This window comes from Gavia stellata, chromosome 5 (assembly GCF_030936135.1).
Source record: "Gavia stellata isolate bGavSte3 chromosome 5, bGavSte3.hap2, whole genome shotgun sequence".
Taxonomy (NCBI): Eukaryota; Metazoa; Chordata; class Aves; order Gaviiformes; family Gaviidae; genus Gavia; species Gavia stellata.
The window spans coordinates 55013685-55157086 of record NC_082598.1 but is presented as its reverse complement, the minus strand read 5'-3'; the positions used below and the strand labels follow the sequence as shown (position 1 = coordinate 55157086).

General features: G+C 41.4%; 5 protein-coding genes and 1 long non-coding RNA gene across 7 annotated transcripts; 5 read left to right on the top strand and 1 right to left on the bottom strand.

The window, feature by feature from the left end:
* The first annotated feature begins 24304 nt into the window (after window positions 1-24304).
* On the top strand, window positions 24305-36788 carry LOC104253378 (alcohol dehydrogenase 1). 2 transcript variants are annotated; one of them, XM_059817430.1, is made up of 9 exons: window positions 24305-24366; window positions 28135-28236; window positions 29441-29579; window positions 31425-31512; window positions 31621-31840; window positions 32512-32772; window positions 33264-33399; window positions 34921-35059; window positions 36537-36788. In XM_059817430.1, the coding sequence occupies exons 1-9, from the start codon at window positions 24313-24315 to the stop codon at window positions 36559-36561; spliced, it is 1164 nt and encodes a 387-aa protein (XP_059673413.1). In that variant the 5' UTR covers window positions 24305-24312; the 3' UTR covers window positions 36562-36788. The 2 variants fall into 2 exon arrangements, with proteins under 2 accessions (XP_059673413.1, XP_059673415.1); XM_059817432.1 differs by lacking the exon at window positions 24305-24366 and adding an exon at window positions 25117-25134.
* A 4010-nt stretch (window positions 36789-40798) lies between these two features.
* On the top strand, window positions 40799-45450 carry LOC104253377 (alcohol dehydrogenase 1). Its single transcript, XM_009806833.2, has 9 exons — window positions 40799-40816; window positions 41736-41837; window positions 42041-42182; window positions 42494-42581; window positions 42691-42910; window positions 43030-43290; window positions 43607-43742; window positions 44663-44801; window positions 45426-45450. The coding sequence occupies exons 1-9, from the start codon at window positions 40799-40801 to the stop codon at window positions 45448-45450; spliced, it is 1131 nt and encodes a 376-aa protein (XP_009805135.2).
* A 19780-nt stretch (window positions 45451-65230) lies between these two features.
* LOC104254530 (alcohol dehydrogenase class-3) lies at window positions 65231-76601 on the top strand. Its single transcript, XM_059818254.1, has 9 exons — window positions 65231-65260; window positions 68647-68748; window positions 69748-69889; window positions 70500-70587; window positions 71393-71612; window positions 72195-72455; window positions 73203-73338; window positions 74264-74402; window positions 76292-76601. Exons 1-9 carry the CDS (start codon window positions 65249-65251, stop codon window positions 76314-76316), a joined length of 1125 nt encoding a protein of 374 aa, XP_059674237.1. The 5' UTR covers window positions 65231-65248; the 3' UTR covers window positions 76317-76601.
* Window positions 76602-79300: 2699 nt separating this feature from the next.
* Window positions 79301-108614, bottom strand: METAP1 (methionyl aminopeptidase 1). Its single transcript, XM_059818253.1, has 11 exons — window positions 108501-108614; window positions 98138-98189; window positions 95327-95439; window positions 93922-93982; window positions 92651-92742; window positions 91880-91963; window positions 90217-90355; window positions 86688-86819; window positions 83986-84129; window positions 81559-81624; window positions 79301-81393 (listed from the first exon to the last, which is right to left on the bottom strand). The coding sequence occupies exons 1-11, from the start codon at window positions 108612-108614 to the stop codon at window positions 81233-81235; spliced, it is 1158 nt and encodes a 385-aa protein (XP_059674236.1). The 3' UTR covers window positions 79301-81232.
* An 8175-nt stretch (window positions 108615-116789) lies between these two features.
* LOC132317119 (uncharacterized) lies at window positions 116790-117977 on the top strand. The gene is made up of 2 exons (XR_009484011.1): window positions 116790-116956; window positions 117648-117977. It is a non-coding gene; the product is annotated as an uncharacterized LOC132317119 (long non-coding RNA).
* Window positions 117978-119637: 1660 nt separating this feature from the next.
* On the top strand, window positions 119638-141869 carry EIF4E (eukaryotic translation initiation factor 4E). Its single transcript, XM_059817928.1, has 7 exons — window positions 119638-119656; window positions 129252-129358; window positions 131545-131640; window positions 133711-133774; window positions 135706-135819; window positions 138698-138837; window positions 140821-141869. The coding sequence occupies exons 1-7, from the start codon at window positions 119639-119641 to the stop codon at window positions 140933-140935; spliced, it is 654 nt and encodes a 217-aa protein (XP_059673911.1). The 5' UTR covers window position 119638; the 3' UTR covers window positions 140936-141869.
* Window positions 141870-143402: the final 1533 nt, after the last annotated feature.

Below are 143402 nucleotides of genomic sequence, written 5' to 3'. Positions count from 1 at the left end.
TGCAGCAATGGGCAACTGTTTGAAAACAGTCAAGTGACCAGAAATCTGTATCGTGGGGTTTGTGAGAAATCATGGGAGTCTGAATGTGGCTTTCAAGTTCATTTAATTGTAGTGAGGGGCCTCTAGGCATCCTGTATCTGGCATTCGGCTATTCAGTATTTTTAATTTCTTCTTATCTTGATGCAGGGAATATCTGTTGTATACTTTTCCCTGTCTTTTAATATAAAACTGGTGGCGGGAGGGTTGAGGAAGACAGTTCACCCTAATTAAATTGTGCAGTCCAGGTGTGTGACATGATTTATTTTCTTTGGAGGATGCTGTTAGTGTGTTTCTCCTGGCTTCCTGCTGTTGTCAGATCTAAAGTGTTACTTTACTTACCTACAGTGAATAAGTTACAGGGTTGACAATAGTCAATGTTATTCTAATGCATTTTATTCTTATTCTTAACTGCTTAATTAAATTGTTTTAAATGGCAGCACAGCTACCTGAGCATAGCTCTTTGATTTTTTTCTGAAAGCTGTGAAAAGTTGCCCATATTTACTTACCATGATAAAATGTATAACTCATACTTACTTCTGTGTTCACTGCACAACGCAAATAGTTTACATATTTATTGAATGGGCCAGATCTGCAGTGACAGGATAGAAATGAATACTTGCAGAGGAATATTGGTTTGCAACCTGAGCACTTCACGAAGCATTTAGAAATACTTGATGTGGATGCATGACTATTTAAACTGGTGTGCTATCCAAACCTTCTCAGTAACAGCAGACAGATCCTAAAGACTGCAGACTCACAGCTGTTGGGGATAGGGACAAGTCATAGTTCAGAAGATGGGGCATCTAATTTTATTAGAGGACATAGAAATGCAGCTGCCTTGCCAGAGTAGTCTCAAGAGTTTCTCCATCCTTGCTGCACCCTGACGTGATTGTAAGAATCTGCTTCAGCTTCTCCTGCTAGAGAATCCAGATCACTGATAAAGCAGGCAGGTAGGATCAAGGCAGGCATCGGAGGACACATGCACAACTTAAGCTTAGGATGTAAACTTGACTGGGCAACATTTGTATTGGGGAATGCAAAGTTCAGGATGGATCAACAGGTTACTGCCTATCTGAGACACTTCCCAACAGAAACGACTTTAATTCTGATCTTGAGATTCACACATAGAACATAACCTTCTTCCTTTACTACTAGGATGGATGAAATGCCCCTGAGGGAGCTTTGTTTTCAGACATCTAGCAAATACAGTAACAGATGCTTTGGGAAGGGAAATAACTGAGTAGATGCAGTTGATTGTAACTATCCTTGCAAACTATCACCCTTCTGGCTCTAACATGTTTGCTCAGTAACCTGTCAGCTTCATGCAGGAAATGTAACTGTGCTGTTGAAAGACTATGCTAACGTGGTTGCTTTCATTTTGATTCTGTTCAGTAGTGAGCCTCTGAGGTCTCTGAGACATAATTAAGTTTTTCAGGCTCAGCTAACGCAGCATGATGCTGAGAGACAGCTGATAAGAAACACTCAGGACAGAGATTTATATGGAATTAAGGCAATCTGAGTATGGCCCAAAAGCATTTGGTCCGGTATCTGGCCCATTCAATAAGCCATTACCACAGCTCAGTTAGCGTGTGGTCACTCAACCCTGCTGTTTGGCTTCCAGTTCACTTGGTTTCCAGTTTGGTTTCCAGCTGACTTTGTAGTGTTTACACCTAAGAGACAAGGGAAGTTTCAAAGCACTTCCAGCTCCTCTCCTGCTTGAAGCTCCGTTCCCATTTACCACGGCCTGCAGGCTCATACTCTTGCACAGCTGTGTAGGAATTACATATCTGGGAAACTGATACCCATTTAAATCATTTTGTACAAACGAGTTTCTGCATCTGTGGTCTGAGTTGGCAAGTGGACCTGAGTAATGACTGCTCTGGGTGACCGGCCTTCTGCCAGCCATTCACAAATACTCTGTTCCTTGATCTGTGGCTACAGGTTACTTCACGCCCACCAGCCTGCTTCATCCGGCACTCTAGCATGGCTGGGCATGTGCAGCAGTGAGTGAGCACCAAGAGAAAGCAGAGCTAAGATTGTCCCCCAGGTCTTGGCATACTCCTCTCCTGCAGCGGGAAATGGGAATGGAAGTGGTAGTTGTTACTACAGTAAGACATGATTTGAAGTGAAGGCAGGGGCTCTTGGAAAGAGTACACTGAGCTCTGCTCTGAGCTAAGCTCCTCTTTCCTTAATGCTGTGCTAACAGGATTTCTCTCCTTCCCCCTCAAACAGCCAGATGTTTTGAATGAGCCTGTCTGCACTGAAAAATAAATGGGTAGGGTTGATTTATCACCTTTCTTTGGTTTTGTGAGAATAAATTGACAGAGGTATGTTTAAAACAGATAAACCCCCATTCTTTGGCTTTCACGGTTCATTCACAAGGCCTGAAAAAGGGGCAGATACATTTCTGTCCCTGTTGGCTTCTATTTCAATGGCTTGAGATTTGCTGGTGGTTTTAATGTTTGTTTGGTGTCGTCCTGTCCTGTCCTGTCCGTGTCCTGTCCCCCCCGTGTTGGATACTACAATTTGTGATGCTTGTCTGCTAATAATGAGAGCTATGGAAGCAAATGCTAGCAGACATCTGCAGTCACTCTGCAGGCCAGATTTTGAAAATCCAGGGTCTTCTTTTTTCCCAGTGCCTAGGGCTTGACATGTACCTCTGCAGATAATGTGTGTGTGCCCCTCTTACCCCGGTATGTCTGTGACTGTAGAGTCAAGTCTGCACACGAGATCTTTGTGCAGCCTGGCTCAGTCACGCAAAAAGATGAATCTGATGCCAAAAAGTGTTGCCTCTGTCCTTTTATTCATTTAGCTCACTTCTCATGTATCTATGCAGCATGGTTTGGTTGAATTGCTTAAGGACTAAATATAATGAGCATAAAATTATTTTAACAGGGAGTCTAAACAGATATCTTTATAATATAAGTGCTAAGATTACATACTCCTGTATGTGAAGATGATGGGGAGATGCTTCAGTGGCTCTGAATAGGGGGGCCTCCACTGGAAAGGGGTATCTGTGGTTTGGGAGTGGCTGTGGCACAGGTGAGACTTCTGATAGAGTGAAGGCAGGATGGTCTCTTGTTTCCATAGCACTTTCTCATTTCCAGTTCCTCCCTGGGAACAGTGTGTCTGCTTGTGCTGGACCTCTGTTTCTCAGCCTTGAGAGCAAACATTCTTTCTCCCTTTCTGGAAAACATTTTGAAAAAGAAAGCTGTGTATTATCAGGCCAGGCTTAGGATTATGTTAGACTGGTATGGCTTTGTTCCATACGCAGCTGAGAGTATAGAAGCATATCCACTCTTTAGCAAAAAAGCCTCCCTGGACACCACTTTGAAAAGCAGAGTTTGTTGCTTTGGAGGTTTCTTCTTTTTCCTTCTTGTTTTTGTGTAAGATTACCCTTCACCCACTCCTCCAGTAGAGTTACAAACAATAGTAAATGCTCATAGCCTTAGAGCTGGCATGAATGGCTTTGTTAAAATGGTAGCGTACTCTGGGACTGACTTTCGTTGCATCTGTATGCTTCAGAAGGGACACAAAGAGGTGATAGTGGTGTTTCTTTGGAGTGCCAGTATTGATGGCTTGCCCTGACTGGGTAGAGGATGCAAAAGTGGGCTTTGGTAGCTGAAACAGTCTGAGAAAGCCTGATATAGCCTGCAGAGAGTGAGGGAGATATGTTAGATGAGGGTAAATCCCAAAGTTTGTTGGTAGAAGGAGTTTCAGCTTGTGTATAACTTACAGGAGCAAATTTTAGTGAAGAGATTATATCAATACCTCTTGCTGCTATGTTCTTTCTAGCAAGAGGCAGATGCAGTTGTACACAGATCCCTCACCTTGCTGTACTTCTGAGTTGCACCAATTAGGAGAAGATTTACGTGAATGTAATATCAAGAGAAACCAATTGAGTGGCCGCAAGAATAGAGGGATTTGGGTATCTAGCTCTTAGAGAACTTAAATTCAGGTTTTAAATGTAATTTCTCATACTGTCACTGAATTCTGTGATTCTAATCTGGGTTCTGCTGCAAAGACAAAACTTAGAGCTTCTGAACATTCACAGTCCCTGTACTGTTTGGTGACTAGCATCTTAGACACATGGTGTCTTAACGTTTATGATTTCCATTGCTTACCCTGTTTCATCTTTTGACTTGCCACTGATTCTTTAGCCGAAGACCTGAGTGAAAAAGAAAGAATGTCTAACTATAAGTGGTATAAACTGTGCACTGCAATATACAGGAGGTTTTTCTCAAAGGCGTTTCAAATGCTCCTAAAACTTTGTGATGTTCCTGTAATAACTAAATTTGTATCAAAGAGTGTGGGGTTTTTTGTAGTTAGGAGCATTTTTTGTTAAGGCTGTGCATGATAAACTTCAATCACAAAGTTGCATTTTTCATGGGAGGAGAAAACAAAAATTTCTGGTTGTGAGGTTTAGCTTATCCCTAATCCTAGCAACCTCGCTGCACATTTTACCTGGACCAATTCATTTCCCCTTCTGGACCTCTCTGAAGAGGAGGGAAAGGCTTTAGCAGACTCAGGCTATTCATGTTCTCTGCTGTACCTTCCTTAGAATTCAGCATGCCTTTGTCAGTCGGTTCTGAATAAATCAGACTGGTCATGAAGTCTTTATCTGAAATGTGAAGGTAGCAGAGATTTTATTAAAGTTCCCATTTGCTGATCTGGAAGTTTAGGGGTGAATTCAGGAATGAGGAATGAATACCTCATTTTCAAAGAGCTTCAGGACATAGGAAAGACACGTTTCATTTGCTTTCTACCTTCCCCCAGGCCAGAGCAGCCCAGAGCCCCACTGCCAGAGCATGTTTTTCCACCCTGCACCAAACCTGAGTGCGCTGGGGTCTGAGTGACCAATTTCTGTGTACTGTCACCTTCCTGCTCAGCACAGCCACAGTCGGGTGAAGCACACTTCACTGAATCCTATTCCTTCCACCTCAGCAGTTCAGGTCTGTGAGAATTTCAGGGGTTTATGCAAATGTACAAGAGCGCGTGCTTTTCAGAAAGGGATGCAGATACATATGTTTGTTACCTTTTTTACTTGCCCTTTCGAACCATTTTTGGATCTCGGTGAGCGAATCTGTCTGCAAAATTTTGCTGAGTTTTACCAGCACCTGGAAGATGTACAGGGTAGTTACCATGAAGGAAGAGAAGCTGATTTGCCACAGTTTTTGCATGTGTTTTAGTTTAGCTGTAGCTGCAGGAAAGTGCAGTTTTACAGCTGTGCAAGTTGCCTAGCCTAAGATGTCCCATCAGTTTTGCCATAGCCTGAGCTAGGGACACCTGTCTGCAAAAGGTGCAGGTGCCGTGTACACAGCACTTCAGAGACACGGGAGGGAAATCCCGAGCAGTGTTTACTACGTATAAAGCCCCTTGCATGTGACATATAGTATTTGCAGGCTGTTTTTCAGAGAGCAAGTTTCAGCCTGTGTGCCAGCTGCATTGCTCCCCTAGCAATTGCCAGTAGCAACTTCCAGTTAGGCGAAAGCAACTCAAGAGTAAATGCTAAATACAAAAGTCAGTAGACTCCACACCGGGGCAGCGGGGGGAGGGAAATCTGACCAATAAAGTCCCACACCATCCTCAAGAGAAATAAAAATGTGTAGCATCATAGGAAGCCATATACTGTAGCACTTACGTCTTACCTTTATTTTCTGATCCAGGTTGCTCAGGTCAGAATTCACATTCTCCTGGATGCGAGGACCATAACCCAAGTTGACGAATGGAGAGGAAAGCTGGGTGAGAGGCCTGACATGGATTCCCGGTCTACTTGCAGGTTGTGCAGAGGCTTGGAATTGTCTTTTCAAAAGCTTTTCCAAAATAGAAAACAATGTGTAAAGGAATGGCTTGACTCCGTTTAAGCAGCAATTAAAGGCAATGTGAAGTATATAGCTAACACTAGTCCCCAGCAAGAGTGTGTGGCAGAAAACACGTCTAGAACTGTTACTCGGTTGAATATGACCACCTATAGGTTAATTGCATAGGTTAATTGTTACAGCTTCTAATACAGAGCCACCAAGAATAATAATAGATATCCATGGCATAATGCGTAACATTGGATGAGAATGAAAGTGATGCTGGGTAACTACTGATGGAAATCAGATGAGGAAGGGATTAAATCTGGACCTCTGTGGTCTGTTTGCTTTTCCATCATGGGTTTGTAGTGTGCAGCTGAGCCACTACTCTTCATTTCTTTGTGCGCAGGCTTCATGCGTCTATTAAAGGCCCAGGAATCAAAATGTGATTGGCAGAAGGTTCTGTTTGTAAGTGCAGAGGAAAAGCAAAACGCAGCTAACAGCTATTAAGAAACAGTAGTTTACTGAGTGTGGCTATATGGCAGTATCTGTCCGTTACGTAGTTATTTTGCAGCCAAACCACAGTAAATACAGTTTGAAGAACTGTGTTCTGCATGTATAAGTGAACAGTAAAAATAAAGCGTGGTGTTTATTATACCCAGCTCAGGAACCAGAGAGCAACATTTAGACAGATCCCCACCCCCCAGTTAAAACAGAAAAGTTAGGAGAAAAGCGAGTCCTTATTTTTAGCATCTTTGCTTCAAAACGTCTTCGTAGTGCCTTCCGCTGTCCCGTACCAGTGCAGCAAGACTTGCATTCCCTTTTTCTCAAGAGTGTGCAATCCTCCTTGTGATACTGTTTGTAATGGAATACTAACTAAGCCCTCAGCTCTTGTACAGTCGCAACAGAGGAGACAAGTAATTGGATAGCCTGCAGCTGGAGACTAAAGAGTTATTGCAGAAAGAATCTTTTACTGGAATTTATGAACACAGCTGCAAAGTTGGATCTAAACCCCAACGTGCTGCTTCTACAAAACCGTGTCAGCAAAAGTAAAACTGTTGGCAGTAAGTAATCTAAAGAATCTTTTGTGTTGTGAGGGGAGGAGGCTTTTTCCTATGCTTGCTTGTTGTATAGTGTGATGGTTTTTCCCCAGCAGTTTGAAACAAAGTGAATTTTATTCCCACCTTCATTGGGTGTGACCGTTTTTCTTGCTAGCAAAGCACAGTGACATTACAAAGCTGAAAGTGATACAGTTATAACTTAGTATCACCCTACTTGACTCGATCTCCCTCCCAAGCTCTCGTGTTCTACACATGGGATCCTCACATCCCCCTTTTTGGTTCTACGCTGTCCTCCTTAGCAGTCTGAGACCATAAATTCCGGTTACAGTGTTGAGAAGTGAGAGAGAGTACTGAAATAGAGAGCTGTGTCTTTTTTTCCCTTACCTTTTCAGATGAAGTAGGGTTATTTTGAATCCTTTCAGGAACATCTGCACATCCTGGAAATTAACAGGCAGAGTGTTTTCTCAAGTTGAAAAATAAAGGCCATAAGATACACCTTATGTTATATTGGGACGGGGGGCATTTTTAATTACAAAAATGCACAGGCCATATTTTAGATATCTCTAAGGGAGTGTATTTCTTTCCTTTTTTCTTGGCTTTTACTATCTCACATAGTACATGAATGCAATTATTTGCTGAGATGCCTAGGAAATGTGAAGAAAATCCTGGCAAGTGTGTTTCATAGATCCATGCTTACAGTGCTGTGTAACCACTACTGCAGAATGTTGCTTACGGAGGGAATAATTGCTGATAATCATGAAATTATTAGATGTCTAGTAAGCATATAACATCTAAAAGCTATAAAGATGCAAATTAGCGAGGAGAAATCTCATAAGATGTGGTGACTAACACACATAGAAGGGAAGAAATGCTTGCCTTTTAAATGCACGTTCATTGCCCTATGTTCCCTTTACCTGGACCTGAGCTGTGATGACACAGTGCCCTGGCTGAGACACAGTTGCACCTTTAACAGCTCAGGCTCCTTTGCTGCTGCTGTATAATACAGCAGTTTGGTGCCTCTACTCACGTGTCACAGACTGTGAAGTGCCTAGCTCCCTTTGTACAAAACCCTCAAGCTTTGGAAGGTTGCAGTTGGCAGATGTGTTCCTTGTGGCATTCCCAGTTAGCACATGTTCTTGATCAGCTTCTTGCTTGGGGATGACTGTGTTGCCAACAGATGGGTGTTCTCTTGAAAAGCTGCTTCTTACAACACAAACTAGAGTGTTGTTTAATCCTGTGCAAAAAACCAAAGGATACAGTCTTTACTACAATAAACACGTGCAGTTAACTTAGCAGGTGATCTCCAAGGAGAGTCTGTGCTGGAAGAATGGAAAACGGAGGTATCAAACCTGAAATTTGTATGTAATAATGCAGGGCTTACGGAATGGTGTCTAAACAGTGAATAAACTTGGCATACTTGAATAGAGGGCCGTAAGCAGTCTGTTACAGACGACAGTGTGATCAACCACTGCCCGAATGCTAATGATGTTCCAGGTGAAATCTGGAAAGTGGCCAGGTAGGGTGAAGCACACTCATTTAGCAATGCCAATCAGGAGATAAGTATCATTCTTCTGCCTCTCTTAAAAGGCTTGTGGTTTTCAATGAGAGTCGCAGCATTTAATGAAGAACTAGAATCCTCCTTTCTTAGCCAGGGCAAAAGGAATTTTATAAACAACTACTATTTTTATCATTAATGTAAGTCAAACTGGATTTAACATGGCAAAGAAGCCATGCTACTAAGTAGTTGATGAGGATTTTCAGAACCTTGATTCTGTTAGTATCTGACATAAGACAAATATTAAGCAGAAAGTAATTACAGCTAACCATTACTCTGCTGAGAGTACAAAGATATCCACCAAATTAATCTGGCTAAGCCATGTAAGACTTTGGTCTTTGCTGGCTGTGGTCACCTTGTCTTTCTTACCAGGTTCTAGAAAAAGAGAGCGATACACATATACATACCTTATTTTTTATGAGCTCTATATTTTTACTTTAGGTAGATTTTATATATATATATGTATATATGCACACACACAGACACACAGGATTGTGTACATTGTATGCTGGGTGGTCAATCCGAAAGGAGGAGTCTCGCGTTGTTCCTTCAAAGACATCCCTTCCGAGATGCAAGAAATTCACTTTTATTCAGAACTGACTTGGTCCTGCATCACCCTTCATCCCTTATTACAAAAGTTGTATCACAGACTCATCAACTACCAATATCATTGCTGATGCAATATCTACTTATTCTAACTTCCCAAGGAACTTGACAGAGATTTTTTTTCCCTTCATGACCCTTCTGTGCCTTTTGCACTGTAAATCTGGCCGTGTAGCAGCAATTTTCTCTCAGCCACTGCCAGAAAGATGTCTTTGTGCAAATATACAGTGTCAGCTTCTGAAGCAAAAGCCCATCCCTGGACGTACTATTTCTTCTGCTCATGCAGATGGCACACTGATTTTGACTGTATTCCTTTCAAGTGTAGGCAGGGTAATCACAGCTAGATCTAGCACGCAGCAGAGCAGCACGGTGTTTTTAGAGCACCAGGTTACTCTTATTAAATGCTGCATTGTGTAATATGTTGCTCCTGGAAAGGTACAAGCATTATTTAGGTGAGAGTGAAACAGAGAAAAAAATTGTGACAACCTGTCTCTGGCACTTAGGATACATTTGTGAGCACAGAAGGAAAGAGGAAAAAATTATTTTAGCTTAAAAGAATCCCCAGACAGTTGTCTTGGTGAAATAGTTTTAGTTGTACCTTGTAATGAATTTAGTGTTGCTAACCTTTAAATTACCAACCTGAGATTATTCATTGCTGAGGACAGGTAAAGGTGCTTAGTGGATTGAAATGAAGGTAACGGCTTTTTTTGATGAAATGCATCTCTTAGACAGAAACAGGAAACGGGAGCAGCGGGTACTTTTGGAACGGAATCGCGTTACACTCACATTTCTCTTTATACTTGCCAGGGCAGTTGTCCAGGCTATCTGTGTGGTCCCCCAACAACTCTTACCTGGTATGTGACAGACCATCCTAGGATGGGGAATGTTCCTGGAGAAGTAGTACTTTCCCCCTGAGCAGCTAGACTGAGAGTAACGCTGGTTGTACTTCCACATGTTGTGGTTGAACTCAGGTTCATACACTGGCTTGAAATTGGTATTTGTTGTGTAACCTTTCTTATTCTCTTGCGGAGTGTCTTTCTGCAGAGCAGGTTGGTGCTTCCACTGATCGCCTGAGGCCAAATGCTGGAGGTGAAGTAAAGAATGTGAACTCACATAGACTGAAAGGTAGCAGAAACGTCAATTACTGTTTTCTTTTTACCTTTTCCATATACAATTTGGAGAAGCTGTAAGCACAGGAGGGTGGAAGCAAGCTACCTACTGCTCCACTCCTCAGTAGTTACCTTGGGCAACCAATGCTGTTTGTGGTCACTTTCCAGCTGCTTTTATTTCATTGCAGTTTCTGCTCTGGAGTTCAGCCGCTCCTTGCCGTGCATATCTGAGACACCTTTTGGTAGTAATAGACTATACTGAAGCAGGGGGAATGGATTGCTTTCTGCCTTGTGACGAGAAGTACAGGGACAAGTGATAGCAAAGGAGGTATCCAGGCCTTTTTGGTTTCTATCTTTACTAAGGGTTGTTTATGCAGAAAGGCAGTCCCATGTCTCTTAATACTCGATATCTGTTCTAGATTTTAGGTTTCGAGGTTGAATAATTGACTAGTAGCTGTTATTACCATTAACTAGGTTTTTTTTTCCTTTCCTGTAGTAGCAGTCACTAATGTTCACAGTGTTCTTTGCCTCTGGGACTTGCTTAGGATACTCAGTACCATAACATCTCTCAGTACCATAACTTCTAAGATTGGGAACATCCTAAGAATGGTGGTTTATTGAAGACACCTTGCAAATGTCACATAGAGGGGTTAGCTAATCTATTTCGTGATGGTTCAGGATCAAGTTCATCAAACATAAGAAATTCACCTGTAAGAGCTGCTGGCTGTAAGAGCCTGGATGGGCTGAGAACAGAATAAGCTTCGTCAGTTATCTGTTGGGGTCAGGAAGCAGCATATTTTAAGGACTATGTGGAGAGAAGAGGGTTGGGAAAGGACAGGACACCTTTTGAAGCAACTCTTAATGTTTTGCAAGGTTACATTTTTATTCCATAACTACATCTGACCGGGGGAAAAACTTGAGCGAACTGACAGATTTTGCAACGTGCACAGAAGGTCAACAGACGTGAGGAGGCTTGCCCATCTGAAAACAAAAAGTATAAATTCCAGAGTTGAAGGTCTTGTGTTAAGGTCATCCTATGCCCGGCAAACCAACTGAGGCAAGGTCAGTGTTTGTCGCCTGTGAATCATCGCATTTCAGTGCATGAGGGGGCACGGTGGAAGCTACAGTTCATAGAAGTGGTTTGTAGCTTATGGCAAGCTCATCCTTTTTTTTTTTTTTTCAAATTTAAAATACCTGTATCATCTGATATCAAAAGTAAAAATACACGTCTTCTGATTTTGGTTGTAGAGGATTGACTGAATAATTGAAATATTGAAAATGGCTATTTTGTGTAACATCCTCATTGCATTTATATTTCCCAGCCAACTTTTATAACTTCGATTCAAAAAAAAAAAATCTAATTGGGAGACTAGCTTTTCCAAAGTCCTATAGTTTTTTTAAATCTGTAGTACTTACCATAAAATATTCTCTCTGTATGCTTAAGACTTCTGGGGCTTTTGATTTTCTACATAATCCTACTTATGTTTTTATGTTGGTTACCTATAAAGGACTAACTATATCTAACTGAAGTTTGTAAAAACGAAGTTCATGTGGGAGGGTTCTCTTCTTTACTAAATTGTTTAGTGGATTTTCTTTGGTAATCTAAACTGTCTTGTGAAACATACTTTTAGAATCTCACTAGTTATTTAGCCACCTCAGAGGATTGTATACAATAATTGCTGGTACAATATGTTTGGGGGATTTTAGGGGTGTTACTTTACCAAAATAGCAACTTACGACATTGTTCGTATTTAAATTAGTAAAATTAAATGCAGCAATACCACGAACAATTGGATGTTTGACAGAATGATGTTACCAGCCAACACTGTCATTTTTATATTGTAGATAAAATCACACCCAAAATGTTAATTATCATTGCAGTATTCAAAAATACTCAAACGTTTCCCATTTCCTTACGAAGCATGCGTACAGCAGTTATTTAGAGTAGTCTTGTATCTGACTGTGTTAATGGGCTCTCGAGCGAAAATGTAACTTACGTCGTGAATTGCTTTTTCACCAGTTCTCAGCCTATACCTGGAGAGCATGTCAGTGATGGTCTAACGGACAGAAAGGTATAACTATCTGAGCAGCAGCGCTGTAGAGGACCTCCTTCTTGGCAGGATGCTGGGTCAGCAGCACCTTTTTGCTAGCTGCAGCAGGTAACATTCCCCCTGTAGCAGGGATTCACATCTTTCCATGGGTAGGGGTCTTCAGCTGAACGAGCAGCAGCCCGGCTTGCCGGCTCTGCTGAGGAACTGCGGCGGGTGCCGGGCTGGTGATGCGGGAGACTCTAGAACCACTCCTGTTGCTATCATAACACAGCACAGCCAGTCTTCTGTGGTTGGAATCACTCACCAACCCAGCATGACAGCAGCACAGTCTTTTGCCTGTCATTAGCAGAGGGAAGAGCTTGTGTACCTCCAGTTCATTCTTTATGTTTTTAGCACTCTTCCTCTTTAACATGAGAATATTCATGACCAGAAATAACTAATTTCTGTAGAGAATTAATATTTGCTTGTGGACACAGAAAAAAAGGCTGTGCACAGGATTATATAATCCCTTGACCTTGGGGCTTTATGTTCAAGAAAATTCACGCTTTTGGACAGAATTTTAGGGATGATTTTTTCTAGAGTACAAGTGCAGTGCTACATAGTTTCAGCAGGTGAAATTGTCGTCATCAAATAGAGTTAATGAGGTTAGATGAGTAATTGTAAAAATGCATTTTCAGGCATTGACCAGTAAGGATCTTAAATGTAGTCGTGCAATTGCTGTTTGAATGTAGTAACAGGAAGAAAATCTAGAAATCTACACGGCAGCATGGCCACTGGTTATGGCTGGAGATGTCTCCAATGGTGCTTTGCCCTGCTACACCAAGGTTGCAACTCCAGTGCACTTTTCAGGTGTCCTTAGAAATTCTCCAAGTTTACAAGCATTATTATATAGACTCAGACGTTAAGTCACAGGATATTTTGTGTGTCTTGGTTTCACAGGCTCATATTTCCTTACTGCTGCTCATATTCCACAAAGCACAGCTGTCAGAGATGACTTTTCCCTCCCTGCAAGGGTGGATCAGAATCAGTGCTTTTGGTCCCACCGGGGGGCCGGAGCAGTCCATTAGCTTGTAGTCTCCAGGCACAACTATTTCAGGACATTGTACCTCCGAGTGACTGCTACTCATTCAGTTTTTTGTTGGTTTTGCAAGACTTCTTGGGAACAAAGAGGAGGATAAAAGCTTTGGCTCCAAGGTCAATAATAAATTAGATTTAAGTTTCTCATCGTGATTTTAAGGTCTTTTGCAGAAAAATAGGGCACAGTCTCTTTCTTCTTGCACTCACCAGAAGTGGGAATATACAGCATTGACCACAAGAAGTTGGAGAAAAGCAAAAAAAATGGAAGAAGTGAGGGGAGGTTTTGTTACACTTGGAGAAAAAAAAGAGGAGTGTGACTGGTGTGACTCTTTGTGATTAAGACAAATGTTTGGATAACTTACGGGCTAAGATGCTATTGAATCTTCTGAAGAAAATAAGGCAGCTGATAGCAGAAGCTCTGAGAAAGGGTCCGTGCAGCTGCTAGCTTCTGATCCTGCAGCCCAAAATGGTCTGTTACCACTTACTTTCTTGTAAGGCCCACGTAGACAAGAGGCTGTTGTCGTGAAGGCACAGAGGTAGCATGAAGCACAAGCTGATTTTGAGTTGTCACACATGGGGAGACAAAGTACCAGGACCCCTGGGGCATATTGTTAAGATGTATAGCACTTTATCAATTATTTTTAAATAAAGCCAACAAGGTTGGCATGAAATTGTGGATCTACTTCCTCATGAATCCTCTGTATCTATGGATGGGGAAGAGCATGAGAGAGCAAGAATTAACAGAAGATACCTGTATCTCTGCTATGTGTAGAGACAGCAGGGCATTGTTGGAAGGAGGAATTCAAGAAATTCAAAGGGTGTGGAAGGAACTGCAAGGTAGAAGTCTTTCATACTGCTGTTCGGTTAATTTTTGAGTGAACTATGACAACAAAATGGACCATGACTGTCTGCCTACAGAACAGAGTGCGAGCTGCAAACCTTGTTTTTCCAGTGTACTGCAGCTCTTTACAATTGCTTAGGATTTACAAGCGGTTGTTATAAAAGCAACTTAAGTAAATAACCAGCTGGGGTCATTAAAAGGGAATTGTCATTAAGATCTCACATAGTGCAGTATTGTCTTTATCCAAATACAGCAAATGAAAGTGAGGTTCTGGAATAGCATTTTCCTGAGATGCAGTCAAGGAGCTTAACTTTCTTTGGTAAATTGATGAAAGGGATCATTTGGGAAAACTTTTGGTTTTTACAAAGCAGAGGGATAGATTCGCTAATTCTGTGACTAGGATGCCTATGAAGAGGTACTACTGCTGATGCTACAAGACAACAATTCATAATGTGTTAAGTGTTAAAGAGATGATGACGTATCTAAAAGGAGAAAGGGAGAATGGATGGAGTCAGGGGAAGGGCAGTAGTGTTAGTTGCCAAAGTTATGTGTTCTGTGAGATTTGGATGCTGTACAGTTCCCTCGTTCAGCTTAGCCTGTCAAGGTCAGTGGAAGGTGATAGGATGAAGTATTATTAATGTATCAGAATCTGCCAGTAATTCTGGCACTTTGCCTTTTCACACTTTCCTTTCCCCGGAGTTAATCCATATTTCATCCACTACAGTGCTAGAAAAATACTAAGATTTTTTTTAATTTTTAAAGGAATAGCTCTTGTGGACACATATTTTGTTGCCTTATGGAAAACATTTTCCAATGTCAATTGAGGTTGAAATTGAAAACAGAGGTGAAATTGCACCTTGGTCCACCAGTTTAGACATAATGGAGGATCTTAAGTTACTCTTTAAACTTACTCTTATCTACCTCTACATGTCACTTATCTGTACCATCTTTACCTTGGACCTCTCTCCAGTAGTCTGGGCTCAATGTGAAGTCCTATTTTCAAAAGCCTAAGTTTTGTGGAAAGCAAGAAAGATTTTGCACATAAGCTAGGTGGATACTTAGGGAAAACTCAGAACTCGATTTGGGCATTTCTGTGTGCAGAATATCAAATCCAACAATTTATGCAATGCTCACCTGTATAAGAAAACAACTAAGATGTCCTGTAGAAGTGTAAAACTGAGCTGGACAATTAAGGTACATTAGCTTTTGCACCCAGCTAGAACTCAGAATTTGAGAAAGATAGGGGCAGATACAGCAAAGCATTACAGGTTTGTTTCAACTTTGGATCAAACAGCAACTGAAATCTTGAAATAAAAGGCTGTCTGGAAATGCTTTGGGAGTTATTAATACAAGTCTTGGTGAGAGATAATTGAAAGAAGTCTGGGTTGGTGAGTGATTCCAACAATTTCCTTTGGTTTCAAAATTTGTTAATGTTTCTTAAAGCAGTGGTTCTCGGGAGGGGGTATCTTTGTGTCCATAGGAAGGTGCTTTTGAAAGACTTCTAGTCAAAGCTGGAGAGACACAATATCTGTTCCAAAGTGGCATCCAACTTTTTGATTTAATAAAATAGGTTATAGGGTTAGCTGCAGTCCTGGTAGGAGTCCTGTGCAATTTCCTATGCAATTCAGAGGATTATGAGCTACATAAAGATCTACAGTAAAGTAAAATCATGAACCACTTTGTTGTCCCCATTCCTATCATTCCCAACTACAGCCCTACAGTAACACAGAAAGGAGCATTCAGGATCATACTGTGGAGGTATAAAGCTAACTTTCTCAGTGCCAGATGTTCTTCAGGCAAAAGAAATACCATCTCTGTTTTCGATCACATTCGTGACAGTTGCTAGCTAAAATCAGTTTACAGGCAGAACAGGCTGGGACAACAAATAGCAACTGTGAGTGAATAATGACAAAACAAAGAGAAATGGTGGATAAAAGCCAATTTGAGAAAAGTCTGAGATCTTTCTATCTTCAGTTATCTCCAGGGTATGAGGGGAAGGGCTGCTATAAAATTTTGAGATCTGGATCTTTTCGTGAACTGCCAGTTGAAGACATTGCAAGGCAGCTATTATCAGTTCTTACTGTCAGTTGTGAACCTGCTTCCTCCTGGCTGAATTCCCTGATTTTATCACTTCTTTCAGGAATGGATTTAGGATGTTCAATAATGCCAGATATGATTATATGACAAAGTAGGAACATTTGTTCAGTGGTTAAGTGCCCCTCTTGGTTCTCCTTTCAGGCTAAAATCAGACAGTAAATTGCTTTGCTTCTCTGAGCTTTTTCTTTCCACCTATTTATCTTACTGATACCTGACAACCAGAATGGCATTTTTGATCCAAAGATATGCTGATGGTGGGCATAAAGTTTCCTCCACCTTCCCTTGTATAGTGATGGGCATAGAAAAGGTGAGGTGGGATTGAAAAGGAAAGCCAACAGAGCTCTCTACAGGCAGCACATCCAGCTGGCTTTGGAGGTCGCCAAATGTACTTTTAATTTTTTTTTTTTGCATTTTGGATTTACATATTGTATGCAAGTTATAGCACTGTTTGGCACTCTGGTGTTCTAGCTTGTGGCATGTTATTTAAGAAAGCACATCTATTCCTTGTTTACAATCTACAGGCCTGGCTGTATTAGTCTTAAGATTTTCAAGATGGACACACTTGCATATTGCGTGTGTGGACCACTGAAGCATTGCACTGGAAGCAGAGGTGAATTGCTGTACTGTTTTATAGCAGAAGACAAGGAATTAGTTTCTTATAACAGAAATAAATATTTACATGCAGTGCTCTCAGGCATTTCTTAAAGAAAAGAAAGATCCTTCTTTGAATCCCAGCTTCAGCTGTACAAAGTTAACAAGTAGGAGAATAGGCCGGGAAGTTCTCCGCTTCACCCTGCTGTCCCCAGGGAAGATGAGCTCTGGCATGCTTGTCTGACCAGGTCTTACAGACCTCCAAGATGATGGTGCCACACCATCTCCAAGCAGTCTATTTTTTTTGCGACCTGTGCCCAGAGAAAGTTGTTTTCTGAAGTGTAATTTGAATCTTCCTTGTTTCAGTTTAAGTGAATTTTTTCCCTGGCCACCATGGAAATGGGGAACAGAACGTTAAAAAGAAAAGCTGCACAGAAGCTCTGTTCCACCATCAGGCATCATTGCTCTGCTTAGGAAAGCCCCCATTTTCATCGCTGAGCTTTGTAAAGTTTCAGGTACTGCCAGAACTATCACTCAGCAATACTGAGCAGCTGCTGAACAGCAGAATACATCCTGAGTTCTTTACACCTCTCTAATAAAACGTTAGAAAGGCAACAAAGAAGGTATGGCTCGATGAACCTGAAAAGAAAATCTCAGAAGCAGGAAATACGAAGGAGATATGGCAGAAAGTCAAACCTTCTGGCTGAAATGGGCAAACTTTCTTTTAGCAGCATGCAGTGAGGAGGTCACAGCAAGGTGACATAAGTAAGCCTGTTGTCTCGTTCCCTTCCCGCTGAGACTCAGCCCCCCTGGTTATGGGTGGTACGTGACAGATCTACCAGATTTCTGAAGTCTGGGGCCTCAGCAGCATTCATCTACATCTGTGTGGTGGCAATTTCCCAAACACTGTACTACTGCAGGTTAGTGTACTAGCCCCCTGCTTGTCCTTTTCCTGGATTCAGGTCAATTTATCTTTGATTTGGTTTCCACATAGACTCCCATCCCATGTCATACATGCTCATTGACCTTGTGTTTGATTCTAGACTTGAATCTGCAGGAGGGCATCTGAATGATTTGAGTGGAAAAGAGTCTCTCTGAATACCCCCATCTTAGGGGCTTTCAGTCAAGAAGTTGGCCACTGATGGTGGTTTTTGCAGTGCAAGCCGGCATGCCGCACAGGGGTATAGCTGGCCGAGGGGATCCACACTAACTGCTTATTTCAAAAACCCATGTCAGCACCTCAGCTCAGGGCAGTCTTGGGGCAGTTTTGCTGCCAGCTGCAGCTGGGAGACTGACTGTGCCCGCTCTTTGCTCCCCAGAGCCAAGGAACTGAAAAATAAAATACCCTGAAGTGCAGCCTGGGACTATTGGGCTTGGCTTTGAAATATTGTTACCTACTGACATCAGTCCCTTTTCTGAAACTGCTTAATAACCTGAACCTTCCTGTTGGAAGCTTTGAGAAAGATCAGGTATCAACTATTTAAATGCATAGTTAGCTGAAAATCAATAGATGGATGACAATTTAAACATGTATTGTTTTATGGGTACTGTCACGCTGCTGATGCACACTTTGCAATGATGTAGACGGCTGTAACAACACATTTGGAGGTTAATCTGTTTTGAATCAGTAAGGTGGTATTTCAGCGTGAGTGCTGTCGCAGAACTTCTACGGGAAGATTCTGCTGTGCGCTGGGCAGATTTAGGTGGCTTGCATGAATTAACAATGCATTTACCTATTTCTAAAATAGAACTTGAAGGCAGCACTCCTAAAATCCTTAGAGCTTGAGGATAAGGTCGGAGAAGTTTGAAGAGTTCTAGCTTTTCTTTGATTTAAACAGAACTTTTTATTGCTCAGGGTATGTTGTAGATCCAGCATGCAGCTCATTAGGTCATCACACTGAAGATCATAGGTTCACCACACTGTTCCTGGTGTTGGTTCCTATTACTGGAAAGTCTCCATTTGCTCTGCAGGGCGATTTCAAACTAAGCTTTGAGTAAGCACACATTCTTCTTGTGATAAGTTACTCTGAAAGGTAGAGATGGACTTCAGCATGACTTCCAAATCTAAGGCTGACTAAACTTTGGCCCATCTTTGAAATGTGTAGCTTAATTGTCTCTCTTCCAAGAAGGTGGCTCTGTTAGCTGGAACAACAGCATCTACTACTGACACTCCTGAAGTCAGTAAATAATAAAATTGTTGATTCACACTCATTCCCTTTTGCTCCATTTTTACTTCAAGTAGTGTAAGATCTGCTTTGTTCTTCTTGTTTGTCGTAGAATCATAGAATGGTTTGGGTTGGAAGGGACCTTAAAGATCATCTAGTTCCAACCTCCCCTGCCATGGGCAGGGACACCTTCCACCAGACCAGGTTGCTCAAAGCCCCGTCCTTCACTGTGATTTTTCAGAGACCTAAAAGGAAGATAAAAGGCATTATTTAAAAAAGGGGTGTTCATACTTGATTCAGTACTCTCCTTAGATATTATTTTGCTCTTCAAATTCTTTTAATACCTGCTCTAAACCTACAAACTTTCAGAACCGGTGTTTAGTGAATTTGCAGCTTCCACCTTTGGCTTTTGTTCTTCAGCTTACTAAAATGAAGAAGGCATTGTCCCATAAGCAATTGACTTAATTTCAGTGTGTTCTGGGAAGGTGTTGGTGTTTATTTCTGGAAGTCTTTATGTTCTTACAAAACTGCATGTCATCATCCCGTGCTTGCTTAATTCAGCTCCATTGCCTTGTCATGCGTATTTGTATAATCTTCAGATATGGTCCCTAAGCTGTTTGAACTGATTTAATTTGACCTGCCCTGCATGCTAGCTCTGAATCTTACCTGCTGCTCCATTTTATCTCTGTACTTCTTACTAATGAGCACCTGCCGTGTTCCGTGTATCTAATCCTTTGGACATCCTTAAAGGTGCAGGTAGAAAAACACAAAGGGGTTGAGCAGTCACAGCTTCTGTACTGTGTAGGGTGGGACTTCAGAAATGTTGCATTTTTTTCTATCTATCTGGCACTAACCTGTGGAGCCCAGAGCTGAATCTTTTGTGCTTATCAAGTTCTGAAGAGTAAGAAGTGACTCGTAAAAGAGTAACTTGGAAATTGCTATCACATAGTAGGAAGAAATGCTGAATTATTCAACTTTAAGACCCTTCAGAAAGTTAAACTATATTTGCTTATTTAACAGCTAAATCACTGTCTGAAAAGAAACATACATGTACCTTCATAAGCTTAAAAATAAATATTAACAGTGTAGGTGCAGGAATAAGTAGCCTATTTTAAAAAATGCTTAAGTATTAGCTGAAGCTAATACGCATTTTATTATTTATAGGGCAGAATGTATAGTTGCCGCTGAAAACTGTGATGCATAACTGCCCTTAAAAGCTTTTTTCTGTAAAGAGTTAAGTCACTCGAGCTGTGATTGTAATATTCTCCTGTTAAATTGGGTCAGATTCAGTGCAGAAGAACTAATTTTCTTCATGTTAAAAGAAGGCTGTTTCAGAAACAGCTAGCTCTCTACCTGGAGTCAGCTTCATGCATTGATTCAGGAAAGCAAGCGATGCAAGGCTGCTCAGCTCTGATAGGAGTGAGGAGTGGGAAGCAGGCTGTACTGCCTCTGAAGTGGAAGTAAAGAAGAACCGCCTTCCACTACAAGTGCCTGTAGTCAGAAACTGTAGCTATGGCTACAGTCTGCTGAGCATGGTCAATGTCCTTTGCCCAAGTTACAGTCCCCAGGTAAAGGCAACCTGGAGTTGCACGAACGGGCCCTTGTTCGCTGCTCCTAACATCTTTCATGTGCAAGCTCGCCAGCCATTAACAACTCCAACATGTTCTTTCTATTCTGCCTCTGTCGCTACATTCACTGGGATCTGCTGAGGTTAATAAATCACTGGAGGGAGAATATTAGTGCCACATGTTCAGCTGGACAAAGTGAGATAAAAAGGTGATAAAGGAATTACGTATCATATTTTAATTGCATAAGAAGGAATACAATACATAGATAAGCAGAAAGAAAAATTCTCTTCATAGTGAACTGCCCTAAAAGGGGAGGGGATGGGGTCTAGGGATCAGTTAAGTATTTTCTGGCAAGTATTGGAGCAAAGCGGTGAGCCTGAGGGCCTGTGCGAGCAAGTCGTAAAGGGGCAGCATTGTAGTTTCCCTGTGTGCCAGGGCCGCTGTACACCTCCAGCCTGGGCATCTTGAGCAATCTGGCAGAGCAATGCAAATAAAGCAGCTTCTGCAACATAGTTATGCAAGTCAGCTCCTGTTTCACCGGCGCCATGTGCAGTCCTTTTTCTTGCCACATTCTTACTAAAGACCATGCCACCTACCCCTGCACAGGCTGCAGACAGGATCCACTGCCCAGTGCTCCCAGGTGGAGGTACCCACTCTGGGAAAAGGAGATGGTTCCTAGATGGCTTCAGCTCCATTCCCTGAAAAAAAATATTTCATGGATTTGATGAGCATATAACTAAAGAGACAAGAGTTTTGAGGGGAAAGGAAACATAAAGGGATCAGAGAAGAGACCGATTAGGTCTGGGGGGATGGGAACTTTAGAAGAAGGGAGAAAAGGAGAAACGTGACTGTCAAGGAATAGCCTGGACTAGAAATACTTCATTCTGATACAAGTTTTTCTAGGAAAGGCAAGTCACTAGGTCTTACCTCCTGAGGCTTTGTAGAACTGTCAGCACATTATAGGGAGGTAAGTCATGTTGTTTTGGATGTATTTTTGATGCAGAGCACACAGAATGTGTCTACTACCTTGAAGGCCTTACTGGGAGAATTTAGAAGGGTTTTTATATACATTATTTCTGTGTTGACATTTTGTGTTACACTACCAATCTTTTCATTGCACCGCACCTCACAGATTTTCAACTGGACATGACAAGGCAACCTCTGTGATAGTGGTATTGTCTATACTTTCCCAGAGGTGCCCAGCCTTCTGCTCTGAGGTCTTTAGGTCAGAGATGTATGGGTATATGGGGTGTGCAGGGAGTCAGGGAGCAGTTTTTCCTCTAGCTGGGAGAGGAATGAGTCTTTTTTTTGGTTTTGGAGGTTGGCTGTCCATATGTGTGTTCTTTTCCAACTGATCTGCCAGGGCTGCAGCATGAGGTCTCTGCTGGCTGGCTGGTGGGAAAAGGGGCTGAGAGCAAGAGGGGTAACAAGCCCATGTTCAAGCAACTTCTTGAGGGAGAATTCAAGTTAAACTGGCCAATTTTGTATAACCAAACAATACAGTTTGTCAACTCTTTACTGTAAGCAGTATGCAGGAGAAATCATTTGTTACTTCCATCTAGATAAAATCCACATGGTAAGAGTCACAGTGTCCATGTGTAAGCTGGGCCAACACAGGGCTTATCTGAGGTACCTCTACCTTAGATGTGCCACAAAGACTATGCAGTTCAGAAGGTTTGTAAGCACAACATGTAGTATCTGCTATACTGTGAGCAGTCATAGCTTATCTGCAGCATTATCATAAATCAATACATCTATGAAATTAGTTTCCCTGTGAACTTGGAGATGACCTTAGCAGGTGAGATTTCTGTGGCATCTATAGCCCTGTACTCTGAAGAAGCAGCAAGAGAGATTAACTATGACTACTGCTGTATAAAGCAAAAATATGTTATTACACTGTAATACACTGTATTACACTGGGTGGTGTGATGGTTGGAGGCCATCTTGGGCACAGCAATCATGAAATAATAGAGTTTTTGATTCTCAGAGAAGTAAGGAGGGGGGTTAGCAGAACTACTACCTTGGAATTCTGGAGGGCAGACTCTCCTGGAGAAACTGGCTGCTCATGGCTTGGACAGGCATATTCTGTGCTGGGTAAAAAAGCTGGCTGGACGGCCAGGCCCAAAGAGTGGTGGTGAATGGAGTTAAATGCAGTTGGAAGCCTGTCACAAGCGGTGTTCCCCAGGGCTCAGTACTGGGGACAGTTCTGTTTAATATCTTTATCAATGATCTGGACGAGGGGATCGAGTGCACCCCCAGTAAGTTTGCAGATGACACTAAGTTGGGTGGGAGTGTTGATCTGCTCGGGGGTCGGAAGGCTCTGCAGAGGGATCTGGACAGGCTGGATCGATGGGCTGAGGCCAGCTGTGTAAGGTTCAACAAGGCCAAGTGCCGGGTCCTGCACTTGGGTCACAACAACCCCATGCAACGCTACAGGCTTGGGGACGAGTGGCTGGAAAGCTGCCTGGCAGAAAAGGACCTTGGCGGTGTTGATTGACAGCCAGTTGAATATGAGCCAGCAGTGTGCCCAGGTGGCCAAGAAGGCCAACGGCATCCTGGCCTGTATCAGAGACAGTGTGGGCAGCAGGAATAGGGAGGTGATCGTTCCCCTGTACTCAGCTCTGGTGAGGCCGCACCTCGAAACCTGTGTTCAGTTTTGGGCCCCTCACTACAAGAAGGACATTGAGGTGCTGGAGTGTGTCAAAGAAGGGCAACGAAGCTGGTGAGGGGGGTCTGGAACACAAGTCTGATGAGGAGCGGCTGAGGGAACTGGGGTTGTTTAGTTCGGGGAAAAGGAGGCTGAGGGGAGACCTTATCGCTCTCTACAACTACCTGAAAGGGGGTTGTGGTGAGGTGGGTGTTGGTCTCTTATCCCAAAGTAACAAGCGATAGGATGAGAGGAGATGGCCTCAGGTTGCACCAGGGGAGGTTTAGGTTGGATATTAGGAAAAATTTCTTCACCAAAAGGGTTGTCAGACATTGGAACAGGCTGCCCAGGGAGGTGGTTGAGTCACCATCCCTGGAGGTATTTAAAAGACACGTAGATATGGCACTCAGGGACATGGTTTAGGGGTGGACTCGATGATCTTAAAGATCTTTTCCAACCTAAATGATTCTATGGAAAGTCCTGGGAGGATGGGGAGAGGAGCTTAGTTTCAAAAGAGCAGAGCAGACTATATGGATGAATACCCTGAGGTCTGCCATTCCCTAGGCGGGAGACAGGTCACCCACCATCTGTGGATTCTTAGCCTTTTTCTGTAGGAAGCCTCAGGCCTGACTCTCCTTTTTGCTCTGTGGGTCTTTGAAATTGTTTAACAGGGCTTTTGACCTCTGTTTCTCTAGCCCTGGCCAAACACAGCTCGTGTCCCCGGCAGGCTGGAGTTGCGTCTCTGAGGCCACTAGAATGCCTCACTGTCCCTGAAGTACCTGCCTGAGGTTACATACATCTACCGCATTTCTCCTCCCTTCCTCTTCCCGGACCCCTTCCTAAATTAATTACAGTCACACAGGTAAACCTGAGCGAGTGCTGTACTTAGTAATTACTAGTCAGGTTTTATGCAGTATTTTCTCTCTTTTTTGCTTGTTTCTGAAGGAAGAATCTTGATTTCAGAATGCTGGGCATAATTTGAAAATAGATGAGGCTTGAAACCCACAGCAAAGACATGCAGTGCTGACCTCCACCCAGTCCCTCGCACCAGAACGTTGTGCCAGTATGTGAGCACGTGAGCAGTGATGGGGTCTGCGCTTGTGGACGTTGATGGAACCGATGGGTCAGCCAATCACTCGCAAATCAAGCAGCATGTTGCACGTGGTAAGAAACACGCATCCTCGCGCAGCACTTCTTGCTGACTTTTCTTTTCCCAGCAGCATGATCGGCACGTTGCCCTTGGTCACTGTTCACTGAAAGCCATTCCAACAGATTAATGAGTAGCCGGACTGCAAAACTAAGGAATTGGGAGCAGGTACAACCACAGCCAGTGTAAGTTTCTTAAGCAGCTTGCACAATAGCATGTTTTAGTATATCAGCTGGACTTTTATGAGTGCCATCAAAATAATTCAGCAAAGCCTTCATGTTCTCACTGCATCCCTGCTGCTGTAAATTCAAGAGCCAGTCTCCCCTTTTCTCTTTGCACCTACAGTGCCGCTGAGAGCAGTGGGTTTGGAGGGCAACCTCCCAGGGAGGTGGAAAGAGGGGACAGCTTCCAGCCAGGGGTTTTGCTTTCTTCCCGTGATGCTGACGGCAACCATAGGTGGGATATGGAAAGGGTGGGGAAGAGCATGACAAAGGAATCGGGAAGACAGAAGCACTGTAAAGAGTGAGGTTTCAGCAGATGGCTGGTTTATTTTCATTCTAGCACTTTGGCTGACAAAGGGGTGGGACTCCAAGCTGAGAGGCTTGGCTAAAAGGTCAGAGCAGTGCACTTGCAGGAGCACTTCACAAGACTGGCTTCCAGTGTATTGGACAGGACTTGTATCAGCAACCTGACTGCTTTGCAGCTGACTGAATCCTTGGCGCAAGAAATAAGTGGTGGCAAGGTTCGAAACAGACAGACCGGTCAACATGAGCATGGCGGGCAAAGTAAGCAAAATTTTATATTAGAAAAGTTTCTTTGCTGCAGCTGAATAATGCATTTTTTAAATGCAGTTTCTTTGTAGGGACACCATAAGTACTGGTGGTATAGCACAGCTGAGAGTTTAGGAGGAAGCTGGTACAGGAGAGCTGCCTTTACTTGCAGGCCACTGTACTCTCCCAGGAAATGGTTGTTACACTCTTCAAGGCAATAATTTATTCATTTTTTTAAACATTGAGGCAACATAAGGTAACCACACGAGAATAAGAATAACCTCCCTGCCAGGGGTAGCAAACTATTTTTAATCTCTGATTGGACAGATGTGATACAATGTAGTAAGTGTTCAGATCAATGTATTTATCAGCTCTATCAGTTTCCATTCTGAGATCTCGCAGTGGTTTAAACTATTTTTAGCTTCTTTATAATTCATATCAGTTTCTTTTCTAAAAAAAAAGACATACTGTTAATATTGTGTTAAATTTCAGGGTGTAATTGTACTGATGTTAGGACAGTCATTAAATTTGAATATATGTATAACAAGTCTGGAGCTTAAGTTAATGAAGACCAGAAGTAAGTATCACGTGCAATACAGTACTGAGCTGGGACTGAAATGAGTATTGGCATCTTTGTCAGAAACTAAGTGACAAGAGAGATGTAGGTTAATATCACTGCTGAAGACAGTATATGGTGCTGCTTGCACTACCTGATAGATGCTAACATACACCCAGAGACATGCAAGAGAAGCTCAATGGACAGGAACCCAGAAATGGAAAACAAGTGAAGGCATGTACCTTGCTGGAATGTTACTGCCAGCTGTCTTCACTATTCTGAAACCAAACAAAACAAGAGAAAAAATGCTCTCTTTAATTCTGAGATACCACAAGTGCAAAATTAATTGTAGTTCACTTGTAGGTAAATCCACCAAGCTCAGTCCTCCACCCAGCCTTGGACTGAGCATGGTAAATGAAGTGTTGTGATGGAACTAAACTGCCTTGTTTTCACTGTGTTTATCTTGGAGTAATATGTGAGTTACCGTGCAGTTTACATGACCAAGCAGCATAATCCTTATGCTCTGTAAAAGGGTGTGTTTCTACACCTACACTCCGCCTGCTGCAGTTAACTTGTAAGGCTGATAGAACACACGAACAGAAAAAACCTGTCACTCCAGCTAGTGCTTGCCTTAATAGATGAAATGGGCGATAGTGTGCTGTTGGTGCATCTGTGGGATCCTGTTGTAGTCATTAAAAGTTCACAGGGACTCAACCATCAGAACAAAACAGAGTTAACCAGTGTCTAATTGTAGGAGAGATTTATTTGTTCTCAGCAATCCACAGTTCTTGGCTACCTTTGTTCTTATAAACACTATGTGTGCTTTGCATGTGCAAGTTGTGAAATCATTCGTGTGCTATGTGGGATACAGTATAAATACATAAGCCTTTTTTTTAAGTAAGTTTTCTAGAAAATGTGACCCTTTAAAATGTGATCTTTGGCCTCACTTGTGAATTTTTTACTAATCGTGCTTCCATTTGACACATGAAACATTAAATTTAGTGCAAACCTCTCCTGAGTCTGTCTTTTTCAAAGCGTTGTGCTAATTCCCACTTTGGGTCTGGCTGCTGAAAGTGCACTATTTTATTTCATATGTTTTGTATTTCCTAGTAATTATTTTCTTTGTTGCCAGTTGACAAATTGTTGATTATTAGATACTATTTCTACTTCAAAAGCTTTGATACTAAAAAGTTGCTTTATTTTTTTTTTTCCCCAAGAACTTTGCAGCACACTGGTGTTAAGTTGTTCCAGTCATGCAGGATACTTAACACATGTGCTAAACTTCTCGCATCGTGGACTCGATTCGCCTCCATTTCCCAGTCAAGATAACACTTGCAGTCAGTAGGACTTAATAGAGTGACTGAGTGACTGAGGACTCACTTAATAGAGTGTCACCCATAAGGGTGACATGGAAAATCACATTGCAGGGCCTGGAGTGGTTTAAAGCTCGGGGATGGGCAGAGACCACCAAGGAAAAACAGGAATGAATATGGGGACAGAGAGGCCCCCACTACCTTTGAATACACTAGGAGTGAGCTGCAGGGGTGGAAACTGGGGCTACCTTCTGTCAGAGAGCCTAGGACGAGTAGTGGACAATGCTCCTCTCTCTTCTGAGTGTGTTTTTCTCTCAATGGCAGACGATCGGAGGAGCCCAGAGGCCCACCAGCACCTGGACAAAGCCTGCAGAGCTAATGGACAAACTTTAGCCTAACAGACAAAAAAAAGCTTTCTTGGGTAGTGGGAGTAACACACACCACCACCCCCCACCCCACCCCCACCCCCCCGAGTTAAATATCCCTTTTGAGAAGCAAGGTACCTTAGCACGGATAATCTTGCACTAAAAGGACTGTTGCTTCTTCAAGATTATCTCTGCATAGTGCTACGTCATTTTATGTGGGGGTCCTCTCAGCCATCACCTCATGGCTGAACTTGGGTTGTAATAAAACATTCATAAACCTGTATTAGGCTCTGAGTTCAATTTTTAGCAATTTTGTCAGTTCCCGACACAGGCGGTTCCAGGCAATAAAGACTTTAGCACAACCTGATATATGGCATCATTTAGTCTACTATCTCCAGGAAGACATAAATATACACCAGTAATCCAACATGGCAAAAATAATCCTCCATGGAAGTTAGAAACAGAGAAGGAGCAATGAGGATGGATAAGGTATCCAGTTATCCTAGGAGACTATGCTACATGTTGCTGAAAACTTCCTATGACAGAAATCTGAACAAAAAGTCAGACATGATCTTGGTGGGGGAAAAAAATGGGCTTACACTGTGCTTTGGTGTTGGCTTTTTTGTTGTGTTTTGGGTTTGTTGGTTTTTTTTTTTCCTGTAGTTTTGTCTCTCCTCCCCCAAATATGAGCAGGAGTTTCACATGCAGAAATGTAAGAATCTGTCTGTGTGGTGACTTGCAAATGTAAGTGCCATTCCCTTTTTCTTTGCTCTGTTTGCAGGTTATTAAATGCAAAGCAGCAGTAATGTGGGAAGCCAATAAACCGTTTTCTATTGAGGAAGTGGAAGTTGCCCCACCAAAAGCCCATGAAGTCCGCATAAAGGTGCTAAAAATAAAATTTAAAACAACTGTTACGACTTGCATTCTATCTCGCTGTTTATTAGAATTATTTCTGTAGATTTTTTAGGATCCAGTTGGAATATATTCACTAGGTGAGTAGTCACTATTCAGTGAGCTCCTACGGAACATGCTTCAAGTCCCAAATTTGATCATGAGGTTCTTTCTTTTTTAAAAAAAAAAAAAAAGTTTTTCAGGGTTGGGGGTTTTGTTTTCTAAGATACCTGTGCTTCTAAGAGGCTGAAAAAATTATAGTACAAGGCAAAAATCTGAATCTCCTGTAGTGTGGAGCAAGAACTTCTCTTCTACTTTCTTTGAATCTGTGCTAGGAAATAGCTCAGTAGGGCTGGGAGCTTCCTTTTTTAACTGGGTATTGAGCATCTGTTACATTTCAGGAACTTTCTCAGTGGAATTCAGCAGCTGTTTTCATTTTAGAGCAGCTTCAAATGTTACACAAGTGAGGAGAACCCTCTCATGGAGTTGACAGCTCCATTTGTCAGAATAAAAGTTGTGAAGACATACCTGACTGTTTCAAAAGAACTACTGCTCTGCTACCTGCAAGAAAAGGCAAAATACGATATAAAAGGCGATGTGTAGCCTAAAATTTGTATATATAACATATACATACATTTAAAATATATAAATAATATATAATTATAATGTAATTAAACATATTCTATCATTGTATAATACATATTTTATGTAACATCTATTATGATATATTGTAATATAATCTAAATATAACGAATATAAAATATATAGAATATTTCTATGTTTATAATGTGATAGTTAATTTACATAATTTTGTAATGTTTCTATAATATTAAACTTTTTCTATTTATGTATTTATATATGAATATTATGAATAATTTATTTTATTCTGTTCTTCATATATAATTGTATTGATAGAACATTGGTTCTGCCAGATAATCAGTGAGACTCCCTGTAAAGCTCAGTAGTGCACAGCAAACATTCACAAAGGAGCCTTGCTTTGTAGCTTAAAGACTAATACAAACCATGAAAATCATGACTCACACAACCAAAAGTGTTTTACCTGTAGATGTATTGTGTGCATATGTGATTTTTGGAGGGAAGCAAGTGACTTCTCCAAATACATTATATCATTTCACTTTGGCATATGACATGACATAGTTAAATGCTGAAATATTCTTGTCTTTCCTCTAAATCAGATCGTGGCCACAGGCATCTGTCGCTCTGATGACCATGTGATAACTGGTGGACTGGTTATGCCTTTTCCAATAATTCTTGGGCATGAAGCAGCTGGTGTTGTGGAGAGTGTTGGGGAGGGAGTAACTTCGATCAAACCAGGTATGAAACAGCACTGAACACAAACCCTGGGCTGAGTTTCCAAACTCCTGTTTAAGTCAAAGATGATTACATGTGTGAGTACTTGTATTGCAGAGGAAAATGTTTTACCGTTTTCTGTGTTCCCGATCTTGACTTATTTTCAGATTTTCTATTCAATTTCTTTTGGTTTTGGCAAACCTTCTTTTAATTCTCCTAACAGCTAAAATAATCCATTGACTTCAGCAGACCAGAACTTAGGTCTGTGTGTTCAATAACTTCACTTTAAAAGTATTAGTGCACAACAGGGTGCCCACCCTGCTGCAGGCTTTGCTTGTGTGCAGCACCAGTGCAGGTGAGTCAGCACTGCTCACTGAGGGCTGGATTGCTCTGAGGACACTTACCTGGACCAGCTGCTCCTCTCGCTACACTCTCTTTGAACCACAGTGGGTAGACAGAGAAGTCAGTGAAAGATGCCAATTTTCCTCCAACTGCTGCAAGATGAGACAGGATTTCTATATGCTTTTACAGGACCAAACAAATTCTAACAATGGCTAAGTTATTAAGACAAACTATGCACTGAACAAAACCTGCAGAGAAATGCTTAATTTTATCCAGGCAGTTTGTTACAATACCTAAGTAGTTCACTTTTAACACCTCCGTACTTTCAAGTGTCTTTGTTCACACTGGAAACAAGTATGACATCTGTCCAAAGCAGGCTGGTATGTATGATAAGAAAAAGTTTTATTAGAGATTTCTGCTTTAACTCCAAACAAATACGTATATTGCAAATTTCAGGGATAGCTCTAACTGCTCTTTCTCTTATGTCTGGGTTCATAAAGCACGCTGTTGTCTAACTGTAGCTGCCATGTGTTTCCAGGTGAGCTGAAACAGCAGGCCTGAACACACAGACACACACGCACAAAATCACGTTTCGCAGATGTTGCTGAATTTACATCTTCAAGTTCTAAAAAAGGCTCCAAGACATGCAAAGTTTCTTTAGCAGAATGATTACTAAGCCCATGTCACAGTTCTAAGTTAACTGAGGGTCAGGGTGGTGGGGGCATTTCATGTTCTGTAGGCATTTTCCATTTTTAGTGGAAATGAAATATTTCTTTTGACTTTGATTAGCCACATTTTAGAACTGCCAAATCACAAATTGATCTGTATTAGGGATTACCTGTTTAGAGATTATTAGGGATATATCGTATATCGTTGCTGTGGAAAATATGTAGCAGTAAAAAATTGCACTGGGAAGCTATGTGCTACTTTGTTAATCATATAATTGAGCTAGAGAATTAGAGCTGTTGTTCTAGCTTGTGTGTGTCACTGCTTATCTGACAAATATTTTACCTCCCTTTACTCCAATGCAACAGTAATAGGACTACAAATAGGAGAGACTCAAGAGGGCTGACAAATTAATGCTTAATTTCCCATTCTTTGTATGCACAGTTTACAGCCCTGTTATCTTGGCACTCCAATCTGCTGTCCTAGTGGATGTTGATTTTTATCTCAGTTTCTTTACCTGTGTATTACTATTTTCCTTTTAAGTAGACGATGCAATAAGCTGCTGAATGAGTACTTCGGGAATGTCAGTAGCTAACACAGTTTTATGACATAGCTCAGACTCAGTTCTATGAAAGACACCAGGAATTTTGCATATTGCGTTAGTTGTCATAACTTTGCCCTAATGATGTCGTTTATAACAGAGAGATATGGTTTATCTTCCAAGAGAAGCAGAAGGAAGTAAAACCAGCACTGCACTCCTAGTGCACATTTGCCTAGGAATTAAATACACGCTTCATGTTTTTACCTGCATGCTTCTTGTTTGCCTTTTTTAATCCTCTGTCATTACTGTTTTATTTCTAGGAGATAAGGTTATTCCACTCTTTGTTCCACAGTGTGGGGAGTGCAACAGTTGCTTAAGCACCAAGGGTAATCTGTGCCATAAAAATGAGTAAGTTTTCCTGGGTTACCTACAACCCTTATTTGATTTGTATTCATACTAAACTGATCACATTCAACAAATCTCACTTGCCATTATTTCTGGTCATTTTTCACACAGTATTGGTTCAGGTGCTGGATTAATGCCTGATGGCACCACGAGATTCACCTGTAAAGGAAAAGCAATTCACCATTTTATTGGTACAAGTACCTTCACTGAATACACAGTAGTGCATGAATCTGCTGTAGCCAAAATTGATTCTGCTGCTCCTCTGGAAAAAGTTTGTCTAATAGGCTGTGGATTTTCAACTGGTTATGGGGCTGCTGTGCAGACTGCCAAGGTAAGTATTGTGGTGGGTGTTCCTGGTATCTCATGGGGTCTGTTCGGGATTGTGTGGCCTGCGAGCGGGTCGTCAGCATGGCAGCCAGGAGGTACAGACTCTTGAGTTCAGGGTGGAAAGAAGATACTAGTTCTTTGCCTACTTCAGTTTCTCTGTCTCTAAGGGACTCAGAAGTCTTCAATTCAAAATCCAGTAAAAATACTTATTACCATCTATTAAGCTTTATCACCCCTAGAGCTGGCTTGTTTTATTGTAACTTAAGTCTAGGAACACATGGAAGCCTACATATGCAACACTCATAATCTGTAGCAATACATGAATGTGACTTTTACAGCTGGCACTGCTTCCAGTGGAGTGACACTACAGATCTTAACACCACTGGAATACAAAGTATCATAGAAAAAAAAGGTGTCTCTAAACCTGAAGCTGACTCGTGTAATGAAAACCTGGTCTCAGAAATGTATTTTAGGGACAATATATCTTAGTCATATGTAGGATTATAAGAGTATAGCTGGCTACTGCACTAGTAGGTATGCATGCACAAATTCCTTCTCAGCAGGTAATCTCTAAATTACAAGAAGTGGCTTAAGTGAAAACATGTTGATAATAAGAAAATGCATTGAACTTTAGCTAGACTGTAACAGTATGCCATGTTTATATGGTTATTATAGGTGGAACCAGGCTCCACCTGTGCCATCTTTGGCCTTGGAGGAGTTGGCCTCTCTGTTGTCATGGGCTGCAAGGCAGCCGGAGCTTCCCGCATCATTGCTGTTGATATCAATAGCAACAAGTTTTCCAAGGCCAAGGAGCTGGGAGCCACTGACTGCGTCAACCCTAAAGATTTCAAGAAGCCTATTCACGAAGTGTTGATAGAAATGACCGGGTATGGTGTGGACTACTCCTTTGAGGTCATCGGCCATACCGAAACTATGGTATGCAACCAAAAGATGTGGTCAAATGAGGCATTAGCTTGTTAGCTCTCTCTTTGCTAACCCACTAAGCACCAGGGGTGAGGAGCTGAGAGCCACTGGCAAAGTGTCAAGCTAACTTCAAACCTGTTAAGTCCAGCTATCTGCCACTGAGATGCAGGGACAGAAGCACACTCAAAAACTTAGGAAAGAGAACTTCAGTGTAGTCTCCTGGCCTAACCAGGGTGGCTAAATTTCACATAGCCCACTGTCTGCTTTCCAACAATGGCTTATCACTAATGACTAAGACAAAATGGGTAAGGAGAACAAAGCTAGGACATAGCTAACCCATGACAGCAGATACAATGGTGTGAGCAGATACAATGGAAATTGATGTGGTTTCAGTTACAAAAAAAATGAATTGTAAGCTGATCCTTGAGAGGAGGAATTCAAACTTTTGTGCCCCAGCAGCAAATCTTGCATGACTCTGGGGTGTCCCTCTGTTTCAAACGCAGGCTGCAGCCTTGGCCTGTTGCCAGTACAATTACGGCATCAGTGTGATTGTGGGAGTGCCTCCTGCAGCACAGAAGATCACTTTTGACCCCATGCTCCTCTTCACTGGTCGCACCTGGAAAGGGTCCGTCTTTGGAGGTAAGGACTTGGAAAGATGTCATTTAACTGGCTTGGGAAACTTGTAAATCATCTTGAATAAAACAGGATATATCTAAATTCATTGCTTAGGTTGTCCTATTGGAAGTAATATTGATAGCTATTTTGCTGACAAAGAAGCACAAAGGGAATTAATTATGGGAACTGTTAGTTGATGGCAAGAGAAGGAGAGAGAAAACCAGAGAGGGACGGAGGAGGGAAGAAGGGGGAGAGAAGAAGAGGCAGAGAAAGGAAGAAATAAAAAGATAAAAAATAGAAAGAGGGAAAAAAGAAGAGAAAGAAAATCAGAGGAAAAAATTAGAAAAAAGAAAAGGAGAGAGAAAGAAAGGTAGAAGAAAAGAGGAAAAAAAGGGAGGGAGAGGGGAGGGATGATGAGTTGAGATAAAAATAAGAGAAAAAGAGATAAGGAGAAATAAAAGAGAAAAGTACAAAGGGAAAAAAGAGAAAATGAGCAAAAGATAAGGGGGGGAAGAGGAGAGGGGGAGAAAAAGAGCAAGAGCAAAAAAGAGTGAGAGGGATAGAAAGACTGAAAGAGAGGGAAAGAAAAAGAGAGCAGGAGAGATGAAGAGTCAGGACCCTAAAGGACACTGGGTGTCAGACCTACCTGATTTCCACACAGGTCAGACGGCAGCTCAGCCCCTTGCTAGCTGCCATCAGTGCCTTCCAGTTCTTTCTCTTGCGTGAGCTCTCCTAGCAGAGTCCCACACTCAGCAAGCCCTAGCTCACTCAACAGAAAGCTGAAGGCCCCAGAAAACTTGTTTCCAACAACAGGTTTTCTCACTCACAACCAGTTCCTCTGATGTATTCAATACACACCTGAATAAAAGAGCAGAGACAAATCAGGTTCCTCTGGAAGGGCATCCTACTATTTGAGACAGCTTTATCTAGTACTGCTTGTAAGAAAAAAGAGACACATCTACCCCCTGCCCCTCCAATTTTGACCAGGCAATCAAGTTTCCAGTTACCAACATGGCTTTCAGCACTCTGGCCTTTGTATGATGTGTGATTTAGTGGACAAGGTATCAATATGGTGAGATTTGGTGAAACACTGGAATAAGCTGCCCAGGGAAATGGTGGAGTCACCATCATTGGAGGTGTTCAAGGAACATATGGACGTGGCATTGTGGGACATAGTTCAGTGGTCATGGTGGTGTTGGTTGATGGTTGGACTTGGTGATCTTACAGGTCTTGTCCAACCATAGTGATTCTGTGAATAGACAAGTTGAAACAGTATTTAATATGGGGTAAAGTTTGGGTTCTGTAAAGGTTCAAATTTTTACTGGTGCTCTACCCAGTAAAGCGCTTACAGGATTTGTCATTTGTACAATAGCTGCACTTCATCCCATGTTTCCTGCTGGCACTCTGTGTTACAAAGGTAAAGACATGCTGCAAGATTTCATCATGCTATTCTACTACAGAAAGTTTATCTAAAAATTTAAGCTGCCATGAGTTCTACCTATTTTCACAAGCATTTAATGTTTCATTATTGTGGGGTTTTTTCAGGCTGGAAGAGTAAAGATTCAGTCCCTAAACTGGTTGCTGACTACATGAAGAAAAAATTTGTTCTGGATCCATTAATAACCCACACACTTCCTTTCACTAAAATCAATGAAGGATTTGATCTGCTAAGGACAGGGAAGAGGTAAACACTGTTTAATTGTAAAGCTTCTATATAAATAGCCTGAAGGAGTTATACCGTAACACAGAGCATGACTTCACGGCAGAGAATGGGGAAGGCAACCCACTACGCCCCGTAATCTCACCCAGTGTGTGTCCATGGGTTGCAGCTGTAGTAATAAAGCCAGCAAAGCTTTAGCTTTTGAAATGCAGTGGGTGCTGTCTTTCCTTGCAGAGGAACTTTCAGGTTCTAGTTTGAGCAAAGACTCTGGGTGGCAGAGGGAGAAAAGACTCCCACAAATGAGGAAGTCTCTGCCCACTACCTGTTGAAAAAGAGCACATGATCAAAGGAGCCTGGGAATGCCAAGCTGTAGAGTGCCAGGGGTTAGCTACATCGCATTCCAAGATACATTTTAGGATGAGGAGCAGGAACGCAGAAATAGCCTATGTTTACTGGAAGAGCAACTCACCATTCCTCTTGTGAGTTAGGGAACAGAGTCACCGTGCAATTAGTCCTAAAGTCACTGGTAGTTTACCTTGAACTTCAGAGCTTTTTAAAAAGGAAAGTACTTGGTGTATATATACATTGCAAACTCAGAATTTAGCTCTTGTGCATTCCTCAAGTATTGTGAGAGTTCATCTCAGACTCTGTTTTTATAGGGTGTTGAAATTGGAAATAGTTTGCCAGAGACATTTGACAAGATTCACCATGGGAGTAACTGAAAATTCTCCTTGGCAGAAGTGGGAAATACATTTGTGTACCTTTGTATGTGTGGGGACTATCCTTTTTGAAAGTTCTAGCTGTTTATAACTTACACAGTCTGGAGAATTACATTCATATTTTCTTTTCATTGTCATTTGCTAGCAGGTATTTTAGGTGTTACTTCCTCTAAATATAAAAAGCATGGAACAGAAGAATTTAGCCCCTGAGGTTTCCTCTCAGGTTCTAACTATGCAGCACACACTTCATTTTTTGACTGTCCTTATTTTAAATGTGCTATAAGTGTTAGTTTTAGATTTTAGTGTAACAAACGGGAAAGTGGCGAGGACAGAGATGCCATCAGCTTTGCTAAAATACTGAGTCAACACGAAGACAGAGGCATGTTGCAGCTGACCATTTTTACCAAGTGAAACGCTTCAGTCTTTCAGCCCACAATAAGCTGTACTATTCAGAGGTTACCCTTAGAGCCATTTGTAACTGGAAAGATGCGTCTAAGCCCCCGTCCAAGGCATTCCCAGGCCTTACCTGGTGATTAAGTGCCAGGAGCCCTGGGTGTCATGAGGGAAGGCTTTGCAGTCTTGCATGAATTTTGTTCTCTGCATCTACAGCAAGGTTTTGCACATCTGCTCCGGCATTTTGCTGCAAGCTGGGGCTGGGGCAGGCAGGGAGGGAGCACCCTGGTTGACAGCAATAGCCTAGATTTTCAGAGAAAGCACAGTGTTCTGCTGATGTTAGCCCAGGGGCTTTTCTACAGTCACTAACTTGTCATTTTATATTGCAGCATTCGCAGTGTCCTGCTGTTTTAGGATTCCCAGTTGTTAAGCAGCAGATGGCTTAGCACCAGTGCAAACTTCATTATCCTCCAACTGATACAAAACACAAACCAAGACACTTCTGAAAGGTCTGCCACCACCACCTTTGAATAAAAAAGGATCAAGCTCAAACCCCAGGCTTCAAGCAAGGCATATAAGTGAAATAATCTTTTTTCTCCTAGGTCTTTCTCCTGATTCTTGCTTTAAAGCCTCTGACTTGTGCTGCAATTGTCTTTTAATAGCCAGTTAAGAATTACAGTACTTGCTGCTGTCACAGGTGTTACGAAAGGTTTGGATTTTTCTAAAATGGCTTTTAATATGCAAGCTTTTAATAAAAGAAAAATTAAGGAAACTGTTTCTTTGTGCCTTCATAACACTGCAAGTGTAACAGATTTGTGCATGCAGCTCAGCACAGTAAAACTCTAGGTCAGAACTATGTATCCATCCTGAATGATTTTAGCATTCCATTACCTGATAGGCAAAGCAGTTACTGCAGAGATTAAAATTTATGGTGACCATGTGTTTGAATTAATAATTTCAGTAAATGATATTTAAGTAAGTAAATCATAGACTTAGGTACTGAAGAATGTCTCACCACTGGATATTTTACCAAATGAACACTTCCAAGCATTTTATATAAAACTGCTGTGGTGGTGTTCTGTGTTGTGGTTTGTTTTTTTACCTTATCAGTATGGTTTTAGAGCTTTGACCAATTTATACAAGTGCATCTGATGCTTGGGAAACAACATGGAGAAATATGAATGTGCATCAAGCATTGTTATTTGTTTCCATTAAATAAAGGGGAGGTTTCTTAACCTTTAAGTGTGAATACAGAGTAAATGGGAAGGAACAGGTGACTGGTAACAGTTTGCAAGAAATCAAACGTAAAGCATCTTACTGCTTTCTGTGTTTGTGACGTGGAAACAGGAACTATTTCTATCTCAGCAAACATGGTCAACATTGATTTATCTTTTGAATGTACTAATCAGAGCTTGCAGGCACTCACATGCATGGTAGCTGGGTAGAAGAGCCTGTGAAGTAAGGGGACTGTGTGCTAATGATGACTTACTTGTTTGTGTCAGCAGAAAGAGTCCTTGAGCGGCCCAGCTAGGTTAATGATTTGAGGATAAGTTTACCAAGAGATTAGACTTTAACAGAAGATGACCCTTAAACACGTGCATGTATAATAAACTCAGTTTACACAGCGATTAAGACCTGAACTTCAGTCATTTTTTTCTGTGGGGTTACCTGTGCAGTCAGGTCTGAAGACTTTTTCTGGACCATAAAATAATTCTTTTCTTTTCAGGTGCAGTTCAGTTGAAGAGTTCTGATCTCTTCCAAGGCGGGTTGTGTGTGACCCAACAGTTTGAACTGGATCACTATTCAAAATAGAAGGAGAGGGAGTTTAATTCCACTTAATTGATCTCCTCTGTAGTAACCTGGATTCAGCAGAAACAAGAGCGTAATAATCTCTCAATTCTTAGCATATTCTAACAAAATGTTTTCTGTGGCAGCCACGATAGTTTATTGTACCAGCTAAGGTATGTTTAACTCATGACTTAAACAGAAGCCAAAGAAGGCCTGTTGAAACCTAGCTCGTGAGGACAGAAAGGAGTAGTACAGAGAGGTAAAGTATCCTCCAGATGCCAGATACATGTTTTTTCCAAGGCATTCCCTATTGCATGAAGGGTAGAGAATATAACAGCAGTCTTCAGAGTAGAAGGAAAAAAAATAGAGCTAGGGAATAAAGTACAACAAACCTCCTTGCTTCTGTCCTCTTCAGGATCATGCAAAGCCCATTTCTGTTGTAATCTGCCAAGCATAGTAAACACCTGCTGTTAGTATCTTTATTAGGCCAGTTGCTGGGGTCCAAAACAATAAACCCATGAAATCATTCTTGTTAGGGACATTTTATAAGGCAGCAACCTAGTTCTGTCTTCATGTGGAGGAATGACGTGTCTTCTGATTGGGGAATGACAAATAGTTCATACTGTCCTAGAGTATTTCTCCCTGCCGATCCCCATCCACATTCCACTGAAGGTTAATTTGTTTGTGTGATTGTGCAGCTCCGGACAGCACGTTTCTGACAGACCTTCCCAATGACCCTCTGACTCAGAGGTACTCCAGGTGAGTTCATCAGGGCCACATGCAGCAGCTCTGTGTGAGCCTCCATTTAGGAGCTTTCCTGCGAACGAGCAGGGCCCACACTCCTCATCAGAGCACAGTCTGTCTATTAGCACATGATGACACTATGAAAAATCCAGTAATTTCCCAAGAGACAAACTCTTTGTCTGACAAAGCACAAATGGTGTTTCCTCAGACCTTAAGCTATGCCAGTGTTTATTGAACATCACTCGGCTTCATGTACAGCTGAGCACTCCCGTGTTTCTGCTCTCCCACCGCATCCCACCCACCCAGCAAGTCACCCAGGAACCAGCACAGGACAGTTGTGTAGCTCCAGCAGCACATGCTCCAGTCTGCAGAGACACACGCTGTGCAGATCTGTTTTTACATGCTTGTAAGATCACCCTCCCTGACCATGCATCACAGGCAAATGATCATTCCCACACAGCATAATCACCTTTATTGCTTCCAGGTTATCAGATGGAGAGCACGGATCCCAGTAATAAAAAAACACTGTGCTGCACAGGTAATTGGGAGATGACAGACTGATGTTTTGTTCCAGGGCTGTCACATCTTTGGCTGCTCAGGACAAGTGGAACAAATTTTTCTCTTGCAAGATACATAAATCATACTGCATGATTTTTATTTTTTTTTTAATGCAGCAGGCACACCAGGCTGACTATTGAAAAACTTCAAAAATTCATTCTAAAAATCCTTATTCCTGGGAAATTATACATCACCAGCACTCACAGTCTGATGGAAGCTACCAAAGGTGCACAAAGAAACCTATGAAAAAGTAAGAGTTTCCTGGGAAAAACTGCTAAATGTCCCTGTGCACCTGAAATCCAGATCAGAATGATCCACAAGTGCATGGCTGCTCTAGCGCCAGCTGCTCACCTCCATGCCAGGGGCACAACAGCACCTGGCCATCATTGCCCAGAGGTTGGGCTTGACCAGCAAGGCTGGGGAACAGGCTGCCCAGCAGCACTGCCAGGTGGCTGGAGCCACTGTCACACCACAGGGCCACCATGCCCCAGGCAAGAGCTCAGCTGGCTGCTGGGGCACTGTAGTGTTGCTGGACTGCATTGGTGAAACCAGAGATGGGTCAAGGGGATTTGAGAGTAGGGGGTTCGGCCTGCCAACATCAACTGCTGCTGCTGACCTTCCCCCTTGCCCTGTGAAACAGGGCTGGGATACGTGGTAGCAAGCGCCAACACAAACCTCTCCAGGCAGTCCCCTGAACACATAACCGTGGGGGTTACATCACACATGGGGTGCTCATCTTAGCCCGGTCCTCCAACAAGGTCTCACTCATCCAATCTCCTATAAATCACCTCACCCGATGCCTCAGCAGAAACAGCTCTGGAACCGTGAGAGACCGAGGAGTGAACCCCCTTGCAAACCTGGATACACGCGAGTGAAACAAATGTGTCCTTGGAAAAGCCCCCCCCTTCCTGACACATTCTCCCTTTACTATCCAGGTGAAAATAGCCGCAACACCACAGACATTTAAGCTTCACTCCAAAAGGGCATGCGTGTTTGTCCACTATACCATGTTTTCACTGTCTTTTTTTTTCTTTTTTTTAATTTTTAACTCTTGCGCAAACACCCTGGCGTGAACCGCTGCCAAGTCAAATGCCACCCCTTGGCAACAAGGGGACACCGAGAAGCAAATCTCCTTCCCTCCACACCTGCTGCAAGCAACCGGAGGAGAAAAATCTCGCTGAGCTCTCTGTGCCTTTCAGGCAGGGAGGGGCAAAGGCAGAGCCACCATTAAAAGCCTCCCGGGAGGCCTCCTGCCCGCTCCCTGCGGAGCCTGATTGCTGCCCATTGGCATCTCCCTGCTGCTCTCCAGCTCCTCCACTCTACGCTCGCTGTGCCCCTCAGTGTCTGGCATCAGACACAGAGCAACCACCGCTCCCCGCTCTCCCGCGACGGTCCCACGCCAGGACTCCCTCCACGCTCCCTGCCTCCCCCTTCAGCTGCGGCTGCCCAGGAGTGCTCCCGCTCCACAGCTGGGCCATTTCACAACACGGGGCTTCAGCCAGACGGGTGGCAGCTTCCCTCCGGCCTGCTGCAGTGACAGCAACAGCTCTGCTAAGACCACATGGCCACTTCTGGAAAAGTAAGGACAACTCATTTCCCGTCTTCCTTTCCGAGGTGCTCTGCTCTTGGGGAAATATTCCACAAAGGGCTCAGCCTGCGCACCTCTAATGTGTGCCCTCTTTCCTCTGACCTTGCTCCCATAACCCATCCAAACCCCCTTGACTTACATGAGCTTCTCCTTTTGTACAACTGCATGTGTCAGTGCCTGTGTTAGGTAGTGCATTCCTCTCATGTTCTGACCAGCAGCTCAGGAATGAAAATACTGAATCGTACCGGTCTGAAAAACACCCTCCTGTTCAACCCTGCTCTGCACTCCCACTTTGGCAGGGAAACACAGCTCTTCAGAGGTGCAGTCTTGCAGCCACTCATCTCTTGCATTCAACCTCATCCCTGCCAAAACCCCCTTCAGGCTGCAAGCTGAAGTTTGCTGACGTCAAACCAGCTCTGGGGTGATCGGCTCAGGGTTTGGGAGATGCCACACACAAATCATGCCTTCGGCAAGGGAAAATGTTATCTAGTTGCCAACCAGATGGGGAGCGTTCCCTAACCCCTCTTAGGTACCTTCAGCCCAGAATCTTGTAAGACCAACAGCAAAGCTCTTAACAGGCATTTCCACATTTCCACAGGGTCCACACTCCTCATCAGAGCACAATCTGTCCATTAACATATGATGACATTATGAAAAATCCACAAAAGCCATTAAAAACACAATAATTTCCTGAGGGTATACCTCATACTCTGTGTGTGACAAAGCACGAATGGTGTTTCCTCAGACCTTAAACTAGGCCAGTGTTCATTGAACATCACTTGGCTTTGCGTACAGCTGAGTACTACCGAGTTGCTGCACGTCTGTTTTAGGTGATTGTAAGACGACTGCCCCCGACCATGCGCCAAAGGCAAATATTCCCATGCCGTGTAAACCCCTCTGTTCCTTCCAGGTTATCAGATGCAGAGCTGCAGTTGCCTGGGCCGTGGGCAAACCACTCTCTGTGGAGGAGGTGGAGGTGGCACCTCCAAAGGCAGGTGAAGTCCGTATCAAGGTAAAAACATGTTTCACTATTTTTTTCTGCCTTGTGGGAATTGCTCTTCTTGTGGCTATACCTTGAATATACCCGTCAGGGATCTGCATCCACTAATAGGCCTTAACTGTCCAGAGCAGCCCTGTGAAAAATCCTTCCACGAACTGGGTTAAACAGAGGCCAGACTGTTTCTAAAGCTCATCTGCTCTTTCCTCTCCAAACAGATTGTGGCCACAGGCATCTGTCGCACAGATGACCACATTTTGGAAGGCTGCTTTCCTAATGTGGATTTCCCAGTTATCCCAGGCCACGAAGGAGCTGGGATTGTGGAAAGTGTTGGAGAAGGCGTGATCTCTGTGAAACCAGGTAAGACACACACACAAACACATACCTAGGAGTCAGCTCTCAAAGCAGATGAGGCTGCCCAGAGCTCAGAAACTTCCCCCTTGCTCCTGCGTCAGTGGCTCAAAACCTGAGTGCACACTCATTGCACTGGACTGTCACATACACTTTCCTGGTTTATTCCCCGTGCACGTGAGTGTTTCCTCCTGACAGAGAAAGCAGAGGGTTCGTGGTGGGATGCTGCCATCGGAAAGCTCAGCCGAGGCACTCCAACAGGCAGCACCCTCAGAGCCTGCCCGGAGAGAGGCACCTAACAGCGATCTGCTTTGTTGCAGGAGACAAAGTCATCCCTATTTCCCTTCCTCATTGCGGGGAATGCAGCTTCTGCCTGAATCCTGAATCCAACTACTGCCTGAAGTCCCAGTGAGTTTGCTTCACTTTCCCCTACACTTAAATGGGGTGGGCTGTCGCTCAGCAAGTCTGACACGCCTATGGGTGCTTCACTTGATGAAAAGCATGCACCTCCCAACAGCTTGTCTGAACCACAAAACCTGCTGCCTGACAAGACCAGCCGGTTCACGTGCAGAGGGAAGCAGATCCACCACTTTCTGTGGGTCAGCACCTTTGCAGAATACACCGTGATCCCGGAGTGTGCTGTTGCCAAGATAGATGCTGCTGCGCCTCTGGACAAAGTCTGCTTGCTCGGCTGTGGGTTTTCCACAGGCTACGGGGCTGCCATCAACACCGCCAAGGCTAGTATTCAGGCGTGTCGAGCACAAGCACCCCACGGCCGCCCTCGCACCCTGACCAACCCTGTGCAACAGAAACCTCCTCTTCACACTGGACACTCACAGGGCCCCATGTTGTGCAGGTAAAACCAGGCTCCACCTGCGCCATCTTCGGCGTCGGAGGAGTTGGCCTCTCTGTCGTCATGGGCTGCAAGGCGGCTGGAGCTTCTCGCATCATTGCTGTTGATATCAACAAGGACAAGTTTGCCAAGGCCAAGGAGCTCGGAGCCACTGACTGCATCAGTCCTCAGGACTTCAAGAAGCCCATCCAGGAGGTGCTCACTGAGATGACCGGCCACGGCGTGGACTACTCCTTTGAGGTCATCGGGCATGCGGATACCATGGTAAGGTGGTATTTCAGCACGCGTCCTCCCTCCCAGCTCATTCAGAGTCTCCCATCAGGGCAAAATTCACCCCAGCAGGCAGTTCCTTGCCTGCTGCCTGCACTGCTGGGCACACCTTTCCCCAGAAAGGCAGTCTATTTGCTTTAGGAGAAAATGATGTATGAGTCTCAGGACTCAGCACTGAGCTCTGCATGCCTGCTGCACAAGGGAGCATGTGTTTTCAGATTACCATGGAGAGGCAGATGACTGCACAGAAAGAATGCTTTTCTGACAAACTCATCAGTGTGTTCTCTAATTCACCTGCCCGTCCCATCAGACTGCTGCCCTGGCCTCCTGCAATATGAACACTGGCGTCTGCGTGATGGTTGGGGTACCAGCTTCTGGTTCAGTGATTTCCATTGATCCTATGCTTCTGCTGTCTGGGCGTACATGGAAGGGGACCCTGCTCGGAGGTATGAAGTTCAACCTGACCTTGAACACTTCCAATCATCCACAACTTCTCTGGGCAATCTGTTCCAGTGTCTCACCACTCCCATTGCAAAAAATTTCCTCCTTGTGTGCAATCCAAATCTACCCTCTTTCAGTTTAAAAACATTGCCCCGCGTCCTGTCACTACAGGCTAATAAACCTGTAACTACTTCATACAGTTCAACACACACAATTCTCTACGCTAACCGGAGACTAGAACAAGGACAAAAACCACTCTCCTCCCAAGGAGAGGAAAATTTCTCCTAAGATAAAGGCACCAGTACTGCTTGCTCAGTCCTGACCCTACAGTATGTGTGGGAAGATCATAAATGTCTCATGAAAGCAATTCCTTGTTGCCCCACAAACACCTTCCTGTTGCACCTTGCTCTCTCCTTCCACTACAAGACTCTTCTTCCCTCTCCCACTCTCTCGCTTTCTCTCATCTCCGCCCCTCTGTCGCACATGTACCCATTACCTGGCCTTTCAGGGGTGGCCACTCTCATACACACTCATCTTAACCCCCAGCAGTTGATCTTGGTTTGCATTTCACTGCAATGTAAGTGCTTCTGTATTATGCCAGAGGAGGGGCTGGTGCAACTCAAGTATCTTCTCACTCCCTCCAGCTATACTCCCAGCTCAAAGAAGGGACCCACTCACAATTTTAGCCTCATCCTATTAATTTTGATGCATTCCAAGAAGTAGCTACCGCACTTTCAAGGGCACAGCCTCAAGTATATTTTACAGGTCAGCACAGCCTGGTAAGAGGGGACAAGGCCCTGGTCGGCTCTAATATTCTGCTCAGAGGAGAGCTGCTACACTGTTGGCATCAGCTCTCTACAAACATGACCTTACCAAAATAGCATTTCTCTGATTACTCACTGCAGGTGCTTTATCCCATTTCTAGGTTGGAAGATGAGAGATTCCATCCCCAAATTAGTTTCCAGCTATTTGGAGAAGAAATTCAACTCAGACTTGCTGATCACGCACACACTGCCGATTGCTAAAGTGAATGAGGGATTTGAGTTGTTACGTGCAGGAAAAAGGTGAGACCCTGAATAGCAGGAGCAAGGTACAGCAAACGCCACTTCCACCTAAGATTCAAACAGTCCAAACACTCTGGCAGGCAGAGCGTGCAATACTGCCTTCTCAAAAAGCATCCAAGCCTTTTGAGGAAGCAGGGGGCCCAGAGCCGTGTGTTGGCAGGATCTGCCATAACCCAGATAGAAGAGCCCATGCTCAGCACAGGGAACCCTCCTGCTCATGGTTCAGCTCAGCAGAGATCCCGCAGCCCCGGCACTGCACTGAAGCCAGCACAGGCCTTCAGACACCACATCTCAGGGCACTGTTTGAAAACACAGGACAGGCGAAGCAGAATGAGGAGTAAGGGGCATCCCTGGTAATGACAGCATAAAAGCCAAAGGAAGGAAGAATGTATCTTACCGCCGCAGCACAAGAGCTTTGGGGAGGTGCCTTAGCTCCTGAGGGGTCCCTTCAGCAGGGTTTTGAATGCTGCCCCGTTGCTGCACATCTCATGCAGCTGAGTTAGGAAGAAGCTGGATGAGAAAGAAGGTGGCCGGTCCTCAGGCACACCTGCCTGCGCCGCTGCCTGCTCCTGAACACCTGCAGCCACAGCACCTGTAACTCCTCCCTTCCTTTCCACTTTTTAGTATTCGCAGCGTCCTGCTCTTTTGAAGGACACAGCCATGAGAGGCCAAACGGAGGGACCAGCGCAGCAGGCCACCTCCCGTCTTGCCCAGCACCTCACTTTGTGGGGTGTAAGGAGATGAGAATGAGGAACTTGCTGACGCTGGTGCCGCTGCCAGTGCTCCTGCACCCGGCTGAGACCCGGAAGGACACCCCTCCCGAGAAAACACTTTGACCAATAAAGGGTTTCAGTCAAACTCATCTTGTGCAGCGCACTCAATCAACAGAGGTCCCATGGGGCAGGAAGAGCTCTTCCTCAACCACGGGCCCTTCCATCACACCCCTTGTCTCAGCAGCAAACAGCTGCCTTTGCCCCCTCCACTGCTGCTGCTTCCCACCTTCACCCGCCTTACACACTTATGCCCATGCATCTCTGCCCCCATCTCAGCTGGGTGAATGCTCCAACCTCAACCGAAGTACGGCAGGGAAACGACAGCTTGGTGCTGCTGCTGCTGCTGCTCTCTGGTCTCACTTGCAGGACCAAAATGTGTTTTGCTACATGAGGTTATCCTCAGGTAAAACCTGTCATTCCAGCCCCTTTCATTTAAACAGGAGGTTTTCTTATCACATTACTTTGTCCTATTCTCTCCTAGTTTTCCCTTCTTCAATTCATATTTGTCCTCTAGATCCTCTGGTCTCCTGAGCTCAGTCTGATGGCTTTTGTCCTGATCTAGTTTTGTTCTTGATAACAACCTCGGAGAAATTTACAGATTGGAACCAGGAAGAGAAATTACAAGTGCATTTATGTCCCATGATATGAAATGTGAGTGCTAGAGGTACTATACCTAGACCTTCAGAAAGTAAAAAGCAAAATTCTCCCTTACATTGCAGGAGTGCAATTCTACAGGAGCTACCAGGATCACAACCGGTCTGGCAACTAAATTTGTTCTGTGCACAAAAGGAAATGCAAGGATATGATCCTTATGGGTCCCTTCCAACTTGAGATATTCTAGGATTCTAGGATTCTATGACAGCATGGACTCAAAATTAGCAATTGCTGTAAGATTCCTGTTCTCTATTTTAACACTTTTTTTTCCCTCAGCCATTGTCCTTCACTAGGGTGAACAGAATCAATTGTACATGTTTAATAGACCTTTATCAATATTTTTGTTATATCTCTTCAATGTATAATATGTCAGGGTGGATCTAACTCTCACATTCCTTACCTCATTTGCCTCCTCCTCCTTCCATTTTGTATGTGATATAGAATGTTTTTGTCCTAATGGAAATTAAAGCAACAAGGCACCTTAAAGAATAGTGAATTATTAACCTTGCTAACAAATGCAAAGCCACACCTGCTAGGATATGATCTAGTTTGTGATATGTTCTAGTTTGTTCTCCACAGCAGAAATGCAAGGATTGTCTCTGAAACAGGTGCCCAGTTACACTGAAGACAAAAATTTAATGCTGAGGCATTAATAAAGGCATTAATATCTGCCTTTGTCTTTTAGGTAAAAATTATTGAAGGGTTTGAACTACTGCAGGCAGGGGAAAAAATAAGATTTGTACTTAGCCCTCGTAAGTGCATTTCAGAGTTATTCCACACAGTGACTTCTGTCAAATATTCTTCCATTTTTCCACCACTTTGATACAGACAGGAAACAATACACAAAGGGGGGCAGAACACTGACTACCAAGATGAAGATGAAGACCTTGAGGCCTGTGCCTACCTGTACAAACATCTGACCTAACAGATCAGTTATTAAAACTTGCCTGATACGTGAACACATCTAGCAAGTCAGGATGCGAGATATTGTTGAACGCAGATACACAGTATCTCTCATTAAAAAGTTAATCGTTAAATCCATGCCAACTGACATACAAGTTTGATTTTATTTTCCCTCTATTAATTGGATAAGGAAAAAACCATCCTCCTTCCTTAAGGTATACTCAAAGCTGCACAGCAACAAGATCTCAGTATCAACTCCCCCCCATATCCACCTGCATTTCCAATATTTTGCAGAGATGCCGGCTACCCATGGCACTTCAGAACTGCAGGCAGGGCAGTGAGCAATTCTGAAATCTACATTGTCTTCACATCAGAGTTGGGTTTGCAAGTTTGATGGAGGAGAGCATCACATGGGTGTTTTAAAGAAAAATAACATTACATATTTGAGAGACCTTTTTACAACCATTTTGTAGGCTATAAGCTCAACAGCAGAGACTGGACATGTCCTAAAAGGCATGAAATACCAGTACATGTAGCACTGTTCATATTTATGTCCTCATGTGTGAGGTGAAAACATAAGCCATATGTACGGAATGTTATCTAGGAAGCAGTTGAATGATTTCATTATCTGTCACTGTATTTGTAAAATTTGTTGTTTTAAACTTCAAACACTAGCAACCATATGGGATATCAGTCATACAACATTTGTCCTCTGGAGTTGCTCCCCAACTCTTGCACAATGTAGAAAATTGAATGGTAATCAAAACCAACTAAAATAAGGCTCAAAAGCTATGTAAAGTGGGTCCGTCTGAACAGCTTAAAGAGTATTTTTGTTTTCAGCTAAGCACTTAAACATCACTCCACTTTCAACGTGGAGTGAAGACTGCAAAGCACATGAAAGCAACTAATCCTGGAGAAGAACCACATCTTTGCTCCACCAAATCCGGTGAGTGAACTGACAGGATAACAGGCATGAAGGACATGTGAATCACCTGCAGAGCTGGGTGTCCTAAGCATGAGCCTACAGAGTACTGCCTTCCTGATTCATGAATGCTGCATTTTTTTCTGATGAGGACTAATCTTTTTTGCATCCTAATGTTAACAGATGTCTTTTATTTTTTAAAAAATATTAATATTAGTATATCTATCATTTTGTTCAAAAGCTAAAGAGTTCTAAAGAGCATTCTAAATGGTTCCTCATCCAAGAAAGGGTTTTATGTCATTCTTGGTAGCCTTCTAGGAAGTTACCCCATTCCTTTTGTATACAAAACCATCCTGTCAGCCCCACAGAAAGAGGATTCCTTTCCAGTGCACATGCCTTTTCTAGGCTATCATTTCCTTCTAGACTAGAGCTGGTGGGATCATGAAGATCCTCAAGGCTGAATTAGGCATGTGGAAACTTACTTTCATTACCAACAACGCAAATTCTTGCACAGCGGGCCCAGGAATGGGAGAGGGACTGGCAGAAGGATGAACTGGCTTTCAGTCCTGGGTGTGAAGTTAAGGGTGAAGAAAAAGGAAAGCATGGAGCAGAGAGGTAGGGGGAGAACACAGGTCTAAAGAGAGGAAGGATACAACACCTGAGCAAAGATTTTTATTTTAAGTTGAAAAGAGCTCTCATTGCTTTTTCTAAGAACACGTAAAATTTCAAAGCTATAATCAATTTATGGTATTTCTGACATGCGGGGGTCAAGTTCACATGTGTGACTAGGAAAAACTGATTCTCTTTACTGGCATTTAACCACATCATCTCCATTTTCAACCTCTTCATCCATCATCCTTCTGTTCCTTTTATCAGTCTCTCCTTGGCAGCAGCTTGAAGTTGAGTATATGATAAGTCTAGTGATTCTAGCTGGTTGCCAAATTACACATAACAACCATGTGTATTCAATATTTTAATGTGTGGCATTTCTTTCCAGAGCAGCAATGGGAAGGACATATTGCTCTTTGGAGTGGTTTCCATTATTTATCTTACTTGTTTCAGCTACAATTCTATTTTAATCAATTCTGCTGCTCAGTTTCTTTGAAATAATAAAAAGACCATCTCTTCTAGAATATAAATGCAGACTCAGAAGTCTAAAACTACCATCAATAAATATGCAAGATATATTTTAACCTAGAAAAATATTTACTACTCTGTCCTAGCAAACAGTTTATATGGGCAACAAGCCCATATATGAGATTGCAAAAATCAAAAGGAAACAAATGGGTTTGCTCTATAACATATACATGAAGCATCAGAGTATCAAACATTGTTCTCTACTGATGCTTACATGCTGTTAGAGGTGAATGCAGAGAGCACTCAGCTCTGAACAGTCCATCACTTAAAATATTTTTGTTTTCTATTTGAGTATTTGTGACTCTGTACTGTTTTCTTAAACTTGAGAGATGACAATCACACACCATTTCTCATCAAGTGTCCCCTTTCCAAGTCTTTCACATTGTAGAAGTAACACAAACACAAAAGTCAATCAATCTTTGCTTCTAGAACCATGTGAACTAGCACTATTTAAATGTAGTATATTATCTGAATAATCCTTTGGCATTTATTTTAAGTCGAATACTCTGAGCTCTGACTTATACAAATGTCATGACAGCCACACCAAATACTCCAGTATATCAATATTTTAAATACAACCTTGTTCCCATAAAAATCCAATACATCATAAGATTGTTGTCATTTACACCACTGCTTTAGAGAAACTGATGGTGATGTGCACTTCTAGCAATATTATTCATATCAATGAAATGGTAAGTAAATAAATCTCTTATGATGCCGATCAAATGTGTGGTTTTTTAACATCCTACAAGTTTTTGAAAAACCACAATCTGCTGTGCACAAAATAACAAAACAAGACTATTAAAGTAATGAACTCATCTAAAAACAGAGCTCAGATTGTTTTTGAGATCACGTAGATTAGCTTTTTTCCCAGTGCAGGATCAGCTCTCTGTATCATCACAGAATCACAGAATGATAGGGGTTGGAAGGGACCTCTGGAGATCATCTAGTCCAACCCTCCCACCAGAGCAGGTTCACCTCGAGCAGATTGCACAGGACTGTGTCCAGGCGAGTTCTAAGTATCTCCAGAGAAGGAGATTCCACAACCCCTCTGGGCAGCCTGTTCCAGTGCTCTGCCACCCTCAAAGGAAAGAAGTTCCTCCTCATGTTTAGATGGAACTTCCTATGACCAAGTTTGTGTCCCTTACCTCTCGTCCTGTCACTGGGCACCACTGAAAAAAGTCTGGCCCCATCCTCCTGGCACCCACCCCTTACGTATTTATAACCATTAATAAGATCCTCCCTCACTCTTCTCTTCTTCAGACTAAAAAGACCCAAGTCCCTCAGCCTTTCCTCATAAGAAAAATGTTCCATCCTAATCATCTTCGTAGCCCTTTGCTGTACCCTCTCCAGCAGTTCCCTGTCCTTCTTGAACCAGGGAGCCCAGAACTGGACAGAGTACTCCAGATGCAGCCTCACCAGGGCAGAGTAGAGGGGGAGGATAACCTCCCTCGACCTGCTTGCCACACTCTTTTTGATGCACCCCAGGATGCCATTGGCCTTCTTGGCCACAAGGGCACATTCCTGAGAGATAACTTGTGCTCAAAGGCCTCCAATGATGATCTATTCCATTACCATTTCAAACTGTATCATACTGTCAAAGTTAATCTTCTCAGAGAGACTAAATCTCCTGCTCAACCTTATAGCTACTTTTTATGTTCCTGAAGACTGTTACTATGTCTGCCCTTGCCTTTCTTTTTTCTGCAGAAGTACTTTTGACTTGTCACTTGCCATCCTGTGCCTATCACCATACTCAATTGCATCCCAGTTCTTTAAAAGCATTCCACCAACCTGTCAGCATCATTTTCTAATCCTCTCTTTCAGTGTGCTTGTAACCCTCCTGCTATCTGCACATTTAATGAGTGTACTCTACTCCAACATGAAAATCATGTAGTAAAGCTGACTCTACTACGGATTGTGCTCAACAGCTTTAGGGAGAGGAAAACAGGAAATACATTTCGTCACAGGATGTTGATCTATTTTTTTGTTTTAGCCAATATACTGCGGACTAAATTTCTCAAATTTGCCTAGTAAAATACAAAAGGAGAAATACTTTTTCCACTATTCTATCTACACCCTAAACGGAAAGATTGTTCCATGTTATATCCCCTTGTGGAATATACTTGAAATTTTTTTTTAATAGTTCCACCAAAATACTGTCCAGAAATATAAGATCAATGACATTTTCTAGCATAAACTTACACTTCGCTGCAATCCCAAAGTCCCTCAGCAAAAAAACCCAGATGTCACTGAAGCAGCATCAACTTCAGCAGCCGGAGAAAACTTGGCCATTGTATCTCACTCAGTACTTTTTTAATCCAGTGAGCCTCTCACCAGTGTTTAATTTCCAGTTCACTGGACTAGTGATAAGTGGCAAAAGATTCAATATAGATTGGACAGTGGAGCATTCAAACAGTGTTTCTCCAGGAAGACTTGTGTCATGGCTCCCATGGGGACCACCAGGAGCCTGCAGTTACGGATGAGACTGGGGAAAAAAAACCTCATTGCAGACAACACCCATCACACTGGGTGCCTGTTCTGCAGTAACACTGCAAATTATCAGTCTCTTCTCAGGGAACCTGTTGCTCAGCCACAACTTAATGACTAAAGTACTGCAGATTGCTCAACAATAGTTTGGGGTTCTGGAGATCATCTAGCAATCTTGTTACTGAATTTCCAATCCCTTTAGCACAGTCAAGGATTTTAAAACTACTGCTCCCTATGCATAATATTCTTCCCTGAAACTGGAGGATGGTATGAGGGAGCAAAAGTAATACCTCTGTCCACTGAAGAAAGGAAACAGATTCCTTCCATGAAACAAGTCAGGGCATCTGAATTTCTCTGTGCATGTGTAGAGATGAAATGATGATTTTTGCATAGAGCCTTGGAAATTTTAGATCAAATAATCAACTTCCTAATTTTTGTCATGTGTTATAAACCAATAGTCTATTAAAGAAAAGAAAAAAAAGCCTTTTTTGATTGGCAAATTATTTACCATAACTATGCTGACTCTGAGCAGCCAGGAGGGACTTTGGTGAAGTTGCAGCATGGATATATTTTTTTATATATATAAAGTATAGTACATATATCTTGTGTATATCTATGTTTAAGTTTGTGCAAAGCATGTCTTCATTTTGCACCATCATACACTATGATGGAAACATTGGCTGGAACAATTTAGTTACTTCATTGTCAGATTTGGAAACGTGCCTGGCTATGAGTATACTGTGCACAGAATCACAGAACCGGAATGCAAGTTTTTTATATCCATGTGCATGTGCAGAAAACACCCTTCCACTTCAAAATCACATGTCAGAAGCAGTATCTAGTTGAGAAAACTTAATGGAGTTTATCCTCCAACTTTTTTGGTGTTGACGCCTCTCCCATGCCTCATAGTTAGCACTGCTGCTTGACCCTGTCTTTTGTTTCTTAATATGAACTTCTAGCACCTCTATCCCCCATTCCTCCTGCTCTGCCTTTAGTGCTAGGGACTGCTCACAACATCAGACTCAAGATGTCCTCAAAACTCTGCTTTGAGCATCTCTGTTTGTGAAAGCTCCTAGTACTCATAAATTCATTTCACAATCTCCTACACAACAAGAAAAGCCTGCTTGGGCATCCAAGTCATAAGCAAGAAGTTATTACATGTGTACGTAGTATCTCTGTTTCACAGAAATTATTCATAGAACAGTACCATAGAAACAGCCACCTCATCTATTTTACAATGGAAATCCTTGGAACTGCCCGCTACAGTAAGTACAGCTCTCAATAGCATCATTTACATTTTTTTTGTATATAACACATTTTTCCCTGTAGAACAGGCAGCAGAATCTCTTTGCCATGACTATTTTGAAATACACAATTTGGCAAGCCTGGCTGGCAACACAGGTTTCATACTCCAAGTGAACTGGAAGAAAAACATCTCCCAGAGACATAAAAAATTCCCTTGTTTACTCAGCACCATTACCAGGCAGCCCTAGCAACAACGTTAGTATGGAAACTGAAGTAAATTATATCCAAGTTACCTATACTGTGCATGGATGGCTCATGTTGTAGCTCCACAGGACTGTAGATACGGCTCTAAACGTATCACGTTCGGACGGACCCTCCTGTGTTTCAGTTTGTGCCCATTGCCTCTGGTCCTGCCACCGGGCACCACTGAAAAGAGCCTGGCTCCATCCTCTTTCCACCCTCCCTCCAGGTATTTGTATGCACGGATGAGATCCCCTGAGCCTTCTCTTCTCTGTGCTGAACAGTCCCAGCTCTCAGCCTTTCCTCATGGGAGAGATGCTCCAGGCCACTAATCATCTTTGTGGCCCTTTGCTGGACTCTCTCCAGTATGTCCATGTTCCTCCTGTACTGGGGAGCCCAGCACTGGACCCAGCACTCCAGCTGTGGCCCCACCAGTGCTGAGTAGAGCGGAAGGATCCCCTCCCTTGACCTGCTGGCAATACTTCTGTCTAATGCAGCCCAGGACACCATCAGCCTTCCTTGCTGGAAGGGTACAGTGCTGCCTCATGTTTGACTTGGTGTCCACCAGGACCCCCAGGTCTTTTTCTACAAAGATGCTTTCCAGTTGGGTGGCCCCCAGCATGGTGCATAGGGTTCCTCCTCCCCAGGTGCAAGACTTTGCACTTCCTTTTGTTGAGACAAGGGACAGCATGTCTTTTCAAACCTGAGAAATAGCAATTTCCCTTCAGTTTTTATTTAGAGACTTTGGCATCCAGTATTTGAAGTGAATCCAAGGGAAATAAACAGAAACTCACACTGCAAGTACATTTTTCCATTACTCTGGAAAAACTATGAACCACAACATTTTAGCAAAGCATTATTCTTTTTCCTATAATGCCAGATTCTAGTCTTAGCCATACTATTAGCCTAGCGTGAGATCAGACTTTGGTCCATAGTCATTGGTATCAAAACTTCTTCTTCCATGGCTTTAGTGAAGCCTGAAGGTACGTATTGTAGAAATTAACCAGTTACAGCTAATGTAATAAATACACAGAAAACAGAAATTACACAAAGCAGCTCACTTAGCTAGCTTAGGTATTACATAAAGCAGCCAAACAACAGAAATGTTTCAACAATTTATCTCTTGCACAGACACGTTAGCTTCAGTTTTCAGTTATTTGAGACTAAATTACCATGATGAACAACAAGTAAAGAAATTCTGGATAATCATGTTCAAGGACAATAAATTCAAACTGGAAGAGATGCAAAGGCATGCTAGTAGGCAGGGCGAAAGAAAAGAAAGCCACAGTGATAAAAGAAACTGTAAGTGTGTGGCTTACCCAGTCTAACAAAAGGGAGGGTAAAAGGATATGGCTACTTTCCAACAATCAATTAAGAGTGTAAACACTAAACAAGGGAAAAACTTTTTGCAGTAACTGGCATTGTTTGCACAGGAACAAGTAGGGAAAAGTAGCCTAGAAATTAAAAGAAGACTAATCAGAATAAACTATCGTAAATAATCTTAATGGTGTTAAACCCCCCTGTTTTTAATACAGAACATGACAGGTTTATGATAAGGACTCATGATACAGTTTCTACAGCAGCAAAGGGATAGACTCAGATTTATTGCAATTGCATCTTACATTCAAATAGAGCATTTCCTATAAGAAATCTATCCAGCCTCTCAGGCACATCACTTGGCGCACAACACTCATCTAGAGATCTGCTGCTGTGCCAGGCACTGCTCCACTGATCCTGTCCTGCCTGAACAGCTGTGCAGGATGACACATCTCTGGGACACAAGTGTCAGTGAAGGTCTTTGCTGATTCCTGTGAGTTCAGAATGGAAATACACTAAGCACATACTTATTTCTCCTGATTTCCCTTCCTTCCTTCTGTATTTGCTGTGTGATTAAAGCTTTACAAAGCCGAAAGTAAAGAGAAGCCTAGCAACCATCTAGATAATCAGCAGAAGCAACTCTTCCGTCAACAACCACTGAAGTTTTATACCTGTGAATAAGCCCTTTGCAAGAACACTTCTAATGCAAATGGCTTTCTCCAGAGGTGGCAGCTGCTCTGAGAGCACCGAGGCACCCTGCCATATAAGCAACGCTTCATAAGGAACAGAATTAAAAAGAAAAGCATTAAGAGCAATTGCTCACTGACTGACTTAGCTATACTAAGACACTCTCACAAAAAATTTGTATTTAAAAATACACTTGTTACATGATCAATGTCTAAGCCATTGATCTGTATTCTGTTCTGCAGCAAACAAGTCAATTACCAGTTGAAATCTTGGTAATGTTTTTACTTTAATTGGATTTTTCTGCTACGACACTTAAGGCTGCTTGGTTTGGACAACACTTAAGACTGCTTGCTCCTGGTTGTTACAGACAATAAGAAGTCAATTATAGTCCTAATGTGGATCACATAGTTTAAAGAACAAGATGAGGCAGTGTCAGTTAACTTCCCAATCACATCAGCACATATTCTGATCAATTCTCACCATATGCCAGGAAAAAAAAAAGTCTTTAAAGAAAGCAATATCATATGATGGTACAACATTGTCTTACAGCAGAGATAAAACATGGCAGAAATGTAAGGATGCTTTTATCTTAATATACAAGCTGCATGAAATATGAAAATGGTCATCAATATCAGCGCAAAATTACATGCATTTGATACTTGCAGGTACAAAACCCCCTACTTCCCTTATATAATTCCTCACAAGTATTAGCTAATAACTTTTTTTCCAGAATTCCCAATTTCATACTTTGACCTGTACCTTAGAGATACTCAGTTACCTTAATTTTTGTTTTACCTGGAGGTAACATTCCTTTTTCTCAGTGAAAGGGTCAACGTTTCAAAGCCATGTCAGTAACAACATTACTAGTAGCTTTATGCCGGTACTAAACTGGTAATATTACCCAAGTTGTATTACCCAAAGTTTGCACAAACTGAGATGGGAGCCATATTCTGGAACAAACACAGCACAAATTTTCTTTGAACATAATGAAACATTTGCAACAAAGGCTGGTTATCTCTTGAAAACATCCTTTGTAATAAACATGCTGTGAGATTTTCTGCTTTATAGGATTTAATAAATGCAGGAAGGGTCTTACTTTGTTTTAATTTTGGTAAGAATTACAGGAATGTACTTATTTTTGGTTTGGCTTTCTTCACATCCTTTGGGCTTTGCATGCTAATGCAAGATAAAGAAAGTCTTCTGTTGAACATCAGAATATCTGTTTTAGTAAACAGATATGTTTCAATAGAAATGCATATAATTTTTATAATCGTATCTTTTTTATCACCAGAATAGTATTAATGGCATCTCTTGTCAGCCAGGATTTTGCTATTCAAATCTCTGTAATGCCTTTTCTTGCTTTGAGCAAGAATTCATCCCCTTTAGCAACTAAACACTGAGGCTTATATTTATGTACTTTATCCATGTATAGTTGGTGATAAGCAGATGATAATGTGTTTTGGCTTTCACACGCAAAATTTATGTTGCCATTATGCTACATCTGTGTTTATTTACTGAACCAGTGCTAAAGCTTTTATGTGGGTTTAGGTAAGTTTCGTGAAGGCTTCCAGGGTATGTATGTCCCAAACATTAATTCTTAAAGAAATCACGGAGATTTTTATAAATCCCTAAATTATTTTTTAAAAGTGCGATAAAAGAGAGATGGGTTACAATGGCATAGTCTGAATTTCTCAGGTGAAATCTTACTGAGAAACTCAGTTCAAATGGAGAAAACTGTAACTGGCACCTAATTTGCAGCAAAAATGGCCTTTTCTCTGTTCTGAAGGAAATAATAACAATAATATAATAATTTATCAACAACACAATAGAACTTACTCCTGTTACAGCATTATACTAATGCTTGCAGTAGCAATTTTCGTAAATTTGGTTGATGTATTGTCATTTCTTTTGCATTTTTGAGGGGTTTAGACTACACGTTTTGTTTGGTACAGTACTGCCACTAACTATCATTGATGTAAGTTCAGCTCTGAAACAGGACATACATGGAGTTTAGATACTTGGATTCAAAAGCAGCATCCAAAAAACCCCTTTATTCCCTAATAGGCTGGAAGAGCAGGCACCTAACTTCAGTATACCTTATTCCAGTTTTGATCTGACAGTTCCCAGGTTTGCACTTTCGCCAGAACTGCCCTAGTTCCACAGGTTCTTCCATGGACTCTGACAAAGCATTTCTCTACCAATGCGATGTCACTCAGTAGTCCTACATAGGAACCGCCAGTCTTTGTCCAAGACCATAAGCACATCATGCTAGGCACCCTGAATACAGAACAGAAATGCAACCCCTGCCCTACAGAGTTGTACTGGGACTGGCTGGGATGGAATTACCTTTCTTCATAGCAGCCCATACGGTGCTGTGTTTTACAGTTGTGACCAAAACTGTGTTGGTAAGACACCAACGTTTTAGCTATTGCTGAGCAGTGCCTGCACAGTGCCAAGGCTTCTCCGTTTCTCACTCTGCTCCCTGCAGCAAGCAGGCTGGGGTGGACAAATGGTTGGAAGGGAGTACTGCCGGGACAGCTGACCTGGATTGACCAGAGGGATATTCTGTGCCATGTAACGTCATGCTCAGCAATAAAAACTGGGAGGTAGTCTTTCCAAGGTAACTGTTGCTCAGAGACTGGTTGGGTATCAGTCTCCTCGTGGGAGGTGGTAGGGGATCACCTTTACATCACTGGTTGGGGCTTTTTTCCCTTAGATTTATTACCTATAAGCACACAGATTCACTAATTGCGTAAGCTTGCTCTTGCAGTTCACAGACATTCAAAACTTAGAATCCGTTACAGTTTTGTGCAAATAACCTTTGAGGATATTATTAGGGCTATTCCTGGTAAAGGAGCATATGTAAAGGGACCCAAGATGGTATATAATACCCAGTGACTTATGGATACTGGACTGCACATTCCATGTAGATCATTACTAAATATGCTGTTTATTTAAATATTCTGTCAGCAATAGGGATGAAGTGGGAAGTAGAGAGATGAAGTGTAACCAGCCTTCATTTTGAATTAATTTAAGATCTTCTTATAATTCATTCCAAAAGTGATTTATTTTTTTCTCCCAGGAACCTCAGAAACTAAACTTACAACTCAGAAATCTGCAAATCTTCTACTAGAAAATAAGAGTAACAAAGTGACGCATGCTTCAAGAATCTAAATCTAATTCTAATTCTAAATAATCTTTGGTATCCAGGAGGAAGAAACACAGAAAAACAGTTTGGAAAGATACAAAAGAAAAAGCAGATGCAAAAAAAGGATATGTAGATTCCTTCACGACAGTGTTTCAGCAATTGGTATAGTTAGTAGAGGCTTGAAATTTCTCAAACTGATTATCAGAACAAGGGTCTCCCATTTGCCACCCAGTTTCTCAAAACACTGGATACAAAAAGATGCAATAAAGCATTCAGACTTGCAGTTTATTAGGAGTCACACACCTGAATACAACAACAAATAATTTTTTCATTTTCAGAGTGTAACTGGATGTGTAACACCATTTAATGTATTAAATATCCTCTTTCCAGGATATTAGTAAAGTAATTTGGGTTGTCATCTTATCAAACAAAAACTAAACTATGTAATGCTTAAAATAAAAAATATACAAAGCTTTGTAATTTAGTTGACTCCTTACAAATCAGCAGTTTGTGGAGTAACGCTTGACTGCTAACACAGCTATGAAAGTATCCTGACCAAACACTGCTTTTTAACCAAAGCTCATAGCAAAGAAAACAAAAAAATACCACCAGTGCAGATCTGCCATTTAAGTAGTAATGGGTCTGGCGCTTTTCTTCTGTTCAGCAGGTATCCCTCAAAACCAGTGTTGGAGAATGTTTTGTACAGTATTCAAAGTATTCAGGTTATTAATATTAATTTATCAGTATATTAGTGCTCAGTGTGGTGGGTATATTTAACCTGGACAGACTCAGAATACTCAGCAGCAATTAGGCACTCAAGAGATGTTATATATTTAATGAATTTCCTGTACTCATGAAACATTCATCAATAGATTTAATAGTTTTTGTGAATTATGTATGTGGCTGATAAGGCAAGAAAAGCATCAGAAAAGAAAGCGTGACCACTGGCTTGAAAATTAAAGCAGGGAATCAGGCAGAAAATCAGGCAGGTGTCCAATCCTGGATCAAATTATTTTTTCTTGTAACCTGATTTATTAATTAAATTCAGTTTGTTCACCATTAACAGAACTTGGCTTCATGGATTTCATTGCAGGTTGGAAGAGCGTGGAGAGTGTACCAAAGCTGGTGTCTAACTGTACGGCAAAGAAATTTTATTTGCGTGCCTTGGTGTCATTTATATTGCCATTTGACAAAAATCAATGATGCTTTTGACCTTATGATTGCAGGAAAGAGGTAAGTTATCAAGAAATCAAATCTACCTTATACTGTTCATGAGGCATATTTTAATCATAGAAGCTGAATATTTTGTTGTCCTATCTTACGACTCTATCATCTTGGATGTATTTAAAAAGAAAAAATAAAAAAAAAAAGACACATCTTCAAATGCTCCAAGAAAACCTCATTCCCGCCACTAATTCATATCTAAAAAGGAAAATTAACATGCAGTCAATGAGGCTATGTATTTCCACAGCTTTAGCTACCCGGTGCTGAATCTTTTTGAGAAAAGCAAACCGAAGTCTGTATTCCATTTTCAAACTGAAGTATGTGTCTGGGCATTTAGGCAACAGTAAGAGAGTTTCAAGAGGAGTTAGCCTACAGAACCCAGGGCTTTGTACACCTACACCCCAGCTGACCGCAGTAACTTCGAGCAAACTTCGACCTTGCTGGAAAAGCTTCATTGCCGAACTATATAACCCTCATAAACTGACAGGATAGAGTAATACAATTTTCAGCTTATATAATAGAAAATAGTAGGATTGGAGCAGACACAAGAAGCATGGGGTGGGAGAATCGTTTAACAGGTCACAGAGATCTCTTTATTGAGGGATGTTTGAAACTACTTTGTCTTCACAAATGTTTTTGTCATACTCTCCTTTAGGGTGACTTTTTCTGTGTCCAGGACAATTCAGCAAAGAGAAAGGGAAGAAAACTTGCCCAAATTTCTCTTCAGCATGAAGACAGTTTCTATCAGGATACAAAAAAGCTACTGAGCCAACTAATTAAACTAACATTTTCACAGCCTGCCAAAGGAGAACAACGCTATTAAGATGACGCACAGCCCACAGCGACAGGATTGCCAGAAGCTCTAATGAAACAGGAATATCTAAAGACAATAAATGAATGCTATACATATCCAAGTTCCATATACCAATGTTTTGTGTTTGTGGGTTAGGCTTTTTTCTTAAGTTTAAAACAAATTTTTACGTGGTTCATTTGCTTTATTGCAGCAATCGAACTGTCCTCATTTTCTAAGGATTGATCTCAAATTTTTTAAGACTCTCACTTGAACTTAAGCCTTGTTTTTGGCTGGTCTCATTATTTAACAAATTGCTTTAATATTTAATATATATGTATTAAGAATTATTATGTATTTAAGAAAGTGCAGCTCACGCAAATATGGAATGGTTAGTGTTGAAAGGTAACAAGGGATAGTAGCTAGCGCTGTATTATTTGAAGCATATTATATAAAACAGTAGATAATTTTCTTATTATCATGTAATATTTATACACGCATACATGGATGTGGTTTCATTTTTGCAAATGCTGTTGTACTTTTAATATATGCCCAGCACCAAGTCCCACAGACTATTAGAGCACAACTATGCAAAATCTTCCCCAGAGAACAGGATTGCCACTGTGAGCAGGTCATCCTGCTAAACAGACCCTTCTTTCGGTGCCGAAAATTGCAGCCGAACACAACAATGCCTTTTGACGACTTTTGAGCAACTCTTATCCCAGTCCATAGCCCTTTGAACTTCTGGAAACCCTTCAGCATGATCAGCAATTACACAGCACATCATGAATGCACAAATGAGTTATCAAAGGTTAATAAATTCCATCTTGTCTGCCAATTTACAGTAACTTCTGCACATCGAACTCGCTTTGCCCTGCTGTAGAAGTTACCAATAATTCTCTTAACTACTTCTTAAGCATAAACCAATAAGACTGTAGGTAATAAGATAACACCAAAATAACTCACTAAATGTTTTCATTGAATTCTAGCAATTCCTTACCGAGAAAACACTACGAGAAGTTCTTCCCAATAAACAATGTTTCCCTAACACTGCATGTGCGTCTGCACAGCCTTAATTTTATACTAGTGACAAGTCTCAAAAAAAGTAATCAATTAGCTTCATAACTCTGTAATAAATATAAACACATAAATACATTTGTGCAGGATTGGGACCAAAAAAAAGTATTTTCCTTTTTGAGAAATACCTAAACCTAGCTGAAACAAAATTTGATTGCTATAAAATAACTGCCTTAAGTCAATTGTAACTTGCACTTTAACAATTATTTTGAGCCGTTGCTACGTGAAAAATTGTGTAAGCACTTCTGAGTAGTGACGAGTTCTGTCACAGCAGTGCTACCTGGTGGTTATCTGTCACTGCTTTCTCTGCATACTGCTGATCAACTTCTGAACATGCTGGGAGAGCTGGACTTCTGCACGGCTCAAGCATCTGCCTGCAGCAGACATCCGTGGCCGAGGTTTGCCCTGTGCACAGTGGCGTGTGTGGGCACACGTGTGCAGCTGCCAGCTCCACAGAACGTCCTGCCATCCTCATTGCTAAGCTCTGCTACTAGCCCCCACATGATGAGTGCCAGCGGGAAGCTGTTCAGCTGCCCTTTCCTTGAGTCAGCAAATGCGCTACTGCTAATTTACCAATAACCTGGAGATTCTCCTGCCCCTTTGATAACAATCACTAACTGGTCAGGACTTCAAATTTCAGCAGATAATTAGACAGCTCCTCAAATTCTGCTTGATTCCTACAACATCACTGGTTTCACAGCTGATCAGATAATTAAGTTTGAAAGACTAGCAAAGACACTTATACCTACCAGAAGAAAATGCTGCCATGTGCAAGCAAGGAGGTGCCAGCATAACCCTTCCCCCACTTTTGTCTTTAAAATTTCCCTTGCGTACTTAGTTTAATAGTAACACACTAGAATCAGCACATGAAAGATCAGGGTTTTTGTGTCTTATTTCATTTTCAATGAAAGCAAATACCTGAGAATATTTAATCACAAAACTCCCCAAATGACTTATTTCCATATTTAAAATAGTAAAAATCTTTCAGTACCGGAGCCTCATGTGTCTCTACTGCAAAACTGTCACGGTCACTTTCATATTTATTTTGAATACGTGTAATTAACACGGGCCTTTGTTTTGAAAAGTTATTTTACTTTAGTACACTTTAGTATTATACTAGGATTAATTAGTGAATCCTAGGATTAATTAGTGAAATTATTGCTAAAGTTTTTCCTTTGGAACCAACCTTTTCTTGAAATACTGGATAATATTTTAAATTTCTATTTGTATTTACAAAACCAGATTATTTTAATTAACTAAGAATTATCCAAAGAAACATCAACCAGCTTTGAACGTTTTAAATGAAAAGAGTTTTGCTTTTTTAAATGTTTCCAGTTTTCCACCAGCTATATTTGTACCTTACAAAAATAAGTTGATGCTGATTTGAAGAATGAAAAAAAAATCTAATTTTTTTGAATGCTACGCAAGTATTACCCTCCAGTATTTCATAGGAAAATGTAAGAAAGCTTAAATCAGAATTCAGAAGGATGGTTTTGAGAGCAATGCCCCACAAAAAGACTGCTACACTCAAGCATCCGCAGCTGAAACCTGTGCACAGGTTATCCCAGATTTAATGGGGTTGTTCTAATGAAATATATCTATTAAAACTACTTAAATTACACTGGTTTTATTTGGGAAATTGTATTAATAGGAGAAAAAATACCTCTGGGCCAATCTAGGACCATTTCTGTTTGGGGAAAATAAACCAGGCAACGTTTGTGTGAATGCATTTCAATTTCGCCTGTGGGTAGGCAAGCCAGTCCCCTCCAACCTCCCTATGCCTCGCCAATCCGTTCGCCAGTCTGTCTGTGAGGTTGCAGCCAGCAGCTACAGTGCCCAACCATCGCCTCCTAGTTCTGCTGCTGGCACTCAGGCTGCCGCGGGACGAGCACCCTGGCAGATGACTTGCATCTTCTTTCAGCATACACTGGCTGCCAAGCTTGCAAGCAACTTCTTGCCCTGCATCTTCTTGTACTTCAAAGTTGAACTAAGGTACAGAAAGCCCTCACTAAAAAGTAATGCCTCCAGGATGGGCACAATAATACAGTTTAAAAAATTAAAAAAAAGTAATGCAGATCCCTAGTTGTTTTGAGCTTTTCCCCTGCTCGCCACACGGAACAGAGAACATCTGCCAAGCAAAAACATGACTGCCAGGCCCCTCTCCCACACGCTCGCTTCCAAGCCCTCCATTTTTCTCAATCCAAACTGTTGTTTCTGAATAGCACGTAACATCTGCTAGAACAACACAGCAAAACCAACCCAATGTGAAAACCACAATAGCACTAGGAGCCCTCACCTACAGAACTTTCCTATGTAAACCTGAAACACACATGACAAAGCATAGATAATTCAGTCGAGCACAGAGTGGTAACTTGATTTACTTTGCATGGTACTGAGAATAGAAAGAAAGTTGCAAAACCACTTACCATGTCCAGGGGCTTCCAACAGTACACAGCAACACTGGAGACAGCATCACAAAACTGCAAGGGAAGGAAAAATGAAAAAAACCAACCACTTTAATCTCTGAAATTGGACAATGAGCATTAAGGAGTTATGGTTTCCTTATTTGTGCTTTTGCCTACCAGAATCAGTACCTGCAGTTTCCAGAATGCCAGGTACTAACAAAAGCTGAGCATCTGCGGAGTTTAGGTAGATGTAAAATGTTTGGAGGCTTTTTGGAAGCACTGACAAACCCGGGGTGGCCAAGAGCATGAAATTCACGGGAGAGGCTGGCAGAGAGGCGAATTTAACCAAGGAAATGGACAAGGCCTGCTTCGATTTCCACAATGGGGTTTCAGTGGTAGCCAGTGAAGGAAGCAGAAACACAAAATGAAGGAACTAGTGGAAAGCCTCAAGAAGGCCATGGGACAGGCAGCCTGATCACACGTCCTTTCATTCCTTCTCAACACCTTTCACCATATGTGAAACCTACATAGCACTTTCACTGCCCAAATTACCTTCCAGCTAGGGGTCAGCTTTCCTGAGCCCACAGGTTTGTCATTTTAGTTCTTAAATGTTGTTTATTAAATGCTATAGTTGTTTAATAAACACTATAGTTGTTTATTAAACGCTATAGTTGTTTAAGTTGTGTTACTGAAGTTTATTTTCCCCCAAGTTGGTGCTGTTGTCTAACCGTGGTACTTGCTGAGCTTTGTTAGCACGTCACTGGAAAATAAAAATTCCGTTTCTTACTGGAGGGGGACTTAGTTACCCCCTGCAATTCCTCAAGCACCAGCACCCCTCACGTAAAACCCCAACAGTCCACGGCAGAACTATTCACCTGATCTTACACAGCCCCGTCCGCAGCTCTCACAAGAAGCCCCTTCCTACCCTGCCTAGAGAAAGACGGTTCTTCTGCAACTGAAACAACACTGCGAGCAGGTTAACGATCCCATCTCGCAGAAATAGCCCCTTCGCTTCACAGGGTACCGGACGGGATCTCGAGCGGCCCAGCCAAAACCCCCCCCTCACTGCAGACCCCTCCGCCGACCCCGGGGCGGGGCTGCCTTCCCCCACTTCGAAGCGCACCGCTGCGCAGCAAAGCCCCGCCGCTACCAGGTAGAGAGTCAGGTGTGAAGGGCCTACACGGGAGCCGTGAGGAGAGCTCCCACCTGCGTCCAGGTGAGATGCAGGAGGTCTCCCGGCGAGGAATGAGGGAGGGAAGGACCCAGCCCCCTCACGGGGCTCCCCCGCCGCCGCCTCGCCCGCCGCCCCACACCAGACCGCTACTCCCGCGCGCATGCGCGCTGCCGCCCCCTAGCGCGGCCGGGAGGGGCGGGGTTCCTTTCCCCTTCCCCTTCCCCTTCCCCTTCCCCTTCCGTCGGGCAGCGGCCGCCGTGCGCCATGGCCAGCGGGGTGAGCCGGCTCGCGCGCGCGTTCCGCGGGGGCGCCGGGCGCGCGCGGTGGCATGTCCGCCGGGGCGCGCGAAGGGGGCCCGCGGGGCGCCTGCAGCCCCCGCGCGGGGGAGGCTGAGGCGGGCGAGCCCTGCCCTGCCCTGCCCTGCCCTGCCCTGCCCTGCCCTCCCCTCCCCTCCCTCGGGGCCCTGCCGCCGTGGCCCGGACGTGCTGGGAGGCTTTCCGGAGCCGGGGGTTGCGGGCCCTCGCCGATTTGTCTGCTCCCGCCTGAACGACGCGGTGCGAGCGTGCGGCGCTAGCCGGAACGGGGGCGCGGGGCCGGCCGGGCGTCTCCTGACCCCTCTCCCACGCGTGCGAGGTGTGCGGCAGAAACCGGTGCCGCTGCTGAGGCGGGGGAGGCTCCTGCTGTAAGTATGTGCGGGTTTAGGAGCGAAAACACGCGCCTCGCTCCCCGCCGCGTGTGGTAATCACCCCCCCGCACGTTTGCTGCATCCGAGGGTTCCGCTTAGACCGTTCGTTCGTCAGGGTGAGGGCAGAACAAGCAGAAGGCCTTGAGCCTGGGCGGTTTCCCGCGGGCAGGTGTGATTTAGTAAGCCTGAAGGAGCGGGAAGGTGTTGGCTCGCCGGCGCAGGCCCGGGTGCCGCGGGGCGGTGGGGAGAGCACTGAGGGCGGTTGGGCGCAGCCGGGGAGTTTTCCTCCTGGACGGCGAGGTGGGAGAAGGAAGAACGGGCACGTGTTCGGGAAGGTGCCGCTTTGCAGCGAGCGCGATCCTCGAGGCCGCTCTCCCGCAGTGGTGCCGCTGCCCTTTTTCAATGCCACTGGACCCTGCTTGCTCTCAAAACCATTGCCTGGCAAGCTCGCGGCATTGCTTTTGAAGCACCACGATAGTCCAGAGCTACGTAATGCCACTTTGCTGTCCGCGCAGCTGTCCAGGGCCCTGGGTCTGAGCAGGCGGGGTGGCCTCGCCTGCCCAGGCACTGAGGCTGGTCTGGGCCAGCGGCGGTTTCAGAGCGGGTAGGGCAGCTTCTGTCGCTGCCGAGAGCTCCCTTTCATCGTGGGCGCGATAGCTGACTGTCTGCGTAGCCGCAAGCAGCTCAACGGTTGTGTTGCTGTGCTAACACGTTAATTGACAAAACGAAGAAGCGGTGAAAGTTGGGTTTTTTCCCCAGTTGTTGGCTTCAAGATTTTCAGCAAAGCCACAGTGGAAACCTTTGAACATCGAAAGGTCAGAAGATGGGGCTTTTCTGATAGCCACTCTGAATAGTCCAGGGGCCTTTTTGGCTGTATGAGCTGACTGCGATTTCAAAAGCCGGCTTCTTTGAAAGTTCCTGAATCAGAAGTTATTATTTCAAAATACACTTCCAGATGTGTAGTGTTAGTTTTAGGAAGATCAGAATGTATCCCTTAAGGAGAATTTTCTTTTCTCCTCTCTTTAATCCTGTGCTTAACTTGGCTTGTGGAAATTCACATTTTAGGAATGCGCAGCCTCCTGTGCGAGAACCAGTGACTTCATGAGAGGAGGATGAGGGATGGATTGAAAACCAGTAAATGATTTACCGAATGATGGCCCCTCTTGCACTTTGTGCCCATACTGTGACTCCACAGTTTGTTACTGTGTCACGTTCGGTGCATTTTTATAATATTTACCCTGGTAATAAAAAGCAGGGCAACGGGATTTCACAGTTCTAGGTTAAGGGTGTTTCTGTCCAATCTAGACCCCTGCCGGCTGTAGGAATGGGTACCTGTTTTCTGCTATAAAGCTTCAGGCCTTTTAGGGTTGGCAGTATTTATTTTAGCAAGTTTAAGCCAAGGTAAATGTCTGCAGTTCTGCTATTACAGGTACAGCGAGGGTGTTAACTGTTAACTCTGGCAAAGTCCAATACTGTTTATTGTACAACAAAAATACTACAGAAAATCCCATTATTTTCTCCTACACAGGCAGGTGATGAATCAGACCTGGCAAGATCAACAAGTGGTCTTGGCGCTGTTATTTCTTCCAGGTAGTGACATTTCAAAAAGGCTGGATGACTGGATGTCTGGTCTTGGGAATTTGCATTAATCCCCTTTCAGTGATTCCACGGGAACACCACAGCTAGTTTGAACGCACAAAATGTCATTTTCTTATATTGGTTGGTAGCACATGCTATGAAATGCTTCGTATTTCCAACTATCATAGCAATGGCTTAGACCTTGTTTGCATGGAAGAAAATCAGTGCAAGTCTTCTGGTATACCTGAATTATTCCAAAATACATGGAGGCTATTCTGGATTAGATTGCAAAGGGATCTGTTCCAAAGCAGTCTAGTCTGCGACAGCATTCCTCGTCAGGTTTTACGTAGATACGGTCTTGAATTTGATTTCACAACTCGTCTGTGTGTCCTGCAGGAAGCTATTGCATATCACATTTGCTGAAAGATGTTGTATCTGTCAGAAAGCAAAATTCAGATTATTTGACACCCTGCTTATTTTATCCTGAAGGACAGACCCGGAGCCATGCTTTGTAAAACTGACATCGAAGGGTACTCCAGATGCTTACCCTTGCAGCACCTCAAGCTGCTCTGGATTGTACGGCTATAATGCCTGCTGATTTCCTCAGTCAGTTGCGCGTATGTGCCTGTTCATAGGATTGGGTTTACAGATCCACAAATCCTGCTCTTTCATCCAGGCTCTGCACCATTTGGCTTGAAAAGCTTCCTGGGATGTATAGGTGTGGTTGCAGAGGAGGATATGTCATGGTGCTGAGAATAGTGAATGAAGACGTGCTAACAGCAGGCTCTGCAGTGATGTTAGCGCACAGTAACTCACTGACAGTAACCACATAGCAAAAATATCTCTGGTCCCTATGCATCACTTGAGGGCTTTGCGTGTCAGCTGCATGCACACGCACCTCCTTGCCAAAATAGTACTCAGAAACCATCCTGATAAGGAACAAGACCTTCACTCTTGATGTGGGTCTCGGACCATTATGTGACCTCCAGTTTGCTTTCTGAATTTTTTTAACTTCAAACACTCTGTGCTGGAGGAACACATCTCAAATGAATGCCAGTCTCTTATTTTAAACCACCGTTTTTATTATGCAATCTTTCCATTCCTATTGCTCATTTCACTGCTGTATTTGAGTACCTCCTAAGCACTCCTGGGTTTATTACATTTTTTGCTCAATAAGAGAATGACATCCAAATTTCAGATCTTGGCTTACTCATCATTATTTAGCTTCCTGAAAGCAAATGTAGGGCAATTAAACCTTTGTGTTGAAATTACAAATTTCAGATCTAGGATTCTTTCCAAAAGCCAGTAGTGTTTCTCTCATTTTCTCACTTGGCTGAACAAGAATTATTTTAAATGAACCATACAATAGATGTCCTCTTTTGTTGTTGTTGTCTTTTAGGTTATTAAATGCAAGGCTGCTGTTGCCTGGGAGGCAGGTAAACCTCTCTCTCTTGAGGAGGTGGAGGTTGCTCCACCAAAAGCTCATGAAGTTCGTATCAAGGTAATTAAATCAATCGATAGCTGTATGCATTGTATTTTGGGAGACTAAATATTAAACCTGAACAGTTTGTTTACCAACAGAAGAAACGTTGAATGGATGGCATTAGTTCATTAGTATCTCGGCTGGCTTTACAAAGAAGAAAATTACGGTATTTAGATCTTCTGTTTATGAAAACCACTTTTAATTTCTACTGGTCTCACTTCACAGTCTGGTCTAAAGATCATGGCTAGTCTTGGGGATTGATTCCAGTTGTTACAGACTAAGCTCCCACAAACCATCTGAGCTAGGAACACCTTTGATCTTGTTTGAAGGGCGGCAGCCTGTGACCTGTTGCAGCTGTGTAACACGCTGGATTTTACTTCAGTCAGGCCATAAGTTACCGACTACTGAGCTGTAACTAGTCTCTTGGATTCCCCAGACCCAAGTTTCTGATTTGATCAGGACTTTCCAGTAGCCCATATCTGCCAAAAAGTATACATTAAGGTGAAATTTATCTCTGTGGAAAGGGTCTCTGCATGGTGCTTAAGATTTAAACTGGATTTATGCAGTACTGAGAGTTCTGTGTGTTCTCTCTGGTCATTTTACCTTTGAGAGACTAACTTCTGTCAAATCTGAGACGCCAAGCTACTTTGAGACAGCTTGGGAGTACTGATTCCTAGCTTTAGGAAACCAGATGTTATCTTCTGCCCGTTTCAATGTCAGAATTTAGTTGATGGAAATGAGAAAAGATATACTATCATGACTTTACTTTTTCAAAGTAAGAAAAAGTGCCTTGCCTTGGCACTCCTGTGCCTTGCCAGGAGTGAAAGTATGCTGGCCGTATCACAAACACTGCCAGGATTGGCAAATTTCACAGAATCATAGAATCGTTTAGGTTGGGAAAGACCTTTTAGACCTTTGTCCCAGCAATTGTCCTGAATTTCTGACCAAAGGGAAATACTTAGATCTGCACTACTATTCTGTTCCTCAAGGTGCATCAGATTATATATTTCTTCACAGATAGTTGCCACTGCTGTCTGTCACACTGATGCCTATACTTTGAGCGGTGCTGATCCCGAAGGATGTTTCCCTGTGATCTTGGGTCACGAAGGAGCAGGAATTGTAGAGAGTGTTGGGGAAGGAGTAACAAAAGTAAAGCCGGGTAAGAAAATATCTTACAAGTTTTTGGCCTTCCTTAAAAGTGTTACTTTACTACAAGGTCAACTGTCAAATTGGGCCACTGAAATGCTATATTGCAGGAGTTCCTATAATGTCCTATTCTGGGGTGTATGCCTGTGTAGATTTCTCTTGCCTGTGAGATACAACACTGATTTATTCAACGTGCTCTTGGTTTAACACTTGAAAGAGCCCAGCATACCAATTTCTTACTTGAAATTGGATTGATATATTAAGAAAGTTTGGAGGTTTTTTTAAGTTATAGTTGTTACCTGTTGGTTTAATTAAAGGGCCTAAAAATGTTTAATCATGTTGTTCACTGTTGATTTGGGGATTTGTTTTACAGTAACATTCCTATTTGTTCTGGAATGACAAACTTCTGATTGGCTGTCTGCTCAGACATGAGAAAAGTGTTTTACTAGCACTTTCTATAAACAATGCTACTCTATACCGTAAATGGTTTTTAGTACACAAAGAAGTTTTTAAGTGAACACAGGCTCACGTAAAAGCCATGAAAATTGAGTAACTTCAGTTTTTTTCCTAATGCCTTGCTTGACTTGATAACCAGCCACAGAATATTTTTTATTTTTTCTTAGGGGACACTGTTATCCCTCTATACATCCCCCAGTGTGGAGAGTGCAAATTCTGTAAGAATCCTAAAACAAATCTGTGCCAGAAGATAAGGTCTGTATACTGTGTGTCAAAATAAAAAGCATAGTGTTTGTTCAGTGTATACCTGTTCTGGTTATCAAAAGTAATTGACAGGAGTTATCTTTGAAGAATAAACCTCTTGATGCATCATTTAATGACTTGGAAAGTACGTGTTTTAGGGAGTCAGTTATGCACTACTTTCCGTTCTTCCTTAAAATTTCTTTTCTTTTTTGCCCTTAAGTAAATCTGTTTCTCTGTTTTCATGTATGTGAAAGTGTAAACTGCTAGCTTGTGTCCACAGCTTTGAAAACATAAATGCTCTGACTCCATATTTAATCCATACTTAAGGGAAGCACTTTAGGGAATTTAGTTCTTGGGAGTCAACACCAAAGCTGTCAAGTGGTACAGAATTATACAGAAAGCTCTTTTTTCTAACAACTGCTTCCCGTCGGGAGCTAAACTTCCAGCTCCCATTCTGAAAAAAAGTCTCCCAAACAAAAACCTCAGTGACATAATTGACAGGTGCTGTTCAAGGGGAGAGTACTGAAGGAGGTGAAGACGGGGCTGTGGTACTGTGGCACAAGCAGTTAGCATTGGTAGCTAACAAGGTCAATGTGTTGATAAACTCCATTTCTTTCAGTACTTCCATGGAGGAATTAACAGCATGAAGTTTTAGGAGTTTAGCATCTAATTTCTGTGAACTCCTGGGTTTATTGGAATGATTAAAAAATAATGGTGCAAGTATGCAACTGCATCTTTGTGCTACTTAACAGATACTGTCTGGTGAGAGTATTTACAGCTTAAGACTCTGACTGTACTTTCCTGTCTTTGCCTTAAGAATTACTCAAGGGAAAGGACTCATGCCTGATGGTACCAGCAGATTCACCTGCAAAGGAAAGCAGATTTACCACTTCATGGGGACTAGCACCTTCTCCGAGTATACTGTGGTGGCTGATATCTCAGTAGCCAAGATAGATGCTGCAGCACCTCTCGATAAAGTGTGCCTGCTGGGTTGTGGCATCTCTACTGGCTATGGGGCTGCTCTTAACACTGCTAAGGTAAAGACTGTGGTTGCCTCTGGCTTTTCTCTGTAACTGTATCTGAGCCAAAGTACACAGATAGCTTAGGGACTAGGTTAGGACTGTAAACATGATGTGCCAAGTCTCTGTTTCTTCTTCCTCTTCAACCAATGAAGTTTAGCTAAGAATTTCTAACTTCTCCATAAAGGCCAGATCAGGTTAGAAGAACCTGATGCCCTTTAGAGGAAATACAGATAGAAGATTCTGCATCCCTTTTGATACCAGCTATCTATAAATTACTTTTCCAGTTCATCTTAATCTTGTTGCAAATCATTCTGATAGTTTGAAGCTCAGGGTGAGACAGAGCTGGTAGGTGAGCGTGCGTGAGATTAGGGTAGGTGATGGGAGTTGAGTCTTTGGGCAAGAAGAAAAGCTTAATACCTAAAGAGCTTTTGGATGAAATTCTTATATAGTTTCCCTTCTCTAAGTGATAAAGTCTCATAGCCATACATATTTGCTTCCATGTTTCCTTCATTACACACTTCTTAACCTGTGTGTTTCCCACTCATGTGGAAGGATGTATTTTCTCTGTGTTGCTCATGGCTCTTTTCTTATTCCTAGGTGGAACCTGGCTCTACGTGTGCTGTCTTTGGTTTAGGAGGAGTTGGGCTGGCAGTTATTATGGGCTGTAAAATAGCAGGAGCATCCCGGATCATTGGCATCGACCTTCAGAAGGATAAGTGTGCCAAAGCCAAAGAGTTTGGCGCTACTGAGTGCATTAGCCCTCAAGACTTCAAGAAGCCCATACAGGAGGTGCTGGTTGAGATGACCGATGGTGGTGTAGACTACTCATTTGAGTGCATTGGTAATGTTGGAGTAATGGTGAGTGTTTGCATAACAATAGTACGTAGAGGCCTAGCTGCCACTTAGTTGTTTAGCTAAATAGCAAAGTGAGCTGCTTTCTTGTTACAGAAAACATGCCATACTAATTTATTTTTTAAATAGTAATGATAACTGCTATGACTAAAAAGGCCAATTTACATCTGATCCTAATTATGTAATGAAAGCAGATGCTACTTCTTAGGTTGAAAATGGCACTTACAATTTACACACTTTTTTCCTTAATGGGAGTTCTTTGAAATGCTGAGTTTTCATATGTTGACAGTTGAAAAATTAACAAAACCCACACAAAATGTATTGTACAATGCACAGTAAAATCTCAAGGACCACTCAGTATTTCCCTAATTCCTCAAATAATGAATTTAACCTTTGGAAATGCAGAAGTATTACTAACTGTAAGGCTAGGTTTTCAGGAATTACAACAGCATTCCTAACTGTCAGTAACTTGGTCTACACTGTCTCTGATTACAGTTTATCCCAATTCCCAGTCGGAGTTCAGAGCGACTTCTCTGGAAGCCCGATGGGATATAAAAAGAGCAAAGTCAATCTTTAATAGTGTAAGGAGTCTGAACCAATGGAAAACTTAATGCAATTTTCAGTGTATTTATCGGTCCTTAAATACTAATGTGGCAATTCATTAACTGGGGGAAAAGAAGTGCAACCTGTGCCAGTCTAGGCAGCATAAACATTAGCAATAAATGCTCTGCTTTGTCATACCCACCTGTGAAGAGGGCTGCCTTGGAAGCCTGCCACAAAGGCTGGGGAGTCAGTGTGATAGTCGGAGTAGCTGCTGCTGGTCAAGAGATCTCCACACGGCCATTCCAGCTAGTAACTGGGCGGACATGGAAAGGGACTGCGTTTGGAGGTAACTATCTTTTGGTATGGGGGTAAAAACAATTTGCTGCCGGTTAAAGCTGGGAAGGACACACCACCTTGCTTTTGCTTGTGCAAGAAATGTACTACTGACAGGCTATTAATGAATGCTGTGTTGACTTTTAAGAAAAAAAGACTTTTAAAATCTGATATTCCTACAGACAGGCTACAAACACACACATTGTTATGATATCTCACATATTTTGAAGAGAGAATCTTACTATATGCTATTCAGTATTAAAGGAGTGGTGTAGAGGGATTGCTTTATCACCAAGTGAAGCTTTGGTTCAGTTTGGTCCAGTGAAAGGACCTAGTCTTTGGGGAGATGGGAACTCACGTAAACATGTTTGTGTTGGTTAATCACTAAGCAAATTTTGGGGCTAACATGGGAATGTGCTATAAAAAGCTTTAAAATAAAAAGCAACAAGTGCTTGATACACGTTTTCTGTTGTCAAACTAAAACCATGTTGAGACTTTTACAGCTACGGGTAACTTGAGGATTCAGTAATTGTTGAAGTTCATGCAAGTATTCAAACTTGATGTTATTATTACACTGCCGTTTTTGCGAGTAATACAAAACTTAGTTGGGTTATAAAAATACATAGAGGGTCTGATAGAGATGCCTCATGCATGCTTTGCTAGGTGAGGGCTGCTGTTATGTTGAATGCTGAAATACCTAGTGAAAGGTTAGTGTGCTTACGTGTTTGGATAATGTGTGCTCTTGCCAGACCTAGCTGTCCTCTTGCATTCCTTACTGCCTGCCTGCCTGCAGCAGGACGGACAAACGTGTCATTGATCTCAGTTCCTTTTCATATTTATCACACAAGTGCCCGTGTAAGGGTTGTATTTTTTCTTTCTCTCTGTTTTCCAAGGTGCGTGGAAAGGGGAAGAACAAACGCATGCTTTCTGTCTTTCAGGCTGGAAGAGTGTAGAGAGTGTACCGAAACTGGTGACTGAGTACATGTCTAAAAAGATCAAGGTCGATGAATTTGTGACTCACACCCTGCCTTTTGACAAAATTAATGAGGCTTTTGAGCTGATGCATACAGGAAAGAGGTAATGTTCACAATATTGAAAGGTGTAGAAGACATCTCTTGATGAGACACTGTCAATATAAGTTCCCTGCCCACTGTCATGTTTTAAGCAGGGAGGATAAAGACTGACATATACCACGCACATTCCTTCTGAGATAAATACGCTTTCTCTGAGCTTCTAGGCACATGCCAAAACACAGGCAGAGAGTAAAAAGCAACCAACAATGTGGAAGGGAAATACACAAGTATGTAAAGCTGGTAAAGGGGACAAGTCAGTCTTAGGCTTCCAACATTGCTAAAACATTCTTCCTCAGAAAAAGAAATATAAGGAGACTGAAGGGGAGTTAACATTAATACATTTTTACAAGTCATTAAGCTATTAGTCTGTTTTAATTAAATAGTAGATTTCGGTGTATTTTCAAACTATTTAGGATAGATTACCAGCAAAATGGGTCACTTGGAATGATCTTTTAATATACTACATTTTAAAACATTTTCTTCCCTCTAGTGTGAAATGGGGTAGAACATTCGTGTAATGTATTTGTACTTCTTAATATACAGCAATTTCTGCCTTTATTAAGATAAACGGCAGTTTGGACCATTCATACTGCAGACTTCGGTCACAGCTGTATTAAACTTCCTAGTGAGGCCCAATTCTGCTGCATATTGAAGTGACCCTACTTGCTGGTAAAAAACCTGCTGGATGTCTGATAAGCCTTGCTGCCTTTATAGCAGTCAATTTTGCAAGTAGTGATCAACCTGCAAAAGCAGGGCAAAGTAGTGTATTCTTATCAGAGGATATAATGGGTGATCCTTGTAAAGCCCTGTACAGATACGGGCATGGATGTGCTTGAGGGGAAAATGGGGACACTGTGGCAGAACTTGTATCTGCAGGTTAAAATCAAATGCAGAAAAGGGGAAAAGATTAGACAGTTTTAGCCTGAGGTGTGTTAAAGCTTGTCCTGCTCTGTATTTTTAAGAGCAGGCCTCTTTTAAATGAGAGTTTTAATGAGATGCTCTGTAATTTGTTGGAAATTCAAAGACTGTTGATGAGATAGCTACCAGTGCCTCTGAGTAGAAACCAGCTTAGTTAGCAGACTGTCACATACTTTTTAAGAATGTGTTTTGTATGAAGGGGAGAATCAGCAGGTGGACAAGAGGAAAAATTGGAGATATGTTCTAGTAAAAAAGAAAATCTTTTCCTGCACACTTGGCACTAACGCAGGCAACTCTGTTTATCCATATTTAGGTTCATCTGCAGATAGATAGTTACCAGCATTATCTCAAGAAACCAGCGTAGTCTTTGTATTTTATCTCAATCCATACTGATGTATTGTGTGTATGTAACTTTCTCAAAAGTAATAACTTTATCTGCTTTATCTCATACATATTCCTATTTTGGATAAGTCAGTTAACAGCAACTGGATTTGTACTTTTTCCAATTGGAAACACTGCATCTATGCAAATTTCATCCAGCAGTTGATCCCCTTTCCCAGTTACAAACTTCTGTATCATTTCAATGCTTTATTCCTACATGAGCATGCCCTATGAAACTAATAATGAAAGTTACTTAAAATTCTCCAAGCAGCCAAAAGAGAGAATGCCTGTAAATACTAACATTCCTGATCAATATTCTTGGCTAGCTACTGAAAACTGACACTCAACATAGTTTGAAAAAGCTTCCATTTTGAGTATATCTTATTGGGGGAGAGACTAAAAAAACCCAAAGATAACAAGCCTTACTAACCCAATTTTAACCAGGATTTTTAATAAATATTACAGGTATAAGCATAACTTTATTCTTACAAGAGATGAAAGTTAAAGTATGTCTCAGCAATGAAAGGGAGGGGAGAGAAGTGGAGAAACTAGACTTATTGGTAACTTTTTTTTCTTTTTCTTTTCCATTTTAAGCATTCGAACTGTCCTAAAGCTTTAGAGCCCAATGTGGACCTTCCAGTTGGCCAGCAACATGGTAACTGTCCTTTCGTAATGGAATTTCTGATAGAGGGTAGAATGAACCACATGAAAACTCACTGGGACTAGGAAGACAATGTATTTTAGGGTGAGCATTCTGAATATTAAATAACAAAAAACTGGTGACCACTGAATAGTGTTATATAATTAGCACTGGTTGTAGAACTTCTATTTCTGTACTTGTTCTTCAAATTCAATAGTGCCTAACTTGATTAATCTACTTAATAAAAGCTTATTTCTAAATACAGTGTTGGAATTACTGACCATTAAGCCTGACTATGATTGCTGTGTCTTACTGTTTTCCTCTAGTGATTTTGCAGTATGTGTGTACATGACAGAGGAAGAGCATTCTTCAGCATCAATAGCAAATGATGTGGGATTCATTACACGAGGCAGTTTGCTAAGCACAGCTGGGTTGAGAAGCAGCACTGATGTGCTGTAACTGTACTGAGGGAGTGGCAAGAACACCAACAGCTGTCAAGCTTCTGAGGCTACTCTAGGATGACAAAGGATGTACCATCCTTGAAGCCAACTGTAGAGCAGAGTGTGGTTGGATGTATGACCTAAGTGTCCACATGTACCCATGTTCACTTCAGAAGTCCTTATTCTGCCTTATTTCCCATTTGGCTTATTATATAGTAGCTGTAGGCAGGCCTGTTGTGAAGATGATAGCATAGACTACTTGCTTGCCCTAGGGGTGCCCTCCAAGACTTTAGTAGCACAGTTTTGCCATTTCCTTAAACTTAGTGGCAACTGAAGCAGCCTGTGTGGCCAACACTGCCTAAAAAAGCAGTGTTGGATTGTTACCTCTACTTAGTCAGAAACAGGATCATGCCACTGAAGCAGGGAACATTACTACTAGAGCAGTCTGCTCTTGGGGGGTGCAGGGCAACAACAGTAAAAAGCATTGTATGATGAAGGCTTCAGGATTTTTGTTTGTTGGAGGGGTTAAGTCTTAATTCTAGAGTTGCAGCGTTTTTTCTTAACTATAGTTGAAGTGATCTGACTGGGTAAAATGTCTCTTTGAATTGAAACCTGGAAGCAGTACCACAGGTCCAGAAAAACACAGAGGAACAGCAGAAAACAGTCTGTAAAACAGAGGCAGAAAGGCTACCCAGGTCAATAAAAGTTTTATGTATAAAAAGTCAGTGCTTTTCAGTGAACCAAGGACACTGATTAAGAGAGAACTTTCATGTTTTAAGGGAGCCCAGTCAAAACAACTTGTTACAGAGAACTCTGAATGCAAACAGTAACCTTATTAGAAGAAATTCCCACTCATCACTAACAACTACCTTACCTCAAGACACTGCTATACAACTGAGACAATTGCATCTTACATCCCTAGAGCATTCCGAAAATAGTGAGGTAGTTGCATTTCTAACTTCATTTCAGACAGAATAAACAACAAAGTTAACTAACTCCTCTGAATGTCCAAAGAATTCAATTTTGAGCATTTAGAAGAAAGAAATAAAAAGTAAATTTGTACCAGAGAAGTGAGCCTGCCAACAGAGCACTGAAGTGATTCTCAGTACCTTGTAGCTCCAGAAACACTGGCTGAACATCAGAGAATTCAGTAGAAAACTTGCTGTCAAGCTGTTCCAGCGAGAGTACTCTATAAGTATGAGATGGTATCAATAGAATATTAGCTCAACATCTTAGCAAAACTAACTCCCAACTGGATCTAACAGGTTTAAAATATTTATACTATAACAGAGTTGTTCCTCTATGCTGCACAGACTAGATCAAGATGATACAATCATGTTGTCTGTGTTACATTATTACTTTAGAGAATCTGCATCTTGGAGTGTTTGTGGAAAGCTAGTCCTGCAGTACCAGGGTAAGTCAGTCAACCACAAAGACATTTTGTGATACCAGAGCACTCAGGTCAAAGACTTACAGCTTCTTACCAGCCTGCAGAATTATGTCCTAGCCCTTATGTAGCAGAGTTTTTAGACTTCTTTTTGTCCTGCAAAGCAGTTGATTGAATGGAGCATGTTTGAAGTAGCCTCTTTGAAGTTGCTCAGCTAACAAAGTTTGTTAGCTCATAAACACAAGAGCTTGTACCCCATTCTTGGTGATCAAGGTACTGTATTGAACTGTACCATCTTGACAACTGTAAGGGCTTCAATGGACAAAAAGTTTACACCAAATGACTGTAAACGTAGTCTGCTGGCTGTTATGTCAAATATACAGCTTGTCCTCTCTCCTTATGCTGTTACTTTTATTCAACATTAGCTGTCAAATCTCTACTGAACATTCATGTCAATTTGCAGAAACAGCATGAAAAGTTTCCACGCTCTCTTCTATGATAGTGAAGGGAAAATACTTTAAGAGACTGTTTCAGAACTAATTGCAGGATTGTGTTTTTGGCAAAAGTGTATACAGTTTCTAAAAATATCACTAGAAAGTAGATTTAAGTTGGTTTCGTTTAGTTTTTAAGTAGATGGCAACTTCTGTAAGGATCAAAAATGGATCATTTTCCAAATCTGGTCAGCACAAGTCTAACACGTAATGTTCAAGCAAAGTTACAGCTAGATAGGTGAAAAAATAGCCTTTCACAGTATTTTTATTACATGTTTTGTTCTGCAGGTTGATGTGCTATCTCACATTGAAAGAACTGGTGTAGGTGCTGACTAAGCTTTCCACTTGTTTAAAAATACTGTAGTAGTATGAACTCAGTATAAGCAGTTTTCATGCTGCGATTTCAATTTATAGGCAGAAACGCATAGCATCATCGATTACCTATATTAAAAACATCCAGTGTCAAATTTGCTTGTATTGGTGCAATGACAAAGAGGTATTCAAGTGGCACTTGTGCAGGTTTCAGAGTGATTTTTAACTGGTTGCATGCATCTACCAGTAGGGCTTGCACTAGTGCAAGCAAACCTGGATATAATTGAGAATGCTATGTCTGGTTTTGGATCACAAAAAAAAAAGTTATTTCTGTTAAAAGCAGCTGCAACTTTTATTTTATAGACCAAAAATTAAGCCCCCCCCCATCATACACACACATATAGAAAAGGCAAGACCGTTGTAACCATTCAAGTGAATGATATGGTGGGCAAACCTCCAGGACAGTCATCTCCTCAATACATTACATCTCACTCAACACAGGTAATTCCACTCAAGTACTACAGTCTGTTTTGTTAAAATCTATACACACACACGCATACGCACGCACACGCGCTCTATATGCATCATTTCAGGTCACTTTACTGCATAATTAAAAATAATAATAAAGGTAATGAAAACATCGCAATGATACTCTTACAGCAACAGAGGTCTGAGGCACTCAGGGCAAAGACGACATTTTCTGGCAAATTTGGTATTTGGTAGTACACGAGTCCAGTTCTATGAAGCACTAACCCCTTTCCCCCCACCTAAATTCTGCAGTGCCAAGGGGAGCCAAGGGTATGCAGTACCTCATATGCTTGGGTCTAATGTGGCAAAAAATTCACCAGACACCTTGTAAAAGGTGTATTTTATGCCCATGATTGTATGATTTAATGTCTGCATTGGTTTAACTATTTTTGCATTACAGTGGTGTAAGACTAAGTCTGCAATGGGGTCTGAAATTTTTTTCATTACAATTCAGAAGAAAAAATAAATTCCCTCAGCAGAGACACCAAAGATGATGGAAAGGAAGTGGGCATGGGAAAAGAAAGGGTAGAGAGAAGAGAGGCTTAATCAATCCCACACTCCTTAACATGACAGTTTCCAGCTCATCATGACCCGTTAACAGAAAGTAAAGGGGTGTATATCCTAACATTGCCCACTCCATACCCAGTCTGAAGGAAAAAGATCAGTTTTCATAGCTGCCCCCCTAAGACTTCCCAAAGCATGAAACTCACCTTAACTGAGGGGGAAAAAAATGACCTGTTTAAAAATTAGCAACAGTCTCACACTCAGACTTGTTTTGAGATACATACTCATTTCACTGTAAGTCTTGCAAATCCAATCCCTCACAGCTACTGTGGATGTACCTTTAAAAGATGCCCCACAGTTAACACACGCAGGGATCCCATGAATCGTGGGATCTTTTTGGTTCTTGTTTCATTCCTTTACCTAGGCAAGTCTGATACATCAGCTTCACCAAGCTTTTGGAGCAGGAGACTGCCTGCAAATACTGCTTCGCTGAGAAGCAGCTTATTCCAGGGAGCTGCATATAAGACAGAATTTATTAATTTTCCCTGTAGGAAGCCCATACTATCAAATCTCCAGCAAGATAAACAAGTCCTGCCATCGACACAGTGTGTCACCTACAGTCACAATCACCACAGAGGCCACCAACAGAGAGATGGGAACAGAATTAAAGGTAAGGGTAGCCTATTCTTGGCAACATGTGTGTCTTTCTCCCTTCTGCCCCCTTCTCAACTGATAAACAAACAAGGCCCAGCCCATTAGAACAGTATCTGCAGAAGCAGGAGCAAGTCTTTGGAACTAGAAATGCTTAAAATCTCAGGTGCCACTCACATACCAAGAGAGACAGGGCACACTGAAGTGGTGAGAAAAAACCTGGATCCCAAAATATCAAGTCCTAGTGGGAAAGGTTACCCACGCTTTTCTAGCTAATATCATGGCAGCAACAGAAGCAGTTGTGGGTCTAATTGGAAGAAAGGTGCTAAAGAGATAATTGAAGAAAAAAGAAAAATATAACATGAGTGTTGTAGGTACGAGGAATGCAGGAAATTCTTTAAATTCTTCTCTGCTTTTCCAGACATTGGGTCAGGTTCTTCAAGATATTCCTCTTATCTACAATCACTGAGAACAAAGTAAGTGATGAAATCTCTCTATTCTGTACTCTTTAAAAAAATGCATAGTACAGAGACAAAAAAAAAATATATGTATCGTTCAGATCCACCTGCTCAGTCTAGACTATCACTGGGACATGAAATGGGGACGAATACTATCCAGCCGCCGAGTCAAGATCTCACAGCCTGTATCAGTGACCAGAAGTGTGTGTTCAAACTGGGCAGATCGCTTTCCATCTCTTGTTACTGCAGTCCAACCATCAGGCCATGTTTCATCTTGCCAACCACCTAAAAACATAAATGATGACTTTTTGACTGTTTTTAAGTAACACGTATCAGTTCCCCAAAAAGAAAAAAAAAAATCTATCAACTATATAGAATGGAACCAGCATCCTATTCCATCACTAATAGTAAATAAGAGTAACCATTTTACTCTATTGCTAAATTGCTCACCTTCACAGATCATTGGCTCAATTGTAAATACATGACCTGGCTTCATGACTCCAACTGCCTTATTTTCTGCAATAAAATAAACACTCAAGTTAGAAAAAGTGATCCCATCTTAGTAAATGAATGAATCCTTGTCCTAGAAGAATACAGCAGGAATACTGTAAAGTCAGAAAAGCCCTTCAGAGATGACCCGCTCACTTGTGCATTTTTAATTCTACATTAAGATTTCCATTAGTTCTTTCCTTACTTAGTTCCCTCCTCCAACTCTGCCGTATTTACTCAAGAGGCTTAAAATTAATTGCTGTCTTTCTCTCCAACAACTGGAGTTCAACTCCAGTTCTATAAAAACACTGAAGAAATGTAATACAGGAATTTCTGCAGACTTCTATGATGAAAAATGTCATTAAAAAAATCAATAAAAATAAGAAGCACTTAAAATATTCAGAGAAGGCTTGAAACCTCTTAATTTGTTTCCACTGAACCATTATCTCCAATAACTTGTCAAAATGATAGCGTTTAAGTAATCCCATGATTCCATTTATGAAAGACACATTGCCCCCCTCATTACTCTGGGTAATGGGGTCATAGTAGTGTCAGGGTGATAATGCTGTATTTCTTTAGCTAATATAAAAAGGCAGAGAATTTCAAGGCATCCAGGACAATAATACTGTAACTTTTTGATGTTATACACACCAAAAATGTTTATGTAGAGGCACATGAACTGATGCACAGCACGTCTCTAGGAGTGTAGTTTGATAGAAGAAAAGCTTTAGCCCTTTTTCTCTGCCGTTTCACCTTGAATGGCAGTGCAGCTTAAACTGACGCAGCCTAGCATGTGAGAGCTGGAACAAACTCCAGTGTTGCACAGGAACCTTAGCTCCAAGCTACTTTGCTGCTGTAGACAATTTGCATCAATTCTTACATACGGATTCCCCATCCCCCAGTCTACTCTAATTGTGTAAATTTATTAAATTGTCTAAATCACATAGATGCTTTAAAAATCTCAGACACAACGGCAACCAGAACATTTTTCTTTTAGTTAAAGGGTCGTCTATCTCCATCATCTGCTGGTATTTCTTGCTCTCACCGCTTACATTTAAGTTTCTGGTCTTCTGCATCTGAACAAATTTTGTCCTTTATTCCCTGTAGTTTTCATGATTTTGTTAAATAATTTAAAGGCTTAATAATATGAGCTTTTTGCTTTTAAAAATCCTTTCATAGTAAGGCAGAAATAAGCAGCAGCTTTCATTTTTTTTTTCCTCCAAAAGGCTTTAAGTCCCTCAGGTCTTTCCACTTTGCTTTTGCTGTGAATCCGTATTTAAAAATATCGGACAAACCCAGCATCTTCCTTTTTGGGAACAGACATTTTGGCTCAATAAAAAAAAAAGAAAAGTAGTTCAACGTTCCCAACAGCCAGGAAAAACAGAAATTTCCTTTTTCTCAGATTGCATTTTAATGGGTATAAAATGCACTCCCCATCTCCAATTAATCCAGATTTTCGTCATTTTACATGACAAAAAGTAAATACCAGGAACTGATACCCTTCTATCCTGTGATTAATAGATTTTCTGTGTTGTCTGAAAAAATAACTCAGGGAAATGACGAAGTGGCAAGTCAGGCATTGCTAGATTATAATCTATAATGATAACCTGTGCTAAAGCTTGTTAGGAGATGGGAAGATGGAGGCATCTGTCAGGTCTGAGGAAATAAATGTCCTATCAGGGGAGCTTTGCAGCTGATGCGGGTGTGAACTGTTTGTCACTGCTTCATGATATTTATTCTACCCTCAGTTGTCCACTGGCACTTAAGCTTCTCTCCTTTGCCTCTGTGGACGCTGTTTCTTAGTCCCGCCGGCAAAAATTGTCATGGGGACATTGCCATTTCCAAAAACTGAAGCTGAGAACCTGGTGTTCCTCCCCTGCCACACACTACAAAGAAGTTTGCAGGAACACTGGATCACAACACTCAAAGAAAAGTGAAACATAGCAGGATCCAGATTCAACCACAACACCCGTCTATGCCATTCAAAAAGCCTTTTATTTACATCTGGAAATGGCAGTAAGTTTTTGCTTAGACCATCTAAGGATGGAAACATTTGCCTATTCATGTCAGACAAGAATTCCCAACTAATCCCTTAGACATCCATGCAAAAAACATTGAGCACTCACCCAGTACAGATGAGAGCTAACACTAACCATTAGTGTAGGCACAGATTGTCTCAGTATATAATATATTCACCTTATTTAGGTTCATAAAGCATGCTATGGTCTAGAGTTTAGAAAAAAAATATTTCACAAGTGCAAAAATGCTAACTTGATGACTGTCAGGCAACATGCTACTTGATTATAATATAATCAAGAAGTAAATTGGGTGTGTTCACTGCAAACCAATTCTTGTCTACAGGACAACCGAAGGCAAATGAATACTCACTGGCATAATGTGGCACGTTAGGGGCCGTATGGAAAAGTTTATGGATTCCATGCCCACAGTAGCTCCGAACCACTGAAAATCCATTTGCTTGAGCGTGTTTCTGAATTATGTTTCCCAGTTCTCTGTACCGAACACCAGGTTTTACTGCAAAATTAAAGAGATACAGATGGAAATTTACACAGCTTTCTTTCAACACAACTAACCATCAAACACCATTCAGCCTAACAGCTCTGTAGCACTCATGGCTTGTATGGCCATCTGTTCTAGTAGGCAAATTCCTATGATCATTTAATCCACCAAGTGTAAGAGAGCATAATAACATGAGAGAGGGAAGAAATGGTCTCATATAAAAGAGAAAATGAGAGAGAAAGAAGGAAACTCTTTCTTCACAAGAACACTACTTTCTTCTTTTCGTGAATATAAGTGCTCATATATTAAAAGGATGTTCAAGTTTAAAATTAAAGACAACAAAAGATTTTCAAAGTACTTGGTAACTTTGCACACCCAGAGTTGCAGTATTTCTTTCAATGAATTTATGAACTATATTTTCATATACACTTATCTCTCTACTACCATGTGAAAAGTGCACACAAATAAAGAGGAAAAATGATTATACGTGAAGGACCAAGAAGTTAAAAAAAAAGGACAAAACAGGTATCTCTACTCTTAGACAAGATTTTTAGGGGCAATGCTACATACAGCAAGTAAGAATGTTCATACACAGGACTAACTTTTTTGACAATCCTTTTAGGAAGTCTTAAAAGTTAAAGAGTTTGAATCAGATAAAAATGGTGTGAAAAATTCACTTTGACCACTTGGACAAGGGAGTAATAATACCATAAAAGCAACAATGCCTTATCCATCAGCTAATGAAGCTGCATACCAAAAGCAACCTTGCGCCGCTAAAAAGAAAAAAGAATGTAAATGCTATTTCAAGATCATTAACAACTCCCTGAACATATGCTGTTCCTTCAGGAGTTGGACGTTGTGTGGTTATGTGGAGCCATCTCAAGCAGAGTTCACGTACACAGCTAAAACTTTACGTGAAGCAAGCCATTTAGTTCAATCACCTGCTAATGTAAACAACAACAACTTAAATCAGTAAGCTGAATTTACAGAGAATAACAAGAAATTTAGATTACTGGAATGTGCATGCTTTTCCCACAATACAAAAAAAAGACATGGTGGGGAAGAGAGGAAAAGTTAATCTGTTAATTTTGTGCTAAATAGTTGTGAAGCAGTACCATCCCCTTCAGGCCTGACAATACCAAGCAACTCATCTCAATGCAGCAAGGAGCCCTCTGCTTCTCTCTCTCTTGTAACTCTCCTAGTTAGAACTCTGCTGGTCTAACGCCAAGAAATTAAGATGATTTAAACAGGGGAGAGGCAACTCTATTTAACAGCAGAGACACTTGCTGCTAGAATTCCTACTAGCAGGGGATGTCTAAAACCCATTAAAACCTGTTACAGCATCTAAAAAGTTAGTAAAGAGAAGTTATGCTGAGAATTTAAACCTCATTATAATGAACACAAAAGCTGAATTCTGTCACAGTTTGTACATCAAAGCCAGGATATGAAAGATAACAGACCACATATATAGCATTTGCTATGAAGTACAGGAGCAAAGATAAACATTACTCTGATTTAGCTCTGAAAAACAAAGCCGTCATTTCAGAATAGTAATCCCACATAAGTAGGTAATCTATATTCTTCACAGCTCAACTCTGCAGTATTTTCTTGATCACACAACAGATATGCAAGACATCATTCATATGGATTTTTGTCTTTTCAGCTTGGCTAGCTATCTCCCAATTATTAACCTAAGTAAGTTCATTATAACTTTTTTTTCATTTACTTTTGATTAAATGCAAGCTTAAAGCCTTCATGTATACCTTAAACTTCAGCCTGTACAGGCCATGAAGTGAGTAAATGTTATTGGGGATTCTAAGAAGCTGCAGGGTATATAAGATACAGACAATAGAAATATTGCCAGGGACTTGGAAGATTTTTGTTTTGTTTTCTCTAAGAGAACTTAGTATATTCCTTTGTGAATGAAGTTGAACGTGACATTCTCTAGCCACCTTTCTATCTCATTCTATGTCTCAATGAAGCTGTCCCGAGTTATATCTAAGCAACAAAATTAAAGTTCTGTGGGTACTGAAGGATATGGATCTGTCTTCTCTGGCACACTCCCACAGTTTAAAATCAAGAGCTCATAATTAGCTTTATGAAATAACCATAAGGTTTGGCAGGGGTGAAGAGATGTATTTAAGTGTTCAAACAGTGTTTTATCTTATCGGTTCATTGTGCAACACCATACAAATTATAAAAGTAGGATGCCATACTCTGGTTTTCCAAAACACACTATGTTCTTCACGTTCTCTAAACTCCTCAGATCAAGGATGTCTTACTCATCTCACTAACAGTCCACAAAGGCTGTTTCCATGTAAATATCACCATATGTGGATCAGCTCAGCATCAATTACATTTTCCTTGCCAACCCACATTTTAAATAGAAGTTGCAACCACCACCCACAGAACTGTGCCATTTGAAGAATCGCTGTATTATACATCATCTGCTGGTGATGCACACAACGCTTCTGTGTTCTACAACAGAAGTCACTCCAGGGTAATAGCAAATATGAGCACTCATGTTTGAGAATCAAAACTGTAACGCTTCAGGCCCTAGCCAAAGGGTTCACCTGCGTCGATGGCTTGCATTAGGCACTCGTAAGTTGTTTGGACAAGCCTCCTTGCACCCTCATCAACTTCTCCAACGTAAAATGTCTCGTTCAGATCTCCATGGTAGCCATTACGATAGACAGTAATATCCACTGCAAAGAATACCAGATATATTGTAGTATTAGCACTGTATTTCTCACTTCTTGTCTCTTGATTTGTGAAAGGATAAGCACACACATGTAAAAATGTAGTATTGTAATTGTGACATTTTAAGATTACTTTGGAAGAATTCCAGATGTAAACTCTTCCAGCAGAATCAATTCTCTCATGCTTATCCCGTAGGTTCTATAGAATTAATTGATAAGGTAGTGTTTCACTGGTCAACTGTTTGATTTAATAAAAAAAAAAAAAAAGGAAGGGAAAACCCCACACCAATGCAACACAGACACAGCAAGCTTATGATTGGTCTTCCAGGTAAATATAAAAACAGGAAAGAGAAGCTCTTCGCTCCATGGTGATTCACCTGGTTAAAATACTTCTTAGAATTTATCCCAGCACTAATAGGGGGAAATTAAATTTAAAAAGGTATGTAATAATGTTTTAAACTATATTTTAACTTCAGTAATTTCTCTGCACGTTTAGAATAATAAGTCACACCTTTGCAAAAACTGTAATGCCAAAACCCATTGCTTCCAGCCAAAAAGGTAAAATTTCTTGAATGTTAAATACACAGCAACTTTCCAATAATATTCCTGACTAAGAAAAATATACCAAATGACTTAAAACTTTTTCTTTTTTTTCTTTCAAATGGAAGAATTTAAACATTCAGTATCAGGCAAACAGCAAGAATGAGAAGGGCATGCTTAAACAACTGAGGTTTAGAAGAACATAACAAGAGTTCAGAATTATGTTGCAGCAATACTCTAACTTGTTTCCTTTGTGTATAAAGTTGGCTGTAAACTAAAAGTGATATAACTCATTCTTGAAAAATAGCAGCAGAAGTAGTTTTAATGAGAAAAAAAAATCTTTTTTAGTTTAACTCATTCCAAAGAAGAGATGCTTTTTTGGATTAAGAACATCCATACAAAATACTTGTTGCAAATAGTCCTTTTACAAAACATGGGAACAGGCCTACCAGCTTAGACATAGCTGTCATCTATTCTAGTATGCTGTCTCATAGCAGACAAGTAAAAAATTAAAACCTGCCATCATATAGTCATTATATATAGTAAAAACATGCAAAATATCCTAGATTTGCATATCAAGTTGACTTCCTGTGGTAGAATGTGTACTTGTGTATTTAACAGACTTTGTCAGTACTCTGGTAGGTCTAATAGCTGCTAGAGTACTAAAACCACTAGAATAGTTATTGAACTGCTATTCATGAAGAAATCCACATGCAGACCTCCTCACAGGTAAATAGCCATGAAGGAAACTGTACTGAGCAATAATACTTCAGGAATATGGTATACGAGCCACTTAGAGAGACCAGTACAACCTTGATAGGAAACACGGGGGGAAAAAAAAAACCACGTTGGTGTCAACAGCGAATCTGTACTGCTAGCAAACTTTTAAGAAAGAAATTAACACTGCCCAAAACCAATACTGCCTGTTGTGGATGCATGCACGTGCAGGGTTACACCATACTCGCCGCATGATTGCGTGAGACTACTGGAACATTTTGACCAGTGTACATATCTCCTAACATAACAACAGGAATGTATAGAAACCAGCACCCTGCTAACTTACCCAGATCAGTTTCTTGTGAACTGTATATCAGAGCTCCTTAGCACAGCGTCCAGACTACTTACTGCAGAGGCTACCTCTATAGGCCACATGATTACAAGTCTTTTCTCTGATGCTGCCAGATTTGGCCAGAACATCTCACTTTGCAGAGAAATCAGCTTTGCTCAAGAATCTGCTCCCAGGGAACAGTATGATAACAAAATGTTATGATGCCCTGCTCGGAGCAGGAGGTTGGACTAGATGTCACCTGCCAGTACCTTCCAGATGAGCTTTTCCTGCGATTCTAAAAACCTGTTTTGGACTCTGACATGGCCACCCCTTTGCTTCCAGCAGGCTAAAAAGTTGTAAGAGAAAGATGGGCCCTTCCCTCCATTGTTCACTGGGCACTGTCCCTCCAAAGTACTTTTTCTATCTCCTCCTTTGTACCCTGTTTTGTTCCTCCTTTTAAAGAGGCTTTTGAACCACTACCTTACCAAAAGGAAGCCTACAAGACTTGGAAGCCTTTTGAGCCCATGGGGAACGCACGTTCAATCACAAAACGTGGACTATTTTGTAACAGCTATAAAAGAGTAAACTAGCTCTTCCACATCAAAACAAAGCAGAAGGCTCAAGGCTTGGGCAAGTGCAGTCAGGGCAGGGATATGAACAAAGATATAACTAAACCCTCTTATAAAAGGTGGTTTTTAGTGCTGAGGTACAGCCTTGGCATGCAAACAGTGGAGAGGTAAGGCAGTGTGTAGATGAAGCCAACCAGCTTAACTGGGCTTCTTGGTTCGGACTCCAGCAACGCCAGAAAAGCCAGCAACAATAGAGAGCTGTGCAAAGGCATCATCTTTGAAATTAAAAAAAAGATGAAGTAGCTTTAGCTAAATGGTTACATGTACGCTACAGCTCAGAGCTATCAGCCAGACCAAACCTGACCTAGAAAGGGGCAGGAATCGTGAGGCTTGTTCTGAAAAGGCTGGTACCCACAGCACTGAGCTGTAGACTTAGCAGCTCTTATTGCATGTTAATATATATCAAATATCTGACAATCTGAAAGGATTCCAACCTGCTTCTAGAGGTAGGCCAAAACTTAGCATACGGTGGGTATTTATTTATGGATAAGAGAAAAGCAAACCAATGCAATAAACAAAGGTGCAAATGTTTGTACAAAACAAATGTCATTAGTTTTTACTGCCAAACCAAGAAAAAATGAATGAGAAAACAAAAAAATGTCAAGTAATGTATAAAAAGTATCCCTCACCACCCAAGAAGGCGTAAGTACCTTGAGTACCATGAATAAAAAGCAGCTGGTACTGTTAGGCTGCGAGATGCTCAAAAAAGGGGTATGTTTTTTAATACGCACCTATACAATGCCTCACCATTAGGATCCTTTACAGTCATCATAATCATCATATCTGTAGCAAAATCTTAAGGATCTAGAGCCATCTAATTAAGAATTCACACAGAACTAATCCAGTTGAATAATTCAATATACATTTTATTCATGATTTATACAGTCTGGAACAACTGGAACCTAGCCCACAAGTGGAATACTCAACTCAGGCACTACACTAATGCACAGACCAGGGTACAAGAATTATAAAGCTCTTAGAGTGGACCGAACTTTTGAAATTGGTTTATTAAATAAACTCATTAATTTAAATGTGTAAAGAGCAGAGGTTAATTAGTAAATGAGAACAAAAGCCTCTTTGAAGAAGCTATTCCAATCATGTTGCCTGCTAGTGAAACCTCACCTTACTGTATGGTTTAACTGGATAGAAGGTAGAGATGTAAAAGGTTAATTTTCACAGCACTTACCATTGACAATATCTCCCTCCTGCAACGGCCTCCTGTCAGGAATTCCATGACAGATCACTTCATTCACTGATGTACAACACGACTTAGGGAAATTATAATAATTCAGAGGGGAAGGATAGCAATTCCTTGCAATACAAGCCTAATTTAGAAAATACAATTTACACGTTACATTAGTAAGTTTTGTACGAAGAAAAAACGTATGCACAACAGCTTTACACAGTAAGAATGATAGGTTGAAAAGTAGTGACTCAAAAATAAGATTCTTCAAACATTTTTTGGCATTATGGTAATTTGTTACGCTTTGCATTTCTTACTACAAAGAAAGTAAAGCTACTTAATTTTGTTTCTACTCATTTTTATGTTCAACTATCAACGCTGAAATATTCAAGTTTAAAACAATGCATGGCAATATTTATACAGTTAAAAAACCAGCCATTTTCAATTACTATTTTTAAGTACCTGGTCTAAGACTAAGTATTTTTGCAAAAGACACAAGATAGACAAAATAACGTTTTGCACCACTCTTTCACCCCTAGCTTTAAAACCTTAAGCTGCTTCTTTTGCACTCACTCAAATAACCTTTTTGGGATTTTTGCAAAACTGAGACATAAATTTTAGATATACTTACATATACATACGTATAACACACTATGTGACATACTGAACAATCCTGGAAAAGTAATACTACGTTAACTTTATTTTAAAAAATAATACTGTTTTTAAAACTGCAAGGTAGCAATTAGGGGTATCAGTCAGTATCAATAATCTGCCATGCAAAAGTTTCCAAAAACTGCTGAGGAGGGATAACATCATTTTAAATCCTAGTTGTTCATATTGGACATTATGCTTAAGCAAATAAATTAGTGTTTAATGCAGCCCAACAGAAACCTCTGGCCTAACCAAACCACAGTAAGTTCCTTAGAATCTTGGCTCAACAGCTGCAAACGCAGATAAAAAGAACAGCAACCAGAAAGCTCTCTAACAAACTTAACTATACCAAAATCATTGCCTTCATCACAGCGCACGCAAGTATCCTCAGTTATCAGTTTACATGCCTTATAGAGAAGACAGCAAAGAAAAACAAAAATTACACGATTCAAATATCTATGAATAGTTAAACCAGGAAAATACTTGAACGTGTATTTCAAATACTTTGCTGGATTGTGGCTTTAGTTTGCCTGACTGCATCAAACATCTTGTTTCAATTCTCTCTCAGGTTCCTCAGTTCTGATTCCCAATCATAAATAATTAAACTTTCTCCTCTGTACATCTTAACCAATAAGACAGAGCACAAAAAGTCCATGGCCTACCTATGATGTTCTTTATATAATGGTATCTGTGGAGCAAAAAGGGTTTAGAAGAAAGGAAATTATATGATGTTAACCGAGAAAACAGGTGAAGAAACTTAGAGGGAATCTGAAGCTGGAAATCATGGAAGGAGCTGACACAGGGAGGGGCCCAGGAGTTCCTAACTTAGGGCTCATTTTGCACTGCAATGTATTTCTAACATCGGCACTACCCACGAGCTTCAAATTGGGAAACAGTTCAAAATAAAGAAAAGGAATTCATGCAACAACAAAGAAAACCACACAACAATCATTCACAAATAAAGAGAGAGAAGAAAGCACTTACAAACACCAGAAGAGCAATAAAATAACCTTACTAAATGGACCGCGTGATCAATTTCTTCAGTAGTTACACCTGCTTTCACCATCATGGCAGCAACATCCAATACTTCTCTAGCAAGCTGCAAAAGAAACAAAAGTACTAATTTAAAGTAAGACCAGGACTACTCCCTAGAAGATTAGCAACCCATTTTCTACAGCTACACTGAGATTGATAAGAAAGCTGGGTACATTTGGGCTCTAGGAAGACTTCAAGATGTCTACAAGTTATATTACTAAGCCACCTCTGTGAGATTTGAAAATAACCCAATTAAGATTTGGACCACAATTCCCCTGAATACCATAAACTTAAACCAGATTACCTAAATACATTTCAAAGTTTGACTTCAAGCACACAGACGTGATTACAGGTGAACAGCTCCTTTTCAAAAATTGTTCAGGATGGGGCTCTGTTTTGCTTTTTAGTTTTTACTTAGTACTAATTCTAGGAGCGGACAAAGTTCTGTTCTCATTTATGCACTATAAAATACATTCTTAACAGTAACAATGTTTCAGCCACAAATTATCTCACCAGTAACAACATAGCCAGAAAACAGGTAAAAATCATCTTTCTGCTTGCAAAATAGTTTACTGTGAATTGGGGGTCACAAGGAAAGAGCAAGAAAATACCAAATTTCCCAAACTATTTTTCAGTGCTCAAAACTGGTTTGAAAGTTTGTACTCTCGAATGTGCTGTCACAAACTGGTAAAATCACTATAAATTTTTACAGAATAAAGGCCCTTTGTAATGAAAACCAAAACTCCCTTACCCTACACACTACTCGCATCCCTTCTATATCCTCAGATGAGAGTATTTTTATTTGAGAGGTTCCTTTTAAAGCCTGTTCCGATTCGGACATTCCTGAAAAGAAAAAAGCAGAAAGAAAAACCACATTATATGGAGGAATGATTGCTACACATACCCAATCAAGGAACTCACTTAGCTTACCAATGGCAATAAAAGTACATAAGTTCTCATCACAGACTAAAGTAACAAACCCACCAAGTCACAGCATTATCATCATTACCTAGACTAATTTGAATTCATAAGCCTTCCACAATATCATAATGCCCACAGGTACTGAGGATGCCCGTTCACTTACTGCATAAAACCATCATATCCAGTTAGTCAAAATACAACCTTAAAAATCAGATTTATGGGGAAATTATTTTATTCATAGCAAAGTCTCTTGTTCTTTTTTCTTTTGTTTTTTTTTAGCTGCTTTGGAGATAATAAATAGTAATAAATAATATTATAAAGGAGCCATAAAGGATCATATAAGCTTGTGAATATCTCTAGTTACACTACTGCAATAATCAGCTGATGAAAACATGTAAATTCTTCCTAACAGATTCTGTGCAAGCTCAGTTTTATAGTTGAACAACCCCCTAGAAGACAGTATTTTGTGTTGGTTAGTTATTCTTTACAGAATGTAAATATTTAAAGAATGGCTGAAGATTTAAAAATAATTCTAACAGACTTTACAGCAGCTTTTTTGATAAATGCAAAGCACCAATACTGATATAAAAAGGGGAAAATACCAAAACAAACCAATAAGCAAGTAATTTTGAACATATTCCCGCTGTGTCCAAAAATAGCTGGGACCCACATATCAGTTTTCTTTTGGGGGTTGCTTACTGCAGTTTTGTTTGGTTTTGTCTATTTTATAACACATTTCCAACAAATGCACTGATGTCACTGAGAATGGCTCAGCAGAATTCACCTGTGACAACCAACTTATTGCTGTTTGTTATGAAGTTAACCACAGGACTAGGACTTGCATGGTTTTTTCCTTTTCTTCCCTGAATACCTTTGAAAGATAACACATTACAAACTTTGGACTTCCAAAAAATAGCTGTAGCCATTATTTCTGAAAAATCAGTAAGTTAATGTGGGGGAAGAAGAGATAGAGTGAGAGGAAAAGATAAAAGAAGAGGTTCCCTTCTCCAGTATCTCCTTCATGCTTTAAAGGCTTTTTCAATTGAAAGAAAAATAGAAAGCAAACATAACACTCCATAATTGTGATTTGTTTCAAGTTACCTAGCGGGTGATCAGCATAATCCGGTCTCTGAATATAACTTGGCACAGGTCTTGTTGGCGTCTAAATAAATCATAGTCAAAGCTGGTTAGGTTGCAAGAATACTTATGACAGTCATAAAAACAGAGACTCATGCAGCAAAATTGAATACAGTGAAATATGGCTAATTCCACTTAGAAAAAGTTGTAAAGTATGCAAACACTCCAGAACAGTTCCCGTTTTCATTTCTCAAATATTCTCCTGTTACTCTTTATTGCTTTCATATTATACAACCTCTAACAGCCAACGTCACAGCGTTGTAGAAATCAAACTTTTATGTGGCAAGTAGATGAAATTGGGTTTATAACATATTACCCCTGTTATATTGTAGTGTTTATTCTGCTACTTTCCAGACTGCAAATGCACTGGTTCCAAATACATCCTTCCTCTCTCTGGTTATTAGTGTCTGTTAGCAAGATTGTTATTTCTAATCATCACCCTAGTCATTAGCACATTTTATTATAGTTTCATTTGCATCAATCCTACAGCAGTCAGAAGACAAAAAAGCAAATGCTCAGTGATAACATTACTAAATTACTTGGCCAGCAACACATCCAGAACACCCTGTCTCCAATGACATTAACAAAAACACACGGGCTCAGGCTCTGTTAATCCGTTACAGGCTCATCAGAGAACAGACGGGGAAGACTCTAGAGAGGATGCCACAGGGGCAGCATTTCTAGCGCAGGCCAATTAGAAGAGATGCATGTAAATAAAATGCCATTATTCCTGTAAAGTCTTTGGCTTATTCCATGTACAAACTTGTACCAATTTAAAAATACAGCTATACTGAGGTCATCTTCTAAACCCACCTTTCACAGCTGAAGATATTACTGACTTCAGTTATTCTTCACCGCTCCACTGCTAGAGATTACTATAACCTCTGTTCCTTCAGCAGAGCTGTTCACCGGCTTACTCACCACATTATCTCAAACCACTTACATAAAATAATATAAACCCATTTATTTAAATTCTAAATTAATTCACCTGAGTTCTTCTGAAACAGACTGCTCCATTATTGGTGAGAACAGTAAACAGCTAGGAGAAGACATCATCTGAACTAGCAGCAGCTTTTTGCAGAAAAAATGTCAAAAAGCACAGGCAAAAGGTATCAGCTTAAGCCTGTTATTGATGCATGCTACCTCACAGGCACTTCCTTAATTTTAAGTATACCAAGAGCTAGATCATGTTAAATCAAGAAGAACCACAATAAGGAGACAGACATACATGTCCTTGCCACCAAGTTCATATTAATTAAGAAGCTTTCACCTCTCAGCTAAAATGTAGGAGGTAATCAGGTCAGGACTGGTGCATTAGTTGCTACAGAACATAGCACCGCTGGAGTACAAAGTGGCACTTATTGCTTACCAGTGGGTAGTGTGGCCTGAGTTTACCAGTGTATCGATAACCAGACCAGGGATTTGTGTTAACATCACCTTCCAGCATCCAAGAGGAAACTTCACGCTTAGCTTTTTCATCTTCTGAAAAGACAAAAAAAAAACCAACAACAAAAAAAATTGCAGCAGCAAAATCAATCCTACTAAGAACTGTGGGATCCAGAAAGTGACCTGGAAGTGTGTAAGTCTAGATTTGACTCTTTCTGGCATTTTAGATACTGATATATGAAAGCGTAAGTAGCAGTTATAATTTTGTATTGCCCTTAAGTTTTTCACATTCAAAATTCACATCCTGCCAACTCTATCTTTATTCAATAGCAAACTGGGGAATGTCAGGACAGCAGTACTGAATGCACAAATGAAGTGTAGTAATTATTTAAGTTGCTCTTCATTTGTAGTTCTAAAACATTGTTCTGTGCTTGTTTTCATTCTTGGGAAAAAACGTATTTCTACGGAAACACTCATTATCCCTTCAACTAACTCCTGCACTGTAGATGAATGTTCCTTTTCTCTGATTTCTCTTAGCATTCAGTGACAGAAATGACCTGGGGTGGGAAGGAGGGTATCCAACTGTTAGTTTCAATACATGGAGCCTGCTACCCCTCCAGATCTGATGGAGGGAGTGAGGGTGCTGCCACTTCTGCATTTCAGGACAGGCAGTGCGTGCACCTTACAAGATGGTCCCAAACTGCTGGAGGTTCCCGGCTCTCTCAATCCTGTGAAATTAACGTCTGACATGGTCCAGTGACTGACTTGATTCACAAATAACACAATCCTAATGGGGCAGATTTAAGGTGTTTACATAAAGGATTGAAGCAAGTAGATTGTGAGCATTACCAAAAGGCAAAATACTCGGAAAGAGGAGGCAAGGGCTAAGAAAGAGCACAGTAGCATTAATCTTTAACTCATAACCTGATAACTTAAGTTTGTTTTCTCTTTTTATATCTCACAAGAATGAAGAGATGGCAAAAGGTCTGCCATAGCAAGCCCTAACGTGAGTTCCTCAGAGTCTCTGTGGCTGACATCTGAGCCATCTGCTCACATGACATTCAGTTTAGATGAACCACTGAGAAATAATAATTTAAAAATCCAATGTTTTAATGAAGCAGTATTTTGGATTCCCTTGAGATGCTGCAGTAGTTTGTTGCATCGAGGTCTTGAGGGCTATCAGAACCAAGCTGGCTCAGCTTGGGCTCAGCAGTTACCCAGGAAGCCAACAAGATCTTGGATTTAGTGGAATCAAAAAAAATTGCTGTCAGATAAACAACAGCATTAGAGGACTGCACCAGAGGATTACTAGAATTACTAACAAAGACAGTTTCATATCCATGCAGGTACAAAGTAATAGGATACAGAATGCAAGTATGAACTATGAGACCCCTAACAGTGGGAAGGCAGAAAGAGGGAAAACATTTGCAATTGTGCTACTCCAGCCTATTTCTGTGCAACATTTATCATGGAAAAAGGAGTTTTATTGGGTTTTAGGTAAGGAGGAGATAAATGACTTGAAGATTTGACTTTCTGCCATGCCAGTTACTTTTTAATCCCACCTCCCTTTTCAGCAGGGCTTAATGAAGTTGGGCAGGGGGATGGAGAGGAGGAGGCAAGGGGGGCAGATTTTGGGTCTGCTCTCTCTTTTTATTAGCTTGGTTTTAAACTCAAGGATTATTTTTACTACTCAAGTAAGGGAGAATCTACCAGTCTACTAGTATTTCTGTGCCAGAGCTACCAGCTGTAACTAAAGCTGGTCTCTTCTCCCAAGTGAAGAGTGACAGGACTAGAGGAAATGGCCTCAAGTTGCGCCAGGGGAGGTTCAGGCTGGATATTAGGAAAAAGTTCTTTACTGAGAGAGTAGTGAAACATTGGAACGGGCTGCCCAGGGAGGTGGTAGAGTCACCCTCCCTGGAGGTATTCAAGGAGCGTGTGGATGTGGCTTTGTGGGATGTAGCTTGATGGACATGGTGCTGTGTGGTGTTGGGTGGGTTGGTTTTTGGTGTGTTGTGGCTTGTTGTTGTTGTGTGGTGGGGTTTTTTTTTTGCTTTTTTTTTTTCTTCAGGTTGGACTTGATGATCTTACAGGTCTTTTCCAACCGTAGTGATTCTGTGATTCTGTAAAGCATACAGATACTCATCACCTTCAGCTAAACTCAGCAAAATCCTAGCTACGATACATCCTCCTATCAATGGCTGCATCAGTGCACAAAAGCATTTTCCTTTTTTTCCCCCAAAGTGGGTCCGCCCCAAATGTACAGAACAGCTGCACTCTGACTGGCTCGCGTGCACTCCAGCAAGCATCTAATCACAAAGACTTCACAAGAACCTTTCCCACTTTACTGCCTTTTACTACATCAGACATCAAAATGCTATGATGGAATGAGCCTGGCAATGCCTTACAATAATCATCTATCATCATGCTCCTTGCCCTCTATTTCAGCATCCCTCTTTCTCTGTTCATATACCTGGCTATGTGTCTTAAGGAATACTTCATACAAATAGAAACCGGAACAGAAACAGATTTCTGTACCACTGTCTCTGAAATTTTACATAGATCTGCAGATTACCAGGAACTGGACAAAATTTCAGATACGCGGAATCCAGTACCAGATATCTTGGAAAAATCCATACCATTCTTAGACACAGAATCACAGAACAATTAAGGTTGGAAGGGACCTCTGGAGGTCATCTGGTCCAACCCCCTGCTCAAGCAGGCCCACCTAGAGATGGCTGCACAGGACAAAACAAATTCAAAACAATATTAAAAAGGATTAAAAAAATGTACTTACTTGCTTTCTTGTGTAATAACTTGTGAGTGGCCCAGCTTCCCTTAAAGCATTCCTAGAATTGCAAACAAAAAAAATATGTATTTTTAAGTATAATTATCCTGGACAGACATGCCATCCCCGCAAAATAGAGAAGCAACTGTATTTTAAAAGAAAACTAAGAGACAGATTTTATTAATCCTTGTAGCAACATGCAGTAAATGCTACTGTAACTGCTAGTCCTAACAATAGAAAATACTACATTCTGGTAGTCATTATGAGCCAGAAGAGACAGAAAGCATAGCTAAACAGACACACCCATCACAGTGAAACACACTGATCTAATCCCACCTACTAAATATTGTCCCCTTATCATTTTAATGAGTAACTAAACGCCATGGTTGCTCCAGGTTGGCTGAAACACTGTGCTGTTCATGGAAACACAGAGAGAAGAATTCTTCTGGTCTATCTCCATACCAGGTCTTACAGCATTGCAGTGGGCAGGTTGGTCCTCCCTTGGCTCCTACAAGAAGCCATCTCCTCCTGCTAATTGCACCCTTTCTGCCTCCTTCCCCAGCAGAGGAAAGCAACAAAGGCCAATCCGTATGGCCACTGGGGAACAAATGAAAGAGACTGGGGGGGGAAGGAAATAGGAAATTAAAAAAAAAAAAGAGAAAGTTGAAATGGAAATCGAGGAAAGAGTGAGTGTGAAGGAGTTTGCCTTTTTCTCTTCTTCCCAAGAACAAAACGAGCAGTTCGTGCGAGGAACAATGAATCAGCAAAGGGGCAGATGGGAATGGCTGGCAGCTGGAGAAGAATAAAGAAAGACTAAGATGAAGGAAAGACATGAAAAAAGGAGAGATTTAAGTAGAAAAGCTGCAGAAGGCAGCATTAAAGGCGATCCTTTAAGGTGCTAAGTAGGAAATTACTTGGTTTTGTAGCAGAAACTCTAATTCAATGGCTATGTGCACTCAAAACAACCATTAGGAAACAGCTAATTCCAATCATTTACAGTAACAGCTGAATTTCTGAATAAGGAGGCAGGAAGCCTCCTTTCCTTTATAAGGAAAGACAACACTAGTGCTGAATCATGGTCATAAAACTACCATCCAGAGCCAACAACTGATTCAACCTGAAGTATACAACACTCAACCAGTCCAAGACAACAGATCTGTAAACTAAGCCTGGTGTATAACATTCTACCCCTGCTTCACAGTTGCTATTTAGCAATCTTAACTGTCTACTCCAGTAGAGCCATCTTCTCCCCATTTTCTCATTAGCCTTGCAACCAGTAGTTATCAAATTGTATCCACAGGACCACAGTAAAGTGGTGCACAAGTATGCCTTACGTTCAAAGAGACGCCGTTGTGTGCTACTTCCCTCATTACCAAAACCAGTTGTTCATTGTCTTCTCCTATGCCATACACTTGAGGTTGCCACATTCTCTGGACTGGCACCTGACATGTCATGGTGCTACGTAATGGTCTGGGCAACAAGAGGCTTCGAAACCAACACTTCAGATTACCAGAGAGAATGTCTTTGAGCCAGCAGCGGAAGGTTTTACTGTCACACTTGCATAACCCACTGCATACACAGACCTTTGTGCTGCACTACTATCTATTTTCTGTTGGAGAGATGGGAGAAAAGGAGCACGTTTTAGCTGAGGCCTATTTTAAGAAAAAATAAAAAAGCTGAAAACCCTATTTCAAGGACACTAGGAGCACAAGTACAGTTTTAATCCCCTTTTAAACACCAGGCCTCTGTTCTGAAGCAGAAGAAGAAGGATTACAAAGCTAAGGACTTAGAGCAGCTACCAAATCTGCAAATCTAGAATCCACTTCTTGGGATATAAAGGAGCATTTGGGGAATGAAGACGTACATCAGCTGTGGTAACTACCAGCTGTAGTTCATTCTCTCTTTCCCCATGATATTTAGGGGCATATCCTCCAATGCCATTCCTTTCTCCGATGCCAACAGCCTTTCCTCTTTGCTGGCCCATAACCAGAGAACACCAGGGAAACACCGCACAGCTGGCAGTATCAAAACCTGACAGGCTCCGTTTTGGCTTTTTATTTCCTGCAGCTGTAAACAACCTAAGAGGATCCTGCATAAGGCTGCCGTATGTCTGAGTTTTCCCAAACATGTTTCCCAGATTTTACTTGCCCTCTATTTCCAGAGGAAGAGCAGCTCCATCAGAACTACTACAGCATCGCTCCAAACAAGCTGCTGTACACCGGGACATCCCAGACACGTACACTATATGCGCATCAACAACTGCAACAAGTACACACAGCAAGCCCGAAGCATTTTTGTAAGCACAGGCTATTACAGATGCAGGGTGCAATCAATGAATATCTCTATCTTGGTCTGACACTTTTGAAAGGCACTCAAAAGGATATGCTGCACATCCACCTACAACCCATGTATTTTGTGTAGGATCAGTCATACGCTTCCTGTAAGCACCCCACTTACGGGTACACACAAACTATTTATATTCAACAACTTACTGCACAAGCACTACATTGCACATGCCTGCAGAGCTCTGCCTTGGCAGTTCCAGATAAAAATATGGCAGCTGTCATCTCACAGGTTGGAGAATCATAGCTCTGGCGACAAAGCACTCCCAACGTCCCACTGCATACTGCAAACACCCTCACCTTCTCTACAGCGGACTTCTGACAAGCCGTGGAAGAAAGCCACTCTTTCTCTCCATCTGGGCAACTTTCTGAAGAATTTTCTGGAGAAAATTCTGCTTTTTGCTGAGCCTTCTCCTCTCAGCCTTCTGCTGAGACATTTACTTCAATCTTCCTATTAGCATTCCTGCCTCTAATGATTCTTCCATGTTCCTATGCCATATACAGATCAGGATAGAAATTTTTCAATGATTAAATAAACAAAATCCAGGAAAAAATATCCAGTGTGATTTTTCATATTAAAATGAAGACATTAAAGATTTTTTTTTCTTATACTGTTAGAAAAGGAACACATGACCTCGCATGGACATATTTGAAAACATTAATTAGCTTCAGGGGGAAAGTACACAGTTCATGTGAATTCAGCTTCAAGTTTCTTGGAAGACTTCCTGGATTTCATTTCAAACACTACATTACCCATTAGTTTGTCTGACATTAATATCTCCACCCTTCTCACCCAAAGTGTTTTTCTTTTTATTGCATGCGGTTTTAATATAGCAATCAAGAGAGACTTGGAAACACTGAAGAGGACCGTACAAGAAGAAAAGTCAAATGCATGACCAAAAAAAGGGCAGGGAACAGAGGGGTAATCCTCAATTTGTTCAGAACAATCTTGGGTATAACTGTTCTATCAGCAAGAAAAATACAATTGTGATTTTTAGACAGAGGCCATCAACTTATTTAAACCTTTAACAAGATTTCTGGCTTCAAGCCATTCTTAAGCCAATCCCACTGACTCTGTGTTTAGAGACAAGCTCAGTGTTCACCAGAACCTGTACATTTACCAAAAGGTAACTAAAGGTACAACCAGCATTATGATCCGGAAAAATTCCTCTTGGATCACCACGTGGAAGCCATGTTATTTGTCTAGATGATTTTTACCTTAAGGACTCAGCCCAACATCTATTTACTGGTTCAAATATTGACAGACTCATGCAGCAGAGCAGAATTTGTTTTACAGTAGAGTGCATCTTCACTATGAACACAATGATCACTACCAAATACCTTAGGCTTTTTTTTTTATCAGACATTGAAAGAACAAAACAAACCCCTTTAAAACAGTTATTGAGCTACTTCACAAGGAATTTTTTCCCTATGCTTATTGTCATCTTTACAGTAATAACAGGGAGCTTCTTATTCTTTCAGTTCCTCTAGCCATGCAACCTGATTAAGAGGTAGAAAAGCACAGCCAACTGCAAATTCCAGAGGAGAAAAGGGTGCTAAATCAACCAAGATTAGGATAGAAGTACACTGCAAACCTCTGTATAGTGCAGACATAACCAAACTAGCTTTAAATAAGCTACCCAAGTGCAGGAAGCCATGCAGGCACCACAACACCGAATTCAAGACAAACTCATAAACTGTGTTTCTGAACTACCTTTGCAAGGTAGCAGCTCGTTTAAAGTTAGCTCTGCCAACTCTCCGTCAGCGATTTCCAGCCTTAAGGCTGACACTCTTCTTCAGGCTCCCCTTCACCATCAGGTACTGCTGCTTTATGCAACCTGGCATTTGACATTGCAATACACCTATCAGCAGGTATGCAAAAACCACCCCACAGTACAGAATCACTAAGGTTGGAAAAGACCTCTAAGATCATCAAGTCCAACCATCAACCAAAAAAAAAAAAAAAATCACCACCATGCCCGTTAAGCCATGTCCCACAATACCAAAGTACAGTTACTGAGAACTCCAATTCATGCCCAACTGCCACAAAATTACCGCTCTCCATTCACTCCGCTCATCATTTAGAGCCACTGTGATGAATTTCCAAAAACACCTATTCCACAGCAAAAAAAAAAAAAAAAAAAAAGACAGCTGGAATCGAGACTGTGGGGACAGACTGGCTGTCTCTTTGCATGTCATTATACCCTGAATTGTAATGGGGAAACAGTGCCAAGCCGTATACTGTATTTAAAAATATTCTGAGCAATTTTTTTAATATAATTTTAAAACGTCCTTTGGAATGTAAAACTGTTGTGGGCTTAATCTGAGATCATGTAGCTTTGACTAATGAGGAGTCATTTTTAACCAAATCACCTTGAAGGTATGCAAAACAAGTCAGAAAAAGCGTAAGCATGGCATTTAGCTTAAGAAAAATATCAGGTTATCAGTGATATATAGTTAATACAATACAGATTAACTATACATTTTATCCATGAATACAAGTATGTTGAGGAATACAATTGTTAACACATTTGATGCTAAAATAAAACAGTTGCCTCTTTTTAGCATGCTGAACCCTATTCATCTAGGTGTGGTACAAACCCCCAGAGACAGCCTCTGGCCTGACAAACTCAGTACAAAATTCCCAAACTAGCCTAAGCAGCATACATGACTAGTCGGTTTTTCAGAAAAGCTGAATGTGCGTTTTCAGATTCAAATCCAAGGGAAGCACCTACACGCGGCACCTTGGCATCAGCAACGTTGGCTTTCTCCATCATCTACAGCCTGATCTCACCCAGGCACTCCTGGGTCCCATATGACAAAGCTCTTCCTCTGAGTATATTGAACACTAGCTCAGAAAGCCTGCCTACGGGAGTCTGAGATTTTACTTTCAGAAAGTTATGATGGCTCAGCATTTGTGCCTCAACAATAACCAGGCATTTACCACAGACACAGGTATTTATGGTGATTTATAGGCAATTAAAAATGTCAAGTTCCTGGTGAAAGGAATCTGTTAAAAGATCTTCTAGAAGGCAGTATCTGCAGAGTGCCATTTATATAAAAAAAACCATATGTGTTGCAGTTGGATCCAAGCAGCAGGTTCTAGCTTATTTTAGGCACAGCAAAGAACGGCGAACCAAGAATGAAATACGGCACTTATGTCCTATGGTCTGACAGGAGAGAGAACAAGAAATAGTTTCATCCAGGTCCACTGCTCCCCACTCCACACCCCCAACACACTGAAGGTGAACGGGAACAGCAAAGCAGGGGACGGGACACCACCACTCTTTTTCACAAATTACTGGGACCTCAAGTATCCAAAGCCGTCAAGGGCCCGGGTCTCAGTATCAGTGAAAATGTGCCTCCCAGAAGGGAGTAAATCAGTATACAAACCCTCTGAGAAAACAGAGCAGCATTTCTTTCCTGCCACTGGAATTTAACAAGTCATACCCCACCTCAAATGGAAAGAGCCCTGTCGGTGGGTATCCACCACTGCGAGAGAGATGCTGCTGCCTCTGTACAGTTCAGACAAACCATTTCCCTTCAAACACCTAAAACACATGTCCAACCATCGCTCATGTGCAGCAGCTTCACCATGTCACGGTCCTCACTTTTGACTCTATAACTGGATCACTTCGTGTACCTGGGCCTCTTTGGGACCAACAACACACGGGCACACAAAGCAGGAAGGGACAACTGTTCTCCTTGAATAAGTCAGGACTACTATTCTGAGAGCAATCTGTGGCCTCCACCTCTTGGAGAAAAGAAATGCAGCCCAAGCCACTGACTTTATAATAAGAGAATGTTTCCAGTATGTGGCTAGAAATAGATATTTCTGAATTTGGCTGGAGAAATGCCCCCACACCAGCATCCAGTCCGCACCACAGAAAGCCTCAGACTACTCTGTTTCATCCGAGACACTTATACAGATATAAATAGTATGAGGGGAAGTTTTCATGAAAGCAACACAAAATTATTAATTAGAGATCAATTTACAATTAGAAGGCTCATATAAAAATGGTAACTGGCTCAAGAACAGTTACTACTTTCCCTCTGTCCATCATTCAGCAGCTGGCAGAAGGCACAGGAGAAATGTAAATTGGTTTTGTATTTAAACACAAACTGTTTATGTATACTACATACAATTTACACACAAGTGACATGTGTATCTATAAAGGCAGATTTCACAATAGCAAATTCATCTCAGCAAGAGGAACAACACACTTGAGATGTGATGCTGGGCATCTGTGTTATTTCCACATTCAGAAGATATAGTGAGATACAGTAATTCAGCCTAAGATGATAAACACATACAACGCTGTAGTAAGTCTCTACAAAAGAGAAAGCAAGACAGTGAAAGAAGGCAGCCGGCAGTGACAGTACCTGATTTACTAGCCTAAATGAAGATCTTATTAAAGGTTAAGAGCAGACAGAATCACTCAGCAGAATATTCCCTCTCGTTACACCTTGGAGTGAAAGAAAAAAAAATAATGCTAGGGTTTAACACACCACCTCAGACCTCCTCTTTACCCCATCTTTACCCCACCTCCGTTACCCTGCTAGGCCAGAACTGGGCTGCCTCGGCCCCCTTTCCACCCATGACCCACAAGCACAACTGTTACTCAACAGCTGTACCCAGTTTCCAAGGTGCACAACACCCAGAGATGAAACAGTGTTGGCTCAAAGGAATTTCAAAGGATGTCAAATTACTTCAGAGTAAGCATTTTCAGGGCATGTTGTTGAGATGTACTCTTTTTGATGCAGAAAGGGGGAAAAATAAGTGACTAGAATGCCCTTTCTCAAGGAAGGGAGAAACACAAATGATAAATCCACTGGGGAAATCACTGTCTTGATACAATCTACTTGAAAAGTTCACTGCAATTCTCTACGTGCAATGACAGAAAACAATGTTTAATCAATCTCACTACACCGAGATTCTCAGTCCTATACCACCTGCATTAATATTTCTTAACAAATTGTATGTTACTATTTATAACCCAAACACATTGCTCCATACTGGTTACCTTTGCACAGTAGTTCACACTCTTCTATTGTTTATTCTTAGCACTGGAGAAAAACTCCTACAAATGCGGTTTTAGCTCTGATTGGAGTTTTGGCTGTAGGAACAAGTCATCGTAGGCTTCCAAGCAAATTAATTAAACTAGCGTGCATGTCCGTACAGATGCTCTTATGCCTCAAAGAGACGCCAGGTAGCTCGTCACTCCCATCGTGCCCTCAGCCCAGAGTAAGCGCCTGCACACCCGTAGCTAAGACCGCTGCATTCAATAAGGACGGGTTGACTTTACGGCTATGCCAAACCGGGCCACAACGGGCAAGCCCGCTCTTCGGCAGCATGCTCCTGAAGCACTGGTGTTTTCTGAAACTGCAGAGCGCAGCTTTGGGGAGCTAAACCAGCAAAAAAATTAATGCAACTGGTTTTCCTCCATTAAAAGAAAGCCCTAAGTACCCAGAAGCGGCTCACCAAGGAAGCAGGGCCCGCTTAATGGAAGGGGTAGAAACGTGCATCTTTGGAGGGAGGGAATAGGACCGTGCCAGCTATAATGCAGGCTGTGCTGTGAGGTGGAGTAGCATCCTAGGTCCACTCACTAGCTTACCCAACAGTTACGCATGTAATACCACAACAGAATGAAAACCAAAGGGAGAACTTTGGAAAAGTTTTACAAATGCTAACCAGTCCGCTGAAACTTGCTGGAAGTCCAGAGAAAACTCCCTGGCTTTTAAGACTCCTTCGCCTGTCATGTGCTTATTTGAACAGCCAGCCAGGTTGTCAGCAGCACCTCGCCTACCCTCCTGACCCTGCTCGCAAGACACCAGCGGAGCACTGCAGCGAGTCTCCTCCATCGCACGCACCGGACGATGGGGAGAGCTGGAACCTCGGGGCAGCCTGTGCTGGGCCCCACAGAAGGTACTAAAGGGGGCTGAAGGTCCTCGCTGCAGGCTGAACGCAGGGACTTTTCTCTCAGCGCGTGACATTTTTTGCACGTCTTGAAAACAGGCTGCCATTAACTTCCTTCTCTCTTCTCCAGCACATGTTGCCCAAAAACCTTCAAAGCACCTTTCATACGGGGAATAACTATGCTCACCTACTTTACTCATCACGACGGCGAGGCACAGTGAGGAGGAACAACACGCCCAAGGTCACTCAGAAGTAAGATGACTGGGATTCCCAGTTCAGTGTTTTATTTTCTAGGCAGGACAGCTTTACAAGCATGTAGTCAGTTACCCCTGCAGCCTCTTCTAACAAGCTAGTAAGTATTTCTGGTAATTCCCCTTTTACCTTATAACAGTAGCAGATATTTCAAAAGAATTGAACCCAATATATAGATAACAATCTCCACATCCTATAAAAATTAGCTGAGTTGGAGATATGGCAGAGGGGAACGAAGATGTTACTAGAACTCCTCACACAGGCTTGTTTGGTGTGTTAACAAATGGTTTTGTCATCACCAACTAATATTTGTATATGCTGAAGATGTATTTATGATGAGTTTTACGTGTCAAAACTGGTACTAAAATGCAGAGCAAACCCTACAAACCAGCTACAAGCACCACATGGGAACTAGAGATACAGAATCGTCAGAACAATTTTGAGTTGCAGTCGATCTAATTTAGCATTGACTCCCAGCATCTGGCACCAGAGACTTCAGGGGAAAGTACCAGAAACCATGCAGTGGGTGTGTTACACGCACGTGGGAAGTTTTTCCCTGGTCCTACGCAAACCATGACTATCAGTTTACATCCTGACTCAGAAGAAAATCTGTCCCATGAGTAAGTTAACCTAGCCGATGCGACTGAATGGTTTTGTTAAGTTTATCGACAAAACTTGAATAATTTTACCCTGAATTATAATTCTGACAATGAAGTTCACCATTAATCGCTGAATTAAACACATACTTCCTCGCTGATGGTGACAGAAATTACACAGACAAAAAGTTCGAAGGATTAGGCTATGCATTTTACTGTGCGTTTTAAAGTTATTAAAAAAAAAAAACCCAAACAAAAAACCCCACTCAACAGCCACCAGACAGCCCTTTCTATTTAAGTTAAGGACCCAAATATATTACAACTGTGGTAATAAGTGAGGATAGCTGAGGCCTATAGAATACATTTAACAGGAGTTGATGGTCGTATGACAACTGGCCTAACCTGAATCTCCTTGTTTGGTACCCTTAAAGTAAAACATCCAAAGACATTAAAAAAAAAAAAAAAAAAGGAAGAGCACCAAATCATCTTCCCAAAAGCTCGTATTTAAAGGAAACAGAAAATCTGTTTTCAGAGCAACAAGTCTCCCGGTATTTACCAAAGCCAAGCAACTCCAGAGCCAGACCTGATGCAGACACAGAAATGCACAGGCTGGAATTTGATGAGCACGTCTCATTTTGTCCCACTAAGCCCTTTTTTTTTTTTTTTTTGGGGGGGGGGGGGGGGGGTGCGGACCACCCAAACCTTCAGGCAGAGAAGAAAACGTGCACCCTCTCACGAACGCCTCAGCTGCTCTTCAGCAACGAAGCCCCGCGCTGCCCCCAGCCACGAGGAGCGGAGAGGCTCCCGCCCCACCCGTGGCCGCCGGCCCGGCACCCCCCCGGCTCCAACGCACCCCCCCGCCGGTGCGGGGGAACTTTCTGCGGGGACAAACGGCGGACCCCCCCGCCCCCGGGGCTCGCAGGGAGCCGGCGGGGAGGGAGGTAAAGGCGGGCACGAAGGGCCGGGCCCGGGCGGCCAGGGGCAGGCGAGGGGAGCTGGCTCCTCCGCCTCGCCGCACGCCCGCAGCCCGGCCCCGCGCTCGCACACCGGTCCGCCGCGCCGACTGGGAACCTCGTAACGGCCCCCCCCCCCCGCCACTCCTCCCGTATTTCCTCTCAGCGAAAGGAGAGCGGTCCCCGCAGCGCGGCAGCGCTACGGGCACAGCCCGCGGGAGAAAAACCCGGCCCGCAGCGTGGGGACGGGCGGGCTCCCGGGGGCGGCGGGAGGGACGGGGAGCCGAGCCGCCGGCAGCGCGGGGGCCTCACCTGAGAGCAGAAGTAGGATCCCTGGATGCCCAGCTTGAGGCAGGTCGGGCACTGCAGCTTGGCCTCGCTACTGCAGCCGGCCGTCTCGCAGACGCGGGTCTCCACCGCCGCCATGCTGCCGGGCTGCCACAGGCGCGGCGCGGCGAGCGGCGGGGGAGGAGCCGCCGCCCGGAGGTGCCGCCGGGCGGGGAGGGGAGAGGCGGGGAGGAGCGGCGCGGAGCTCCGCGCCGCTCCTCCCCGCCTCTCCCCTCCGCGCAGGCGCGGGGCGAGGCGGGGGAGCGGCGGCCGGAGGCGCAGGTGCCCTTGAGGAGCCGTACCCTCCCGGTGAGGGCAGGGAGGAGAGCTGCGGCCGGGGCCGGCCCGGTGACAGGATAACGCGCCGGGCGGGTGGCTGAGGTAAGAGGAGAAGCCAGGCTCCTGATTCCCCATCTCCTGGCTTTGGCAGGCCGATCATCGACGCATTTGTGAAAGAGAGCCTGTTTTCCTTTCTTCGTGGCGCTCCTCAGCAAGATCCTGGGAGCAGCTGTGGTGGGGCAGGGTGTTTTGTGGGGTTTCGCTTCAGATGTGCGCCGGGGGTTAATTGTGTACGCTTCCATCTTCCAGCCGAAGAAGGAAGGCCGTTGCCTTCTCCTGTTTTGGGGCTGTACCCCGAATTTCTCAAGCGTATCTTCCTTATTATGGAGAGCGGTGTTGCTCTGTAGGGCTGACGATGGAGTTTATAATAGCTTTTTTACTCTGTCTTTAGCTCTCGTTTGGAAGGGGGGAAAAAAAAACTATCACAAGTTCAATATTCAGAAAGACGGTAACTAAAATTAGAAAAACAGGCTGCAGAGTCACGGTGGCATTAGTACCGGCAGGATGCTAGTTTTCTTCCGAGAAAGAGATACCAATGATCTGTCATAAAAATAAGTGGGATTAATACATACATTATATTTCTCCCATTTACGTGGGCTGATCTCCATAAAGATACTACCTGTGCCTATAAAGCTAATTGTGTTTATGTTCTCTGAGCACTGATGCCAAAGCTTTTGTCAATATGTACTAAAACATCTCTAACTTAATATCACTTAATATCTAACTTAATATCACTTAATATCTAACTTAGTATCACTTAATATCTAACTTAGTATCACTTAATATCTAACTTAATATCTAACTTAATATCACTTAATATCTAACTTAGTATCACTTAATATCTAACTTAATATCACTTAATATCTAACTTAATATAACTTAATATCACTTAATATCTAACTTAATATCTAACTTAATATCACTTAATATCTAACTTAATATCTAACTTAATATCACTTAATATCACTTAATATCTAACTTAATGTCTAACTTAATATCACTTAATATCACCACAAGACACTTTTTACTGGTTCATAAGTCAAGAGGAAGTTGCTTTTAAGAAGAACACAGAGAGCGGCCTATTGACTAGGAGAACAGCTGCAAAAGACTTCAGAGCACCTATTTGCTAGATTCAGCCTTAGTGCTGGGATCCCACTCCTGGTTTAAATCTCTGTTGTCTTCCCGCTAGCTGGCAGGCACAGCCCATGATTTCAGTCAAAACTTCGCAGGATCGGATTCTCTCTTCCTGCTTCAATGTAGTTGACTTCAATGAAACTACACCAATCCTTACTCTGATCATAGTACACAAAAAATTCTCCTCATTTCCTGGCATCCAGATAACTCCCCAGAAAGTGTGATTCAAAATCCAAACTATAATCTCAGCATTTTCTGCAATTGTGTTCTATTCCCTGTGGTCTTCTGGCTCCATCTTTAATAAAAAAATATTTATATATCCCCTAGGCTTAGAGGTTAAGTGAAAATTTCCACTTACCAATTCCAGAACAGAAAAGCGTACATCCTCTTCTTTTGTCAGAATAAGTGTATTCCTATAAACATACTTGGCTATCTTACGACAATGTAATCAGTAAAAAGTGGCTAAGTAGCCCAGCTGATTACAGGATGAAGGCGACAGGTAACAAAGTATTTGATCCTGGTTTGTTGTGTGATAAACGCTTTCACTAGCATGGTCAAACGACCGAAGGAATTTGGTGTCATGCTATTACTGAAGTGTAATTGCAGGTGAACACCTGCCTTTCTGACAGTTCTCACCTTCATTTCTCTAGTATTGATAATACTTGTATCTGCCTGTTGTTCATAGAAAGAGAATACTGTGAGAGTCAATTAGGAAACGTTTCTAGGATGCTTGTAAAATACAAAGATTACAACTATTATTTTCTTCAATGATTGAAAATAGCTATATGTTGATTCATGCAGCTCATGCTGTGACAGCGTTTAGGTCCAAATTCTGAAGACAGGCAACCAATTGCCAACCAATATAATGAAATATCTTTAAAGGACACATTCACAGACTGTGATTTTACATATTCCAAGTCCAAGTCATTATTAAAGGCTTGGTTTAACCTTCTTAAAGCAAAACGTTACTGAATGGGCAGAATCACTCTTAAATGATCCATGTTGCTAGCAGGTATTGTAGTGTGTACAGCCCATGAAAAATCAGTGCTCCTTTTCCAAGCAACCAACAAATCAAGCTTTCAAGACGCAGGACAGATATCTTCGTACACCTTAGTTGCCGCTTTGTGCCATTTAAAGAACCCTAAGGAGTTGTAGACATCATTTACCTGGTTAAGCAGGGTTTACAAGTACTTGGTGTCACTAACGTGGTATAAAAAACCTGAAGCATACTGGTTGATCTAGTCCAGTGACTTCTGCTCGAATGTCATCATCTGCTTCTTGATGGTATTTCGGTATAATCATCAATAATAACTTGGGATACTTTACTAAATTTTATGAGTATTTAATTAACATTTAATTTCATGTCCGAGTATAACTACAATTTATTCCTCTTTTTATCTTTCAATATCCTTATTGGGACAATGTCGGTATATGCTGGTGCTCGTTTTGTAGTGGTTGACAATGATGCAGGTTAGAAAAAAAGATTACTCCCATTCTAACTAGTAGACAGGGTTCCTTCTGGTACTCAGTGTCATTTGTTTGCTGCATTTCTGAAATGCTAAATAAAAGCGTGCTGTTTCCCTGCTTACTTGGGGAAGCCAAGGATGCACATATTAATTAAACAATTTAAAAATATATGTAATTTAAAGAACATTGAACCCTCTAATAGAGGAATTAACAAGCTTTCTTACTTGTCCTCCTGTTTGGAAAGAACATAGACTGCCTTTGCAGATCGACCTAGAATAACAAACTCTGAAAGATTTGACCTAAGATTTTTGTTGTTGTGATGGTTTTTACTTTTAAACAGCCCTATATTATCATCCCCATAGTAAAAATTATGTGGGTTCTGCAGTATTTAAATGCTTTTGTTTTCTGATCGGGCCTTGATTTTCTGCTTTGGTAAGTGAATCCGTTCACACCTCCTGGAGGTCCATCCACGGCCATTTCCCATCATCTGGTGGCACACTCATTCTCCGTGGGGAAGTTCACTGACCTTTGCTGTGACCTTCCCTGAGCAGAGCTCTTTCTTCTCTGTCAGGCTTTTCATGTCACTTTCTAGCTGCCTGTCCCCCCGTGCTACAGACGAACGCACACAGAGGCCCAGGAGTCAGAAATCTTACAGCCCATTCATGATCCGTGATTTATGTCAACGCTGTGTTCCCGCTGTCCTCCCAACTTCTCCAAAGTGATGCAAGGCTGGGAGTGCATGAGGTTAGCAACCAAGGGCAGAAGTAGAGGTCAGCAATGTCTCATGGGTCAGATAGCTGCTGCAAAAAAGCTAGAGCAGCTGGCACCTAAGACAGCTGCTGGTTAGGAAGAAAATGGCCATTGAGTTTGACATTACTTAATTAAGGGAGCGCCTTAGCTCATGTTCCCCCTCCTCGCTTTGCTTCTGTACGTTGCTGTACTGGGGGCTGGGCAATCGCACTTTCCCAGTGAAACTCTTGGGTATAGTAGCTGTCTTCTGTTCAGGCTCACTGAAGACACAATTAAATGCCTCTTTGTTTAGCGATAGCTGAAACAATGCAAAAATACCACCCAGGAGCTAGACCACGTGCAAATGTGCACTATTATGGCTGGGCCAGATGGTGCAGGCACTCACTGAGGCTCTCGTACCGCATGCAACAGTTATATAGGTTGCGTGTGTCTGTATGCGCGTGTGAAAAAGAAAAGCTGCAAAACCATCACAAACGCACACAAAGACAAATGTCTCAAAGATGGCCACAAAAAATATGTAGCATGATCTTTAAAAATCAGAGTGAAAGAGAGCCCTTGTAGGGAACAGTACCCAGAAGAAAAGACAAACCTGTCATCAAAGCAAAATAGTCTTACTGTGGCCAGGGAAAAAAAAAAAAGACGTTATAAACATCCTTTGTAAATGAACAGAGTTGCATTAAAGAAATACCTGTCTCCGTTTTTCCACTTTAAAGAAAAATTATGTGGGATTTCAAAATCTGTCTAATTCTGTAGAGTCAAAAGAGATTGCAATACATTCTAAGCCCCTGGGTCACTCTTATTCCTTCCATTGGTGGAGATCCCGCAGTGCCAAAAAACGTGTGGACGTGGCACTGCGGGACGTGGTTTAATGGTCATGGTGGTGTTGGGGTGATGGTTGGACTTGATGATCTTACAGGTCTTTTCCAACCTTAGTGATTCTGTGATTCTGATAGAAAGTAAACTACTGAAAGGCCCACTGCAGCCACGATTCAGGCTGGAGGAGGCTTGCTCAAAGCTAATTCCAAGCGTGTTTTCCCTAGTTGTGGTGGAAGGGAAGATCCTGCACATCCTTTTGTTTTGTTTTGCTTGTTCAAGCTGCTCTGCTCTTGCAGCGTATGTATTAATATAGCGGATCAAAATTTCTGCTATGGTTTAAGAACGGTTCTCTCTGAATTCAGGAACACTCTTCCAGTAGCCAAGAATCTTAGCATTTTCCAATATATGCATATGAAGCTGGTTGTTTATCATGGGACAAGAACAAAGAAAAACAAGCTGCATCTTTTTAAAAAAATGGTATTTTAGAAAAAGTATTCCTATCTAAGCATTAAGTTGCAAGCTTTAAAGAGAGAAGCTCCACCGCTTGTAATATTTGAAAGAATCCATGAATATGTCTAGAGGTGATAAAAAAATTTATTCTTTACTATGGAAACACAATAAAAGTCATGGAGGGAGGTTCTGGCCCAATGAATTTAATGGGAATGTAACTGATATCAACAGGGATTTCACCCAGTTTTTGTCATCAAAGTCAAGGCCATAAAAAAACAGACTTAGCAGTAGAATACTCTCAGTGTTTTGTTTCCACTTTAGATACCATGGACAATAGTATGAGACATTAAAAATTCTTTTTATTTTCCTGTTTCAAAATCAAACTAAGATGATCAGATTTTTAATCACATAAAACACAGTGATTCTAAAAGTATTATATCACTGATGTGAGCGATCTGCTCCATTTCCACTCAAATCAGTGAGATCAATTACAGCTTATACTTGCACACCTCTGACTTCGATGCTGCACTTTGCAGAATGAAACAGATGTTCCTAACGACTACTTCAATTCACGCTGAAAACTGATAGAGCTCTAAAGTGTGCGAGGATTACTGAAGAAGAGATATTCAACGTTTCTTTACTTCAGACCCTTCTTTTTTCCCGACTATAACTTCCAAAGGTGTGATCTTGTGGATGTATCTGTGATACTTCTTTGCCTCCTATCTTGATTTTCCTTTTAGTTTTTAGTTAGTTTGAAGATGATGTCACTTGCAAGGCAGCCACATAATTTCTGAGGATCTTGCTTATGTGTGTCAGTGACTCAAAGAAAAGATTACAGTAGCTCATAATCCTCTCATTGCTGTTATAAGTTGTTGGCTAACTTCTGACATCATCTTTAGAGGCTTTGTGCCTCTGTAACTCAACAAATCGAAGACATGTACCAAATCACAACACATGCTTACTTCCTATTTGCGTGGTAGTAAGGTAGGCCATGTTCTGAACTCAGATGTACTATATTCATCTATCTTATTAAACATTGTTAGTAAGCATACCTGTCTTATAGGGGACTTTATGCTGTTATCCCTGTGTTGCGTAAGAAAAATGAAATAGCCAAATGCTATATGACATTCAGTATCATTTGGTGGTTAACACTCATTCACAGTTCTTCTCAGTATAATGACATTCAAAGCTATAAAATGTAGGTCTGTACACTTGGTTCATTGAGAATAAAAGTACAAAGTTAAACGCAGAAGAAACTGAAGATAAAATGATCAGAGAGAAGAGGATTCTGGATGGATGATCTTTATTTATGTTAAGAGACTTAAAGGCAGGATTAAAACAGACAGTCGAAGAATGCACGTGGTTGCAAAACAAGTAAAATGAAATATCAGATCCATCTGGCAGCGTATTAGGCAAATAAATAGGAAGACTTATTAATTACTGTATTCACATTAAACAGTCTATAAAGAATTACTAGGAACCAAATTTTATAAAACAGATACAATGAAGAATATGTCACTGGACAAAAAATAATGCTTCTGCATGTATTAACGTACTTTCTGAATGTAGAAATTTAATAGATCGTGTTCTTATTTTGCTATCATACCATGGTTTAACATTTTACAGCATAGGGAGGAATATTTCATTTCTTAATTTCTTTGTTTTGTCACTGGGAAGATATGTCCCAGTTCTTTTATTTTGAAAACTTTTTCAGTATTTATTTTATAAAACAGTATTATAAAAGATTAAGAACTTCAATATATTTTTGTTGTGTTTTCCTTTAGAGAAGTCAGGTGGCAGATAAAACATTACTTTATTGAACCCTCTGCCTTTGTTAAATAAAAATCAAATCATAACACTAAAATGAATTCCATGGCAGAAAAAATACAGCAGAAAATTTACTGTTCCAATATGTTTTGATTATAACCAATGGCCATTCGGTGATCTACAAACAAATATAATAGAAGGCAGCTTTACTCTATCTCGCAGTATTAAAGAAACAACAAATACAATACCCTGCACCACCCTGTTGGCTTGGAGACTACGGCCTCTCTTCGGGGTTGTGTAGTGATGCTGCCAGTAATAGATACTTTTTATTAAAACATTCACATATCCATCCCCTCTCTGGAGTCCTATAAAAATCCTGAAGTCCTGAAGTGAAGCCATTTGCCTGAGTACCATAAGCCTTTCCCGGTACTTTTTCTGCTGGCACAGTGTATCTGTGGATGTGGATTTACTTGCACCTCTGTAAACATTCTTCCAATAACAGTCTCATAGTACCACAGCCCCCGTAGGAGTTACTGAGCCAGGCAACATTTTCGTCTGTGTCGGCCAGATTTCAGAGTGACAGGAAGTTCACCTCCCCTTAAAACCATTTTGGTTTTGGAAAAGCTGCAGTTTAAATCAAATCCAATTAACAAACTTCTTAGAAATCAGATCATATCTGCATAGGTTAACATGTCAAGCCTAAAGAGGGAGAGTTTAGAGGAGTACAAATAATTACGGACTTGTCCCATAATTAACCAACCCAATATTGGGTCTAGTTTACTAATAGTGAAACGCCAAGGGAGATCAAGTTGATTGGCAAGGGCAGAAAATACAGCAGCAACAGGAGGCTTTGTTGCTTGTATGTAGACTGTAGAAGTGTTACACCTAGATGTAACACAGAGACTGACTTTTTAGACATTTTCAGTGTCTCTTCCATGGAACAGCTTGTTAGAAAGCCCACAAGAAGACAGACAGCTTTTGACTTCACCCTGAGTAGCATTCAGGATCTGGTTTGAAACCTCGCATTTGAAGAGCCCCTCTGTGACAACCGCCTTAACATATTTTGATGCAGTATCATTACAGGAGCAGCAGCAGCCAAAACGTTCAGGAAATTTGTCCTCTGTTTCAAAAAGAGGAACTATGTAAAAATAAGAGGGTTTGTTAAAAAGTAACTTTAAAAGTGCAGCGAAATTAAATAGCAAGGAAGCTATTTTAAGATGCACATTTTAGAAACTTAAGGTCTATACGCACTTGGATCATTAAGGAAGGCTTGAGAATGGGCAAAAGGGAGACAGCACAGGTAAACAACAGGCTAAAGGAGGCTATTAGAAACAAGAAGCTTTCTTTAAAAAAAGGTGAAGTAATACTGAAATGAAAAAAAATAGAAAACTCCCACATATTCCTGCAGATTAAATGTAAGAAAACTGTTAGATTGGGTCGTCTCCCGCAAGGGAATCAATAAATCAATAAATAATAAATCTTTCTTCAATCCATAGGAACAGGAAGCCTTCCAGAAGTCTGCTGGACTAATCGGTAACCATGGTGTTAACAGGAGTACTCAAAGAAAACAAGGCGGTTGCAGAGGAGTTCATAAACTATTTGAGTCATTGTTTGCCAGTGGATATCCTGGAAATGGAAGAGATTTTGATGAGAGAATGGACGAAACTGATAAAATGAGCAGTAAGAAACCACTACGACCAGATGGAAATTGCTAACAGGTGTGTGTAACTGCAGTTGTAAAAGCATGCTGATACCTGGTGTCTGCAGGATGCCAAATGGGATGTCGGTTTTTAAAAAGAGTTCCATGGAAGACAGGGTGCCCGACAGGCTGGGGCAGGAAGGCTGCGCTCTCTCCCTTGTGAATCAGTAGAAACTATGGTGGGCAATAGAACGAGTGGACACTTGGGTAAATGCGATCTACTTGGAAGAGTCAACATGACTTTTGTAGATGGAAATTCTGCATTACAAATGTACTGAATTCCCTGAAGAGTCAGCCTACACGTGGAGAAAAGTGGCTCATAAGTTGCATTTCCAAGGGGTAACTCATCTGCTTGGAGCAGAAAAGGGAATGCATACCTGTCTGAAGCATCTGGAATATTTATTTCCAATCACGCATTTCTCCCCTAAACAGCTGTTTCTCTCACCTCTTCCCGACCCCTTTCTTAGGTACTTTAAGACTTAGTGCTGAATAAGGTGCATCTCAATCCCTCTGTCACATTCCTTAACTTCCTCTGTTCTCATGAATGGAACTTCTTCCTTTCTGACATGAGATGAGCAATACTGTCCTGACTCTGGAAAGTAATTTCAAGGGAGAGAGCTTTAAAGGGTAGATTTCTAGGGGGAATTGAAAGCGTTTTAACCACTATAATTACAAACCCTCTGTTCCTCGTGTTGTACCTCCATTCCTAGGTCACCCTGAAGAGGGCATACTGCAGGAACGAACCTGGTCTCAAAGCCTGAAAACACCCTGCTTGCTAACAAACTCCATAGCAGGTAAAGCAGAATGGATGCGTGCAGATCCCCTGCCAGACTTTCTGTGACGGGAACATTTCAGAAGGAAAATGAAATGCCTCTCTCCGGAGGCTCACAGGAATTCTGCACCTCTACAGCCTTTTCTCATGGAACCAACTTAGAGTTCAAACGTACTGTTATCCCTCTCATACTGCTGTATTTCTACTGTTCATCTTATCAGGTGTCATTTTTGCTCATGAATAACAGTCTAAAATACAGGCTCCACTATACTGCTTGAACATCTTATTTCTTAAAATAGCTCCATTTAATTTTTAGACCCTTTTTGTAAATTAGGAGTGCTGTGGCAGTTTAGATATCCTTTACAGCCTTCCAATCTCCTGTTGGAACATAAAAAATTTCAGCTGTGGTAGGTCTCATTTTGCGCTTGATTTCCGCAGGGCTGCGCCCTGCTATTTGCACATAGCAAAGCAATCGTGTTCTTCCACAGTGGCTGGAATAAATTTCTCAGAACTTCTAATTCATTTAATTGAGGGCCAAGGGCTGGGGAAAACGTAGCTGCTGCAACCCCTGTAGTTATTATGGTCAGAAATATAATTCTAACTGGTGGTGGAAAGAGGCTGAGTCAGCTAAAACAGTGGAGCAAAACATCAGAAGTGTCAAGTGTTAATGCCTCTTGGTTTTAAAATGACAGCCCTTCTATCTGTGTCTTCTCTCTGAGAGGGCTCCAGCTCCCAGGATTCTGTATTTTGAGATACTATCTTCTGAGAGAATAGGAACAAACATGATTACTCTCCCAGAAACACAGCTTTTTAGTAAACTAGGTTTAGAGTTGTTGCTGACACACAAATGCTGAACGTAAGCCTGCCGCTCTACTTTCAGATGCATCCCGACTAAGGGAAGACAACACATTCGCGTGGCAGTTTGTGTGCAAGCACAACAACAGATAGAACCCAAAATGTTCCGTGGCCCACCAAGCGGTAGACATTTGGCTAGAGGACAGTGTGCCCAGGTGAGCCTCGCAGTGCCTTAAACTGCCGGGCCGGCTTGGGAATGCAGTACCCCGTGTGCTCAGGAGAGTGGGAGCTGACCGTGTCTGGAGCTGTCCCTAAGAGATGCGGTGCCCACGCAGCCCTTGTACAGACCCATCCTTAGCGCTAACTACTGTTCTTGACACTCCGAATTATTGGGGAGAGTCTGTTTTGTGCCAGACAGAGATGTGCCTAAGAGTTGCGAATTTCTGCGCTTCGTTTGCCAACGACCGGAGCACTCAGCTGGTGGTGGTGTATGCCCGGGCCTGCCTGGAGCAGAGAAGGGAATCCGCGTTGCAGTTCCCTGCTGGGAAGAGTCCCGGCTGAGTATCCCCTTCTTCTGCTCCCTTGGCTGGAGAGCACCTCTCCCTTCCCTTCTCCCGCGCGCCTCCAACGAGCTCTGCTGACAGGCCTGGGAAGTCGGACAGCAGGCAGCTGAAACCACCTCGCCCGAGGCGCCGCCGGGACAGACGGAACAGGCCCCGTGCCCGCTGCCCAGGGGAACCCGAGGGCTGCAAACCCTCCGGGCGCTCACAGATGCCCTACGCGGCACCCCGGGAGGGCGGGGCCGCCCCGCCGCCGGCCGCGCCCCCCGCAGCTCCCCGCCGCGGCCGCCAGGGGTCCCCGCCCCCTCGGCGCTGCCCGCCCCTTCCTCCCCACGTGACGGCGCCTCGCCGGGAGAGAGGGCGGGGCGAGGCTCCCGGCATCCCCCGCGCTCGGCGACTACAGCTCCCGGCAGGCGCCGCGCCCCGCCCGGGGCCCGAAGGCCGGCGCCTCCCTGCCCCCCTCCCAAACGGCCGCCGGCTCACGTGACCGCCGGGCGGCCAACCGGGTTTGAACCTGGGTTTTTTATCCGCCCCTTCCCCTCCCGCAGCGCTTCTGCGATCAGACCGATCTAAGATGGCGACGGTGGAACCGGTGAGTGTTTCATTCCCTTCTCCCGCCCGCCTTTCTCTCTCCTTCCTCACCCTCCCGCCACCGCCGCCTCCCCGAGCCGCGGCTCCCCCGGCCGCGGCGGGCGACGGGGCGGCGGGCGCCCGGCCGGGCGGGAGGGAGGGAGGCGGATGGGTGCCGGGGCGCGGGCGGCGAGGCCGGCGAGGAGCGCACGCACGCAGGGGGACGGAGCGGGGGGAGGGGGAGCGGGAGGCGCCGGCCTGCGCCGCGGAGGGGGAGGCGGCGGCCTGAGGGCTGTGCCGGTACCGCCGCCCGCCACACGGGTGCGGGGGGCGCCGGGCCGGGCCGGCGGCGACCCGGGGCGGGAGGGAGGCCTGCGGGCCGGCGGCGCTGGCTGCCGCCGCGGCGCCCATTGTGCCGCGCCCCGCCCGCGGCCCCCGCCGCCCGATCCGGCCCGGCCGCCCCCGCGGCGCTGCGGCAGGGGGGGGGGCTGCGGGGCCGGAAGGCGCGGCGAGGAGGCGCAGCAGCCCTGGGCGGCGGCGGCGAGCCGGCCTGGCGGGCCGCCCTTCGCCGCGCTCGGCGCATGTGGCGCGGTGGGGGTGGCCATGTTGCTTTCCGCCCGGAGGGGCCGGTGGGTTCGGCTTGCCGGTCACCGAGGGGGCGGCTCCTCCTCGCCGGCCGGGGAGCGCCCTCCTGGCAGGCGGGCAGCGGTGAAGGTCTGGTTTGGAGGCAGGCGCAGAGCTTGCGGCCGGAGAGGCCTTGCGGTCCGGAGGCGCGGGGCCGCCAGCCCGGGCTGGGGGGCTGTAAGCGAGGAGATGCGCTGCTCGGGAGCTCGGCAGCCGGAACGAGAGAACGGCGTGACTGGTGAGACTCGCTCGAGGCGTGTTGCAAGCGAGATTGGCTTTTTCCGGTTCTGTCATCTTTCTGGACCAAAATGATATTTTTATTCACGCTTTTTTAGAGTTTTCATGGTAATTAAGTACTCTCTTCTGGGTATTAAGTTACGTTTATGACAGTATGCTCTATTTTATAAACATTGTCCCAGCCCGCACTTCCATAAAGAACCGAAGCAGCTGGAAGTGGTCCAAGTATAGTTGTTATTCTAATCCCACATGCTTGTGTATCATGAGGTGTGGACAGCAGAAGACTGTGTATTAGGGTTTCAAGAAAATGAGAAACTTAAGGAAGGCTAGTCTCTTGCTGCTGCGTACCAACTGTTAATAAGTAGCCAGTGCATACTTTGGAGAGGCTTTGTAATGTTTGGACAAAAAGTGTTTGAGTTTGAAAACCGCTTCACTGTTTTTAAATAAAGATTAGTTTTACCCTTTTGCGTAAGGGACGCTGATTTTCTTCCATGAACAAAAATAAACCCCACCTTTGCTTACAAGGAAGACGTTGAAACTGGTCAGCATTTATAAATTGCTTGACTAGCAGTTCTGAACGGGAAGAATGTCAGTTGTTAAGACAGTGAGCTGGACCACCAGCAGCACCCTTCCCATGTTCTCCAGCCACAGTGTTAAACACTTGTTTTCCCACCCAAAAACTGATCTTTCCAAGCTATAGCCCACATATCTGAAGATGGGAGCTTCCTGTCAGCTCAGTGTTTTGTGATGACGGTGGAGCTAAGCAGGGGTTGTGATAAATAATTTGTAATGCTGGTGGCCATTGGAAATTTAAATTATTCTAGAGGCATGGCTTTGTGACTTTCCTGGCTGCGGTGCTGGCGTAAGCGTGTCGTTGCACCGTTCTCTCCGTTGTTCTTGCATTAGCATGAGGTTGCATGTTGAGCTAGATCTGGGACCTAATTTAGCCAAAAATAAATAATTGATTTTGCCATGCCGTTTTCTGGCAAGATTGGTTTCCCAGATCCAGTTTACCATGCAGTGACACAGTTGTGCTGAGCCAGTAAAAGTGGAGGGTAAGGCAACACTCACACAGTTCAAGTAACCCCACTGTTTAATGTTCTGCCGTAGCTGAAGTATGTTTGACTTCAGGAAACAAATATGAGCTATGCTTGCTTATTTTCAAATTTATTTAAATAATAAAATTTTTGTTTATTGTCCTTTTAGGTGGCTCACACTTCTCCTACCTAAGCTTAAAATTAGACTTGCTTAGTGACTGAGGTCATAGATGCTTAACGTTGCAGAAATACTATGTGCTTTTCAATTGAACAATTTAATTGTATGTGTGGTTAGGGATTGGATTACCTCTTGATCACAGGGAAGCCTTTCTGTTGCTGACCTTCAAAATCTGGACCTAGGTTTGTAGAGATGTCATCTATGAAGCTTCCCCAGTGTGAAAATGTCTCAGGAAATGCAAAACATGACTGAATGAGTTGTTTTTTTCTTTAAATGTAGGCTCCTACTAAAGTCAGTGATGCTTCTAGTACTTCCATGTTCTCAAATGTACCGTACATTTTAAGTCTTGTTAAGACGCTGGAAAAAATGTTTGAAACTCTTTAGGAATATTGAAACTTGAGTTTAGAGTGCTGTAAAGAGTCCCATGGAAGTTGCTAAGAAAAGCAAGATTATTCTCAGTAAATATAGACCTGTTGCACAGTGCTTTACTTCTCCACTGCAGGGAGCACTTAAGCTTCTGCAACATGGACAGGTTAAAACTCTCAGTTTTTCTTGTGCTGTGCAGATGGTTTCTCTTTTAAGACTGTTTTAGATTAGTTTGTGAGAACATGCAGAAGTGCGTCCTCTTAGAGTGTGCTCATATTATAGCCTTTGAGGATTAAATGTGATAAGATAGCACTGTGCAAAAGTCCACAAAGTCAATAACAAAACCAATAGTAATGCTTTGGTAAACAGTAGTTTACCAAAGGTAACTTCAAAACGTAGCCACACAGTGTCTAACTTCTAGGTGTGTATAAATTGTATGGAAGTAACTTACATGTGAGCATCTGACCCCTCATCATTCAAATTGGAAATGGGCATCATGGTTCTTTTTTCTTTTTTTTTCTTCATGGCAGTTATCGTTACACTTGTGCAGATGCAATTCTTGTGAATTTAACTCCGCATTTTAAGATACATGGGTGAACCTTCAGTTATGTATAATTTGAAAAATGCTTGTTTTCAACAGCTAATCATCACTAGGTAGGACTCAAAACTTTAAATGAAACAGTATTATCTCAAGGGGTTACAAACATAGTGGTGTGTAGGGCCTTGGAATTCTGAAAAGTTGAAAATAGCTCCTAAAATTCAAGGTAGTCTGTAAGGTATTCCTTTTGTATTATTCACAGACAGCATGTTAATTAAGTGCAGGCCATATTCAACTTTAGACTTACTCTTATTATTAGATATTTCTGCTGTAATATAGTCAGTGGCCTGCTATGTTTGAAATCAGTATAGTATTCAGCTGTAGTATTGTGAACACAGTTGCTTGCTCATTGCATTTTTCCGAAATGATGTAGGATGAATGTATCTTGCATGCTGTTTAATAATTGACAATGTCTATCATAAACTTTTGAATTGTAAATTACATTTCTGACTGAATACAGAACTTCCTCTAAGAGGAAGAAGTTGTTGGACAACTTGTAAATTTTTTGAGACAAACATTTTTCTGAAAGCAATTGTAAAGAATTACATTCCACATTGCGTATGAAATGTCAAGCTTATTTCAAGGTAATGCATAAAAATAGCATATGAGACTGAGTTGTGTTTCATTTACTGATACTACCTGCAGGTGTGGAGTTATATGGGAAACTTTGAGAAAATGTGACCCTTTTGGCAGCTTTGTAAAGATCACTGTGAATTTTGAGGGGTTCGAGGGGAGAATCAAACAAGGTACGTTGGTAGAGAGCCTGCATTGTGAAAGAGAAATGCAGATTTTGAAAGTGAATTAATGTGACATATTCTCACAAATTAATCTGGAATAGTCTTAATTTGTCTTTAACTTTTGAAATATTCTAAAGTCAAGGTTAAACATAAGTTTAGAGACTATTTTAAACCTAGAAACCTAAGGCAGTCGCTCACTTAAAGTCCTAAAACCTATTCCTCTTTAAAACGTTCACGTTATGAAGGTACTAAGTGTGTGATCTACAGATTTAATTGTGCTGTGTAATGCAAGTGTTCTCTGAGCTGCCTGAAAGTGGCAGTTGTCCTTGATTCTTATATAGTGGATGTAAGGCAGAAAAACATTAACTGTTTAAAAGTATTTTTTTTCTGAATGTGTGCAGCAGTTGTGTAAATGAATAATCTTTTAGACAAGGATCAGTTTTTCTCATGTTCAGTGCTGTTTATCTAAGTAGCTTGTGTACATTACATGCTTTACAATAATTGGGCATACCAGTAGTATGTCTGGTACTTTATCTTTTTGCTTGAAGACTGACCTCTTGAGCATCCATACATTATACAATTTTGTTTTAAATACTTTTCTGAAGATTGAATGTGTCTTCATTTTTTAGCTGATGTAAAATTCTATGCTTGGTTGTATGAGAGGCTCAATATACTCGCAGTAATTTGGAGTGCTTTTGTGTCTATTGTGTAGAAGTGTGCGGGGAGACTAGAGGTGGTTTGTCCCTTGAGTCATCTGAGCTGTTCTACTCAGTAGCTTTGGGAAGTTTTTGTTTTCTTGTCTGAGTGCCCTAGAACTGACAGAATGCTAGATGCAGAAGGTCATCTTACCCCATGGGTAGATTTCATGTTCCAGTAGCAAAGGCAGCAGCAGACTGCAAACTGGGGTGAGAAGTGGTAGCACAAGGGCAGCCTGCTTAGGCAGCTAGAAGAAACATAAAGAGACTGAAGTATTTTGATATACCTTGTAACTTGTTTGCTAATTCTAGTCATAAGGTTGTGAATTAAATGTTGAAAATCTGATGGTTACTTTCAAGTGTATGTAACTCATTTTTCAGAAGTCAAAAGGGCTGTAAATATTCCTTTCATCTTTTAAAACCTGAGATTTTATTTCCTAAAAAACCAAACCAGTGTGCCCCTCTGACCCTGGAGGCAGCGTGTGACTCTCTTACTTCAGTCTCTCGTTCCTGTCCTCCTGTACACGTATTGCACTTCTGTTCTGATGTGGTGGGATGTCACTTGGTTAAAATCATGTCCCAGATTTGTGTTCTAATAGTGAATGCCTTTCTACGAATCTGCAATGGTCTAAGTAATAACGTATGCAGTTAGGATAGTTGCTCTGTATTAGGCCTTGTTATGTCATGCCTAGAAAATTCTTCTCTGTCCTGGTGTCTGGAAAGCTATTTAATGCTGTTTAATTGGTAACAGGTGGCTATTGGTACCTCTCTTCCAGTTGGTATTATGCATAGTATGTACGATTTTTACCTCTGTATATTCATTCCTCAGAGTTGTGTATCAGATCATCATACGGTTTGTTTTCTTACAGCACATAATACTTGCTTGTGGGTGGGCTCAAATCCTTATTTTGTTCAGAATATTTTGAAATAAATAGCTCTTGATTTTGTGCCTTGTGAATTGTCATCCTAACTGTAGTGTAGCAGCAGTTACCTGCAAGAAGTGTAAGGACTAGCAGATAGTTGACATGCTTTTTCCCTAAACATCTGATAACTGGGATGTGCAGTTTTCTCACTCTGTTGGAAAGGTGGAAACTCTCAAATGTAACTTTGGTTTAATGCAAGAAATCTTCGGAAGCCTCTTCCACTAATTGATTCTCTTAACTTTCACCAAGAATTTATAACAGTGCTAGGCTACGAGCTTTTGGGACATAAATGTTGTGCTTTCTCAACTGGACTTCCTAAACAACTTCTGTAGACAATTAGATGACATGATTGTGGTCTGGGCAGCACCTGGACACACTCCGTGAAACCTAGTCAAGCTGGTTCTCTTCAACAGACAAACCTGATTAAGCAGTTTTTACTGTAAGTGCTATTTGCTTCCTGTATTGGTGACAAGCACACCTTCCTTTGATATGTTGGTCATTACGTGCTGTGGAGAAAGAATAAATAACACCAATTAAATCTGCAAGTGTCAGAATCCAAGTAACGTGCAGATACGCACAGTCATTAAACGCTGAGTGGGCAAGTATTTCAGGGACTTCTGCAAGCTGATTCCTACATCAAAAAAAATGTGGGTAGTGAATAAATGTCACTTTTAATTACGTGTTGTCTTGCGTATGAGGAGTAGGATCGGCCATATGAAGCTTTCCAGTTTATCTGGTAACGCTACCCTATTTTATTACATCTATTTTAAAAGCAGCAAACCAGTGGTGGCTTAGTTTAATAGTAGACGCAAAGTCAATTTTAGGTTAAAGAATGTATTAGCTATGAGCAATAGTAAAGTATTATGAAGGATTTTAAATTTAGTAGTCCAGAAACTGCTTGTGGAGACAGTCTGACTTTAAGTTAATGGTGTGGCAATCGTGAGATTGAGGTGTGAATTGTCAAAATGTGTACAATATCACTTTAATTCATACTGCAATTACAGACTCTTTAAAACCTGCATGCTTGTGGTTTGGGGTAGAATTTCAGTAGCTGGAAAGAAGTTGGATACAAGAAATGGACTTTGAATGCCTATTAGTGGACTTACATACTTCAACTAATAATGAGAAGTGCTTTGCTACACAAATACTTTAGCTTGGTGGTCAGAATAGTGAGGTGAAGGTCAGATGAAAGGAAATGGGAGCTGATATGATTAACCAGCCAAAAATGAAAATGGTCCTTTTTCTGTTTTCCTTGATGGCAGTGGGAAATAAAACGTAGTGAAAACAAGCTGGTTTCAGCTTCTGTCTGAGACCAGCCAGAAAACTGTTTTGTGGTAGAAAGCTCTGCTTCCAACTTTACACCTTTTTTCCAGGTTTATTCTTGTGTGTACAGCTGTACCTGTCCTTGATGGGCAGCCTGGTGCTGAAAAAACCATGTCTTCTGGCTGGATTAGTTTTTGAGGGGAGTAGCATAGTCCTGGGTCAAGATCATAGTTAGCTGGGCCTTGGAGGGGGGTTGTCGTGTACTGTTTTGGAAATAATGGTTAGTCTGAGTTTCATTAATGCCAGGTAGCTTTCAGAATGTCTTAAGGGACTTGTTATTGTGGTGACTTAACTAAAATGTTTGTGCTGAGTCAGATGTCTTCCATTTGTCCAGAAATGGACTTTTATATAATTATGGGAAGGGTTTCCATCTGTATACTGGGCAGGTATTGAGGCTCATTGCATTTTTTTAATTGTCTGGAGGATGTTACCTTAATCCTTCCTGATGTTGTCTTGTCTTAGAAGTTATGAAATGGCATAGCCCTGCATGTGCTTAGTAGTTTTGCATTGATTCTTCCAGTTTATGTAGCTATGATACTTCTGGAAGACTGACCAGGGAGACTTCAGATTAGCTCTTTGTATATTGAAAGCTATTTGCTGAGCAAATGTGAGTGAGATTCTCAGCTGAAATTATTTTTGGAAGATACTCTAGTTTTGTCAAGAGTGAGTCTATTTGATGCAAAAATCTTTAGTGTAATAGCAGTTGTAAATCAATTGTAAATATTAGATGTCACAGCTGCAGAGTATTGTGAATGAAAGCAAGCTTTAGCACAAAACCTGGTGCTTACTTTACTTCCAAAACTTCAACAAGATTTTTCTTATGCTCATTGTATTTGCACATGTAATATTTCTAGCTCTTGTAGTTAGAAGCCCCTGAAGGGACAACACTTAAAATGTAGTTGCCTGTACTTGGCTTTTTGTAGTATAATACAAACAGTAACTTAGAGGAGGAAATACTGAAATATTTCTTTGGTGTATTTTAAAGCCTTGGTGTATTGAAAATCTTAATCTTTTCTGTGGGGTTCTTGCATGTGATTAAAGGGAAAGATGTATGTTTGAACCCATCAACTTAAAAATAAATGGGGCTAACACTAGAAATTTTATTCTAAATAGAATTTGAAGCACTTGCTAAGCTTTTTGAAGATCTGTTTAGCTTTTTAGAGTATTACACTGAAGGAGATCTGACAGATTGTTCCAACACTGTGCTTCTGTGGGTTTCTCAGTGATGTTCCCCATTAGGGAATCTTCAGAAAGCATTTAGTTTTATTAAGAGGCAGGAAATTGTACTACCTGCCCCTTGTGTAAATCAAAGCACTAGCCTAGTTGTCACTGTCCCTGTTAGGCCTTAGCATTTCAGTCTTTTCACTGTGAACGTGGGAGCATATGAAAGCATTCTTAAATGTGATACAAATTAGCTTTTAAACTGAGATTTTTTTCTAGGAGAGCTGTTAAACTAAAGCATACTTAATTTTGTTCAAACATAAAGGTGTAACTTCTTTGAAGTAAAACATAGTATCATGCTTAGTAATGCTAAATATATTGATAATGAAAAGAAAATCCCTATTAAGACAGTTCTTTAGGTGTTACCAGGAGAGTTTGCCAGCTGGGACTGTGAAGGTTAAACAGTGTTTGCTTAAGATACACTTCAAATCCATTCCACTTTTCAGCAGCTTTGGTGATAAACTGAGTAATGTGGAAGTCTGGAGTAAACTGTTCCATTAATTAGATGATTTACCATTTACTTAATCCACCTCTACATTGCTTTGTTCTCTTAAGACCACAGAGTTTAAATTAAGTACTACTTTTGTATTGCTGCATTTAGGAATGTCTATAGAGTCTTTGGGTCTGCTGTAGTTAGTATTTGTTTATATACTGAAGTGCTTTTTCTTTCACAGGGTCAGCTGTACAGGCATTTTTGTGTTAGCTGTAGGGAGTGAGCTCTAGTCCTCATTCCTTGTCTCTGTAATATTCTAGCACAGATTGCAGATTAGGGAGAGATGCCGGTAACTGGTGGGGACACTTGGCCTCACAATAAAGCTTTGTGTTCCCTGGTTTGAAGGAATGGCATTAGAATTTCAAACATGACACAGTGGCTTCCTGAACTGAATGACAAGCTTGACGGGGTTTGCATGCGAAGGGAATATACTATTTCACTTCTTTGTGTTACAGTATATTTGCCAGTTCTAGCACTGTCTCTAGAAATTTGAAAAAATACTTGGAATCAGCCTAATCTGTGGTAAACGTGTGTAATTATATTTATTTCAGTTTGAAATTTGAGAACTGAGATGTGTTTCAATTCTGTTTGGTGCCTGAAGCTTTGTTAGTAGTGATGTTGCAAGTACAAATATAACCACTTACTAGCTTGGTTTCTAGCTGCTTGTAATAGCTGTTTTCAGACCTGAGAATTGTAGGCATGTCTCCTACTTGTAATAACAGATTTTTTCTAAATAAACAGGGCCCTATACATCTGTTTCCAATGATGCTTTGTCAGAAAGTGATGATAAAAATAATTTGCCTTCTGAAATTATTCTGGAAATTAATTTTTAGATTTGCATATTTGAGATAACATAGCATATTGTGTATTTCTGAAATAACTCTCAGAACTCTTTCAAAATAAGACGAGTGTCTTAGGTAAACCATTCTGGAAACAAATTACACAGGAAGCAAATCACTGAACAGCAGAATGTGAATTCCTACAGTTGGTATTTATTGTAGGACCTGTTCAGATCTTGAAGAATAAAGGGATGCAGATTGTGCTTCCATGATGTGATTTGGGCCCCTAATCCAAGATGAATTAGAGGAACTCTTAGCTTCAACCTTCTTAAAGTTACTTCAAAGAACTAAATTACTTCAATAAAAATTGAGAAGGAATGTATTAATAACTTCTTTCTTCAAACAGGAAACCACTCCCAACCCTCAGCCTTCAGAAGAGGAGAAAACCGAGCCAGCACCTAGTCAGGAGGTTGCCAGCCCTGAACAGTATATTAAGCATCCACTACAAAACAGGTAAATAGAACTGAAGCATGATTGTAATTTTGCTGAAGATAGACGAATGCCTGTGGCTTTACAGCTCTCTAGTTTACCTTATGTTTTCTAGCAGCATTTTGAGTTCTTAATTTTTTTGAAGATTTTTTGCAGTGAGGTTGCAGAGGAAATAGAATCTGATCCTTTTGTAATTTAGAGCCTTTTCACGTAGCCTTCTCAGAAGCTGAAAATATTTGCAAATTTTCATAATGCAGCCAGATAATTCGAAAGGGCATGGCTTTGCTTTTAGTTGGAGGCAAACAGAGCTTTTGTTGCTTTTTTCTGGTGTGTTTTAAGAGACACTGAGATGACGTTGCTGCCAAGCAGAACTGGAAAACCTTCCATTCAGCCTTGTACTTTGGGCAATTAAGGTGCCAGTGGTAAAGACTTCTCATTCTTATTTCTTATCAGAGTCTTACTCCTTCATATCTTACCACTTTTTTCTCCTGTTTGGAACTGGAAGTATTAAGCTGTGTTAATCAGCCAGAGCTTATTAGACTTGATCATATGAGTGGTCGCTGTCTACAGTAGTATTGTTTTCATTATCTGTAGGAAGAACAGCAGAAGCAAGCCCTGTAAAGTGCAAATGCACACATTTATTATACCAATGTGCCACTAAGAGAAAAAACTGTAGAGCACTTAAATTTTCTTGTTTAACAAGAAAAACTTGGAGCAGTAGTTAAAAGTGTAGTTAAGAAAAGTTATCAAAAAAAATCAAAGCCCTCATACTAAATTCTGTGCTCAGTGTGCAAAAACAGGTATGTCTTAAAAGTTTTAAAAGCTACGACTCAGCATTTCACTGAGCTATAGAGACAATTAGGACTTCACCAGGAAGCTTTGTACTTGAAAACCTCAGCTTGAACTACCTTTCTGCAGTAAAGATATTATAAGCGTACAGGTTGAATTGCTTTAAATGTGCACAAAAGTTACTCCACAGCATACGTATACTTCAGAAAGAGCATCTAGAAGTAATTTTCTCCAAGAAGGCTGAAGAGCTGATGTGGACTGCTCAGTACTTACTGTTGGTAGGTAGGTGCTGACCCAGGGTGAACCTTTTACCAAGTGGCACCTTACTCTTTTTCTAAAGTTTTGAGCAAGCATGGAAAACCACTCTGCACTGTAGTGCTATGCTGTGTGCATCCCATTTTCCCTTGTCGTTCTCTCAACTTCCGTCCTTCTTTTTCCTCTAAACACTTTGATTAAATTGGTGCTGACACTCCTTTACAAGTGGTAATGGGGCTATTACTGGAAAATAGTAAACTTTTAAAACAAGGTTTGAAATGTCAGGGAAGGTCTCAAAACAATCAATTGACACCAGGTGACTTATATAAAGTACTCTGCTGTGAGAAGATAAATCTACTGTAGTGCTAACCTGAGTGGTTTTAATGCTACTGAAACCATCAAGATGAAAAATAAGCCGGTTTTGTTAAATGGCTCATCAGGCATCCTGTTCCAGCATTTTAAACAATGCTTTTTTGATCCGGAAAGAGCATGTTTGTGTGAAATGTTCCATTTATAATATGTGTTGAGATTTGTACTCAGCGGAGATAATGATGAAGAAAATTGGATGGCAAATTTTTCATTTAGTCTTGTCTTTATATATGCAGATTTAAAAACTTGAAACAGTTAACGTTGGTGGGTTTTTGAGACTGTTGCATTAGTAAGCTTGATGCAGCTTCCCATTTAAAATTTATGCACTCCTAGTATGCGAGTGCTTGGGGAATTTTAATGTTATGTATAGCTTTGGAGTGATAAAATTAGCTTTTGTAACCTTTACAAAGAAATTACTGGAAAGGGAGAGCTGTGCTCCTAGTTTGAATAGTTGGTGTTGTTTTAGACCATAATCAGTTATTTGCAGTAGGGGATTTCAGTTTAGCAGTGGCAGCAAGGAGAAACGTCTGAGGTTTAGAGTCTTAAAAATGTTCCCAAACTATTTAAAATATTTACCTAAACGGATTGATCAAGTCTGCCATGATTCTTGTAATGGGAACACAAATATTCTTGATCTGCAAAGAGCTGGATTTGAGAACTGAGTTTCTCCTCTAGTTTATTGATGAAAACTGAATTCCATGCTGATTAGTTTGGATACAACAATGCAAATAATTCATTCTATTTTTAATACACTTTAATTTCTAGATGCTATTATTTTATATTTTGTTTTCCTTTAGATGGGCGCTCTGGTTTTTTAAAAATGACAAGAGCAAAACTTGGCAAGCAAATCTTCGTCTTATCTCAAAGTTTGATACTGTTGAAGATTTTTGGGCGTAAGTAAAGATTTTCTTCAATCTGCATAATAATCCTGGCATATGCTGGCAAAGCCTATGCCAAAGTCAAAAAAAAACGTAAAGTACTCCATTAACTGCAACTTTCTGGGCGTAATCGGAAACATTTGCAAAATTCAAGGTGAGGTCTAACCCATTCTTCAGAATGCAGTTAAATGTAACCTTTGAGGAAAATGTGATTGGAGAAGTTTTTCGTAGTTTAAATGCACATTGTCTTGCTGTTAACACTGCAACACTGCTTATATTCATATGTACATGACATACATGTAGAAAATTGTATTTGTGCAGTAGCTATCTCATAGTAACACGAATTTGTAAATTCTTGTAGCCAACTAATTGTCACTTCCTCAGCCTCAAATTTTGCTAGTTGATTGAATTCTCAGACAGCTGGCTCACTTCAGATGTTCAAGAGTGCCTGAATCCACAGCATAGTACTTGGGAGATTGATGCAGGTTAATGGCATACTTGAAGTTCATTAGAGGTTACAGAAGAAACTACCTTCCTTCTAAATTGAAGGTCTGTGAAATCAGTTAGACTCAAACAGCAAGAGCAAAGCCTTTGAAGGTAGGCCTGTGCTGCTTTCCAAACACTTGCTTCAGTCAAATTTAGGTGGCTTACTTGGAAGATTTTGCCTGCCATAATGATGAAATATGGAGAAAATGCAAGTGGTATGGAATTGAGGGTGAAAAAATGCACTATATATTTGATCTATCTTAGTGTCTCATGCTACAGTGAGTGACAGTGTTCTTCTTTTGGATGTGATCAGTAAGGGAGAGATGGTGTCTCTTAATGGAATAATGGACCCATTAGCACCAACAGGAAAGAAATAAAGATACTGAAAATGCTGAACAAGTATTTATCAGTGCAGTTGTCGGAGTGGAATAGGATTCTGAGCTTGTAACCAGTTTTCCCATTCCTACTAAGCGGGTGACTGATGGTTGAGTTAACAGTAGTTTGCAGTCTTGGGGTATGTGATGGGAGGCTAAGTTGTTTGAAGCTCACTGTGAAAGTTGGTTAAGGGTAAGTATTTGACCTCCTTTAACCAAGATAGTCTGGGTATTTAAAAGAAGTGCTTAATCTAGATGTCTGCAGTCAAGGTATAAAATCAGTCACAAGCAACTGAGAAGTTATGCCTTCATTATGGTCAGAGTGGGAGATAGGTATGTTGTTCTGGGGAGAAACTATTAAGGTTATGGTAAACTTAAAGGAGGGAAGCTGGTAAATCTGTAACTGGCTTTGTAAATTCCTATGACTGATTTCTAATTGTTAGAACATCGCAGTAATTAATTTCTTTTTTGGTGCTGGACCATGCCTGAATGTTAGTTGGTCTTGGACTACAGGTTACTGTGGTATGTGCAGGCCTTTTTCTGAAGTCTGACCTTAACAGTGCAGGAAAAACAAAGTATCTGTCGTCTTGCTGGAGTAGGAGACAGTATGTAGTCCTTTGATTTTTTTTTTTTTTCCTCTGAATTGCATAGTTGTAAATTTAATTCCAAGTATATATTCTATATTTTGTTGTTTCAGTCATCTGTTCTTGCCTTTTGAGTCCTTATTTCAATTTGAATTATCAGGGCTACAGTCTTCATCCCTAGAGTATTGTATTAAATAACAAAGTTGAGTATTTCTTCTAAAAAGTCTCTTTGCAGAGAGAGTAGCCTTAGAAATACATACACGGAATAGGATAATTGTTTATATATGTACAGAGTACACATGCACACAGAACTTGTCATGAAAGTTCAGTGAGTTATGTTTCTAATAACTTTGTTAGAACTAGGTTTAAAAGAAGCATCGGAATCTCTGGAAAATACTGTTGTATAGGAATCCAGCAAGTGTTCATAAACCAGTTTCCATTCTGCTTCTTTAAGCCCAGAACATATTAAAGGTAATGCTTTTATACTGCTGAAAAATACTTAGGAAATAGGGTTGCTTCTGAAATAACTTTCATGCTTTTTAATTTTTGTATTTTATTCACTCATATGTCTTAAATTTTTTAAGAATTTTGTACCTTAAAATAATGCTTAGTTTTTAATCCTGCTTTTTTCCCTCCAATAGTTTATACAACCATATCCAGCTCTCTAGTAATTTAATGCCTGGTTGTGACTACTCGCTCTTTAAGGTATGCTTGCTAACCTTTTTTGTTCAGTTACAGATGTTGATGGGTGGTTTCCTGACTAAGCAAGACACTGTCCAAATATTTCACTTCAGATATTTAGGAACATGATTGGGAATGTCCTAAAGGTGCTAATTTTTTTAGGAAGTCCCAAACACATGCCCTCTGAAAATCAGGTTGTCACTAGTTCTGAAAATTCAAGTACTTGCTTTAATGCACTTCACAGACAGTACATCTTAATCTGTTGCTATATTTGTCTTCATTCTGTGTCTGAGATACTTGTGCAAATAATTAAGTCTCAATAATTTTTATGCTATGAAAGATTTTCCAGCTCTGTCATTTGGTGTGACATGAAATGAGTTAAAACATCCGAGTTCTGTGGGAGGCTGCAATGTTCTCCAGTATTTTTTGAGCACTACTAGCCAGATGCACAATGCTCCTATAATTAATTTTTACACCATCAGTTATGTGCTGTATTACTTATGTATAAAATACGAAATTGTACCCAACACTGACATGCTGAGGAAGTGTTCTGACTAGTGAATAGGAGATGCTGATGAGAAAGTGTACATGAAATCCTGCCTCGGCTGGAGTGGAGATCTGAACTGGAGCTCTAAATTAAATCCTAACCTCTCCAAAGTGCTTCTAGCACAGCTTCCTTTCTGGATTTAGGTACCTAAATAATCCCCTAAGTACTGGTGCCTGATTCCTCCTTTGCTTATAAAAACATAGCTGCTGGCTGGGATTCCTCAGTAGACTGTGTACATAATTTGTAAACCTCAGCAACTTTAGGTAGTGAAGAGGTGGTGATGCTTGGGTTTGGGAAAGTAACAATATTTTAGGTGACTGAGAAACCTTACTAGTAAATATTAAGAAGCTATAGGCCCTTCAGAGGTTGGGATATCTATGGATCGTGCTTGTATTTTTTGCATGAATCCTAAATTTGTATTTTAAGTATGTGTATCTGTTCTGTGTTTGCATATCATCAATCAGCAATAATTATTTAAATGCATGGAACAGGTACAGAATCGGCAACTGTTCCAGGCTTCTGAGCAATCTCTTGCTGTTGTCCTTCAATCGTGACCTCGTAAGAGTGCCTCTTAAAGGTGATGAAGTAGTTTGAGCTCTGCAGCTGCTAGTGTGGGTGTTAAATTTAAGTGAGCTGACACCACTCCATCCTGAATGTTGAATGCCTAATTAGTTTTCAGCTAAAGTTCTGTAGTGCTGCTCTCTTAATAGACATTTCTTAACCAGATTTCTCTGTCTAGACAGTTACCTGCTTTTTTTAATGACTGGCTATCCTAAAGTGCAGTGTAGCTGGTGGATACAGGAGTGGCAGCTGGCTGTTTTGCTGGATCAGTGCATCCAGAGTCATTTAATTCAGTGCAGGGCCATTGGTAAAGCATGAATCAGAATGCAACTTGCTTTTAAATGGTGTGCTGATGTTTGTGGCCCTGGCAATTAAAACCCTCTTATTCTCACTTTGTGTGTGCAGGAAGTCATTGAGATAAACTGCCAAGGGTGTCTGTTTCAGTGAAGTAATCTTTATGCATAAGCGAAGCACTTGGCCAATATTGCATTGAGTCCAAGACTTAAAATAAGGACTCCAGAATGTAGCTGCTAATTTTATCTGGTTTCATACGGGGCAAAGTGGATGCTTGACTCTGCCTGTTCCCAGTTTTTTGTACTGTTGTGTAGCCAAGACTTTTGCCAGAGCTGTGACTCTTCTGTAGAAATAAAAATTCGTTAGAGAAAGTGCACTTTTTAAGCTGTTTTGGAACTTTGGTGTTGGTATGAAACAGTATTTCTGGACAGGTATGTATCTTAAACTATACACTTTTTTCTTAAGTTGCTATTTCAGTTATCACTGGCCTTTTGGTTATTCTTCAGGAAAAATACAGATCAAGTCTGATTTAACTTCTGGCCATTCTTTGCAGGATGGGATTGAACCCATGTGGGAAGATGAAAAAAACAAGCGAGGAGGACGATGGCTAATTACACTAAACAAACAGCAGAGACGAAGTGACCTTGATCGCTTCTGGCTAGAGACAGTAAGCACTGTGGCCTTAAAAGTTGCAACTGAAGAATCTTGCATTTGTATTATTTTAACTGGTGTGTTCTTTCTGTGTGCCACACTAGACTTCTAACTTCCTGGCAGCACAGTGTCCTGTAAGTTTTTACTGACAGGTTGTATTTGAAACATGATTTTTCAATAGTCATGCTCAATAAAGTATTCTGTTGAATACTTTCTTATAATGGGCAGCAATAGAGATAATTCTACAGGGCAGATAAACTTTTTCCTGTGGAATGTGCAGAATAGCTGTCGAGCTACTGGGAAGATAATACTTTGTCTTGAATGTGACTCCCAAATTTAACTGCTTAAATGTAAGAATTTCTTTCACAAATACTCTTACAAGTGAATGGTTTTCAGGTTTTGGTCTTGCTGAAAAAAGGGAGTTTCAGATTGATTTTTGTTCTTTCTGTGCTTATCTTAACACTAGGATAGGCAAGTAATAGCACAATCCTCCTGTGCACTATAAAAATACTTTTTTCCATTGCTGTTACCTGCTTGGAATAAATTTTTTGAATGGTAAATATACTTCTAGAGATTATGCAGGTTGTGGTAAACGTGTTGTAGAAAAGGATACAACTGTACTGTCTAGGAACTGACTGGAACTGACTCCGAGTAGCCTAAGAGTCTAGTGTGATCTGGGGTTTAGGGGCATGAATTGCAGGCAGTACAATGCAAAGCAATCTTACCAAATCTCTGATCTTTTTTCCCTGGTTGTGCGAGAGGCAGGAAGTATTGCACCCCATTGAAAGGCAGAAATGGCCTTCAGGATCAAAGCAGAGGTGTCCAAAATACCAGAGCTATTAGGATCTTTATAGAATCACAGAATCACTACGGTTGGAAAAGACCTGTAAGATCATCAAGTCCAACCTGGGGGGGGGGGGGGGGGGAAAGAACCCACAAACAACCCACGCAAGCCAACCACCACACAACAACAAGGCACAACACACCAAAAACCAACCCACCCAACACCACACAGCACCATGTCCATCAAGCTACATCCCACAACGCCACATCCACATGCTCCTTGAATACCTCCAGGGAGGGTGACTCTACCACCTCCCTGGGCAGCCTATTCCAATGTTTCACTATAGTCACTGTAGTAGTGATTTGAAGAAAGGATGATGAGCATTATGCTACTATATATATATGACTGCACGAGTAAATAAATGTCTTGCTGTGTGCGTTTGACCTCTCCCTCTCAATGCCTGTGTGAGTCCCTCTGACTCTTAATTACCATTACATATGGATTGGAAACCTGTAGGTAGTCTATGTAGACTTAAGGCTAGAGGGCTCTGCTTTTTGTTTAGCAGCAAGCATTGGCATAGAGCCCAAATACCCAGGTGACTGAGATGTGCTCTAAAACAACCCTGTCACTTCTAATTTCAGCCATTATTTGTAACCAACTTTCTCCAATAAAAATCAAAACCTCTTCCTTTATCACTTGTCTGTGGAACAAATTTTTATTATAATCTAATGCTCTTTACCATTCTTAACTGTAAACTAAACTTGATTTGAGAAGACTTTCTTCCCTGTTGTGCAGCATTCACGAAAAATGTACTTGACTGTAGTGTTTATTGAGCATGGTAGTAATCTTTCGATGTATGTGTACAAAGGCTGTTGATGAGTATTTTGAATGTTTGTGTGTGGTTTAAACGTAAACATTTATGGCTCTCATTACTCAGTGAACATGTGCATCCTGCAATTGGGTGTAACATTTAAAGTATGCATAGTTATACCTGGTTTATTCAGTAGCACACTTTGTCCTCTTTGTATTTCCTTAATGAAGCCAGCCCTTGCAGCTCTCATGGGTACTGAAAGACCTGCTTTGTTCAAAAAGTTGCAAGTGTGTTGAATTTCCAAATGTTAAGTGATTCTGGAAAATTAATATAATGGCAGTGTATTTAATGTACTGTGCAAGTAAAGTAAACAGGCATCTATTTGGAGACTAATACATCAGTGTGCAGAAGGATTTTTAATTCAGCATGGACTAGATTAATCTGTCTGACACAAAACTGAGAATTTCTTGTGGTTATCTAAAAATTGCTTGTTTTACAAGTTGCAAGTTGTAGATTTTAAAAATCACTTTCACAGTTAGCATATTGTAAAGGGATGTGACCTAACTCAATCTGGTGTTCCTGAAGTGTACCGTATTTTCCAATGCCAAGCTTCACCATTAGAAATCTGTGGGGGGGAATCTTGTATTACTTGTACGCTCATATTGTTGCACTTGCATTGCACACTGTTCAGGATGGCTGATTCCCACTTTAGAGTCTGTGGGAACTCTGAAGCTTCCTGAGTGGACTGATAGGAAGTAACATCTCATTAGATAGCACTTTTCATCTAAGTTGCAGTCTGATTTGCCTCTGAATTGATACATTTCAGAATTGAAGTTGGACCTTACATGGCTGACACTGGCGAAATAGTTCTTCACAGGTTCTTCCTAGATAATGAATGTAAACACCTAAAATGTCATATTTGTCTGTGTTAGACATATTTTAGAAAGAAGAATAAATTCCTTTAATTCTTACCTGGTTTTGGCTGGGGGGATGGGGTGGGAGGCAATGCTATGTAAATGATCAGCTGTGTCAGAATTTGCAGCTGCTGGGACAGGAGGAGAGATGGAAAACTCAAAATAGGAGGAAGATACCCTACTACAACTGAATTTATGTTTACTTGTAACATTTGGAAATTCAAGATGATACTGCAATAAACAGAAAATGATTGCTGTGTGACAAGTGGCTATAAGCAGTAAAAAGTATTCCTCAAAGTCCTTTGTGTACACTGAGTTGTTTGCCTATGGAGCCAGGATTCTGACTTTGAACTGCCACTTTTAATGGTTGATCTTTGTTTTGTAGCTGCTGTGCCTTATTGGGGAGTCGTTTGATGACTACAGTGATGATGTATGTGGTGCTGTTGTTAATGTTAGAACTAAGGGTGATAAAATAGCAATATGGACAACTGAATGTGAAAACAGGGATGCTGTTACGCATATAGGGTAAGTAATGTGATTGGTGTCTTGAATATATGAAGTGTAACAATGCATTTAAAGCCAGCTAACTTGATAGAGAATGCACTTCAGGCAAATGTAGCCTGTATCCCAAGTTCAAGTAACTCAGTGCCAAATTACTTGTGTTATTGTGTAGTTTTTTGTATTGGCTTATGTTACTAATTTCTTTGCACTGCTGTACTACCTTCTCTGTAGTTTAGAAATAATCAAGAATTGAACACAAATCTTGGCAGAAGTTTTTCGTTTCACAATGAGCTATTGTAATTAATACTGTAAGTAATACCTGTAGATAGCGTAGGTTCTGTTGCAGCATGCCAGTTTGTAAAAGTGGGTAGCCAGTAATAGTGGAGTATTGGTAAGACTTTTCTCAGGAGAGATGCTTACAAATATGAGAAGAAAGGCATTGTAAATCTTAAGCTCACAAGGATACCCTTATCTTTGAAAAAGCTGGACAGTGCTGTGAAACTCTACAGGTGTTTTCCTACATTTTTGTCTCTGTTTAAGTGCAAATCAAACAAAATAATGCTGAGTTTCATGGATTATTTGATATGTGTAATAGCATTTTGTAGTCTTCCAGTAAGCAACAGTAGTCATCTCAGATTATCATGTGTCTGCTACGGAAAATGCATGTTGTGCTCTGCTATTTAGCAAGTATTGATGCTTCAAAATTACCTTCTGTTAAATTCAGTTATTGTAGGCCACTTAACCTCTGCAAACCGATGAAAACATTAATCTTGCTAGCTTAGCACATCCATCTTAGGCCAAACTTACTAACATTTTTCACTTACTGGGTGGCTCTCTTGACACATTCCTCATTTGGGCCTTATGAATCTGATGGGGTCTGCCTTATACTAACAATTTCGTTGGACAATCATGTTCAGACCTGAAAGGTGTTTAACAATAGACAAACAGAGCTGTGGTACACATCTGCTAGTAGAGAATAACCTTACATCAAACCTAGTAGGCATCAGAGTGTGTTTTTAGAATGGTATTAACCATTAACTAAGGAGCTAAGGTGACTCCATTAGAGAACTAACTAAAAAAGTTAAGATTTTGCAAACTGACTGACAGAATGTCAAAGGCAAGTTATGTTGACTGCCTGCTGTCATGTATTGTCTTTGAAGTTATGGCAACATCAAGCTTTTATTTAAGTTAAAGCTGGGGTAAGCTATGGTCCTGTAAACTGCTCCATTATAGTTAGGGTAAGTTAAAAAAAAACTTCATATACTTTTGTTAACAATCTGCAGTTGAAAAGGCTTGTTCTGTCATTTAGTCAGAGCTTGCAGCTATTAGTGGCTTGCATCTCATTTGTACTCTATGCTAAGGAACACAGTGTGTGTGTGTCTGTAAGGGAGGTACTGCTGCTTCTTTCTCTTAAGTCATAGAATCCAAGCTGATTTTTCTTAAAGCTCCTCTTGGGTAGCTGCCCATGACCAGTACCATAATGAATTGGGGGGATGGAGGGGCCTGCTTTCTATCCATAGTTAAAGAAAAGACAGCAAGTCTGTGCAACTGAGATGTGTGTAGTTATAAAAACTGACTATTCCAGTAAATTGCTGTTTTATTTGGTTCAGGTGACTTATTATCAGCAAGCTATATTCCCACATAGGGAAACAAAACAGCTATGAAGAAGTCATGGTCAATGATTCCAGAACTACTGAAATGATAATGATATTCACATGAATGCAGTAGAATACCTCTGCTCTACATTTATGTAGGCCTGTTAATTATTTTTTGGCAAGAGCTTGTCCTATTTTATATGGCACGTCGTTGTTCATACAGAACTAAAGCTGATTTTAGATGCAATAAGCTAGAAAAATCCTGTTTCAAGTCCTTTATTCATACTTCAGAAATTGTTTCTAAATAGGAAACTATTTTTCATGAAGATGTCAACAGACCTTAAAAGCAGGTGTCCTGTTACTAATTCCTTCCTAAGGGCTTTGCTTTAACTGTTCAATTTCTTTTCTCCAGGAGAGTATACAAGGAAAGATTAGGACTTCCTCCAAAGATAGTGATTGGTTATCAGTCCCATGCAGACACAGCTACTAAGAGCGGCTCCACCACTAAAAACAGGTTTGTTGTTTAAGAAGACACCTTCTGAGTATTCTTTCATAGGAGACTGCGTCAAGCAATCGAGATTTGGGAGCTGAACCAAAGCCTCTTCAGAAGCAGAGTGGACTACATTTAAATTTGATTTCCATCTAAGTGTTGCTAAGATTTGTGAGAAGTCTCATTCGCCTTTGTCTTGTACTTCTGTGTTCAATTTTTTTCTATTTTGGCTGAAGTAACGATTACCAATCAGAATTTTAGTACACTTCGCCCTCCCCCAAATCCATAAATGTTTTCCTGGCCCACTCTGTAATAGCTTGGTAGAAACATTACTATTATGAAAAAAACCCCATTTGTTTATCCACAGTATTTGGAAAAGAAGTTGCATTTCTGTACCTGCAGGAAATTGCTCTGTTTTACATTTGCATTGTATGCAGTAACATTTTGCTGGTTTGGAAAAGAGTATGGTGCATACAGTTTTCTAGCAATTTTTTTATACAGCATCCTCTTTGCTGTAACCTATGCTGATGGCTGCTAGATTAATTTATTTGTTTTCCCTATTTGATAACATTAGTGATATTTTGATTTCAGTTGTTTTTGCTCATGTAACTTTTGGTGAAGAATTTGGGAATATGACAAAGGTGGAATAAACATTAATTTTGTGCATTCTTTGGTAATTTTTTGGTTTTTTGTAACATCAAAGCTTTGCTACAAGTTTATGCATTTCAGTCAAATCAGTGATCTGTTTGTGTGATTTCCTAAACATAATTGTGGATTTTTTTAATGTAACACCATAATTTACATTCCTTACTAGAAATAGTATGTCTGTTTTTGTATCTTATGCTGTATTTTAACACTTTGTATTACTTAGGTTATTTTGCTTTGGTTAAAATGGCTCAAGTAGAAAAGCGGTCCCATTCATATTAAGACAGTGTACAAAACTGTAAATAAAATGTGTACAGTGAATTGTCTTTTTAGACAACTAGATTTGTCCTTTTATTTCTCCATCTATACAGCAAGTGTTTGTACTTCTTGTGACAAGGCAGTCTCTACTGTGGCTTCTATTGTAGTGTCTTCCAAGAAAGATAAAGTCTGGAGCTATACAAACTTCTAATAAATCTATTAGATAGCACCCTAAATCAAAGTGAAATTATATTGATGTGGCTACTGTTTTTTCTTAGTGGTTGGACTAATTGATCATGGTTTGTATTGTTTCTCTTTTGACTTTGGTTTATGCCAGCCAGGAAATTCGAGGGTGTGTAGAAAGCTGTCTAGTTTCAGGTAGAAACTACACTAAAAGCGCTGAAGTAAGTGGTTCTACTCTAAGTATATAATTACTATATGAAGTACAAGTAAAGCGCGCTAGAGACGTGGCTATAAAATAAAAGTATATGAGGATCTAGATAGTCTGCTATTATGTATGTCTTACAACGAAATGAAACTTTCATTGGCTTGAAAGTTGCAGTGGGAGCTGTAAGTTTGCTTGACTTGCAGGATTGGGGGAAAATTTTGAAGGCCACTGAGTTAACTTCTTGTTTTGAGCACAACGTGAGAGGCTTTTTCTTTCCACTCTTTAACGGAGCATGCAGCAAAATCAGTGCTTTATTGCAAAGCTGTTATTTTTTAGAGTGTGATGTACTTTATCTTGCCAGGGCTATATAGCCTTTCTTCAGTTAAACTCAAAGGCAGATGCTTATTGGGGTTTTGGTCTTTGGTAACTCCTTAAAGCAAGGTCAGTCACTGTGGCAGTGAAGCTTCAGTTGAATCGGGCTTTTAAATCTGTCTGATTAAGGCACTGAAGCATTTCTATGTGCTAAGATAGACTTGAACGCTTTCTTGCACATCTTATTAGAAATGTGTGTTGTAAATAGTGTGTCAGACTATACCAAAAAGGTATTGCATTAACTTCTGGATCATTCTTATGTCTGTTTAATAGAAACACTTACAGTAGGCATCTATATCTAATGATACTAGGGCTTCGGTATTGGTCATCAACCAGAATAGACATTGGATGTGGAGAGCTATTAGGTTGTTTGTATGCTGGTTTCTGTGGATTCTGGTGTAACTGGTTGCCTGCCCTGATTCTGCAGGCATGCAGAGCAAGTGGGGCTTGTTTAAGAGGACTGTTCATAGTAGAATAATATAGCAATCCCTGCCTATTTTCCAGCTCACTGCTTCAGCTAATCATCTTTGCAATTAAAGTAAGCTTTTTGAACTAAATTTCTCTAAACTATTTCTGTTCTACATCATCAGCCTCAAGCTGAGCAGTGTTTATAAAGGCTTTGATATTTCTGAGTAAATCAGTAATGCTTGTATGCTTGGGAAGGAAAGATCAATCAGTTTCCAGAGTGGTAACATTAGATTGTCTATGTGTATGGGGCAAGGCTCACTAAAATGAGTGTCATTCAGAAACATAGGTAGTGCTGCCCTTCTGTAAAGAGCGTTGAGATTAAACCGAGTGCTGTTGTGAGAAGAATATAGTATTGGTTTTGTTGAACGTCACT

What these genes read in the sequence shown, in the direction of transcription:
- LOC104254530 (XM_059818254.1), top strand. An exon ending in AGTAACAAAAGTAAAGCCGG is followed by an intron (nt 69,890 to 70,499) that starts GTAAGAAAATAT and finishes ATTTTTTCTTAG; the next exon opens with GGGACACTGTTATCCCTCTA. An exon ending in CTGATGCATACAGGAAAGAG is followed by an intron (nt 74,403 to 76,291) that starts GTAATGTTCACA and finishes TTCCATTTTAAG; the next exon opens with CATTCGAACTGTCCTAAAGC.
- LOC104253377 (XM_009806833.2), top strand. An exon ending in AACTACTGCCTGAAGTCCCA is followed by an intron (nt 42,582 to 42,690) that starts GTGAGTTTGCTT and finishes ACCTCCCAACAG; the next exon opens with CTTGTCTGAACCACAAAACC. An exon ending in GAAGGGGACCCTGCTCGGAG is followed by an intron (nt 43,743 to 44,662) that starts GTATGAAGTTCA and finishes TCCCATTTCTAG; the next exon opens with GTTGGAAGATGAGAGATTCC.
- EIF4E (XM_059817928.1), top strand. An exon ending in GTGACTACTCGCTCTTTAAG is followed by an intron (nt 133,775 to 135,705) that starts GTATGCTTGCTA and finishes CATTCTTTGCAG; the next exon opens with GATGGGATTGAACCCATGTG. An exon ending in ATCGCTTCTGGCTAGAGACA is followed by an intron (nt 135,820 to 138,697) that starts GTAAGCACTGTG and finishes TTTGTTTTGTAG; the next exon opens with CTGCTGTGCCTTATTGGGGA.
- LOC104253378 (XM_059817430.1), top strand. Translation starts at nt 24,313, where the DNA reads ATGGAACCGATGGGTCAGCCAATCACTCGCAAATCAAGCAGCATGTTG. An exon ending in AGTAACTTCGATCAAACCAG is followed by an intron (nt 29,580 to 31,424) that starts GTATGAAACAGC and finishes TTTTATTTCTAG; the next exon opens with GAGATAAGGTTATTCCACTC. An exon ending in AATCTGTGCCATAAAAATGA is followed by an intron (nt 31,513 to 31,620) that starts GTAAGTTTTCCT and finishes TTTTTCACACAG; the next exon opens with TATTGGTTCAGGTGCTGGAT.
- METAP1 (XM_059818253.1), bottom strand. Translation starts at nt 108,614, where the DNA reads ATGGCGGCGGTGGAGACCCGCGTCTGCGAGACGGCCGGCTGCAGTAGC. An exon ending in GATCCTACTTCTGCTCTCAG is followed by an intron (nt 98,190 to 108,500) that starts GTGAGGCCCCCG and finishes TTGCAATTCTAG; the next exon opens with GAATGCTTTAAGGGAAGCTG. An exon ending in GGATGCGAGTAGTGTGTAGG is followed by an intron (nt 91,964 to 92,650) that starts GTAAGGGAGTTT and finishes TTTCTTTTGCAG; the next exon opens with CTTGCTAGAGAAGTATTGGA.